Genomic DNA, 125,374 nt, shown 5'->3' on the forward strand with positions numbered 1-125,374 from the left:
TGAAAAATGTCAAAGAGAAAAAGAAAGAGAGAGAGAGAGCAGAATGTGAGCATGTGTGAACTTCTGTCATTCAGATGAAGAATGCCAAAGGGTAAGTTGTTGGCAGATTAATTATTACACATTCATCCAATAAGTAACAAGAAGACAGGAGGCCCATCCCATATACAACACTGTTTACGCATGTGTACAGGAGTGAAAATGGACATTGGACACAATGGAGGGGTTTATTTGTCCTGCACTAAACAAGATATTGTCCTTGGACGAAATTAAAATTGACTGTAATTCAAATATGACTGTATCTTAATTCTTATATAGGGAAAATTTGCTAAACAGTCATGGAAGATTGAATGCATTTTTTATATTATTAATTGGTACACTGCTCATTTATTTAAGAATAAACCACATGCAATTTCCATAAGCAACATGCTAAATTTTCTTATGAAAAGCTGAGGCACCCAGAAAGTATTTAAATGAATAACGTCTTATTAATATTGTCAACTGAAATTGATTTACTAATAAAATATTTAAAAATCCGCCTAATAACAGGGTGACACCATGGCTCAGTGGTTAGCACTGTCACCTCACAGCAAAAAGGTTGCTGGTTCGAGTACCGGCTAGGTCAGTTGGCATTTCTGTGTGGAGTTTGCATGTTCTCTTCGTGTTGGCCTGGGTTTCGTACAGGTGTTCACGTTTTCCCCACCGTCCAAAGACATGCGCTATAGGTGAAATGGGTAAGCTAAATTGGCCGTAGTGTATTAGTGTGTGTGTGAATGTGAGAGTGTATGGATGTTTCCCAGTACTGTGTTGCAGCTGTAAGGGCATCCGCTGTGTAAAACATATGGTGGATAAGTTGTCGGTTCATTCCGCTGTGGCGACCCCTGATAAATAAAGGGACTAAGCTGAAGGAAAATGAAATGAACACCTAATAACAAGTGTTTAAATAAAATATTATAATTATAATAATGATTGTTATTATAAATAAGAATGAAATACTATTTAAATTAAGTAAATGAATTATTATTCCTTTACAAATTATTAAACCCTATTTATAAAGTAAAATGCCAACAAAGCATGACAACATAATATCCATTCATACATTTTCTTTTTGGCTTAGTCTCTTTATTAATCAGGGGTCATCACAGCGGAATTGTAATAAATCAATTCAATAAAAATATATTATGATTCAATTCAATAAAAATATATTTTTTTAACATTGTTTTAATTAAAGAACAAATTATCAAATTAAATCGAAAACCTCCGATGAATGAACAATTGATAAATTAGAAATTAATAATTATTTATATAATAATAACAAAAATACAAACAGTTTCTGTTAAGAATTTAATAAGAAAATATACAAGTACAATTACAGCAGAATATATATTTATCTTTGTAATCAATATTATTATCATTATAACACATATATAGAACCATTACATTAGTATAATCATAATATATATATAAAAATAATCATTACATAAGTATAAAAATTATATATATATATATATAGGTATGAGTGTGTATGGATGTTTCCCAGAGATGGGTTGCAGCTGGAAGGGCACCCGCTGCGTAAAATATATGCTGGATAAGTTGGCGGTTCATTCCGATGTGGCAACCCCAGATTAATAAAAGGACTAAGCCGAAAAGAAAATGAATGAATGAATGAATATATATAAAAAGCATTACAATCACAACACTTTTATATATAATCATTACATTACATAAGTATAATATATGTAATTACACTAGTATAATCATACCTATATATATTTCAAAACATATATTTCTCAACACATTTCTAAACATAATAGTTTTAATAACTCATTTCTAATCACTGATTTATTTTATCTTTGCCATGATGACAGTAAATAATATTTAACTAGATATTTTTCAAGACACTTCTATCCAGCTTAAAGTGACATTTAAAGGCTTAACTAGGTTAATTAGGTTAACTAGGCATGTTAGGGTAATTAGGAAAGTTATTGTATAATGATGGTTTGTTCTGTAGACTATCAAGAAAAAAATATATAGCTTAAAGGGGCTAATAATTTTGACCTTAAAATTGTTATTAAAAATGTAAAAACTCCTTTTATTCTAGTCGAAATAAAACAAATAAGGCTTTCTCCAGAAGAAAAAATATTATCAGACATACTGTGAACATTTCCTTGCTCTGTTAAACATCATTTGGGAAATATTTAAAAAAGAAAAAAATTAAAAGGGGGGCTAATAATTCTGACTTCAACTGTATATATTTAAGCAATCACAACAATTATATATAATCATAACAACACAAAAGTATTAAAACATATAACTGCATTTTATCAATTATTTTATTATTATGCCATTTCCTCTAACCAATCATGTGATAGACTGGATAGACTCGACTACAGAGTTCGGCTGAGCGAAATGACACGCGCGTTTTCCCCAGTTGTCCGTCGCGGTTTCCCGTAGATGTGTGTGGACGCGACCCAGTGCCGATAACAAATGTAAGTAGCTATGGGACGAGGTATTTTATGTGCTAATTAATGATAAAATTAAGGAAAAAATGTCGTATCTTATATAACGAAACGCTACTCTTTTATCAAGAAATCTCTGGACAGCTTTCTAGAACATGCTAGTGATTTAAAGAATAATTAGCTTCTGCTGGAGGCTGTTAGTGTTAGCCTGCCAGCTAGCTGAATTTGATCATGTTTTAGTCAGGATAAATATATGCTTCTGCCACACTTATTTTACCCACTTTCATTGTAATGTAGTGATAATAAGACAACGTGATAGCAAGCAGTGTATTATTAAATAGACTCATTTAGTCTAATAGTTTACAATCACTCTAAAATCAACTCAAATTTGCAACTTTTTTAATGTGGTGTTTATAATATACTCATTTATAATATACTGAAGAAAATAGTGAAACATTCATAACTAACTATACTGATGCTTTTAAATCAGGTGTTTTATATGATTTTTTCCTTTAATTTGTAATATTTATTATCATATTGTAATAATTTTCTATTATATTTCCTTTCAGCACAATGGCTGATTGCACTACTTTAGACAGTTTGCTGGAAATGGGCTTCGACAGAAACAGAGCGTAAGTGAATGCTTCACAGTGATGTTTACTCTCTGATCCAGTGTTTTGGACTCACCCAGTGGTTGTTTTGTAGGGAGAAGGCAGTAGCACATACTGGAAACCAGGGCATTGAGAGAGCAATGGACTGGTGAGTCATCATGGGTCAATGTGGTCAGATGAAACCCTGAGATTAGACATGGATAAATGATTATATTTCTATAAATGTGTAGTTTGCTGGTACTTTGTTTGCTGGTACTTGCTGGTACTAATGTCATGATTAGGCATGGGCCGGTATAAGATTCTGACGGTATGATAACATTATGATAAAAATATCACCTTTTCACGATATTGTGATTACTGCTCTAAATATATTCTTTTTAAATGTCTGGGTAAAACAGGATTTCTGTAGGTTTCACCACATCAAATTTAAGACCTTTTTAAGACCATTATTAATGAGATTTCAGACTTTCACATGGCAAAACGCTAATAATTTTCTGTAATAACCAGTGGAATTTTTTACTTGCCCCATTAAAATTAAAATTCTGTTATTTTTTAACCACATATTTTAAATAATGTGTCAAAACAAGCAAACTCTAGTTATATACATATATATTTTATTAGCATAACCTTTCTTCAGAAAAAGCACAATTTTTAAAAGCTTTAATTAACAAAATCTAGGGACAACATAAATTACATTTTTTTAATGTAATTTTGTTTCCTGTTCAATAAAATATTTAATTATTTTTGTTAATATTTATTTTGAAGGCAACTATGATATAATATTTATGAAGACAAAGGAGTTTTCAACAATCAAAACCTTTAATACGTTCCACACATATTAGAAATCGTTATTATTCTTTGATTTATATATTTTTATTTTGCTTTTTCAATACAGTTAACAATAAATTGAGTTAATACAGAACATGGAAAGAAATCAACAGTAAAACATACACACACTGTAAATAAAATAAATAAATAAGATATTAATAAATAAAAAGGGAGGAGATACAGGATAAAGCAACGGGGGAAACAATTTAGTCAAATCAAACCATGTTTTACAGTTTACATATAATTCAGAAATGGATTTTTAAGTCTTTTTAAATAATTCACCCTTTCCTCTCAAGGAATATGTGATCTTCTCTGTCATGTTTATTTATTTTTATTTTTTTTTTCGTAAGTTTTTGAAGACAGCCGCTACAGATGTCATCCAGTATAACGATTCTTTATACAGGGTTTCTGCAGATTTCACCAAGTCAAATTTAAGATTTTTTTAAGACCATGAAGAATAAAATTTCAGACTTATTTAGGGCTAAATGCTTATGATTTTTTAATGGCCCAGCAGAAAAAAATTTACATAAATATTTTATCACATTATATCAGGAGCTATTTGTTATATTCCTATAGACATTAATCATGGATTTCTTAACTCAAAAGAGCAGCAATTGTGCAGTTTATTTAATATTATTAATAATAAAGGTTATTTGGAAGTTGCATTTACATTCTGCAACCGTACAGGTTAATGGAGCACGAGAATGATCCAGATATAGACGAGCCTTATGTTCCACCTGCCGGCAATACTGTGGGCTCAGCAGAAGAACAGACCCAGTCTCCTACAGAACTCCCTGAATGTACGTCGCTTTTCACGCTCAACACTCACATTTCATGAAAACATCTTCGTCATCATTTCATCAAAACACAACCTGTAACTTTCTCTTTCGTTTTTCACCTCTAATCAAAACAAAAACCAGCCATCGAAGACACCGAAGAAGGCAATGCCAGGCAACCTAGGACAGAAGAAGAAAGGAAGGAGCAAGTAAAACGGTTTGTGTTTTGAAAAGTGGACCCGTACATTAAAAAGCACAAATTTAAAAGCCGATGAAAGGATTGATTTTATTTTTCTGTCTTTCACCAGACTGGAGGATCTGATGAAGGCGAGACAGGAAGAGAGGAGAGAGAGAGAGCGACAGGAGGGGATAGAACGAGAAAAGCAGAGGAGGAAACAAGGCCAAGAGCTGCTGCAGGTCCGACAGAAGCTTCAAGATGATGAAATGAAGAAACTGGCAGATCAGCGCAGGAGAGAGAAGATGGAGGACAGGCTTGCCAAGTAAGAGGAGTGCGAATACAGTGCAAGTTTCACTTTGAGTAAAACACTTTCAGTACTGCATAGAAGTAATCATAGTAATCATATATTTTTCACATGTGAATCTGGAAAAAAAAACGAAATAAAGAGCTTCTGAAATCAGTCAAATGGGATAAAATGTCAGTCCAAACGTTACATTGTTTGAGTTTCATATTTGATTAAAATAACATGACAGTGACTGACATGATAAAGTAAATAAAACATTTGTAAATAACTTGATAAATGGAAAAATGTTCACAATAAAAATAAAAAATAAGTAAACAAGACTTAATTCACAGATATTGTTTTAACCCAAGCATAAATTACTTTATTTATTTATATTAGGGGTCGACTTTGAAGGTTCAAGTCACCCTGGAGTACTTTTTTTGTGATTTTAAGAGATTTGTGTGTGTTGAGCATCATTTAAGACAACATTAGCACCTGTCAGCTTTAATGGTGGGGAAAACTGGATCATTTGGAGCTTTTGTCTGCTAATTTCATCTTCCGGGTTTAAAATAATGATTAGCGGGATCAAAATCGGTGATGTAGCGCGAATCTGCTAGTGGAATGATGGCGCATCAGTTTCTCATTATTATTCATAGCTGAGTTTTCTTATCCTATGAGAAGACCCTGCTTCTTAATTATTCATGACTGCGTGTGATTTCTTCTGATGACAGACCACAGACCTGCCAAGCTGTGAGACAGCGAACTACACGCAGTATTGAGCTGTTCATGAAGTCTTATATGTGTTTGTTTCCATGATCCACGGAGTTTGTTGCATGGCTTTTCCCATGATGCTGTCAGGGCCACCAATACAGTCAACCTGTTTGTGTGTAGCAAGTATTTTTGTCAAGAGAGCTGTTCGAGAATTGGAGAATGGTGGACTATGTCTTTTATCAGTTGAGTTTGTTACCATTCAGACACATAGCCTTGCTGCTGTGTTCACATATGTTTAAAATCCTTCAGATTACCGGCAGGGGTTAATGGTTGGAATAAATAGGGAAAGAGACGTGCTGTAGTGCTATTCATGTTGTCTGCATTTAGACCCGGGAATTCAGAAGAAGAGAAGTCCTCCTCATTTATAGTGTTTGTAAAAACATGGTTATCTTTATTATGATGTAACAAATTGTGATTACATATTATATGAAATTACGAACAGCCTATTGTATATGTAACGGCATTAAATTACTGTTTATTTCTTTGCATTTTAACTTTTGTAAACTATAAAATCATGCGTATCGGATTGTATCGGATCTTTTTATCTTGAGCTGGTGAGCCCACTGATAAAAGTTCTTCCTTTTTCCCCTGCTCTGCTGGCCACGCCCACTCGCCCGTCTGCTCTCAAAGCTGCACGCTCATCTCGGTCAAAATTCAGAGGTAGACTTGAACTGAAAGAGAAGGGTTTCATGATCCTGTAATGCTTTGCCATGAAGCTCTTTTTCTATTGGTTTTCAATGAAAATGAGCTTGATGCATGTTCATGAAAATCCCAAAGCAGACATTCAGTCCCAAATCAGTGGACCAATCAGAAGAACTCGAAAACGGGGCAAGCGCTGCCAAAATTCTAAAAAAAATCATTTAAATTTGTCCAAATTAAGTTCTTCGTGATGAATATTACTAATCAGAAATTGAGTTTTGATATATTTACAGTTGGACATTTTCTAAATATCTCTATGGAACATGAGCTTTCATTAAAGTCAAATCTATAAGTTGGATCCCAACAAAAACGTTCTTTTAGGTACTGTTTAATAGAGCTGAAAGATAAATTGTGTATGGAGTTTAGAGATTGTTGAACAAGCTAATGAAAATTATGAGGATAATCAAGTGTTTTTGGCCTTGAATGGATAGTTATAAACCCACTGTTGGATACATCTAACTTTTAAAGGGATAGTTTACCCAAAAATTACAATTCTCTCGCTATTTACTCTAAGTTTTAAAAATTTCTTTCTTCTGTTGAACACAAAAACAAGATTTTTGAAAGAACGTTGAAAAAAAAAAACAGCTTTTGAGACTATGGAAGCCAATGGCTTCTTTAAAGGGCCATGAAACCCCCCTCTTTCGGTTCACGTTTACCTCAGCATTTTTTCAAATGTGTGAGTGGCGTGGCCGGCAGAGCAGGGGAAAAAGAGGAGCCAACAACTGTCAGTTGGCTCACAATATGAGACAAACCGTGAGGAGACCCATGATTTTATAGTTTACAAAGAAATAAACAGTGATTTAATGTCCTGCTACATTTGTTATTTATTAATTTCATGTACACTTAATCACAAGTTGTTCTATCATCGTAAAGATAATCATGTTTATATGAACACTATAAATGAGGAGGACGTCTCTTCTCTTGAATCCCCTTGTCTGAATGCAGACAAAGTGGATAGCAGTACAGCAGGCCTCTTGCCCTGTCTATTTCAATCATTAAACTCCTGCCGGTAATCTGGAGATTTTTAACATGAATGTCGAACACAGCACCACCGCTATAAGCGATGTGTCTGAATGGTAACAAACTCAACAGATAAAAGACAAAGTCTGCCATTCTCCAATTCTCATACAGCTCTCCCAACAAAACTGCTTGCTGCAAACCAACAGCTTTGCTGTATCGGGCCTGACAGAATCACGGGGAAACAAAACTCCGTGGATCATGGAAACAAACACATACGACCCGTGCAGACGTGGTCTCACCCAGTCATTTGGGAACTCACTGCTTGGCAGGTCTGCCTTGCCTTCAGAAAGAACGTGCTCTCATGAATAATTAAGAAGCAGTGTCTTCTCATAGGATAAGAAAAGTCCACAATGAATAATAATGAGAAACCGACTTGACATCACTCCACTAGCAGATTTGCTCTACGTCACCGATTTTGATCCCGCCCCAATCATTATTTTAAACCCGGGAGATGAAATTAGCTGACAAAAGCTCCAAATGATCCAGTTTTACCCACCATTAAAGCTGACAGGTGCTAACGGTGTCTTAACTGATGCTCAACACACACACACACACACACACATCTGTTAAAATCTGGAGCAAATGGAGGATGAGTAAATGATTCTCATTTTTGGGTGAACGCCTTTAATACATTATAATGTTGGCACTTTAAATAAAAACGAATAATCTAATTATTTTCCAGGCAGCGTGTGAAAGATAAGATTGCACGAGACAGAGAAGAAAGGGCACAGAAGGTATGAAATTACTATTATCATCATCATCATCACTCATGCCTTATACAGTATATCACGTTTACCAGCAGTAAATGAGGAAAAACCTGTGTTTGTTGTCAGTTTGGAGGCGGTTCATCCAGCACAGGACTGTCGTCACCTCCTGCTGAAGCTCCTCCACTGTCTCCACCTGAGAACCAAGGAGCTCCTCCTGCCAAAAAAGACTATGATGACTGTCGGATACAGGTACTAACACAAAACCATCACCTTTAACTTATACTGGATGTTAAAATAGAAACGCAATATTAAAATGGTTTTAGTTTAATTAAATTGTGCAGGACTTTAATTGCCACTAAGAAATCAACAGTGGATAATTTACCTCAGATTTGAAAAAGATCTGAAATACTTACTGGGAAGTAATCCCTCTTCCATGTTTGATAGCTCAATAGTAGTTTTACAATTTTTATATTGAATGTTTCTGTCGTCTATTTTTTAACACCCAGTCTTTGAAGTGGCCATTTTAAAGCCAAAGATTCAACATTTACATTATTATCTTGACATGTTTGGCTTAGTTAACAGGTACAGTCTGGCGGCTGCATGTTGATGAGTGTGAAAGGATGAAAATGGAGATGAAAAAAGTACAAAAATGATCAGAATGATTCAAAACGATTCAGTTCAGATCAGTATGATTCAAACTGATTCAATCCCTTTCAGTTATGATTATGAAACTTCAGTTGTGTACAATTCAGAAACTGATTCAGTTCAAATGAGTATTATTCAAAATTATTCAATTCACTTCAGTTATGATTCTAAAATTTCAGTTCAGTACAATTCAAAAACTGATTCAGTTCAGATTGCGATGATTCAATGCACTTCAGTTATGATTGATTTAGTTCAGATCACGACGATTCAAAATTATTCAATTCACTTTAGTTTTGATTCTAAAATTTCACTTCAGTACAATTCAAAAACTGATTGAATTCAGATTGAGATGATTCAATGCACTTCAGTTATGATTGATTCAGTTCAGATCACAACGATTCAAAATGGTTCAATTCACTTCAGATCGCGATGATTCAAAATGATTCAATGCACTTCAGTTATGATTGATTCAGTTCAGATCACAACAATTCAAAATGATTCAATTAACTTCAGTTTTAATTAAAAAATTTCAGTTCAGTACAATTCAAAAACTGATTTAGTTCAGATTAATATGATTCAAACTGATTCAATTCAGTTCAGTTATGATTCAAAAATTTCAGTTCAGTACAATTCAAAAACTGATTAGGTTCAGATCGGTATGATTCAAAATAATTCAATTCACTTCAGTTATGATTCAAAAATTTCAGTTCTGTACAACTCAATAACTGAATCAGTTCAGATCAATATGATTCAAACTGATTCAATTCAGTTTCGATTCCAAAAATTTCAGTTCAGTACAATTCAAAAACTGATTCAGTTCAGATCTGTGTGATTCAATTCACTTCAGTTGTTTATAAAATTTCAGTTCAGTACAAGTCTAAAACTGATTCAGTTCAGATCAGTATGATTCAAAATGATTTAATTCAGTTATGATTCTAAAATTTCAGTTCAGTACAATTCAAAAACTGATTCAGTTCAGATCAGTTTTGAATCATACTAGTTCTGTTTAGTCTAGTATGATTCAAACATTTTTAGTACATCCATGATAATGTGTGACTTTTTAAATTTCCATGACCCGTGGGAACCCTGTCTATAGTAGTCAGTGAATAATTTTAGAACAGGAGTATTTTGACACACTGATATATAAATCCATAAATATACAGAGACGTGTCTCTTACCCTCATTTGTTCATCAGGTGCGTCTTTTAGACGGGACCACCCTGAGCACCGTCTTTAAGGCTCAGGAACCGCTGGCTGCTGTAAGAGTCTATGTCCAGATGAACGGGGCGAACGGACAGGACTTCAACCTCATCACCCCGTATCCCAGACGCGTGTACACGGATCTGGACATGGAGAAACCCCTGCGTGAGCTGGGTAAGACCACCGATGTTCAGATTGGCGCAGATGACACCAAAATAAATGAAATGATGGCAGTTCATTGTCTCCAAGGAATCACCTTCAGTCTTTTCTGAATCCTCTGTTGTACTTGACAGGTCTGGTGCCTTCTGCCGTCCTTGTGGTTACAAAGAAATGAAGTAAAAACGATGATAAAAGCAAGCTGTTCTTCCAGACATCAATACGAGAGCAAACAGATTCTGCTGTGGAGACGATGAATCAGTGGACCCGCTGCTGCTGCTGCAAAGAACACACACAACAAAACGCCAAACATACAATGCAACGAGCTGATCAATAAATTCATTAAACGTAAAGCTGTCAGTTCTGCTTAATAATAAGTTGAGAGAGTTTTCACAGACATTGATGATGTGGTTGTCACCTTTTTGTTTTGCCACACTAAATAAAACATTTTCAACAATAAAATCAATCAAACTCGTCAGAAGTTGTGTGATTTATATTTGACGTTGGCTTTGGAAATGAAGGTAATGTCTAAGAAACAGCTGAAGTTTCTGAACAATGAATATTCTACAACTAAAGCTATATAAAGACATTTAATTGGGGGAGTTGAGGGCCATATTCATTTGCCATTATATGTCTTTGAAAACAGGTGATATGTTAAGGTAAGGGGCAAGGACTTAGGGACACAATGAGAACCATCTGTGTCAGAAAAGCATGACATGTATCCAACATATGTTGAAACTGTAATATATGTTTGAAAAGACACACACTGTCTGCGAGAGAAGAGTCCAGTGTAGATGTTTGAAAACAAACACTAATGATTGCCAAATTTCAACTACATGTGTTGAAAGAGTTTTGAATACATCAGATCTGTACATTATAAGGGCCAAAAAAAGGGGGCTTTATATTGGGGTCATAAAGGAGTGAGAGCTGGGAGAGACCTGCTGAACCAGGAACCAGCTGTGAAGACACAAAGGTGGGAGGAAGCAAGGATAAAGGGTATAGCGAACTTGAGGGACATCAGATTATCCTGAGGAGAGACTAGAGATGGCTCTGCTTATGGACGTCTCTGCTTTTTTGGAAAATACTCCAATGTCCCTACTGAAAAAAAACAGCTTAAACCAGCCTAGGCTGGTTGGCTGGTTTAAGCTGGTCGACCAGCCTGGTTTTAGAGGGGTTTTGGCCATTTCCAGGCTGGTTTCCAGCTATTTCCAGCCTGGTCTTAGCTGGTCAGGCTGGGAGATGACCAGCCAAATCCAGCTTGACCAGCCTAGACGGGTTGGGAGCCCAGCCAAAACCAGCTTAAACCAGGCTGGTCAAGCTGGTTTTAGCTAGTCATTTTCCAGCCTGACCAGGTAAGACCAGACTGGAAATGGCCAAATCCCCTCTTAAACCAGGCTGGTTAACCAGCTCAAACCAGCCAACCAGCCTAGGCTGGTTTAAGCTGGATTTTTCAGCAGGGCGAAGTTTATTCTTCTGATATTTATAACCTCCAAACGGAGTTTGATTAATTAATGGAACAGCCAGAAACCTCAACACATTTAAAATGATCAATATTAAGGGAAATTGTTTGGTACAACATACTGAGTAAGCTTTGGAAAGGTCATACTAATTAAAATGGTTCCTTACATTTATATAGCGCCTTTCTGGACACTCAAAGCGCTTTAAGAATTTGTTGGGATCTCCCCATCCACCACCAGTGTGCAGCATCCATCTGGATGAGGCGACAGCAGCCATATTGCGCCAGACCTCACACCACACACCAGCTGAATGGTGGAGAGGAGACAGAGTAATGAAGCCAATTATGATATGGGAATGGTTACATGATGGATAGAGGCTAGAGGCAAAATTGTTCAGGATGCCGGGGTTAAACCCCTACTCTTTTTTTTCGTAGAACACCTGGTATTTTTAATGACCACAGAGAGGATCTCGGTTTAATGTCTCATCCAAAAAAACGAAAAAGTCCCCTTCACTATACTGAGACATTAAGACCCACACAGACCGCAGGTTGAGCGCCCCCTGCTGGACTCACTAACACCACGTCCGGCAGCAACCTAGCTTTCCCATGTGGTCTCCCATTCAGATACTTACCAGGCTCAGCCCTGCTTAGCTTCAGTGTGCGACCATCATTCGTTTAAATCCACTGATGTAAAGGATTAAGAAACAAATTACAAACTATAATGGGTCATTTACATAACAGTTTTAAACAAACAAAACAGTTGTAAAGTATTTAGTTCATTCCTTTACATCAGCGATTTGAGGCCTGAATAATACAATAATTTCATAATTCTGGTGGATATTATGACACATCAACACACGTTTCTTTTTACACATGTTTACTCTACAGTAATCAACATTTAAAGGTGATCAAACATCATCAGAGTTGTCCAAAGACTATTGAATAAGAGCCCATTCGTCTTAGGACATTTTTTTTTAACGTTTTTGATCCACTACAAATGTTGACTGTATATGGGATGTGAAGTATTTGACAGCAAACAAGGCAATGCTAGAGAGCAACAGGACAACAGGTGTGTATTTACAAAGTGACAAACTACAGGTATGAATGTTGACACAATTTAATGAACAAAAACAGGATTTCCTTCGCTATATTATCATATAAACATACCCTGAGATGACAATGAAACTCCTAAACAGCTGAAATCTGTCATATCAGTCAATTGGGATACAATTTCATTACAAATGCTGGCATTTTTTATGAGTTTCATCTTTTATTAAAATAATACAATAGTGACTGCACATAATAAAGTAAATAAAACATGTTAAAATAACTTACAAAATGGTAAATTAAAAAAATTGTCACAATATAATTTAAGAAAGGAGTAAACAAGACTTCATTCACAGATAAATTATTATTTTAAACTAAGCATAAACCAGTTACACATTGCCTGACAAAAGTCTTGTCGTTGATCCCAGTTGTAAGAGCAAAACATGATAACTTGACTTCTAGTTGGTCATTTGGAAAAGTTACAGAAGGTCGATTTTTCTGATGAATCTGCATGAACTGCATCCCAATCAAAATACTGCAGAAGATCTATTGGAATCCGCATGGACCCAAGATTCTCACTGAAATCAGTCAAGTTTGGTGAAGGAAAAATTATGGTTTGGGGTTACATTCAGTATGGGGCATGCAAGAGATCTGCAGAGAGGATGGCGACCCCAGCAGCCTGAGGTATCAAGACATTTGTGCTGCCCATTACATTACAAACCACAGGAGAGGGCAAATTCTTCAGCAGAATAGAGCTCCTTCTCATACTTCAGCCTCCACATAAAAAAGTTCCTTAAAGCAAAGAAGGTCAAGGTGCTCCAGGATTGGCCAGCCCAGTCACCAGTAATGAACATTATTGAGCATGTCTGGGGTAAGATGAAGGGGAAGGCATTGAGGATGAATAAAAAGAATCTTGATGAACTCTGGGAGTCCTGCAAGAACGCTTTCTTTGCCATTCCAGATGACTTTATTGATGAGTAGGGCCAGTTGGAATCTGCGGATGTTTTTTGCTATTTCTGCAGAGAATTTAGGTAAAAATCTGCAGATTTCTGCTGAATTATTTTGGGAGTTTCATAACTAAAACCTTAATATATGAAATAAAAAATAATATCTTTTTAATTTTAAATTACTGCTTAAAATGCAAATCCAATTAGATCCATGTTATTTGGTAAACAAATCAAGTCTCTCATATAATAAATCTACTAAAAGACAGAAAATATTACTGTACAAACTGCATTATACATAAATCAGATGAACATTTTCATATTAGTCAATAATATTACTGTAACTAATTTAAAAACTGAATAAATGTAGATTTACACAAATTTACTCAAGTAAATAAACAGAATTAATGACGGGCTAAAAATCGCGCAGATTGCATGTGGATATTATTGAGTGATTTTATTAATTTAAATATTAATGAGTGATTTGTCATTGCAGAGATGTATGGATGCAGTCCTCCAAGCTCATGGGAGTCATACACAATATTCATTCTTTTTCCACTGCACCATGACTTTTATTCTATACTGGACATTATTTCTGTTCAGTGACAAGACTTTTGTCTAAGCAAAGTCAGACCTTACTGACCTAATGAAATAATTAAAAATCAAGGCATGATCATATTTTATTTTGGTCAAATAAGCGTAATCTAGAGGCCTTTACCTTTCATATAAGCCACTTCTCATACCAAATGATCAACTAGAAGTCAAGTTAGTATTTGTTGTTCCTAAAACTTGGATAGGCGACAAGACTTTTGTCAAGTAGTGTATATTAGGAGGTATATTAGGAGTATTATTATATAGGAGTATTATTAGGTATATTATTGTCAAGGAAGTATATTAGGAGTCAACTTTAACGCTCTTCCATGAAGCTATTTGATCGATATCAACATCTTCGGACTGATGTACACCGAATGCATTTTTCCATTCCAATGTGCTACTTTTCCATTGTTTTTCAATGTAAATGCTCTTAACAGACGTTCGTGAAAATGCACTGCTCATCAAGGTCAGTCCCAAAGCAGTTTACCAATCAGAAGAACTCAGAGGCGGGGCAAGTGTTGCCAGCTTACAAGTTAACAGTGGCAAGTTCACATAACTGGTTCATTTGATGGAGGAGGCACGTTTTAAAAACATTCCTGAGTGCTGCGCCTCATATCGTTAAACACAAAGATGCGTTCTGTGTGAACTGTCCTTTATGCTACGTTCCATGCCGAGTTGGAGGTGGGAAATTCAGCAGTGAAATGTCCCACTTCCGACCTCAATGCTTTCCAGTCAACTTGCGTGTCAGTCACATTTTCATCACGTGAGATGTGCAGGTTTCATAATGTTTTTGTGCCAAATAGGCTAAAACAAAAAGGAAAGAAAATTCTAACTGTCCTTCTCTGACATCATTTGTATATATTATTTTCCTGCAAATAAATAGCCAGTTGAGACATGGTGAAAGCATTTGCATCTTGTGTTTGAATGTCATCACCAGCAGCTAGTCGACATCGACAAACAAAAGTTGACTTCAAACAATCTAGTCAATCAGTCCCTTATATATTATATATAGTTGAAGTCAGAACTATTAGCCCCCCTGAATTATTAGCCCTCCTGTATATTTTTTCACCACTTTCCATTTAATGGAAAGAAGATTTTTCCAACACATTTCTAAACATAATAGTTTTAATAACTCATTTCTAATAACTGATTTATTTTATCTTTGCCATGATGACAGTAAATAATATTTGACTAGATATTTTTCTAAATACTAGTACTTAACTTAAAGTGACATTTACAGGCTTAACTAGGGTAATTAGGCAAGTCACTGCATAATTATGGTTTGTTCTGTAGACAAATCGATATAAATATAGCTTAAAGGGGCTAATAATTTTGACCTTAAATTTTTAAAAACTGCTTTTATTCTAGCCGAAATAAAACAAATAAGACTTTCTCCAGAAGAAAAAATATTATAGGAAATACTGTGAAAATTTCCTTGCTCTGTTAAACATCATTTGGGAAATATTTGAAAAAGAAATTCACATTCACAGGAGGGCTAATAGTTTTGACTTCAACTGATTACACGCACGCACGCACGCACGCACGCACGCACGCACACACGAACGCACGCATGCATGAACGCACGCACGAACGCACGCACGCACACACGCACGCACGCACGCACGCACGCGCACACGCGCACACACACACACACAGTTCTTTGGCATGAAGTACAAAAACTTGCTATAAAGAGAGTTCAGCATTTAAAATGCATAATAAGGTTTGTGCATTTCATCCCTCACTCTTTCGACGCTGGCTCAGGTCACGCACTGCTGTGCTTCTGGAGGACCGCAAATGTGAGCTCATGAAGCCCAGATCTCCATCTCTGAAGGGTTTTAGCTTGGAGGATAGTACTGACTGTACTGGCTCCATGGGTTTTGGTAGCTGCCATAAGCTCCATACTGCTGCTGACGAGACACAGGGACAATATGTGGCTATAAAGCACATTCAAAACCACTATATGTTAATCACTGGAATGCTTCCTTTAATGGTGCTGTTTGTAAGTTTTCAACTCTTCTAAAGCATAAAACTACCGTAATATGTTTGCAGATATTTAAGAAACATGTTAAGTGAACATTCTTGTTTATCTGAAAAACAATGCTGAAGTGCTGAAGATATTCTGCTCTGAAAATGTGAGTTATGTGCCGGAACGTCTGTCTTTGTTTTGGTCCCTTTAACCCATTAAATGCCAGTTTAGCCAATTATATTTCAGCACCCCGGGTTGCCTTGGTGGAAAACAAGGATTCCATTCATTCAGTCAGGAAGGCTCTTGAAGCATGCGACTGTGACCGAAATATGACCTCCGGTGGACAGCAGCAAACTCCAAAATGTGACACAGATTCAGAGTTCCACATGACGTTATTAGTTAGCAAATAATATAAATATTACGAACGTAAACATTGGGTGAGCAGGTTACATTGAAACCCCGTGTCCTAACAACATGCTATGAGACGAGATAAGCATTGATGAGCAATTGGCTGTTTGCAGCAGACGAAACACCACAGAAATTTAAATACAGCCATTCAGAAGCACAGAATAGTGCACTCACTCATGAAACGGTAAGGTTTATAATCTAATTAATACATATTAAACCTCTTTAATATTATTAAATGTACATGCTGAATCACTGATATGTGTTAGCTTGCACTGTTACAGTTCTAACGTTCAATTTCAAACACTTTATTTCATTTTCAAGATCTGAGGTGAACAATCTGCTGCTGCTTTCAGTAGTATGGCAATAAATGTCCTGTAAAATGGCATTCAAACTACATTATTAGCATTTAACATTGAATAAAGCACATGAGGTGTAGCTAAGGTGATTATTGTCAGTTTTCTGTTGTTCAGCTGCAAGAAATAGAAGCCGTTTATATTACATTAAATTTCAGGTGTTGGTTAGAACAGAAACTCCTTTTATTATGAAAAATAGGGCTGCAAGACTCTGGCTAAAATGAGAATCACGGTTTTTATTTATTTCTTTGCTTAAAATCAAGATCACAATTCTGTAGAATAAAATAAAGGTTAATATTAATAGGCTATTATTTTTGTTATTTCTCAAATATATGGTAAAACAACAACAATAATATCAGGCCTATGTGTAGCTCTACTGTTGGTTAAAATGCTAAATTTTGTATAGACAAGGAACGGTGGACTTGAACTTATGTCCTGGTTGTTAATTCACAGTAAAGTAATGACATCAAAATACTATTCATAACTATAAAGTTGAATTATTATGTTTGAAACATATGCTTGTCATTTGTCATTAACAACATTATTAGAGCATTTTTTTCAATAAAATTTGAATATGAAAATGAGATATTTGTCATTTTCAGATTCCCTCTTGCATTATATTCAACATTATATATGCTAGAGTAGTTATACGGACACAGTAAACACTTATTTTCATGCGCAACACTGTTCGCTATGAAAGAAAAAACATATCAAATGCTTGCTGCAATCATAACTCTAAAACGTGATCGTTTAAATGATGTGCACGCCGGTTGCACTTTCACTGCCGAGCGTGGTTCATGTCATGTCTGCCGTCACTCTGAGAAGAAAAACAATATGCATGCAAATCATACTTCCTGCACGGCTCTCAAACGATCTCTCTGTGCAACAAACTGAACGTTATTTACAACTTTATTACCTGTTGTTCTCAGCCTGTGCAGGTTCTCTTCACTAAAGTAGATATGGTGGGCACACGCGTGCATCCTCTAAGGTAAACAAACAGTGCGTCAGCTCACGTATGATTTTGCGGCCGCGAATACGTCATTACATCAAGACAGGGTGAATTATACTTTATAAATACCGTATGTGACACTTTTAACACCATTTGCAGGTGTCCATGTTGCTGAGCAGCATATGTAAAACAATGGAAAATATAATAGGCGGAATAGTAGAAAAGCAGAGTTAAGATCGTGTGTAGGGTCAAATCGAGATCACGATCTTTTTTCGATTAATCGTGCAGCCCTAATGGAGAATATTCCTTCTATCGTGTGCCGTTGCTTTTATTTACGACACTGTTTAAATCATCTGTTTAGGCTTGATAGTCGATAGTCAATCTGGCAACCTGCGCTTGCGTGTGTTTAGAACCGGGAATGCTATACCTAGTTGCACCACTGGGTGTCAAACTTACATACTGCACCTTTAAAGTGCCTTTATTTTAAACATTTGCACAAACTCAGTTGTCTACCTGGTACCAGCTGCTGTAGTTTCCATATGACCCACTCATGTCTCCACCCATCATAGAGGGAGGCGGTGTCGTCATGGGAACCTGAGGTATTGTGGGCGGTGCTATCTGTGGCATGGTGGGTACATCGTCCATTTTGCTCATCTTTTCTGGGTCATCATCACTGAAGGAATACAGAAAAACATGTAAAAGTCTGGCAAAACTAAGTGTTGTGATGAGATTTATGGCAGCACAGTGGCTCAATGGTTAGCACTGTCGCCTCACAGCAAAAAGGTCATTGGTTCGAGTCTCGGCCGGGTCAGTTGGCGTTTCTGTGTGGAGTTTGCATGTTTCTCCCGTGTTGTCGTGGGTTTCCTCTGGGTGCTCCAGTTTCCCCCACAGTCCAAAGACATGTGGTTTAGGTGAATTGAATAAGCTAAATTGGCCATAGTGTATGTGTGTGAAATGAGTGTGTATGGGTGTTTCCTGGTACTTGCAGCTAAAAGGGCATTTGCTGCGTAAAACATGTGCTGGATAAGTTGGCAGTTCATTCCGCTGTGGCGACCCCTGATGAATAAAGGGACTAAGTCGAAAAGAAAATGAAATTAGCTGTAGTGCATGGGTGTGTGTGTGTGAATGCGAGAGTGTGTATAGATGTTTCCCAGTACTGTGTTGCGGCTGGAAGGGCATCCGCTTCATAAAACATATGACGGAGTAGTTGGCGGTTCATTCCGCTGTGGCGACCCCTGATAAATAAAGGACCAAGCCGAAGAAAAATGAATGAATGAGATTTCTGGGATTGCTTATTTGAGCTCACCTGTTCTCAGCTGCTCTCTTTGCATCATGTTCTTTCAGCAGCTTCTGGTGCTCCTCATGCAAACTCAACACACTGAAAACACACAGGGTGATGATCTAAGAAACATTTAATTCAACAAATGAATGAAGAACAGATTTTACACAAGTAAAAACGGTGAGCAGATATACAGTTAAGGACAAATTATTAGTCCTCCTGTAAAATTTTAATTCTTTTAAAAATATTTCCCAAGTGCCGTTTAACGTCGAGAAGATTTAATCACATTTTAAACAATAATTTTGATAACCATTTACATTTACATTTAGCAGACGCTTTTATCCAAAGCGACTTAGAAATGAGGACAAGGAAGCAATTTACACAACTATAAGAGCAGCAGTGAATAAGTGCTATAGACAAGTTTCAGGTGTGTAAAGTCTAAACAATTTCATTCATTCATTAATTTTCTTTTTCATTCATTCTTAGTCCCTTTATTAATCTGGAATCACCACAGCGGAATGAACCACCAACTTATCCAGCATTTGTTTTCCAGCTGCCACCTATCCCTGAGAAACACCCATACACTCTCATTCACACACATACACTACGGACAATTTAGCTTACCCAATTCACCTATAGCGCGTGTGTTTGGACTTGTGGGGGAAACCGGAGCACCCGGAGGAAACCCACGCCAACACAGGGAGAACATACAAACTCCACACAGAAATGCCAACTGACCCAGCCGAGGATCAAACCAGCAAACTTCTTGCTATAAAGTGACAGTGCTACCCACTCCGCCACCGATAACTAATTACTTATTTATTTTCTCTTTGCCATGAGGACAGTGCACAATATTTCATGGTTATATACTAGCATTTAGCTTAGAGTGCATTTTAAAGGCTTAACGAGGCAAGTTGGGTTTATTAGGAAAGTCACTGGACAACAGTGGTTTGTTCTGTAGCCAACTGGAAACGGGGCTAATAATATTGACTTTTTATTCCAGCCAAACTAAATGATAAAGACTTTCTCCAGAAGAAACAGAATATTATAGGAAATACTGTCTTTGAAAAAGAATTAAAATTCCACAAGAGGCTAGGAAATATACATACCCGCATACATACACACAATAAAAATATCATCATTTAGAGCATTTTGTTTTCAGAAAAATTTAGTAATTTAGTAAATTTAGTAATTTAGGTAATTGAAAATTTCCCTTATTTCAAAATAGTAGGTAATTTGACCAAATATTGACTAATTAAATCATATTTATAAAATATGACATGCTATTTTTTTCTATTCCATGAAAAATAAAAAGTTATCATACTACATAAAAACTTAAACCTATAAATGAAGTCAAGAGAAGCTTCAAGAAAATTTCAAGTAGTGTTATTATTGCAAGAAATAAAAATACAGATTAGGGTTGCACCATACTGGAATTCGATACCAATCGATACTGAAATTTTTAATAATTACTTAACAGAAATGACTGTGATTGGCTGTAAAGCTCATCAGTTCACCGAACTCACCGGTGTTTACTGAGTGTAACCACAGATATAGGGACACTGGAGCGTTTAAAAGCTTTGATTCATCAGTCGATCGCTACTATGTCAATTCAATTCAATTCAATTCACCTTTATTTGTATAGCGCTTATACAATGTAGATTGTGTCAAAGCAGCTTCACATAAAAGGTCATAGTAAATTGGAACAGTGTAGTTCAGTTTGTAGTGTTTAAGTTCAGTTCAGTTTAGCTCAGTTCAGTGTGGTTTAATAATCACTACTGAGAGTCCAAACACTGAAGAGCAAATCCAACGATGCGCAGCTCTATAAATCCTGAACCATGCAAGCCAGTGGCGACAGCGGAGAGGGAAAAAAAGCTTCACTAATTGGCGAAAGTGAAGAAAAAAAACCTTGAGAGAAACCAGACTCAGTTGGGCACGACCATTTTAATTTCTCCGCTGGCCAATTGTCTTGTGCAGAGCTGCAGTCTCAGTGGCGGAGGCTGGGTCAGCTTATAGACAAACCAGCTGACCAACGTGACTTTAAAACACTCCAGTGTCCCTGTATCTGTGATTACACTCAGTAAACAGTGGTGAGTTCGGTGAACTTATGACCTTCACGGCCAATCACAGTTATTTCTGTTGAGCACATGAACACAATGGCAAATCAGCGCTGTTTAATAACACACTCAACAACACTCAAATGTCAGCAGGAAATGGACGTTTTTAAAACTTCAGTATCAATTGGTACTGAATTCCAATATGGTGACAACACTAATGCAGATATTAATTGCTGATTTTTATCTCACTTCATTATTTTAACAACTAAAAAACAACTAATATTTCAGAAACCCCAGAAAATCTCAAATGTTCCGAATGAATCGTAACCTTTGTACTGTGGTGCCAAAGTCCTCAGCAAACTGCAGGCCACGCTGGGAGAAACGGATTTTGGTTTTCGGGGAGAGCGGAGCAGCCAGAGCTTTAGCCACACACTGCTGAACCCCAGCGCCATTAACCCGCAGGTCACCACACAACTCCAGCTCCAGAAGATTCTGATACAGTCGACCGTTATCCTGAGGATGTGAGAATAAGCCATTCCATATCAAAATAAAATTGAGTGCGCAATCCTGATTAAAAACATCTCAATATTTCTGGGATACTCTCCAGCAACGACAATGAAACGATATTTTGTTGCGTGTGAATGAAAATTAATAATTGATTGATTCAAGATTCATTTAGATTCATTTTCATGTTTCTGATTGGATCATTGAATCACTCATTCACAATATTTGTTCAACGGCAGATTAACAAAGGAACGAAACACTGAAGTGGACTTTTTTCATAAAAAGTCAAACAACAAAATAAGATTACAAATTTTTGTCCCCCCAACTTCGACACAGTTTGCTTGACATTCATCGTGAAACTACCATGACTGAATTAAAAAGATGTTTTACCGGACTCAGCTCTATTGCCTCCTGCAGGACAGCGCGGGCTTTTCCAGGGCTCTTGCACAGCTTGTGAAGGAATCGAGCCAGTTTAATAGAGTAGAAGGCATGAAGTGAGGGCTGGTGTTTACTCTGATCCACCGTCTCCTTTAGCAGGGACTCCGCCACATCCAGATGGCCCGTTCTTCTCTCCAGACCAACCCTCCCCAAACGCACTGCAGCCAGACCAGGCATTGACAACTCAAGAGACTCTAGAATGCGCTGCGCCTCGGAAATATTACCTGTGAGAGAGAAAAGAAGCTGAGTGGGAGCGTAAAGCAGGAAGAAAAAAAAAAACAGGGAAACAGCTATAACTGGGGGGGAGGGGATATGTATACACTACTGATTAAAAGTATTGGATTACTACGATTTTTTAATTTTTCTGTACGTTTTTGGACAAAAATACAATTAAAACTATACAATCACAAAATGTTGTTACAATTTATTTTTTAATTTAGTTTTCTTATTGAATTAAGTTTGAATTTGAATTTATTCCAGTGACTGAAGGCTGAATTTACAGCCTCATTACTCTGGTTTTCTGAAAAAAATAAACAAATAAAAAATGTTAAACAGTTATTACTGGGAGGGGGAAAATATATACACTGCAGATTAAAAGTATTGGATTAGTAAGATTCGTATATATTTTTAAAAGTAACCTATTCTGTACTTGTTTGACCAAATACATAAAAAAAAAAAGATTTAAATCGCAAAATATTGTCACAATTTAAACATTTTTCTTACTGAATTTAATTAACATTTCAAAATTTTACACCACTGATCAAACGTATTGGATTGGTAAGATTTTAAATATTTTTAAAAAGCCTTTTCTGTACTTTTTATGACTGAAAACACAATAAAAACTGTATAATCGCAAAATAGTCACAAATTAAACAGTTTTGTTATTGAATGTAAATTAAAATTTATTTACTTCCATGTTTTAAAGCTGAATTTACTGCATTATTACTCCAGTTTTCTGCAAAATTATTTTAAAAACATGACTTGCATTACAGGAAATATGGCAGATTGTTCTGTTCTTGTTTAATTAATTCTCAAATAAATGTGGTTCCTTTGTACTTTTTAACCAGAAACAAAACGTATCTTCATATCTTAATCATAATCATGTTACATCATATTTTATGTGCAGTATATCATAATGAGCAGCTTTAATAATTTTTTAATAATGATTCTTCTTATTAACAATGCTGAAAAAAAAACTTCCTGCTCCATTTCACTTTTCAGGATTCCTTCAGTAAACAAAATTATGTAACATCAATTTATTACATTACAAATATCTTTTTTCATTCTTAAACTATTTAATGTGGACTTGAATAATAATAAATGAGTGGATTTTATTGGTAGTTCTGAATAGTGCTGTATCACAATTTCTAAAAGAAAAAGGAAAGAATTAAGCAGACCAACAGTTTTCAGCACTGATGATAATAATAATAATAACTGTTTCTTACGCAGCAGATTATTTTATGAGACAAAATTCTGAAGGATTGTGACACTGAAAACTAAAATTGATTAATTTTAAACTATATTCAATAGAAATCAGCAGTGTTGTGCAAGTTACTTCCAAACTGTAATACATTACAGATTACTTATTACTGTGATTTAAAAGTAATCCCTTACCTTACAATATTACTCTCTCAAAATTGTAATATGTTACATTACTCTTATATTACTTTTTAGTTACTTTCACCAAAACAACTACAGAATTAGAACTTAACATTCTAAAATGACTAAATGTACTGCAGAGCATTTTACATCCAGTAGAAAGCGATATGATGTAGCAGAATGACGGTGACCTATCCAGGCAATATAGTATATATTTGGCAACGTGAAGGCTCAAGACAATGCAAGAAAGGATAAGAGCCAGAATCACAAATGATCAAAGTCTGTTGAAAGTATGGTAAAGGTAAAGTGATTATCTGGCAATATCTGTGAATAGCTTGGCTATTTTCATATTAGACACAACAGGCCTATATGTAAACTCCAATGCCATGACGAGATGCATTTTTTTCTTAATCTATTCTATTCACTTTAAATTCAGGTTCACAACACAAAACTGTCATGCACAAAGTGAGCATGATGAACATAGCTTTCTCAATAAAATGCTCGTGCACCGATTTCCTCTGTGGACAAAACTGCTTGTGAGCTCTTAAATATACGCTGCTCGCGTGCAAGTTTTCTCATGCTCTCTCAAATATGCACTGCTCACGCACAAAATTTCTTGTGTGCTCACAGTAGACTACTCGCTCAGTGAGATTATATGCAGACTCACAATTTGTGTCTTGTGTTCCCTTCTTCCTTTCATGCTTTTTGATATCATTTATATTTGTACACTATTTATTAACAATAACCAAAATACTAAAATAGACTTACATATAAAATTTTTAATCTAATCCACTATAACCTTTTTTGTTGTTTGTTATATGATGAAATATTTCCAATTTCAAACACTTAAGACACAGAGAAAAGAAGTTGAATGCAAAGAATACATTTTTAAAAAACATTTATTAAACATCCAAAAGGTGCACCATACTAATCAAATAAAACAACATTTAAACAAAAATATAACGAATGCAAGCAGAAATGTAACCGATAAAAATAGGGGAAAACTTGATGAGGTATTATAGCCTACTGAACTATTCACTCCTCAAATAAATCTCACTATCAATCCCATTTTATAATGGCAACTAAAATAAATTGAACACATCTCTGTTGTCTTCCACATTGCTGATGAGATTGTGGAGGACATTTTCCCTGTCATGTACAGTGTTTTGAACAGTTCTACAGTAAAGTACTTCAATTAATCAGTTGTGCTAATACTAGTTGCTATGGTAACACAAGCGTAATATAAACAAATTACCCAGTGTAGTTTTTTTTTTACAATATAGGGTATACTATACTACAATTCACCACACTTTACTGTAGTAAAACTACACTTTGTATTTCATTTTATCAGTTCACTACTCTTAATACTACAGTATGCTGAAGCATTCATTAACAAATTGTAAATAATACTAGCCTAAAACATAGGCAGTATATCTAACACTCAAAACACAAGTATTTATTATAGAATTTATCATAACCTTTTAGTGTTTCGTGTATTGCTAATAAATACTGTAGCAATATATAAACCATATCAACAATCTTGGGATAACCAATTGAACAGGAGGATCTCTGGAGAGCAAAAGCACGAAAAGAAGAGGACACATGAGGCACAAAATGTGAGTCTGCATCATCTGACGGAGCCAGAGCAGATCATTCGCACGTGAGCAGCCGTGTTTTGAGTGCATGCGACTGCGAGAAAAAAAATTGCGGTCGAGTTGTCCACGAACAGAGAATTACACGAATGCGCTCTTGTAAAACTGCGCTTACGACTGTTGTCAGTGAAATAACGCCATATGCACATACGTCCATCTCGCGAATGTACCGTCTTCTGCTCATCTATTTTGCCGCTTTTCCGCTGTACGTCAGGGCTTGACCTTACTGTGAACCGGGCTGAGCCAATAGCCTCGGACCTCGAGCTCAGAGGCTGAAATCATTCCGCGTTCAAAGTAAAAAAGTTCCAATAGCCAGAGGGATATTAATGACAACACGCGCATATATTCACTAACCACGAACAGAAAATAGAACTTACTTGCGGTATTTTTTATTTGGTAATGTCTTGCGGGCGAAAAGTTTGTTGTAACGCACGCGTTACTGAACATGTACCGAGTAAAATATTACTGAAAATGTATAAGTAATGCCTTACACTACTGCGTTACAGGAAAATGTAATACATTACTGTAATACATTACTTTTGTAACGCATTACTCCCAACACTGGAAATCAGTTACTCAGGGATTCTTTTGGTTTCTTCAAGTCAAATTGAAGACTTTTTAAGACCCTTTTAAGAACGTTATGAAAATTTTAGACTAAGGATTTTTTCCAATGGCCTGGTTACTTCTGTAAATAGTTTTTGTATTATTGGAAGATCAGGTTATGGGGTGTGTTGCTTTAGTTTTGGAGATTTTGCTGTAAAAACATCTAACAGCTGTTGTAAATTGTAACTCTTTGCATTAAAAACTAAACAAAAAAGTTTTGAGATGGATTATTGGTTATTAGGTGTCGGTCCAATTGAGTAGCTTTACATAGACATAAGAAAATTAAGACCCGTTTAAAATGATTTAAGACCTACATCACCATATTTCAGTGAGTTTAAGACTTTAGACTCTGCGGACACCCTGTTATTGGAAAGCAACAATATTTAACAATTTTCAATTATTTATCAAATAACTGCAGTTTTGGTGAGCAGAATAGGCTTCTTATAAAACCGATGAAAAAATTGACCAATAGTTTATATACAAATGAAGTCAGAATTATTAGCCCTTCTGTATATTTCTTTCCTCAATTTCTGTTTAACAAAAAGAAGATTTTTTCAACACATTTCTAAACATAATAGTTTTAATAACTCATTTCTAATAACTGATTTATTTTCTCTTTGCCATGATGACAGTAAATAATATTTTACTAGATATTTTTCAGGATACTAGTACTGAGCCTAAAGAGACATTTAAGACTTAATTAGGCAAATTAGGGTAATTAGGCAAGTTATTGTATGACGATGGTTTGTTCTGTAGACAATCAAAAAATATATAGCTTAAGGGGCTAATAATATTGACCCTAAAATTTTTTTAAAAAAAATTCAAACTGCTTTTATTGTAGCTGAAATAAAACTTTCTCCAGAAGAAAAAATATTATAGGGACTACTGTGAAAAATTCCTTGCTCTGTTAAACATCATATGTGAAATGTTCGAAAAAAAAAGAAAAAAAAGGAAAATCACAGCAGGGCTAATAATTGAACTGAATGTAAAAATATGTTTTATTTTATGCTACATTTTATGATTTCTCACCGTGTTTTTCCTCAAACAAGGCCCACTGTAAATGGATGCTGTGCTTGTATGGAAGATGGATTTGGCAAGCTCTGCGGTACACGTTACGCACCTCCTCCAGACCCCACGGTGCCAAATAATGCACATACTGAAACACACAATAACAGATTACAAAACTGTCACACAAAACAGCCCGTTAGATATAATTTCCACTTACTCTGTTCCAGAATTCCTCATAGAGTGCACAAGCGACGAGACAGCGCTCAAACAAGATAATTACTCTGTTGTGTCCAGCCACACATGCTTGTTTTGAGCCTTCATCGCCCTCCACAGCTTCATTATTATTATTTCCTGCAGCAGTTTCAGCTTCTGCTATCTCCCAGTCCAGATAACTGTGCCAGGCTTTCAGCTGGGCTCGATCCAGAGGCTTCACGTGGAAGTACGGCCTTTTAATCTGCAAACAGGACAGAAATGCATCATTTCAAATGTTTTACGCTTACCGAGGCTGCATTTATTTGATTAAAAAATACAATCAAAACTATAAAGTTGGAAAAAAATTTTCCAATTCATAATTTTCTTTTGCCTTAGTCTCTATTTCAGAGGTCGCCACAGCGGAATGAACTGCCAACTATTCCACCAATGCTTTACAGTTTTTGATTGAATATATTTTCAAATGTAATTTATTTCTGTAACGCAAAGCTGTGTTTTCAGCATTATTACTCCAGTCTAATATTCTAACATGCTGATTTAGAAACTATTTTAGCTGTTTAATATGATATACCGCTCATAAAATATTATCTAATATGATTATAATTAAAATATGATGATATATCTCGTTTCTGATGGAAATATCTAAAAAGAACAGCACTTATTTGAAATTTAATTAAACAGGAATAGAACAATCTGACATATTTACTGTAATTTAACTCATGTTTTTTGTCTTTTTTTATAATTATGTTTACTGAATTTTCACAATAATACAGACATAATTCATCTTCAAAAGACACGCAAAACAAAAATGTCAACAAAAAACAAGGAATAAGAATTATATATATATATATAAAACTCAGATTATATATAAAACAGGACTACGCCAAATAAAACAGATCAAAACAAAGGCAAAAAATATTGTATTTATTTTCTAAAAAAAAAATAATAATAACAATAGTTATTATATTGTAAAAGTTACAATATTCCTTTTAATATGATTGGGCAAAAACTAGGTTCCAAATAATCCAGATATGGAGTCCAAACAAATGTTCTGTTTTCTGTGTAATAAATGGGTAAGATGTTCCAAGGGAATTAACTAAAAAATGATCTTGTGCCAACCTTTAAGTGATAGAGATTTATCACTAGTCTAATTAAGCAAAATATTTTTTTCTGGTGGCAAAGGTTCATATATTATACAATTTCTTATTAGCTGGTGGAAAAAAATGCAACGTTTGTCTTTTTAGAATTTAGTATTTTTTACACTTAAATTTTTTTATTTTTGATTGAATATATTTTTAATTATTTATTCCTATAATGCAAAGCTGTGTTTTCAGCATTAATACTCCAGTCTAATATTCTAATATGCTGATTTAACAAATGTTTGTAATGAATTCCAAAGTTTTCTGTATTTTTTTTCCTGCTAAATTTAAAGAGTTTATTGTAAAGTAACAGGAATTAAAATGCATGTTTATAATGTTTGTAAACATTTTGTTCATTTTTTCTCTCTAAATGTAAATTAAATTCTAAAATGCGATTTAAACAGCATCGCAACTTATCTGTGTTTCCCTCCCCAATAAACAATGGCATTTTAACCTAGTGAAATATTTAGTCCGGCGCCACTTCTTTTCTAAAATCATGGGAAAACCATTTTTATGTTTGTTCACTGTACTTCATCTTTGCATAGTAAACATAGGCATAGTATTACATTCTTCCTGGGGGAAAAAAACCAATAAAATGCAAATAAATAAATAAATAAATAAAATCTGCTGAGGAGATATTGTGAAAAGCAGTTCTTGAACTTACAGATTCCTCAAAGTTCCACCTCTTCCTGACTTCTGCCTCATTTTGTTGGTACACTTGCTCTCTGCTGACTAACAGGAGCTCCTGCATCTTCTGCACGGCTTCTTCCTGTATAAAAGATTAAAATGATAGCATCCACGGTTTAAAATTCTCCTGAAAAAAGCTAGAGAGGGGGTAAAATATGTTTTGAACACATCATGGTTTTTCCTGGTAAATATATTCTTTAAGAAGCTGCCAACATGAAATTGACCCAGATTTTGGTAACCATCCAAAGATACAAATAAAACAAAGCAAACTAATTACAGAAAAGTGTGTCATCTGTAATAACAATGGATTGACACAAGGAGAAGGTACTGAACTTCTGAAATGTATTTAATTCTTTTTTGGTAACAACAGCTTCAAGACGCCTCTCATATGGAGAATGTAGATGCATGCATTGCTCAGGTGTGATTTTTTCCCAGACTTAAACAAAGTGCACAAATCTTGACAGTTCTGTTAGTCTCAACAATACACTCTGACCTTTAGTTCTTATTTTCTATTGGATTCAGGTCAGGATATTGGCTAGGCCATTTTAGCAGTTTTCTTTTCTTTTCTTTTCTGAAAGCAGTTGAAAGTGTTCTTGGCTGTGTTTAAGATCACTGTGTTGATGAAATGTCCATCCTGGTTTCAACTGGTAATGCAGATGTTGGACGGAAGCAACAAATTTTAATTTACACTGACGACAGACAGGGTTGCTTTCTAAAAAGAGATTTCAGCCGCTGTCTGGGTTTTCCATGCATTTTTACACCTTCCTCTCTTCATGTGTTCAATACTTTTCCTTGAGTTATTTTATTTTGTTACACATAACTTAATTTCTAAACTACTTAGCTTTGTTTTCTTTTTATGTATGGACTACTTTAGGCCCAATCCCAACTCTACCCCTTAGCCGTCATTTTGCGCATTCACGTGAAGGAATCAGGGTGTCCCAATTCTCTTTAGATTGAAGGCGTAGGGCTAAGGGGAAGGGCAAGATAGTCCTTGAAACTGAGAGCCACACTAGAAACCAAGGCGTATTAAAATGTAACATGGCTGCATATGCGAGTAGTAATTCCTGTATAGTAGTCCCACAACATATTTTTGAGTCTGTCACTCGATGACACTTAAATAACCTGTCCAATAAGTAGCTGGCAATTACTTTTTTACAGTGTCTATTAGAGGTGTAACAGATCAAGGTTGATCCATATGTACGGATCACAACCCAGTTCGGAAAGCACATGATCGGATCACTAACTTTTTTTTAAACTTGTAGGTTAATCCAGCATTTATAACAATTGCAGAAAAATTGCCTCCTGCGTCATTCACATCACGTGTATGAAAGCATTTTGACTTCCCTGTAAAATATAATGATGATGAAAAAAGTTGTGGTGGGACCTACCGAAATGCTTTCTTAGGTTAGTGTTAGTGTCTTAGGTAGTGTTTTCTGTCACTGAATGCGTTAATGCAGGCTAAACAAACAGTGTAAAGCTGCACAATTAAACATTAAAAGATCGTGATCTCAATTCAAACCCGCACAATATGAATGATAACTGATAATGATTTGCATGTGTTTATTAGTCCTTTGAAGCGCTGCATTCAAATCTGTGCTTGATTGAGAGAGATTCAGTTTTTACACTGTTTCAGTGAGTTACAAACAATTAAATAACACAGAAGTACTGGGAGAACAGTTTATAGTTCAGATATAAACACTGATCTTCATGCTAAAGATTAAAATAACTGTTTAATGGAACTTGACGCTGGTGAATGTTGTAGCAATTACATTGTGTAACCAATAGGTGGCGACAAACAACCATCAGAATTATGTCACTGAATAGGTTTTCAGAAATGATCCACCTATAATGAAACAAGAAGTTTTATGTGTGAATTGATGGATCATTATTTGAAAATAAATATATGTTGTTCAAGATGTTAAAGTTTTTTATATTTTGCATTATCAGCAGCAGTAGCAAAGAACATTTTTCGTATTGAATGTTTTCCTTTTTTCAGCTGCTTCTTTCTTGATTTTTATTTTTATTCAAATTACAGGATCTAAGTTCTGTTTGTTAAACCAATGGTATTTGCAGTAATATACGTGTATAAATGGAATGCAAATGACATTTGTCTTCTCCCTTTTTTGCTGATTTATGGTCTGATCCGTCACTCAAAAACAGTAGTGTGCTCTGAACGATGAGATTTGTGATCCGTTACACCACTAGTGTCTGTTTTAACATTAATGTTGTTTTTTTGTGTATACATGCATTAATATGGCCACTGTATCAATACATAATACAGTTACGAGCTAATTGCCACATTATATTGTTGTGATAATATGATATTGTTGCCTTTGTTGATTTCTTGAAGATATATACTAATAGATAACTAAGCCACGTAAGAGCTCCCAACAACATATAATAACGTATGATATGATTTGATGACATATGATTTCAAGGGCCAAAAGGAAGGCGTAGGAGTAAAAAAAATGGATTTGGGGCCAAAGTGTGTGTCAAAAAAAAAGATTTTAGATTATAACCGGTCTCATTCCTATGTTTTGGGTCCTAAATTGGTTTCTGGAACAAAATATGAAATTGTTTTTCATTACATTAGACATTCCGATTGAACCAGATACTATTTTAATTATATTTGGAGTTTCCGAAGAATGTTTGAGACTTACACGGGTACAACAGTTTGTTTCATATGGGTTGATCTCTGCCAAAAATGCTTTTGTTTTGGAAGAAAAAAGTTCTTCCACTTAAAAAGTTCAACACTTAAATTATAGCTGACATAACCGATACATTATATCTGGAAAAAATCAGATATACCTTAACAGACAAGGTTTTGTTATTTGAAAAAAATTGGTACCCTTTTATTTCCTTTTTACAAATGTGTGATTAATGTTTACTATGCCTTTAATACCTTCATATATTGTTAGAGAGCACTGGTGGGTGGTTGGTTGGGAAATGCATGTTTTTGTTTAATTATTATTTTTATGACTGTTGTTTGTTGTTGGTTTATTATTATTATTATTATTATTATTAATATTATTATTATTATTATCATTATTATTATTATTATTATTATTATTATCATTATTATTATTATTATTAATATTATTATTATTATTATTATCATTATTATTATCATTATTATTATTATTATTATTATTATTATTATTATTATTATTATTATTATTATTATTATTATTATTAATATTATTATTATTATTATTATTTCTTCTTAAATGTCTAATTGTTAGAATGCAAGTTTTATGTTTACATTTTAAAAAAAGTATATTGTCCAGTGAATGTCTGCAAAATGTCTAATAATAAAATATTGGAACAAAAAAAAAATGGATTTGGGATTGGGCCTTAGTTGTTCCTGACATTTTAAGTCACCTTTACAAATATGTTTTCTAAGGAAAAATGGTGACATGTTCAATACTTATTTTACCTGCTACAAAAGAGTGAAGTGAGTTACCGAGTCCTTGCCATTGTCTACATGCTCTTCATCGCCTGGCGGTCTCTCCTCTTCATCAGGACTGATTTCACTTGACCTCTCTTTTTTGGCTTGGATCTGGCTCTGTTTGTACTCGGCCCTCACCTTACTGAACTCCTTAGGAGACACCGTGTCCTGAGGCGGCCACGAGTTCAGGTGAGTTTTCAGTCTGAGGAGGAGGAAACAGAAATTCAGACAACATCAGCCTTGCTTATTGAAAGGGTCATGCTGATTTTAATGGACTCTGAAAGCAAAAGTGATATTTTGTTGATCTGGATTTGTTGTGTTTAACTGCAGGTGCTTGACTGTTTACCAATTAGGCTTTTGTTGATGCAATTCAGCTGCATCTAAATATAAAGGGGGAAAGAGATCACAGAATATGAGCGTGAGGAGAAACGGTAACAAACTCTCACAAATCCATGCGTGTGTGATGTGTTGTGCGTCTCATATCAGAGGAGTTGTGCAAGGAAGAAAATGTTAACATATGTAAGATATGGTCGCAGCACAAGCATAGCGTACTTCTCATAGTGTGTGTTGTAGTGGTGTGTGGGGACGCCGAGTACTCGGTCGTAGATCCTGGTCATGAAGGTCAGGTTGTTCTGCTCTTTCTCCCACTCTGCGTACAGATCCCATAGTCTGTCTGAATGGAAGTCCCAGCCAGCAGCTGAAACCGCCTCCTCAAACACACTGAGGAAACAACAGAGATTTACTCTGCATGCTATGGCTTGGAATTACTTAAATGTAAAGAGTAACATAAAAATATAAAACATAAAAATATTGAAATATTCCCCAAACAATGTTTAATTTTGTCGCATTTTCACAGTATTTCCTATAATATTTTTTCTTCTGGAGGAAGTCTTAATCGTTTTATTTGGGTAGAATAAAAGCAGTTTTTAATTTTTACAAAAACATTTTAAGGTCAATATTATTAGCCCCCTTAAGCAATTTTTTTCCGATTGTCTATACTATAAACCATCGCTATACAATGACTTGGTTAAATACCCTAACCCCCCTAGTTAACCTAATTAACATAGTTAAGCTTTTAAATGTCACTTTAAGCTGAATACTAGTATATTGAAAAATATCTAGACAAATAATACGTACTGTCATCATGGCAAAGTCAAAAGAAATCAGTTATTAGAAATGAGCTATTCAGGCCCAATCCCAATTCTACCCCTTAGCCCTTCCCCTTAGGGGTAGGGTGTCCCAATTCTCTTTAGTTGAAGGCGTAGGGCTCAGCGGAAGGGCTAGATAGCCCTTGAAACTGAGATTTTTCAGGACCACACTCGAAACCATAGACGGTAAAAGATATGGACGTAGCATCCGTGACATCACCCATAGTTTTCTGAAGAACACAAAAGTAGGCGTGGCCAACCGTCATCATTTTGTTCGCGTGTCATTGCATCGCCCTGGGAACACCAAACTAGAGCAAAGAGGCGGAGCGTGAGCGGAGCTGCAGACGCCTGTTAGCATTTTGCTTAATACTTTATTAACTGCGACTCCTTTGTGTTCTGACCACATGTGCTTGGTTGTATACTATATCAATAAAGTGTTTAGACTTTTAAAATCACTGTTGTAATACATTGAGCCACTAAGCATTGTTCTTATGATGTTTTTCTACAGGAGGAAAACGCAAATTACTTCTAAACACTTCAAATATTGTCTGTGTTAATATTTGCAAGGCTATTGATGAAATCCAGCCATAACCCTATAAGACAACGCTTCAGATGACTGTTATAGAGCATACAGCTAATCAGTCTGTCAGATTCTGGAGTGCATTACAGGTCTAAAGAAAAATGGTTTGTGAGCATAATAAAGTGCACACAGCATCCCATATCATCTGATAATTGTAAGAAATAAACTGACTTTCAGAAGTTCAGCGGCTAATCAGCCGGAATCAGCCGGAATCAGCGGAGGTGACATGACTGCGACCAGCAGGACCTAGCTGTCATTCAAGTGGTCAAGCCCTTAATCATGCAGACTTAATATAACTGAATATAAAGGAAACGGATAAGTTCTAAAAAAATTCACCCCCCTCACAGTTGTCATTAAGGGTAATATTAGCTGTATGAACCAAAACTGTTATTTGTACCAGGCTGTACTTTCGATGAATTGCAGTTTCAGTTACTTCTGTATTTGCTTCACGAGGGAGAGCTGGAGGTTGCTGCTTGCTCGAAACCAAGGGGTAAGAATATTTCCCAGAATGCACAATCTATTTAGTATTTAATTTGTATTTTTTCTAATCTAATCTAATTAGTATTTTTTGCATTATTGCGAATTTTTACGACAAACAAAGACATGTTTCAATATATCATAACAGCGTTAGTGTTTTACAGTCATGCTTTTGAAAAAACACTAAAATAAAAACCACTAAATTTCGCTATCTGTAATCCATAATTATAACTCCTGTGCAGCAGTCTCACAACATACTTTCACATCTGACACTCGGATCCCCTGTCCGAAAAGTCTAGTGGCTGGGAATGACCTTTTTACAGTGTCTGCTATAGTGTTCATGTTATTTTTGCTGTGTTTACATAGATGACTATGGCCATGGTGTAAATGCACAGTACAGTTACGATCTTATTGCCACATTATAGTATTATGATAACACGTAATCGTTGGTTTCAGTGATTTCCTGAAAATAATTATCAAAAAATAATGCAACTGGAATAACAACAGCAGTCGCGATTGTCGATCTCATTTGTAGTAAGAGCTCGCGATGACATATGATGACCTGTGCAGGTGCTGTAGTGCTGTCCGATTTCTTAGGGGTAAATCTTGAAGCCCTTCCCCTTCACACTCTGTTTCAAGGGCCAAGGGTAGGGGTACAAAAACAGAATTGGGATTGGGCCTAAAACTATTATTTTTAGAAATGCATTTTAGAAAAATCTTCTTTTCGTTAATCAGAAATAAGGGAAAAAAATATACAGGTGGGCTAATAATTCTGAGTTCAACTTCATGTCAGAATTCACAGTACTCATAGTAATATAGTCAAAAAGTACCTATGTTATAGTTTAACAAGCCCACACAGGCAGATTTTTTGCTTTCATAACATGTATTAGTGGATCATTCTACCTGGATTTTATCAGGCTTCATTACACAGCTAATCCTTTTAGACCTTCTTGACATGTTTTATTTATTTATTTATTTATTTACTTTTAAGCAAGTGAAAAAAAAGTGCACCAGGACAGCATAGTTTGGTCAGCAGTACCTGCGGATGCGCCGTGTTGATTCAGGCAGGTTCATGTTGAGTGTTCCCAGCAGCAGGTTGATGTAATGGATCCAGAGATCAACACTGAGAGGGATTGACTTCAAACCTCGTTCACACACCTGTCACAGCAACCAAACAGAGCTTTCATTATTCCTCATATGTGTTTTACATATGGAAATATAACTGCATTATCAATTATTTAATCCTACCTGGCATATCTTAATCAACCACACATAAATGGAAAGCCTGTTTGTTCAGCTTTCAGATGATGCAGAAATTTCACAGGGTTCAAAGCTAAGGATTTTTTCTACTGGTGGTTCAGATTTTTGCTTGCCCTGCCAAAATTTTCACTGGCCCCACCAAAAAAATGTTAATGAAAGTTAATAGCTATTTTTTAGCCACATACATTATTTTAAATAATGTGTCAAAGAGTGATTTCTGAAGGATCATGTGACTATGAAGACTGGAGTAATGAAGCTGAAAATCATCTTTAAAATCACTCGAAAAAATGATTAAATTAAATGATAAACTCTTTTTGAACAGTTATTTTATAGTGCAATAACATTTCACTGTTTTACAATATGCACCGTATTTATAATATAATACATGCAGCCTTGGTGAGTAGGAGAAGCTTATTTTTAAAACATTTAACAATCATACTGACCCCAAACTTTTGACCAGTTGTGTATAGAATATTTTATAAGCGAAAATGTGCACTTTAATTTTAACACCCACAGACATCGTCACCAAATAAAAATCAGAGAGGTCAGACTTTCTCATACAGAACCTCATTTCAGTTGTCAAGTTTTGTAAAAGTCTATTATATAGAGTTAATCAATCTATTAAAGCAGGGGTCACCAATCTCGGTCCTGGAGGGCCAGTGTCCCTGCAGGGTTTAGCTCCAACTTGCCTCAACACACCTGGCTGGGTTATTCAAGTTTACCTAGTAAGACCTTGATTAGCTCATTCAGGTGTGTTTGATTAGGGTTGGAGCTAAAATCTGCAGGACACCGGCCCTCCAGGAACAAGTTTGGTGACCCCTGTATTAAAGAAACGTTGGCTAGAATTCTGCATTATAGGCTTAAATTATAGAGAGAAATAACAGATGACCCAAGACTGCATCAGATCATGAAGCAGATCAATGTTAATTTTCTTTCGAGCTATCAGTGTACAACTGAACAAATCAACAGGCCTAATGAAAATATTATAAGATTAAAATATGGACAAATTATCAGATGGTAACTTCGGTCAATTTTCCTGATGGATAAACAGCTCTCGGTTATATTTCAGCATGCTTTCACTTTCGAATTAGACATGAAACGCACATTTGCCAATAGGAATGACATCCTGCCCTACTCTCTTCATATAGCCGTATATATGGCTATTACACAATCATAATACACTGTGATGTAGCCTGGGTCATTAGTTTGTTGGATAGTTTTGTCAATACAATCGATTAGCTAAATTGAGCAGAGACCACATCATTTAGGCGATCTCGGACCGATTGATTTGTGCAGATCTGAGTGTGATTGCTGGATTCACATATGCCAAACAAACCGCGTTAATTAACGCGAAACGAGACAGATTCCAAAACAAACGTCTATGTGTGAAAGCACCCTAAGATTGTATTTGCACGCAATTGACAGACAGTCGCAGCCAAGGTAAACTTGTGATAAGGCAGCACTGGCCCAATTGGGCTAGTAACCATTCTGTACACTGGCCCAAGCGTCTCGCACGTTGGCCCTGGGCTATCGGGCAGTCCTTATAGTCGAGCACTGTCTCAGCTTTCCTAAATTGATTTTGATGACTTGTTTTGTGAACTACGGTCACACTTGAAACTACTGACTAATGTTTAAATATCTATTTTATTTTTTAAGTTGAATTAAACATTACATTTAAGTAACAATAACCTACTTGCCATTTCTTTGTAATAAACTGTGAAATTGACAAACTAAAAACGGTTTCTGCATTTTTTTGGGCTAGGTCTAAGCATGTTCTTACCTCTTCAGCTTTCTCATTATGTCCTGCTCGTCTCTCAAGATCTGCAAACTTTTTCCAATAACCATAACACAGAGGATACCTCAGCAGAAACGCATTCAGAGCTTGACGGGAAGCTCTCATGTGGCCCTGCAATCAAACAAACACAAAGAAAACTGTTGAATGTTTATAAATATGGTCTCAATTTAATTTGTATTTATTTTGGTTTTCATGACTGCCAGTCATGTCATATGGTTTAATCAGTCAATACAGGTGCTTAGGCTTTAATAAAATGCCTATAGTTGTGACTGCAGTAGGAAAAGAGCAAGTGTAATGTCATGTGTGTCATTCTACATGTTAATACTGCTGAGCTAAAAGAACAACAACATAAATCAAACTATTATTTTGGTGCAACCTCAAAAACTACACACATGTACCTCTTGTTCGCAGTACTGCAGAAGGTCAGTCCAGCTGTTGAAATCTTGAGGATTGTCGCTGGTAATTTTCCAAAGTCTCTCGAAGTCTGCAGGCATTTCTCCTTCTTCCTCTTCTCCTCCTGTGGTGATGGATGCTGTTGGGACGACTGGATCTGGATCTCCTCCATCTGCTCCTCCGGTCTCCTCCTCATCATCAGGTTTGGGAAGGTCTGCATCTTCAGGCTCGTTATGTTCTGTCACCGAAACACATGCATTCGACTAAATACCCCTCAGTTAATTTATTGTATCGAACGGCTGTATTAAAATATGAAAAAGGCTTATACTAGTCAACTTGAGTATTGTGCATAAATTTTTTTTAAACATTTTACGAAGAAACAAAGCAGGCAAAGCAGTTTTTTGATGCTCCTTGAAATTTAATAGAGATTCGGGGCTTTTTTGCTAGTCATAAAGTGCTTTTTTCAGTCTAATGTAAAATAAAAACTGCAGAAATTACATGAAACACAAGTTTCTCCTGGTTATTTATTCCACAAAAATACATGAAAATGTCAGAAAACCCCACAGTTTTGTCTTATATGTATATATAAATAGTTAACATCCTGATACTTAGACTATAATATGAAAAAATGAAGCCAGAAATTAGAAACGTACGGAAACGAAACTAAATTTTGAATAATTTAATATGAATAATTTGGTTTTAAACATTACATTTGAGATAAAGTGTAATGAAAAAACGTATGCAATTCGTAAATTCAATGAAAACGTATTAACTGGGAAAGTAAGTTATAGTGATACATTTTAATTAACTGTCAACCTAAATATTCTGTTGGTGACGGAATTTTTTTCACAAAGAAAGAATATAATTAGATTTACAAAGTTTAGTCAGTAAAACATCTCATACAGGATCAAAATATTCAAGTTCGAATCAATAAATCACTGGTTTGTTAGCTAGCCAGTGCTATCAAGACGCGCCTGTGTACAAGCAAATGCATAAAAGCGTTTAAGATATGAATACGACAACTCATACACATATCAATATAAAACTAGAGTTTTAAAAGACAAGTTTAAAAGGTAAAACCTGGACGGTTTGCGAGATCCCCGTCGTTGCTCAGATCCTCTGCGCCTTCCGCCGCCATTGCTGACCACAAAACAAATGACGTATATAAAGTGCGACACCTGAGCTTTCGTTTTGACAGCGAGTACAGTGTTGACCGTCTAGAAAGATGAAACTAAATGTAGATTTACAACTGGATCGAAACATAAAATACACACGAACCACATTAAATATACGATTTACCTTATTTTAAGAACGTATATATTAAAGTTAATTCAATTTATTTTTTTAAGTCATGATTGCACAAACAGTCCAAATTTATGAAACCCGTTTATTTCGAACACAATTGAACTAATATTTGACTTATTTTTAATATAAAAAAATTGAATTAACTAATGTATTTCACACCTGATTGTATTGCTATATATACTTGGGTCCAAAATTACGTTTTCTTCCCTAATCCGAAGATAGATAGAATGCTGGATGGATGGACGGATATATGGATAGACGGACGGATAGATGCTAGATAGATAGATAGATGGACAGATGGATAGAATGCTAGATAGAAGGATGGATGGATAGATAGACAGACTCCATCTGTCCGTCCATCCATCCATCCATCCATCTATCTGTCCTAGCTATTGTTTTGCTTAGCGTTGCATATTTGCAACAATTTAAGTTTGGGAATGCCGTTTTCATAGCTATGCTAAAATAAGTGGGACAGATCATTAAAGCGTTAGGGATTAGCAACTATCTCATAATGGTACAGGTATGACTAGCAAAATTAAAATTTAACTATCCAAAAGTATGGCAGTCACGGTAACACAGTGGTTAGCACTTTCACCTCACAGCAAGAAACTAGCGGTTGGGCCAGTTGGCATTTCTACGTGGAGTTTGCATGTTGTGTTTGCGTGGGTTTCCTCCGGGTGCTTCGGTTTCCCCCACAGTCCAAACACATGCGCTTTTGGTGAATTGGATGAACTAAAATTGGCCGAATGCAGGAGTGTATGGGTGTTTCCCAGTACTGGGTTGCAGTTGGAAGGGCATCCGCGGCGTAAAAACAACTGCTGGATAAGTTGGTGGTTCATTCCACTGTGGCGATGCCTGATAAATAAGGGACTAAGCCAAAAGAAAATGTGAATACTCTGCCAAAGATATGAGCCAAAACAAAACAAAAGCTGTCAGGAATGTACAGTTAATCTTTATTTCCATCCCATTTTAACTCCCATTCCTCAACAACCAAAGACGTTACATTTACTTGTACGTTTCAGAGCTTTCAGGGTCACCCTCAAACAAACAAAAAGGAATGAAACAAACTGGAAAATCAGCAATACAAAGCATTTGATGATAAAGATAATTGATGATCAAGCGGGAATGTACTTCATCAGAGGCCTTGCCTTAAACACACATTTACTTCAGTCATTCTGACAAGATATCAAATTAACAGTGGATGGCAATAACATTAACTTCCCCATTACAGTAGATTAGGTTCAAATACTTCTAAGTGCCTGCCTTTTTCATTCTGCTTTGCCATTTCAAAAACTAAAACACCCAACCCACCCTAAACCCAACAAATGTAAGTGCTCTAAAACAGTTTTCCCAACCATGCTCCTGAAGGCGCACCAATAGTACACATATTCAACCTCTCCCTAATCAAACACACCACAATCAACTCATGAGAACATTAGAAGCGACTCCAAAACCTAAAATAAATGGGTCAGATAAGGGAGACAGTTAAAATATGTACTGTTGGTGTGCCTCTAGACACAGGGTTGGAAAACATCGCTCTAGAGAAGAGGAAAAAAAAAATCTAAGTTGAAATTCACAGATTTAACAGGTTAATTCCCAGGTAAAGCAAAATCCAAACCCAAGACCCCCTATCAAATGGACTAAGTAGGCCCCCATAAGCAATAAAGCTCATTAGTAGTTACTAAAACCCCTGAAGTGCAAATGTGATCCTTTCTAGAGCTTTTAAAATGACAAGACTAGCAACAAACAAAGCTTTCTGATCCTGATGCAGCCATATTTATTATTAACATTGGTCTCATTTGCCATCCTGAAATGATTCAAATCCAATGCATGATTCCGTTAATCACTACTTCATCACCACATGACGTTAAAAACACAAACTCTTGACTTGTGAATGACGTTACTACATTTAAAAATAAAGCATTTGCTGTCTGACCCTGCCAAAAATCTCTCTGACCCGTCACACCTCTAGTCTGCTTCTGAGTTGTCATGAAGGTTTTGTAAGTGCTGGATGCGTTTATGATTTACGAGTGAAACTTTTGATTGTTTTGTTTTTTTGGGGGGGTGATTTTGTTTATAGATCATTTCGCTGTGCCTGAAGCAGGATTGTCCAGTCCATCCCTGCGTTCATCCCAGGTTTGCGGAGGGTCAGCACTGACATGGAGGCGTCAAACTCAAACTCCACAGGGGTTTCTTTGCCTGTTTGAGAGAGTGTGGGGAAGATTATCAGCTCAAATCAGCTCAAATATACACTGTAATAATAAAAATAAACTAATAAGGCAGAGGAGTTAGAAGGAAGACCGACAGATGGACAAAGATCCAACCAAATAATTAACTATTTAATAACCAAATATATATGGATGGATGGAATGCTAGATAGATAGATAGATAGATAGATAGATAGATAGATAGATAGATAGATAGATAGATAGATAGATAGATAGATAGATAGATAGATAGATAGATAGATAGATAGATAGATAGATAGATAGATAGATAGATAGATAGATAGATAGATAGATAGATAGATAAATAGGCAGACAGGCAGACAGACAGACAGACGGATAGAATGCTAGATGGATAGAATGCTGAATGGAAAGAATGCTAGATGGATGGATGGATGGATGGACAGATATATAGTTAGATAGACGGATGGATGGATGGATAGACAGACAGACAGACAGATAGATAGACAGACAGATGGATAGATGGAAAGAATGCTAGATGGATGGATGGATGGATGGACGGATATATAGATAGATAGACGGATGGATGGATACAGACAGACAGATAGAAAGATAGATGGATGGATGGATGGATGGATGGATGGAAAGAATGCTAGATGGATGGATGGATGGATATATAGATAGATAGACGGATGGATGGATGAATAGACAGACAGACAGATAGAAAGATTGCTAGATAGATGGATGGATGAATGGATGGATGGAAAGAATGCTAGATGGATGGATGGATGGATAGATAAATTGCTAGATGGATAGATAGAATGCTGGATGGATGGATGGTTGGATGGACGGACGGATGGATGGATAGATGGATAGACAGGCAGGCAGGCAGGCAGACAGACAGACAGGCAGACAGACAGATGAATGGATGGATAGAATGCTGGATGAATGGAAAGAATGCTGGATGGATGGATGGACGGATATATAGATAGATGGACGGATGGATGGATAGACAGACAGATAGAAAGATAGATAGATTGCTAGATAGATGGATGGATGGATGAAAAGAATACTAGATGGATGGATGGATGGATGGATATATAGTCAGATAGACGGATGGATGGATGGATGGACAGAGAGACAGAAAGATTGCTAGATAGATGGATGGATGAATGGAAAGAATGCTCGATGGATGGATGGATTGATAAATTGCTAGATGGATAGATAGAATGCTGGATGGATAGATGGACGGATGGATAGACAGGCAGACAGATAGAGAGATAGATAGATAGATATTCTGTGGGGACTATCTGGTTATTGACTGATTTTATTTTCCCAGATTAAATAAATACTACAGTAATTTATAGTGTTTTTGAACTATACTATAGTAAAATGAATTATACTGTATATATTATTGTATGTTAACTTTTTTAAATGAATGCAGCTGCATAATATATATATTATAGTAAACTGTAACTAGATATTAAAGTTTGAGGACAAACTTTATGGTGGCTTGAAAAGCCGAGTCTAAAAGTTTGAAGTCGTTTTAAAGTGTAAATAACTGAAGCAGTTTTTATGAAGTTTGAAACAGTCGGCATAGATAAGTACATGTATGTTAGCATGTTTCTGGGTTGTTGCTAGGCGGTTGCTAAAAAATTCTGAGTGGTTGCTAGGCAGTTGCTAACATAAATTAGCATGATTCTAGCATTAATTAGCATGTTACTAGCATGAATTAGCATGTTACTAGCATGAATTAGCAAGTAACTAGCATGATTCTAACATGAATTAGCATGTAACTAGCATGATTCTACCATGAATTAGCATGCGTCTAGCATGAATTAGCATGTTACGTGCATTATTCTAGCATGAATTAGCATGATTCTAACATGGGTTAGCATGTAACTAGCATGATTATAGCATGGATTAGCATGTTTCTAGCATGAATTAGCATGTTGTTAGCATGATTCTAGCATGAACTAGCATGTTTCTAGCATAATTCTAGCATGAATTAGCATGTTACTAGCATGATTCTAGCACGAATTAGCATGTTACTAGCATGATTCTAGCATGAATTAGCATGTTACTAGCATGATTCTAGCATGAATTAGCATGTTACTAGCATGATTCTAACATGAATTAGCATGTTACTAGCATGATTCTAGCATGAATTAGCATGTTACTAGCATGATTCTAACATGAATTAGCATGTTACTAGCATAATCCTAGCATGATTTAGCATGTTACTTGCATGTTTCTAGCATGAATTAGCATGTTACTAGCATGATCCTAACATGAATTAGCATGATTCTAGAATGATTTAGCATGTTACTAGCATGAATTAGCATGTTACTAACATGATTCTAGCATGTTACTAGCATGATTCTAGCATGAATTAGCATGTTGTTAGCATGATTCTAGCATGAATTAGCATGTTATTCGCGTATTTCTAACATGAATTAGCATGTTACTAGCATGTTTCTTGCAAGAATTAGCATGTTGTTAGCATGATTCTAGCATGAATTAGCATGATTCTAGCATGAATTAGCATGTTACTAGCATGAATTAGCATGTTACTAGCATGTTACTAACATGAATTAGCATGTTGTTAGCATGATTCTAGTATGAATTAGCATGTTACCAGCATGTTACTAGCATGAATTAGCAGGTTACTAGCATGATTCTAGCATGAATTAGCATGTAACTAGCATGATATTAGTATGTTACTAGCATGATTCTAGCATGAATCAGCTTGTTTCTAGCATGAATTAGCATGTTGTTAGCATGAATTAGCATGTTACTAGCATGACTAGCATGTCACTATCGTGTTGCTAGCACCTTTCTAGCAAGATTAGCATGTCAGTAGGAAGTTTAAACTGTTAGCATGTGTTAGAATAGCTAGTCACAGTCTCTGGGACAGTTGCTAGGGTGCTGAAATTGGTTGCTAGGGAGTGGCTAGTAAGTTTAAAGGAAATCAGTGATTGGCTGCTGGCTAGACTGAGTTGAATGAGCCCAGACTCTAGTCTGTAGGACAGTCTGATGCAGAGTTATGAGCTCACAAAGGTTGATCCAATGTTAAGTAAATGGGAGTCTTTTACAATGGAAGTCTATGGGACAGTTGCTAGGGTGCTGTAAGTGGTTGCTAGGGAGTGGCTAGTAAGTCAAGTCATCAGTTATTGGCTGCTGGCTAGACAGAGTTAAATGAGTCCAGTTAGAAGTCTGTAGGACAGTCTGATGCAGAGTTATGAGCTCACAAAGTTTGACCCAATGTTAAGTCAATGGGACTTTTGGGATTTTTCTGGGTCGTTTTTCGGAAAACCCAAAGTCGGATCAGTTAGAAAAGATATAGCAACCCGAGTCAGACCAGTTTGAAGGTTTGACGAAAGTTTGAAGTATGTAGCTTGAAAGGCCTAGGAGGAGATACACTTAGAAATTAGCCTCAGAAGAATAAGAAGAAGAAGAAGAAGAAGAAGAAGAAGTTTTGATAGATAACAATATGCTGGCTTTTCAAGCCACCATAATAAATATGGCAGTATACTTTAGTTTTTACTACAGTAAACTGTGGTGCATTTTTGTATAATACCCTATAATTGTAGAAAATTGCAATTGTTCATTTGTTTATATTACTACTATGTATACGTTACTATACCAACTATGAAATCACCACAACAGATTAATTAAAGTACTTTACTGAAGTGCAGTTCAAAAACACTATAGTATTTACTATAAATTACTGTAGTATTACTGCAGTTTAAGACATTGTGCTAAATATAGTATCTTACCATCGACTTTAAGAAGAACCTTTCTGGGCTTGCTGGCACCCAAAATGACAACTTTCTCTATCCAGGATGAAGTTGAGAACTTGCAGTCTGGGCACAGGTTGCTTTAATGATGAAAGAAATGATTTGGAAATTATTCATTTACTGTCAAAGCCATTTACAGTAAATAAAGAACTGAATTTAACTGAATAAAAATGTTTGGAAAGTGACAAATGTAAATACCGTGAAGTGAGCGAATTATTAGCAAAGGTGAGTTTCCGGTGAATAAATTCTGACTTTGTATCATAATTAAAACTATGACCATCATCAATGTAGAGCTCGCCTTCGGCAAATTTCTAGAGTGAGAGAAAGAGAGAGTAAATGAGAGAAATGAGTTCATTTTCATGACTATAAAGGTCTGTTCACATTAAGAACAATAACTGATAAATAATATTTTCAATAATCATTATAAAATAACAAAAATAGCAGACAAAACAAAAGTTCTGGACTGTTTGACTAGGCTGTGGACTAAAGGTAAAGGTCAGATATTACAATACGAATTAATTAGTTAATGTATTTACTAACATGAACTAATAATGAACAATTCTTGTACAGCATTTATTAATCATAGTTCAACATTTACTAATATCCAAACTCATGCTTGTTAAAATTAGCAGTGCGAGTTAATTATTTTCATTAGGTAACGTTAACATGAACAAAAACTGTAGTAAATGTATTGCACATGGTGGTAAATGCATTAACATTAACTAATACAACCTTGTTGTGAAGTATTACCAAGGTAAAAATATGGTAAATAAAGGTCAGTTTCCTCCAAAGAGCGATTGTTTTACTTGGTAAGACTTTATGGCAGGGCTAGATAGAATCTGCAGACTTTTTTTTGCTATTCTGTGCAGAATTATATATATCTAGATATATATCTATATCTATCTATATCTATCAATCTATCTATATCTATCTATATCTATCTATCTATCTATCAATCTATCTATCAATCTATCAATCTATCTATCTATCTATCTATCTATCTATAGTAGCAAAATTACACTTAATTTATCATTTAAATTTTAGATTAGTTTTTTAGATTAGATCCAGACTTTGAACTCATATTTTCGGGAGTGAACTACACTTTTAATTGTATTAAATAAAATGATGTTGAATATAAGTTGGAGCACACTGTAGATGATAAAAACAAATGAATTATAATCAGGAAAATATGGTAGTCAACAGAAAGATCAAACACCTTAGGACTAAGGGCCACATATAAGGTGTACGGGTCATTTTCCATGCAGGCTGATGAGCGGCGAATTCGGTCCTTCCTAGGAATGATAGAGCCGCCACGCTGGAAAACTGGGATCTAAATACATACAAATATGGTTTTAATAAATGCAAAAAAAATAAAATAAAAACATTTAAAAGAAAAAAAACTAGTTAAACCTCTTACAGAGCTAAGAGTGACTGGAATGTACAGATTCTGGGCACCATTGTGTTTCTGAAAGTTGTGGACATCATACCAAACCTGGAAACGAGAAGAAAAAAAAACAATGCATCAGACAGTTCATTCATTTTAACATCGGTCATGATTATAGTTTTGTGATAGACATAATGATGGATAATCTTTTCATAAACACATTTTACATACAGTAAATATTAAGCTTTATAAATAATAATACTAAAACAAAACATACAGGTCATAAACATACAGGACCCCCACTGTAACCAATAAATCACTTAACAGTAAATACTTTAATATATTTATATTATTTGTACAGTTTTAAAAAAAAGGTCATTTTACTTGCATTTAAACCATCCTAGATGCATTTAACTTCATGATTTTTATTGTTTACTTTATTTTCCACTTATTTAAATGTCCTTCTGTCTTCCTATACATATGTACGCATGTATGTTTGTATGCTGAGCTCCTGAAAACCACAAAAAACTTCTTGATTTGGTGAATCAAGCTCATTTTAATTCTGAAATAATAATAATAGTAATAATAATAATAATAATAATAATGCAATTTATTTATCCGGTGCATTTCTTACACCAAAAAAAAGCTACATAAAGCATAACATAGAATAAAAATTATTTTCTGCATCAGTAAACCATGAACTGCTATGTGGCAGTAGATGGTATTATTGAAAGAAATATAGTATTTCTAAACAGCATTTCATTGAACATTTGCATTTGGGCAAGACTGCAACAAGTATCTCAGTTTTGTTTGGTCTCAAAAAAAGAAATATTTTGATTTCATGATGCATTTAAGTGGACGTTTTACCTCTCCAGCTCCAGGCAGATAAGCTGTGACCCCACGAGACCCTTCCTCAGTGACCGGATGAACCAACAGATCCCTTCCTGAACATCAGCAACACAAACAGACTTTATTAGAGAATGCATTACTATCATTCACACACCAACTGATATTAGATGTGCTTCAAAGGCAAAGTATGAGACAAATATTCTTCTAACATGGTTAATTATTAATACATTACATATAAAAACAGGAGCTACAGACATCATACACCTTTAGCTAAAAAAAAAAAGATTGCATATCTCACCAATTAGGAATTCATCATCAATGGTGAAAGTTGCAGTTTCCTTGGGATAATCGACCCAGAGAGGTCTGAGACGTGAAAGAAAAGAAAAAGCACTCATGTAAATCGAGATCTATCACTTACGACTACACAAACAGTACAGTTATGTGTAGTACTGAGGAATAAAGGACATTTGAGTTTTAATCTGAGAGTGTTTTGTGCCTTAGCTGGTCACAGATGAATATATCATATCTTATATCATGTAACGTCATGTCAGCAACAATGGCTATTTAATAGGGGTGTACGGATCACAACCCACAGTTCGGAACGCACGTGACCCAGGGATTAATAACTTTTTCTGAACTTGTAGGTTAATCCAGCATTTATAACAATTGCAGAGAAATCGCCTCCTGCGTCACTCAGATCACGTGTATGAAAGCAGTTTGGCCTCAATGTAAAATATAATGATGACGGAAAAGTTGTGGTGGGACCTAAATGCTTTCTTAGGTTAGTGTTAGTATCTCAGGTAGTGTTTTCGGTCACTGCTTGTTTAGCCTGCATTAATGCATTCGGAGTAAATCTGCACAATTAAACATTAAAAGATCGTGATCTCAATTCAAATCCGCGCAACATGAATGATAACTGATAATGATTTGCATGTGTTTATTAATCCTTCGAAGCGCTGCATTCAAATCTGCGTTTGATCGAGAGAGATTCAGTTTACACTGTTTCAGTGAGTTACAAACAATTTAAAAACACAGAAGTACTGGGAGAACAGTTTATAGTTCAGATATAAACACTGATGTTTATGCTAAAGATTAAAATCACCGTTTAATGGAACTTGAAGTTGGTGAATGTTGTAGCAAATACATTGTGTAACCAATAGGTGGCGACAAACAACCATCAGAATTATGTCACTGAATAGGTTCAGAAATGATCCACCTATAATCAAACATGAAGTTTTATGTGTGAATTGATGAATCATTAATTGAAAATAAATATGATCTGTTGTACAAGATGTTAGATTTCTATATTTAGCCTTATCAGCAGCAGGAGCAAAGAACATTTTTGGTATTGAATATTTTTCTTTTTTCAGCTGCTTCTTTCTTGATTTTTATTTTTATTAAAATTACAGAGTCCAAGTTCTGTTTGTTAAAACCGATGGTTTTTGCAGTAATATTTTTGTTTAAACGGAAAGCAAATGACATTTGTCTCTAGGGACGTGCAATTAATCGAAATTCAGTTTGCTTAAAATTTTAGCTTCTAACGATTATGAAAAAACATTAATCGAGACAAACGATTATTGCGTCATATACAGCCCCCTTTCCAGTTGTACACATTTGTTGCTTTGTAAAGCTCAGTTTCATGTGAAAATTACTAAAAGCATGTACTGTAAGCATGTAATGTTTTGCAGCATGGGATGCACATCGTTCATTGATGTATAGTTGAAGTAAAAATTATTTTCACCCTTTGAATTTTTTATTCTTTTTTGAAATATTTCCCAAATCATGTTTAACAGAGCAAAGAAATGTTCACAGTATGTCTGATAATATTTTTTCTTCTGGAGAAAGTCTTATTTGTTTTATTTTAGCAAGAATAAAAGCAGTTTTTAATTTTTTAAACACCATTTTAAGGTCAAATTTATTAGCCCCTTTAAGCTATATATTTTTTCAATAGTTTACAGAACAAACCATCATTATACAATAACTTGCCTAATTACCCTAACCTGCCTAGTTACCCTAATTAACCTAGTTAGGCCTTTAAATGTCACTTTAAGCTGTATAGAAGTGTCTTAAAAAATATGTAGTCAAATATTATTTACTGTCATCATGGCAAAGATAAAATAAATCAGTTATTAGAGCTGAATTATTAAAACTATTATGTTTACAAATGTGTTGAAAAAAATCTTCTCTCCGTTAAACAGTAAAAACAATATCCCAAACAAGTGTTCACAGGGGTCTTGCTCACCTCATGACTGGCATCCCGGTGGTGTGTGCTTGATAGATCAGCTGGTACCAGAAGGGTAGGAGGGCGTAACGCTGGCGGATGGCTTCCCGGATGAGTGCTGTGTTTTCTGGGCCGAAGAGCCAGGGCTCCCTGCGTGTGGTGTCCAGATGAGCATGAGCACGGAAGAACGGCTGATACGCACCCGTCTGATACCAGCGAACCAGAAGCTCAGTGCTGGGATTATTAAAAAAGCCACCAACGTCAGCTGCGTCCAACAAGAGAGAGAAATAATTAGCAGGACTGCAACATTTAGTTAACACAACATTTAAAGTGCAGACAGCATGGAAACATCTTTTTTTTATCGTTAACGTTTGTTTTTTAAAGCACAAATTAAATCAAAACAAACCATACCATTTTTATTAGCACACATTGCTAGTTTTGTGGTGAACAATTCATTTGTGCAAAAAAGCACTGGGGATTTGTATCTTATACTTGTTGTATCGAACTGAAAACGACATAATATTTAAAACATATATTAATTAATGTCGGTGCCAGTGGTGTAGTGGTTAGTGCGTTGACACATGCACTCTGGTGCTCGCGGCGACCCGAGTTCGATTCCCACCTCGCGGTCCTATGCCGATCCTTCCCCTCTCTCTGCTCCCTACGCTTTCCTGTCAATACTCCCTACTGTCCTGTCCATTAAAGGTGAAAACCCCGAAAAAAAAAATGTATAAATAAATAAAATGAATTAATTCAAAAACTGATTTTGCTATACGATTGATTGACAATTTGCTATAGACCTTTTTCTTCATTGCTGCATGGAGGGTCCCAAAGTGACCAGCGCCTTTTGGTAGGCTGCTTGGAACTTCCGCTAAGAATGGTCACCAGCCAGGGCAGCGTTTCTCAACTGCGTACTGTTTTCAGTGGCTTAAGGAGTGTTTTTGTGATCCAAAATTTTGATTTTGAAAGAAAGATGTGTGTTAAAGCCGTTATACTTCTGTTAGGTGCAGTTAAAGTGCGAGAGAAAAACGCTCTCCTAATTCAGTGTCTGCTGTCAGATCAGATGCTGAAATATAGCATCAGTGTTCCCAACTTTATTTTCACTCTGTGACACTTATTCAATCAATGTGTTAGTGGGACAGTAGGATGTGTGTGTGTATCAAACATTATGGTGAATTACATTTGTTTGAGTTGGTTATATGTTTGAAAGAAAGAGAAAATTATAATTTTAGCGATGACGAGGCTTCATTTAAACGGCACAAAATGCCATCTGACAACGAGGGAAAAATCCCTTCCAGCAGTGGTTTTCAATCACATTCATTTTTTAAAAACCAATCCAGGAGGTGGCGCTGATCAACAGCAGTATTAGTTCTATGACGTTAAAAGCAAGTAAAATAGATTAAAACTTTCGTTTCAAAGCTGTCCAAACATGACTGCTATTAGCATCAGCTGCCGACCGGAAGTTCTTAGCATCCTCCTTGCGCATAAAGCATAACGAGTAATTTTGCGTTCTAAGAAAAAGGTCTATACAACTGATTTTGGTTATTCAAGTGATAATCGATGTGCAATACTTTTACTATAATAACACCATGGTTAAAGAAGTAGATCACTTCTAGAATGCCTGGTCACTATTAACTTCCATATGTATATTTTTTCCCTACTAAGGAAGTCAAGAGTGGCCCTTCAATGCGTGTCTGTATACCAACATTTCTCAAAATATCTTGTTTTGTGTTCAACAGAATAAAGAAACTCATACAGGTTTGGATGGAGGGGAGGGTGAGTAAATTATTTCTGCTACCTTCGTTCTGAACTACATGGAGGAGCTGGAGGAGTGTTTTTTTCACAACTGAAAATACAGATAATCACTGACCTCCACAAAACGAGATGCCCACAAGGCCAAGGCTGAGACACATGGGAATGGAAATCTTGAGATGACCCCAATCAGCTGCATTATCGCCAGTCCAGACGGCACCTGATGAAAATGCACAAACTTAGCACATGTACAATGAAATCACCACACATCTGCCAAACACACAAACTCACCGTATCTCTGAGAGCCAGCAAAAAAGGCTCTGGTTAACACAAAGGGCCTTTCGACTCCACCAGATCTCTGAATCTGACCTTCAGCGGTGGCCCTTTGCTGGAAAACAATATAAGTGGGTAATTAATGTAGACACAGCCTTACTTTCATATTTTGCTTAATCCAAAAACTATTCCTCTACATTAAAAAGTGTCTTGCTTTTTCATTTTCTTCAGCTTACAAATCACCATCATACAATGATTAACAGAAAACATCCACTAAAATGACAATCATTGATACAGAAGATAGAAGATACAGCAAAAATAAATATGTTTTTGATTAAACTAAAATATTCTTATTTCAAGACTACAGGGCATCCCTAAAATACTAATAATTTTAAGCTTTGATACATTGCTACTGTCCAACAAACCATTAGTTTTTGCCAGTCTGCGAATTATACACTGACGATTAGGGGGGTCAACTGTTTCAGTTAGTTTGTGTAATACATGCTTCAGTCATTTATGTGTTTATTTGTAGTCACGTCTAGTTTAATAATAAAGCTTATTTAAGTTTTCAGCCTTTTTAAGGGATTTTAAGTATATTCTGAACTAAAGTATTCTCTGGGGTGCGTTTCCCAAACAACGATGTAACTCGCGGCTGAACTATCATAGTACGATGCATTTGGGAAAAGAACGATGTAGTGACGAGTGTTTCCCAAAACGCGTAGTTCCTCTGTTGCAGATTCATCGCTTGAACCATGTTAGTTAATGTAAAACGCCCATAATGACGCTCTAAACGTAGTGGAGTAACTACTTCTTTAGAGAAGAACCCCATCACTTCTTTGTGCAAATTATATTGTTTTACACAAACATGCATTTAAAATAAAATCCAATATTAGATTTGGTAAAAACATGCACTTGCTTTCCATCTTAACTGAAATATATGTAAATGCCACATATAGAGCCTGTGTTTGCTTTACAAATATTATTGAGAATATGACATATCCTATTCTAAAACATAAAATCACTAACGAAAGCTAACACGTATCCTAATATCATATATAAATCATATAAATAAATAAATAATGAGGCTATTTATTATAAAATGAAATTTAATATTTATTATATATTAGGAAATGAATAATTTCCTAATTTAATAATAATATTAATAATACAAATGATGATCATGATGATGATGATGATGATGATAATTATTATTATTTTTATTATCATGTATTAGAAAATAAATAATTATACTTTAATAATAATATTAATAATATTAATGATGATGATGACTATTATTATTATTAAGTAGGATATTGTGTATTTATTTTTTAGAGAAGTCTACTTTTACAATTTGACATGTATACCACAGCAGAAAGTTCTAACCAGCAGGCCTATGTCATATCCAGTACATATACTTAATAAACAACCCACTATTAAAGCTATAAAAGCATTAACGTATGCTTTTCACAAGCTTTGGAGACGTAACATAAATTCTGCTTTTAAATAATAGGTCACCTACAGCTTTCACCATGAGGCTGTGTTCAAAATGACATCAATGTTTTCAAAGTGCACCGCGAAGGGAGCACAAGTGTAAACATGAAGATCGCTAAAACTGAACTGTAAAAACACTTTAAAAGCAAATAACACTTAAGAGAGATGACTTTAATGCTTTTTGAATGTTAGAATGTTCTACATGAATAGAGAGTAGGGTGGATAAGTGGGAATAGAACACAGCCAGGAGCTATGTTTCTAACTACAGCTCCAGAGGTGTGGTTGCGAGTGCTCAAGTTTGCGATGCAGTTTGCGAATGTTCGTTGGAGTGACGGGGAAATGCACCCCTGGTTAGCTATTCCAGATGTTACAGTAAATTAAACTACAAACGTGTACAAATGTGTCTAATTCGATATTATTTCATGCTAAATCTAGATACAAACACCTATTTTACAAGAAAGTCTTATCCACACGATGTCTATTGGGCTCTAGATCTGCCAATTTCAGAGTTGTTTCTCGAATAGACTGATTGGCGCGATTATGTATTCACAATGGTTTGAACCGCTATAGGGGTGGTCAAATGTATATTTATTTTATCTATTATTTTAATTATTCAGATAAGAGTAAAATATTTCTCAGTGTTAAAGGACTGACATCCCATATATCTTGTTTTGACATACTTCAGGGGGGATTAAGCATTAATATATATTTTTTTATTTTCCAATGAAGTCTTAAGTCTTGTAATAACCCCAGTAACACTCTTGTTTTTTTTCCTAATGAGTATTTAAGTGAGTATAACCCATACTTTATGGGTTCTACACTATAATGGGTTAAGTTGACTCTTTTTATTTAATATGGCAAGTATATAAAATCACTCAAAAATATAATTAATGCCGACACTAAAAAGGGATGTCTCATCTTTGACTGTACAATTTCAAATCACATGACTAAACATGGATCATGGAACATGGACTAAACATGGAGAGTATCTTTTAAAATGTCAGTTTCTTTGACAGGAAAAAAAACCTTTCTGTCCACACTGAGATGATAATAAAATGCATACATAACAAACAAACACAAAAGGAGATTAAAATGATTTCAACAAGGTATTTGATGCGTCTCTCCTGTTTAATTAGTTATAAACACTATATTTTGTTCTTATATACTACAATATTAATAAAAAACTTTATGGTTTGACTTTGTGAATAAAACACACCTGCTGAAACCAGATAACACAATGAAATTTCTAACTCATGCTCTGATAGTAGGTGGTGCTAAACGGTCTCTGTTAAAGAGATAGTTCACACAAAAATGAAAATAAATGATTGTAACAAGGTTTTTAATGCGTCCTTCCTGTTTCATTAGTTATGAAACACTCTATATTTTGAGTTCTGGTATATTTCCTCACCACATAAAGTCCATAGATATTGTGTACGTCTCTGTGCTCCCATTTTCCATGTAGAGCATCTTTATGCATCGTGATTTCAGGACCATTAAACACGGACGGCTCGTTCATGTCATTCCAGGTGAAAAGATTCTCCATTGAGCCCTGAAAAACAACAGGGAAAGTTGTTATGTTGGGCACATTTCCTTAAGTCCTAAACTGATTTAAAAAAAGAAAAATCAATTGTTTGTTTACACCGAGCACAAAACTGCTGAAGATATGTTATTTTAAATGTTAAATAATGATTTGAACAAACTCGGGACTGCTGAGAAAGTTTCAGACAAAATCCAACCTAGTTAAAGTACAAATGAAATCAAAACTAACCATTTAGTTGGTTCACATTGCTAGTTTGTAGTGAACAATTCATCTGTGCATGTCACTAAGAAAAAAAAAAAGTTTGCCCTTGTAATCTTTAATTAAAATCTGAAAATGCACTTCCTGTTTGTTTTCAGTTAAATTCTGAGATTTCGTCTGTTTGGGGTATTGGGCGTGGCTAACATACTTAACTCCAACTGTCAATTTTGACAACAAACAGAAATGGTGATGAGGAGGAGGTGTCTATTAAGTTTTAATAACCCTCCCCAAACCCTTTCCCCAATCGTTTTGAGCAAAATGCCTACTTTAGTACATCCAATCAGCTCGCAGTAGAAAAACTAAGCCACGCCCACCGTTTTCCCATTTAATATTTTGTTTCTCTAGGAATAGCTTCACAATACGAAAAAAAAAAAACAGCCACAGCTTCTGGTTCATGTTGACTGTACATTCGAGGTCAGGTTAAGTGGTTACACAATGGGTCCTCCAAATGACCTTATCATTCAAGATGTGAAAACACTAAATTTTGATTTGTTTTTAGATTCAATCTTAATTTTCTTATTCTGAATTTGCTTCTTCTATATTAAGCTAGAAACAGAAAAATAAATAAAATGAAATTATGACAATGTGATCTATGAGTTTATTTGCTTTATCACAGGTTATAGTAAATATACAGTATTGGTTATAAAATTAGTAGCCAAAAATATAAATAAAAACAAAATGGTTTAACTTTGTGAATAAAATACACCTGCTGAAATCAGTTAACGCACTGAATGAAATTTCTAATTCATTCTCTGCCAGTAAGTGTTCACCCAAAAATGAAAATTTACTTTTACTTTCAAGTGGTTCCAAACCTTTATAAACCTATATATATTGTGTGAAAAAATGTTATGTATTACATGCTTTCACTTTTCAGAAGTTTGAACACAATCTTGTGAGTCACTCCTGAAAATCATTTAACCAGACTATTTCATCAAAGACTTTGGCTCATGCACTTCTCAGCTAAAACACCGTTTACTGCTATCATAGTTATAACATGATCTGTTGAGGCAAAGTCACATGAGTTTGATGCACTTCTGGAACTATCGAATGCTGAAGGGAAACGTAGCTTCACCACATCCTGTCTAGAATGAGAAACGAGGGGAAAAATACACATAGATTTACACTTGCAATAACTAGACAAGACTAGAACTAGCCTCACCTCATATTGATCATAAGAGAACATACTGGCCCACCAGGCCCGCATTTCTGGATTGGTAAAGTCTGGATAACCAGAGTTTCCTGTGAGAATGAGAAAATTGTGTAAACTACAATAAATGTAATAGTGGGCATCTTATGACAACCACCCCACATGTCCATACAGACAACAATTATATTACTACTTAAAAGTATAATCCATAAGATTTGTTTCAAACAAATATGTATACTGTTATTTAGCAATGGTCAATTAATCAAATATGATTGTAAAATATGATGGTTCACCTGTAGGAAACAATTTTTCCTCTCTATATGCACTAGACACTTTCTTATAAACACTCCATGTTACAGGGATAACAAAATACGTAAAATAATTAAATAAATTAATTAAATTATTTAAATTAAAATAAAAACAGAATGGATATAACCACTTTAGAAAAAAAAACATGTTGTATAACTGCTTTTAGTTTAAATTTTAATGTAACACACACCTATTGTAAAGCTGCTTTGGAAAAATAATTAATGTAAAAAGCACTGTATATATAACCTTAAATTGATTGATTTAAAAAGTTTCTCTTCAACAAACATCCTTGAAAAAATATATTAAGCAGCAGAACCATTTTCATCATCAACAATAACAATAAAATAAGGTTTCTTGAGCACCGTCAGCATAATAGAATGATTTCTGAAAGATCATCTAACACTAATGACTGGGGTAATGATACTAAAAATGCAGCTTTGCATCACATAATTAAAACTACATTTTTAAATATATTAACGTCACAAAACAGCAATATTAAATCCTGATTATATTTCTGTCAAAAATCTCACTGACCACTAATATTTGAATGGTAGCGTATGAGTATATAAAAACACTCACCTGGCCAGCACCAGCCTTCATAATTTCTACCATCACTGTTCTTAACGTAGAAGTCTCTATTAGTGATCTCATTGTGGATCTTGTAGCCACTGTCCACCTTGATATGGGGATCAACTATAGCCACCATCTATAAACAAGATCATCATAACAAAATTATTTTCAGAATCTGCTTAGTATCCAATAATCATATCAATAGGCAAAACCAAAACAACAGTATAGAGAATTTACATTTTTATAAATTATAAGCAATCAAAAATCCCTGATATTCCAGCACTTAAAGGGGACCTATAATGCCTCTTTTTACAAGATATTAGAATAAGTCTCTGATGTCCCTAGAGTGGGTATGTGAAGTTTCAGCTCAAAATACCAAACAAATAATGTTGTACAACTCTCTAAAACTGACCCTTTAAGGCTATGATCCAAACTGTGCCGTTTTGGTGGCTGTTGTCTTAAATGCAAATGAGAGTGTGCTCCCAGCCCTCTTTTCAAAAGAGGGTGGAGCTACAAACACCTATGTGACAGATTCAAAATAGAACTAATGTTATCTCTGTGAAAAACTGAAAAGCCTTCATCTCAGAAAAAAGCAGCCTATGGACACTTTAGACACTCCACTACACATTTTCTTATCCTCCTAATGCTGATTTATCTGCATCAAGCTTACCCATATAGTCCAGCGCATACTTTGGCGTGGCCGACGCTGGTGCACATCTCTAAGAAAATATAACGACACGTCACAACGACACATAGTGCAAGCTCTGATTGGTTGACTTGGTAGCACTGATGAGTGTGGGCGGTGATGAGAGCCGCGAGCCCGATGGAGCGATTGTTTACAAGTGTCGAGTCTCATGAAGGAGCTGGTTTGTGTTTACCTCATGATTAAAGTTGTTGCACATCTGCCGGTTCCCACTGTTAATGAGCGAGTTTGAGCTACTTGTACATTAAGGTAACATTCATAAAACAAAACTCGACACAGAGGAACCTAAAAACCAACTGCCAGCCAGCTTCAGACGTGTTATTGCAGAGCTACACAAACAGTATGTAGAAGTATAAATGCATGGCTACGCACAAGGCAGGCTACATGGGCCATCACTCGACGCAAAACAATATATACTGAGAACTTTTTATACTTAAAAAAAATAAATAAATAAATATCCTTCAAAGCATAGTCAAGGCTTGGTCCAAGATTATTGGTTTGCCTCTGTGGAGTCTAGCAGAATTACATGAACAGCAAATGATAAGGAAAATCCAAAGTGTGACAAAAGATGGCTGCCATCCTTTTATGTACTGTTGCCCTCTGGAAGATACAGAAGCATTAAATGCTCTTCTAATAGATATAAATTAACCATAAGACTTTAAAATCTTACATTTTAGCAAGTTTTACATTTTTAATGTATGGTTCTTTCCTTGTAGTATTATATTTATGAAGTCATTATGAAGCATGCTGGATTGTGCTATTTAATATCATTTGCAAGTGATTTGTTTCTTTATGTGCTTGTTGTATCATGATGCTACTGCCCTAATTTAATTGACCCTGGTGGGATTAATAGAGTTGTTAAACTTAAATCAGCCTTTAGCCGCTGAAATTAACCAAAGTATATGCAGAAATCCTAAAGATAACTTCAATTCCTTTTTAAGACTTTTTAAAAAGTCCTTCTCAGAATATTTTCTGAAAGTTCTAATCAGTATCAAACCTTTAATTTAATAAACAGTTGTTAATTAACAGTTGTAGTTAAATCAATGGAGCATGCAACAGAAACAAAGCTTGAAATAAATTACGCGGTTGTTTTCAGCAACAATCTTCAGCCACTGTTTAAATGAGGCTTTCTCTAACCAGGAGTACGCAAACTTACATTTTCCCATTAAGCCGTCTGTTTCACTCTATGGTTTCGCTATATGTGGAGAGCGTCACATCACCTTCCTGTGTTTGCCCAAAATTGTGACATCACCCCAGAGGAGCTTGGCCGGACACACCCCTGCCCGAACCAATTGCGTCGATCGAGCAGGTCGTTGTTATTATTAGGAGAAAAATAAAATTACTTTTGCTTTTTTGGAGTCAAACACTTTGGACAATGCTTGAACAAAATTTAAGACCTCGTAAAAACACTATTAAGACTTTTCAATACCTTTTAAGGGCCTTCATTTTCCTCATAATTGATTTATCAACTTTTATTTCTTTTTAAGACCCCGCAAACACCCTGTTACCTTTGGCAAGTGTGAAAACTCTAATGGCAGACGGCTGCTTCTCACTCAGGGCTGTTTATGCTAATGAGCAGGACTTTCCCCCTCTGATGAGAAGCATGAAGGGAGAATGTCAATCAAAGTGTTTCTGCAGACAGTGTTTAAACCCCTTATAAAAGTGAGTTTTGCATAATAGGTCCCCTTTATTAAATTCCTTTATTAATTCCCAAAACTTTTAAACCTCCATGATAAAACTTCCTTGATCTGTGGAAACCCTGTCAAACAAAAAAACAAGAAAACATTCAGTATTTTTACGAGCAACAGTGTCTGACCTTGCGTCTCTTGTCCATCAGGCCCTGCAGCATCTCTTTTGGCTCAGGGAACTTGTGTGGGTCCCAGGTGAAGTAGCGCTTGCCATCTGCATGCTCAATGTCCAGCCAAATGAAGTCATAAGGGATGTCATGCTGGTCAAAACCCTCGTCCACAGACTTCACATCGTCTTGATCATTGTAATTCCAGCGGCACTGGTGATACGCCAGACTGGCAAGGGGAGGGAAGGACTGTGTGCCTAGAGGGAAGAAAAACACATGCACACACACAAGTGTTAAACACAATCTGTGCTTAATATGTAAATTGTGAGATCCCGGAACAGATCGGGGTAACAGAGCCGGCTTGTTACCAGAAAGTGAAAGACCGAGGGGGGTGGGGGTTTGGAGATGGGGAGTTTGGGTCACGGAGGAAAGTGAAGAGGATTAGGGAGTCGCGGAAGAAAGTGAACAGCGGAGGAGTAGAGCAGAGCGGGGCAAGGTTGAAAAATGAGGTGCTGGCACAAATTAAGCCCCGATCACAATACATACTTAAATAGTTGATGCCAATATACAGTTAGATCCATAAATATTTGGACATAGACACAATTCTAACATTTTTGGCTCTATACACAAACACAATTGATTTGAAATGAAACGAACAAGATGTGGTTTAACTGCAGACTGTCAGCTTTACTTTGAGGGTATTTACGTCTAAATCAGGTGAACGGTGTAGGAATTATAACAGTTTGCATATATGCCTCCCACTTGTCAAGGGTCCAAAAGTAATTGGACAGAATAATAACCAAGAATCAAACTTTCATTTTTTTATTACTTGGGTGAAAATACAAACATCTAATAAATGAAATTAGTTACTTATTAACGTTATTAAAAATGACAAGTAAATAATACAATAAAGTATGAAAACATAAAAGCTGTAGCTTTAAAATAATTGTAAAAAGTACATGACTTCATGCAGAAATCTGTTTAATCTCATGAGTCTGCTGCGCTTTCATAGTAAATGCAATTTCTGATTTAGTTATGCATTTTAATAAATCTCACTCTCTAAACTTAAATCACATTATGTACTTGATCAGTATTTAAATGAATAATGAATGGGTTACATAAACAGAAAAAGAGCAACCTCTGTGTATAATCTATGCCAATGATTACACTTCAGTTCAACTGTACTGACTGAGTGTAATTTGTCTATACTGCACAATCAAATCTCTTATTTAGATTGCGTTATACTTTACTCAATGCCAGCAGTTCCATAATAACAAAAATACTGGCAGGTGCGTGTAATATTAAACACACACACACACAACATTAACAATATTTTTTTGTTGAGTGTGTCTTAGACCTATCAAGGACAGATAAATATGAAAACTACCAGTAGGTGGCAGCAAATCCATCTTAACGCATCAGTCATTGACATGTACATAAACTATTCAAACAGTTGACATATTTAAATGGAAAGCAAGTGGCTCAATCCAACAATCTCACACATCTATACTAAATAGAAAGTTTAAAACATTACTTGACAAAACAGTTTGAATTCAAAAAAGCAACTAAAAAAAATAGGAAGAAGCCACATGGTGAATGTAGCACAACCATAATCTATTTATACTATGTATTATGCATGATTTTAGTTATTGTTTAATAATTATTTATTTAAAATAAGAACAAACTTTCTTTATGAATAAATCACTGACTCAAATGATTAATTCAAAAAGAGATTAACTCAGGAATTAAACACTGCTTCAGCTTGTTCTTCGTTGTTAAAAAACATTTTGCTTAAAAAAAAAAAAAAAAAAAAAAAAGGATAGTGTCTAAATCTTAAATGTCAGCTTGTGCATCCTTAAAACAACATTTACCATATTATAAGGAGGGGGGTGATATTTATCATCTACCATATGAATGTACTGTTGGTGTAGTTAAGAGCTCATCTGTGGCTCATTTACCTGCGAGAGAGGCATACTGAGAGAAAACGTCTGATGGTTTGGGCCCGAGCATGATAAACACATCAATGATGCCGCTCTCAGAGATCCAGCGGACGTCTGTCTGTGGCGTCTCACTGGAGCCTTGAACAAAGTCCAGCATCTTACCAAACACGGTCTGAAAGGAAAAGAGGAAATTATAAAATACACTAAAATAAGAGATTATCATCTAGAGATTCTAACTTTTGAACAGTAATATATATATATATATATATGGGCCAAAGACAAGATGTCACGTTTAGTTTGAGAAAAACTTTTGAGATTTTCAAAATGCGTCACTATACTCTCTTAAATTGATGCTGAACATGGTTTTTAACAGCAGACGACGCTCTGGGCTAGTTTTCAGCAGTAGACAGAGTTCTAGACTAGGTTTTAAAATTAGCAAATGGCGATCAAGGTAGAATTTTAACAACGCTTGGCACTCAAGGCTAGATTTTAACATCAGCAGATGGTGCTCAAGGGCTAGTTTTTAACAGCATATGGTGCTCAAGGGCTAGTTTTTAAATCAGCAGAAGGCTCTCAAGGCTAGTTTTTAAATCAGCAGAAGGCTCTCAAGGCTAGTTTTTAAATCAGCAGAAGGCTCTCAAGGCTAGTTTTTAAATCAGCAGGTGGCTCTCAAGGCTAGATTTTAAACAGCAGGTGGCGCTCAAGGGCTAGATTTTTAACAGCAGGTGGCGCTCTGTGCTAGATTTTTAACCCGCGAATGGCGCTCTGGGCTGGTTTTTAACCCGCGAATGGCGCTCTGGGCTGGTTTTTAACCCGCGAATGGCCATTTGGGCTGGTTTTTAACCCGCGAATGGCGCTCTGGGCTGGTTTTTAACCCGCGAATGGCGCTCTGGGCTGGTTTTTAACCCGCGAATGGCGCTCTGGGCTGGTTTTTCAACCCGGGAATGGTGCTCTGGGCTGGTTTTTAACCCACGAATGGCGCTCTGGGCTGGTTTTTAACCCGCGAATGGCGCTCTGGGCTGGTTTTTAATCCGCGGCTGGTTTTTAACCCACGAATGGCGCTCTGGGCTGGTTTTTAATTCGCGGCGGATTTTTAATCCGCGAATGGCGCTCTAGGCAGATTTTTAATCCGCGAATGGCGCTCTAGGCGGATTTTTAATCCGCGAATGGCGCTTGAATGGCGCTCTAGGCGGATTTTTGTGCATTCAGATGAGTCAGTTAAATTGGCTTTTTATATCAATGATTAATGCAATTTCACACTGAACATTTGTAATTCACTTCACTTATGCAAGCAGAGCGTGGCTCTTTGTAAAGCAGACAGCGCCACCTGTCTAAAAAGTAATCTCGAAATCCATTTGAGAGATGTATTGATTTTTTTTAAATTCTTTATAAATAAATGTCATAAATGTTCATAAATGTCCATCTTAAACTAAATGCGGCATCACATTTTATGTACAAAAATTGAAGAAACAATCCAATCCTGGCCTCTACATGTTGATCACATCCTAATTTATTATATTATGAATGATTTAAAACTTCTTGCTGGCAAATGAGTTGGACCCAGTGGTTTGAACTATAGTGACAGAGTATGCAGATATAAAATGACTAGTTTACTAATACTAATAGACTGATTAGTATTTTGCATCTGCACTGTGAACCTTAAATGCAATCTTACAAAGTATCATCTCATCATTCTTATACTCAATGTGCCTGAACATTCACTTTAATTCAATTCACCTTTATTTGTATAGCGCTTTTTACAATGTAGATGGTGTCAAAGCAGCTTCACGTAAAGATCATAATAACATATTTAATATTTTCACTTTCACAGTTATTTTCTTTACCTTTCCCGCTGTATTAGAACTGATGTCCACCCAGGTCTCAGCAGCATTAAGCCAGAAAATGCCCATAGTTCTCTGAGTGTTATGAGCAATCATAACGGGTACGGATCCATATAAGGCCATAGGGTTATAGAGCTCATACTGAAACACATCTAGGTTATACAACCTGTATGGATCACCACCACTAGAGAAAAAAAAAATCATTATTGCATTCTAGCCTCACAGATCAGTCATTTCTATGTGTAAAGAAGTGATCTTACTCTGTAGTTTTGAGTTTTAGGTTGTCTGCATGCTCTGGTATGCCATATACATGTTCAACACCCGGCAAGGAGAAGTCTAAACTTATTGATGTCGGGCCTGTGGAAAGATTTGGGGAAAAAAAAAAAAAAAAAAAAGAAGAAGAAAAATCAACATATATAATGCTCCTTAGAAATACTACTACTATTATTATTACTACTACTACTACTACTAATAATAATAATAATAATAATAATAATGATGTGACGCTTTTAAAGGTCTCATGAGGCGTTTTGAAATGTGCATTTTTATTCAATGTTTGACGTAATCTCAAAAGAAACCCAAAGAGAGAGTGGGACATAGAGTAGCTTCTCCCCTTTTTAAAAACAGCCAATAGCATTTTGTTTTATCACAGCTCTGCCAGTGAGAGTGGTTGAGCTCAAGTGCCTCAAATAAAAAGCAAACGAGAAGCATCTTGAAGGGGGCAGGGCATGTCACACACTAGAGAGCATTTGATCGGTGAAGATAAAATGAAAAAATGTAATGTGTTGACATGAATAAAACCATTGTCCAGTTGGGCAGAAGTGATAAACTATAAGCTTTACATGTTAATATCAGTTTTATATGTTCTAAATGCGAATTTTGACACTGTTTTGGAGCACACTAGATTATACATATCCTAAAAATGAATATACTGACACTAACATGTGAAAAACTTCATTTTAACTTCATGGGACCTTTAAGTTTAAATATTAACATTCCATTACTGTGAGAATTAGGACCACGTGATGAAAATTTTTGGTTTCGTTGTGCTTTAACTTTAGTTAATTATGCTTAAGTAATATATATATATATATATATATATATATATATATATATATATATATATATATATATATATATATATATATATATATATATATATATATATATATATATATATATATATATATATATATAAACATATACACACACACGCACACACATACATACATACACACATACATACATACATACATACATACATACATACATACATATAAGATTAAGGGTAAGACTCTCATTTTTAATGGGTAACAATATGATAAAAACTTTAGATGGAGTCATCTAATTAAGCTTAATTAAAACTTCAAATATCTTTTGTAAGAAGGTCAAGGTGCTCTAGGATTGGCCAGCCCAGTCACCAGACATGAACATTATTGAGCATATCTGGGGTAAGATAAAGGAGAAGGCATTGAAGATGAATACAAAGAATCTTGATGAACTCTGGGAGTCCTGCAAGAACGCTTTCTTTGCCATTCCAGATGACTTTATTAATAAGTTATTTGAGTCATTGCAGAGATGTACAGATGCAGTCCTCCAAGCTCATGGGAGTGAAACACAATATTCATTCTTTTTCCTCTGCACCATGACTTTATATTCTAAACTGGACATTATTTCTGTTAAGTGACACGACTTGTGTCTAAACAAAGTCAGACCTTACTGTCCTAATGAAATAATTAAAAATCGAGGCATGATCATATTTTATTTTGGTAAAATAAGTGTAATCTAGAGGCCTTTGCCTTTCATGTGAGCCACTTCTGATACCAAATGATCAACTAGAAGTCAAGTTAGTATTTGTTGTTACCAAAACATGGATAGGTGACAAGACTTTTGTCAGGTAGTGTATACACTCAGACACATACAATTTGCAGTCTCTTTGCTGGGAAATCAGAACTAACTTCTTGTAATTAACAAGTTAACAGGCTACCTTATAAAAGGAACAAAGTAAAAACTTTCTGTTTCAGTAGGAAGCACCAATAAGACAGTGGTTTTATGGGACTTTTAAGTGACATCAGTTCATACCGTTTGGTTTGGTATCTGCATGAGCTTTAAATGACTCATCCCACAAACCGTCTTCATCTTTATCATTCTCTCCATCTTCATCCTATTGTGTGGAGACAAAAAAAAGCTAGTTTTACTTCAGGTTTTAGTTCTCAGAGTCAGGCTGATGACGATGGAGTCATGTTCTGTTTAGTTATTATGTTACTTTATCACATGTCATTGTTGCATAACTACTCCATACAGCTGCTAAACCGGTCGGGTGCATTTTAAGAGACATCACTGAATCAGACTGGAGTGTTATTTTCACTGACCTTTTCTCCTTCATCTTGCTGCTGATCTGCTTCTGCGCTTTCTTTAACTTCAGCACCGTCTGGTTGAGCTTGCCTGTGATTGCACACACAGGAGAATAAGAATGATGAATGTAATGTAATGAATGTAGATTCATTTACAAAATGCATAATTATAATAAATACATAAAATTAAAGAAAAAAACTTACATAAATAAAAATGAATAAAACTAAAAATACATAAAGAAAAAAAATACATGAATAAAAATTAATAATTAATAAATAAAAATAAAACATATATAGATGGATACAAATAAATATATAAAAAGTAAATACATAAATAAAAATAAATAATTAATTCATAAAAATAAATAAACATAAATATAAATACATCAAAATAAATGATTAATAAATAAAAATAAATGAATGCATAAATAAAAATTAATAATTAATAAATAAAAATTAATAAAACAATAAAATAAATAAATAAAAATAAATACATAAATAACTAAAAATTAATAAATATAAATAAAAATAAATAATAAATAAAAATAAATAAATAGATAAAAATAAATAAATATATAAATATAAATACATCAAAATAAATGATTAATAAATAAAATAAATGAACGAATAACTAAAAATGAATAATTAATAAATAAAAATAAATAAAATAAAATGAAATAAATAAAAATAAATACATAAATAAATAAATATAAATAAACAAATAAAAATAAATAATAAATAAATATTAAATAAATAAATAAAAATAAAGAAAAATAAATAAATAAATAAAAATAAATACATACATAAATAACAAAAAATAAATATATATATAAATATAAACACATCAAAATAAATTAAATAAATAAAATAAATGATGCATTAATAAAAATTAATAAATAAAAATAAATAAATAGATAAATAACTAAAAATAAATAAATATAAACATAAATAAAAATAAATAATAAATAAAAATTAAATAAATAAATAAAAATAAATAGATAAAAATAAATAAATATATAAAAATACTTAAAAAATAATTATTAAAAGATAAATAAATAAAGTATATAAAGAAAAATTAATAAATAAAAATTAACAAATAAAAATAATCAATAAAATAAATAAATAATTAATTAATAAAAATAAACAAATAAATAAATTTAAACAAATACATAAATATAAATAAATACATAAAAAAATACATAATTAAATACATTTCAACCTGAGTGAATGACATTTTTATTAGCACTACCATTCAAAAGTCAGTGAGATGTTTAAATATATACTGTATTAAAAATTTATTTTAAGGTGAAACTATTCATTTAATTACTTTTTACAATACTTTTAACATTAATTATTATACTTACTACATTGTTATGGTTACAATGTAGATTATGTTTAGAATTATTAGCATGCAATTATGCATAATTAGTTGCAAGTTCTATAGTATTGCGATAACAAGGACAATTAAAATAAAGTGTATTGATGGTTTTCCAATGACTTGCCTAATAAACCAAGTTAAACCTTTAAAATTACACTTCAAGCTAAATACTAATATCATGCAAAATAACTAATAAAATCTAATAGCAAAGACAAAATAAATAAATTATTAGACATTAGTTAAAAAAAGGAATAAACACACATTGCTTCCATTGTGTTGATGTGCTTCATCCATATACTTCTTAACTACCAAATCATAGCATCAGCACTTACGTGTCCTTACGGAGCCGCAGATGCTCAAAGGCTAGAAGGCCGCGAGAGTTGAGGGACAGCAGCACCTCCGGCCCCTCCATGATGTCCAGTCGAAAGGGACGAGCGCTCACAATCAGCCTCTGACTCTCGGCTCCCAGAGATAACACAAGGCCATTATCATCCTGAGACAGCACTGAGAGACTGAAAGAAAGAGAAGAGAAGAGAGAAACCGAGGTTATTCAGAGGCGCACAATAAATCATGCATGTGTCGATTAACTGAAGCTATGTTTCCATGCACTTATTTTCATGCACATTTTAGAATATGGCATTAAAGAGCCCCTATTAAGGGTTTTCTCTTTAATGTAGTGTGTAACAGCTCTAAGTGAAGTGAAATATCCAGCTAAGGCTTAAATCCGAAAGTGCACCATGTTTAAAATGATTGATTCATCTATAAAAGAGTAGACTCAGAGTGGTTCACACGAAATGTCTTGGTAACAAGTCTTTAGCCCTGTTGGCGTGACGTCCATACGGAACTCAAGCCACGCCCATTTGTTAACACGGTAAAATTGAAACCCTCGGCCAAAAACACTGTAGAAAGAAGAACAAGATGACAAACACTGTAGCAGACCCCAGTCGCGAAGACGCTGTGCTCTGAAGTGTGAGGGAAAGTTGGTGTTATTTTCCCTACCCAAAGATCAGAGTCAGTGGATGAAGTTCATTTCTGCAAAACTACCTTAGCATATAGCCCCAGCCTTGTGCTGTATTCGCATCATTTTTCTGACGAGCGCTTCAGCAATCTACACGCTTACAACGAGGATTCATCGGTGGCCATTTGTTAAAAGAAGTCTCAGAAAAGACTGTTGATGTGTGGGACTTTGTCAGAGCTTGACAGGTACTTTATCAGTACACAGTTCATAGATCAGTTTCTTCCTCCATTTCACAAGTGTAAGTAGGTGCAACTAAAATGGCTGCCTCCTTGTTTTCTCTAGCTTGCAAATTATGTATTTAATTGTGTTTTGTTACTTGTAACCGCTCCACACGGCTTGTAGTGTATCTGGTGAACTCGTTATATTCTTCTCTTCCTGTCTAAATACTGTCCTATCTAATAAAGGCAAAAAGGCCAAAAATAAATCTTTAAAAAATAATAATAAATAAAATTCCTACATTAATTGTATGTGTGAGCTTTGTATAAAGAAACCGTTTGGGGATATTTTCCAGGATATTTACACGAGACCAAGAGTGCATTTTAAACATTAAAATAGCATCACACGGAAAAAAAACGTTTATGTCCACTAAGAAGAATAGAGACGCTTAACGAAATAAACCACATATCATATATAATGAAGCCGTATCAATGCATATTTCCTGCCAGCCCTGTGTAAACTATGGCAAGCAGAGTTTATTTGTTTACATATTTATTTATATCATTAGATGGCGGAGTGCAAGATCAGTATATTAATAAACTTGAAAGAAATGCTTAATATTACATGAAGTTTCTGTTACTGTATTCAAACTAAGATAAAGGAATCAGATCTTTAAGGTTTAAAGTGATATGATGAATTGGACTTATATACTGTTATTCCACACTAACTGGACATATACTGTTCTTCCACATTTGAGAAATATAAATCACAGTAACTTACGATTTTTAATACTGACACTGAAGAATGTTATCTTCTTAGAATTGAGAAGCTCTTGTTTATCTTCAAGTAAAATAAAAATATATAGTGTTCCCAAACCAAATGAAAACAACTCTTATTACTCAAATTGTGAAAATATGGACTTGTATGGTTCTTCGTCTCAAGGCCTCAATTGTGTTTATTCATAAAATGAAGACTATACAGAGTTATTTTAGATTTGATAGATGAATTTCTGTATTTCAATATTGTTAGATTCCACTGAAAACCAACATTTTTACAATATTTCTTTTATATATTTGGTCTTTTTATTTAATTTTGATATTTTTGGATATTTCAGATGCACTCATCTGAAAATCCTCTCAATCAATATTAAATTATGAATTTGTTCCAAACAGTTACTTAAGTCATATTGTGAAATTATATTCATATCGCAATATATAAAAAAAATAATAAATTAAAAAAAAAAAAAAAAAAAACCCACACAAATATATTTCCTGTCAGTTTTTTCTAATATCGTGCACTCCTAATTATTATCTCCAGAACTGACTTGAGCATCTACACTCACCAAGAGCGTCTCAAAGCTCTCAAAGCTGCCACACATTCATTATGTTTTGTCTTCTGAGGTGCAAGTTAGTTATTACATAAGAAAAAAGGCCCACATTAGCTTCTACCAAAGCAATTCTCATTGTTCTTATAAATATTTGGCGCCAGTTTATCAGGGAGTGACGATTTTTTTTCTCTTTGACTGACTGGATGGTAACTGTGCTTTATTAGCAAATGTTTTATGCAATATTACAGTTTTTGCGCATATATCTACTTTGTATCTTTGGATGGAAACAGCTTGTGTCTGTGGTCTAGGATCAGAAACACACTCACGGCTCAGTCGGAGGATCTGCTATGAGCACATCTGGCACCTCAAAGCGTGGCTTCAGAGGCTTCAGCTCATTTATCTTCACCCGCGTCATATTGCCCTGCAGTCTGTAGAGCTCCAGCAGCAGGTGAACCTGCGAGAAATCAGACAACATCAGATACATTATCCTAGGGCCCACTAAAGTCAAGTCACTTTAATTTCTATAAAAATAACTTACGAGTGGGCGCAGCCATTTGAATCATTTTGGCTCGAAACATCCGGTCTCATTCACTTCCATTCATTTTTAGACGTTAAAAACAGCTTGTTTGGCTGCTTGGTGTTGAAAACTGATATTTTCTTATTATATTAATCTACTTTGTCTGTATTGTCATGCAAACACTTGTTTGTAGAGAAGTAGTTTGACCGTTTTTTGCCGTTTATTATTCCTAGTCATTTTTCCCATAGGCAACTGAATTGGAAGTTCTAAAACAATCGCAAAAACACGCACACTTTCGCATTGAAAAATAAGGTCAATACAATGTACAGTTGAAAGCTAAATTATTAACCTCCCTTAAAAATTTCATTAAAAATAAATTATATATATATATATATATATATATATATATATATATATATATATATATATATACACATATACATACACATACACATACACACACACACACACACACACACAGTTGAAGTCAGAATTAGTCCCCCTTTTACTTTTTTAAAATATTTCCCAAATTATGTTTAACTGAGCAAGGAAATTTTCTTATTTCAGCTCAAATAAAAGCAGAGGACTGCAGTTTGACAAATATTGCAGCTGTTGGACAACAATGTACTTTTGAGGGTTTTTAGGTGAGAACGTAGTTGTTTAGATTGCAACTATGTTGTTTATTTATAAGGATTGTGTCTATTTATATATTTATAATTTGGAGATTTAGCAGGCCAGATTTGGCGGCCAGCCTGCCATACTGAGCAGAGCAACGACAATTGAAGTTCCGCCACAAGATGGCAACAGAGACTGCAAAATCCTTATGGGAAAAAAAACAGCATTTTTTCAGCGTACGTTTCAAACTACAGCTGAACAAATCAAGAACAGAACAGGTAAGTGACATTCTAAGTCGATATCTCTCTTTTGTATGTTGTAGTGCTGTATTTACACCTTACAGTAATCTGGTAGTGTTCGGGGTCAATTATTGTGATCTCCCGATTGCAAAAGGGAAATACTGGGAAATCTCTGTAGACTGATGGCATTTAATGCTGTTCAGCCTTATAATCTTAAAATGTGAGCAAAATCACCTGCTTTGTCATCATTTTCACTTGAAAATCATTCAAATACTAACGTTAGTTCTAAAGTGGCGTTGGTTTCTGCTGTTCTGATCATCAGCAGCGGAGGTGAATAAACAGCAGAAGTAGTTCCTCTTACAAAAGGGTTTTTGAGCCTCTCCGTGTTTGATTTTCTTTTTTATATACACAATTATGCTGTCGAAATGTTGTATAAATGCAATATCACACTCATAGCAGTGCAATGTGGCTGTATATCGTCACTGGTGGGACACCACTGCTATGTATATATATATATATATATATATATATATATATATATATATATATATATACACATAATAAAAAAATCTGTGAAAAATTCCTTGCTCTGCTAAATCCAATATCAGATGACATCTACTGACAATGATTACCTCAGTTGCTGATTATGTGCCTTATTCAGTGTTAGTTTCAGTTCAGTTTCCTTTATTTTGTCATTCAAAACATCATAGTAGATGTAATGCAGAACTAAATAAATATATAATATAAACCAATTTAAAAAGGAATGAATTCAATACTTAAATATATTATTGCAGTTACAATAGTTATGATATGTGACATATGTGATATGTGATTTTACCAGTGTGAGTTTGACAGACCTTGTTGTTATCATTGATGAGCTGGAGGGTCAGTCGTGAGTCACTGAGCTCCAAAGTGTCCAGAAGAGCTCGATATGGAGACTGACCGGGTTTGAGCGCCCGCTGACGTCTATGAACAAGCACAGAGAGAGAGAAAAATCATTGTCAAACATTATCTAACATACCACAACACAGTACGGGGCTGGACGTTTAAGCTTCTTTTTAATAACACAGCAAGCTTTTAACTTCTGTCATTTTAGAAAAAGTCTACCTGGGTGGGGGTGAGGATTCAGGGTTGTTTTTTGATATAGTCATATGCTGTATGCTCTCTATATTAAACAATAACTGAAATAATAAAAACAATTGTTCACAAAAAAGAAATAGGGCTGGGCCGATAAACTATTATATCGAACCGAAATAAAATTTATGCCAATAACAATGATAAGCTCTGCACTTTTTTACTCTATATTTAGATCTAAGAGCCAAACACACAGCAGAAATGTGCAACAATGAGAACTTTCAGTATGTTGATATTAGAGATACACCGAATTTTCGGCCACCAAAAATTATCAGCCACCAAAAACACGTTATGCTATATAATGGACCCTCTAATTTTTGTGGCTTCAGTCATTGTTGGGGTACTCTTTTAAGCCTGGAAGCATTAACAACGTATATCGAAATATATACCGTTACTGTTCGGTATGGAAAATAATTTATTGAGATTGCATTTTCGCCATATCGCCCAGCCCTAAATTGAAAAGATTGATAATTGCATGGAATTAATCTTCGAGAAGATTTTGCTAGTACTTGACACATTAGATTAAAAGGATAACCAACATACTTGCAGAAGGAACTCTGATCACAAGTTTTAAAGCTTCCCCGATCCACAGCAAATGCGCTGCTGAAAAACAGAGACACACAGAGCACAGACAGCAGCCCCATCCTGAAAATAAGATTGGAGAGAGTTCAGATCAGATTACCGGCATGGATCATGTTTAAGTAATGAGTGAGCTGATAACTATAAGTGTGAGTGATACGTTCACTTCCTTATTTACCACCCTTAAGGATCACTTTCATGACCGAGATTAAAACCCCCAGGCACCTATTGAGGTAAAGTTGGTTTTACATCCGCACATTCGTTCACTTTCACAGTCCCCATTTTGTTTACTATGGTACTTTGAATATTCAGTCTGAAATCGCTTCAAAGTATGACTTTAAAACAACATTAGCACTATTTAATTGACTGAACAATGTATTTTGATAGCCATTGGTTGCTAATTTGATTTCCCCGTTTACCGTGCTGAAAAAAAAAACTGCTTAGCCTCCAAGAGGTTGAGTGTCCACATTTTAGCTCTTAAGTGGCTATTTAAAATACATCATATCAAAAGATGATACTTAGATTTTTATTCTAATTAGGTTCTAATAAGCCCAAATAGCAAAGAGAAATAAAAAAATGCATATATAATAAGGAGAATGTCCAAATGTGCGAATATAAAACAAACTTTAACCATATAAAGCACCTAAATATATTTTTCACAGTGGCTTTCAAGTTTTTCCTCATTTATGCTATCACAATAACCTGTGGTGTAAAAAAAACCTCAAGACTATTTTAGGCTAGTGCTACAAATGGGGTAAGCCTAAAACTGCACAAAATGTACATTTCTGTAACACATGAAAAAATACTATAGTAACTTTTAGTACATAAACATAATAGTGTTTTTGAGCCATAGAGTAAAGTGCTTGAATTGATCTTTTGTTGAAATTCTGTATTAGATATGGTAATAAAACAACTACATCAATATAACAGATTAATATTGTAGTTTCTACAACTGCAGTCTTAGTATTACAACACAATCACAGTTTACTGTAGTAAAATCAGTCCACTAGTAAACCTACAAAACAAAGTGTTATAAATATAACATATAAGGTGAAATACATTTTATTATCGTATGGCTCACAAACACTTTTACATAGCATCCACCACAAACTACGATAGTATTTTCGTGTGGTTATTTTGGCCTTATTAGCATTGGAAGCTAATGCAACCCAATAGAGCCATTTAGCCAACCGTGTAGTCATTTACTATCATTCAGAGCAACATCAAACATTTGTTTTAGCTGCAAAACAACCAAATTTTCTCCAAGTATAATGAATTGACCTGCAGTATTTTAAAGAGATGACAGGAAAAAATACTACCCACGATGAAAGAGAGATCAGAGTCCACTTACAGGAGGAGTGTGACAAAAGTAAATCAAGTACCTCACTTATAAAATCAAATCTTTGCTAATAGAACATAAATGTGAAGAAATGAGAAAGCTATGAATGTTTATAAGTGGCATTTTAATTTATCTGAACAGAAGTTTATCACCCTGCCCGTGACATAATCTCGTGGCTTTCCCTTTCATCTCGTGAAAAGGAAATGAAGCTGAGATTATACTTCAGGTGAAAACAAGTAATTCGGAAAAACTGCCATTCCTGAATACACTGCATTATCTAAATCACTCCCTTAAGGTTAGCTATGTAACTAATTTAGAGACATAATAGGCTAATTCTTTGGAATTTATCTAATATAGCACACATAACAGACCACCGGCTGCCTATCTAAAAGAAAAATCAATGCCAGGATTAAGATTGTAACGGCTTCAATGCACGGTCAAATTAATTAATGCAATGATATTTTCGTGTTGATTAATTCACATCAACTACAATGCATTAAAATGTATCAATGTTTTATAAATTCAAACATGACTCGTCATAATGCCAGCGATGGTTTAGCCACGCATTCACATCTACAGTCCTCATCCTTATTTGACACCTGCATATTCACAACCCAGCGAACTCCTAATCGCTTAACTTAAACCCAATCTGATGAAACTCCAAAAAATGCATGACGACAAACTGATATGATAGCCAGAAGTCTTTGTTTTACCTTTCAATGGAGTTAGCCGCCATCTTGGACACACAGCGTTAAGCCCAGCCTCCCGGAGGTTGGTTAGTTGGTGTATTTGGAGGAACTCTATTGGGTAACAACCGATTCCCTATAGATCACACTTACCATGGATACAAATCCATCTGTGCTTGTGTACACAAGATAATTTTAGCATGAAACAACATTATATTGCAGATAGGCAAGCATAATTCATCACAATGATTGCTTATTTCATGTCAGTTTGTGTATTTGCCAGGCATTTTCTGGTGAAAAAGATGATCAAATGTACATAAACACATGTATCCCACTGGTTAATCCCATGCAGGCTAAACATAATACACGTATCCCAGTGGGTAATGCATTGGCTACTTGTTTAATTTTGTTTATATAGTTTTTACCTTTCATTTTATATATGAATTGTTCAATTTCCATTAACAAGTTTACAATAAAAACATGTTTTATGATGATTTTTTAATGTTCACTATTTTCCACACAACACACACAAAATGCAGAATTGCAAAAACATTTTTGGAGTATCTTACACTGCTGTAATAGAACGTTTGAACTAGCTAAAAGGGATAGTTCACCCTGAACACAAAATAAGATATTTTGAAGAAAGCTGAAAACCTGTACATACTGAAATCCATACTAGGAAAACAAATACTATGCAAGCCAATAGTTACAGGTTTCCAACATTTTTAAATTTATATTACTTCCTTTTTAACAGAAGAAAGAAACTCAAAATGACCTGAAACAAGTAGAGCAGGGGTGTCCAAACTCGGTCCTGGAGGGCCAGTGTGCTGCATATTTTAGTTCCAACCCCAAATAAACACACCTGAACCAGCTAATTAAGCTCTTTATAGGTATACTAGACATCCAGGCAGGTGTGTTGGAGGAAGTTGGAGCTAAACTATGCAGAACACCGGCCCTCCAGGACCAAGTTTGGACCCCCCTGAAGTAAAGGGTTCATAAATTATGACAGTATATTATTTTTGGGTGAACTATCTCTTTAATAAAACAAACAATCTACAGATGCTAGATGGTTGTATACAAAAAAGATTTGATGGTTAGCAAACAAGAAAAACGCTACATCTAAAGTAGGTTTGTTACAGTTTTAAATGTAGAAATGTCAACTTCAGATCTCAAGTTTACAACACACAACAACGTAGAAAAATATCTAAATCCAAAAAAGTCTGTGACCCTGAAAAAATCATGTTTGTAAACAATCTTCAATTAATTTTTCATCAAACTTGAAACCTCCAGCACAAGTGTCCCAATCGGTCAATGTTTTTATGCAGAACACTGTGGATGGGCGCAATATAGCGAGCAACATCTCCATCACGTGAAAAGTCCCGAAAGAAAAGTCCCTGGTCAGCACAGAAGGTGAACTTCTGTGGCATCGGGCTGTTCCCTCGCATATACTCCCATACGCCCAGCAGCAGCAGTCGAACTTCAAAGGGCGAGAGGTGAGGGAAGACCTCATTGATGTTACTCAAGACTGGAGGAAGTAGCTGACCTTCGCCCATACATGATACAAGCCAGCAGGAGGTCTGAAGGTGCCAGGGGGAGTCAGACACTGACGGCTCCCTTGAGGACTCCCAGTGAGCCAGTAAGGTGGACAGTAGACCCCTTAAAATAACAGAGCAATAGCACAGAGCTGGACGTCCGGCTGCGACCACATGGAGAAGGTGAAATAACACTGGGGTTTTTTCAAAGCAACGACGAATGTGTATATCTCGCTCAACTGTGGTTTTTGCATGTTCCTCTGGAGGCCAGGAAAGTTCTCCATTTGCCACATCTGTGCATATATTCTCCACAAGAGTTACGGCAATTACCTTTGCAGCTTCAGCATTGATTGGTGGGAGTTTATCTGAAACATTAGGTTCACTACCAGTACTCCCAGCAGAACCAGTAGGGTTTCCTCCACTTGAGCTGCAGCACTGAACCATGACCGCAAGCAAGGTCTGTATATTCTGACTGACTCGATCTGGGTCAGGATGAAAGGGAGTGTATGGAGGCTTCAAACCCTTTCCGATTATTCCAGCATGGAAAACAGACCACACATTACCAGAGAAGTTAACTGACGTGCCAAATTTGCGGTTGACATCCAATAGGGAGATGCCCAAGTCTGGGACAAGGTTTTGGGACTGTGTGGCATCATCACTCGGATTTTCTTGCAGACCTCCAAATAAATCTTGGTTGCCTTTGTGTAGAGCTCCCTCCACCAGTTGTTGAAGCACAGCTTTTTGCGACAAAGGAGAATAAGCCGCAAGACGTGATAAGAGTCGCCTGGAGTAGCCTACTTCCTCTTGGCCTGAATTAGGACTCTTCGCTTGTTCCCGTAAACACACAAAGAAGTGCGACACCGCAGCTCTACATATGCGCAACAGATGAGCTGGAGAGCATGCTCGGGGAAGCTGGCTACATGAGAGAAGTCTGACAGCTGCTTTGGATACCAGTGAATCCCCATGCAGAAGTAGTGGACAGAAATCCTGAAGGTGGCTGGAAACGGCAACTCTGACTTCCGAAGCCATTGAAGACTGTGCTAAACTACCTGTTGTAGTTGTTGTACCTCCTCCGTTTTTTCCTTCCTCCTCTTGACTCTGTACTGCAGTAGCCAGGTTATTCAGTAGCTGAGCTAACTCTTTAATTTCAAGAGTTTGTGTGTGGATCTGAGCAACACAGCGGGCTACTGTTGAGGGTAGTAATCCACAAAGTGAAGTGGAAAGTTGGGTGTATAATTGCGAGGCTAACGCAAGCTCCTCTGGATTTCGGGCTTGAGTGAAGAGCTGACATAAAGCTTCAGTGGCTATGCTTGGGCCGCCATACACTGAAAGCAGACAAAGGAGCTGGTGCAACCAAAGGTGCCGCTTCCGCTCAAGTCTAAGAGTTTCAGCACACAGATCAGCAATGTGAGCCTGGAGCTCTTCAAGAAATGGGATCACTTGCGGCATTGCCGGAGAAGAAGACGACTGTGGAAAAGGTTCATCACCGTCTGGTCGGTTGTGCACCAGCTTGTGAAGATGCAGCAGAAGCATTTGCAGTAATCGGTCACAGGCTTCTCGAATACCATCATGGGGAGATGGCGTAGGACCTGATATGATCACTGAAGAGGGCGTTGCTGTGTCTGCAAGGAACTTCAGCACTTTTGCTCCACCTGAAGGGCTTTGGCTTATGAGGTGCACAGCTAGACCCAACATATTCTCAAGCTCTTCCCGGGGCAAAGCCTGGAATTGGGCTTGCAGTTGAATTAGGACAGGTGGTCTGAGAAACTCAACAAGCTCTGTAGAAACGGCACCAAGGAGAGTTGGGGAAAGAGCAGCCAGTTGAAGCAGGAATGGTACAGTTGCCCTACGAAGATGAGGGGAATTCTCCCATCCACCCGCTCCAGATGTATGCTGAGGTACATTTTGTGGAGGCACAGACAGACTGTCCTGAAACATCCTAAGAAGCTCTTTCTTGATGCTATCTGAATGTCTAGAGGCCAAGTGTCCAAGGATACCAACCACTGAGCCTATTTTAGGGACTCTACTACTCTTGTCTATTGCTTGCTGTTGGTTGATCTTCTCAGCAGAGGAATATCCGTGTGCATAGAAGTCTTTGAGACCACAAGCTAAAACCCTGCTAATGATAGTACCAGGAAAAGCAGAACCAATATGGGCGACGACCCAGTCAAAATGAGGAGAGTGCTGGACTGAGGTGTCCAACAAGCATCCACACATGCATCGGGACACCAGGCCAACATGGCCGCTAGACACTGAGAGTAGCACTCCATTAGTGAGCGAGTGGCTGCACATGACATCCAAAGTTGCAGCAGCTCATTCAGGCTGGACGAGTGAGGAGCGGCCCGGCGTCCTGCATGCTTGCTGCTAAGCTGACCAAGGAGGTCTACAGCCCAGCTGGACACAAGGGGAGCCCAAGCTTTAGGACTAAGCTTGATAAATTCAGAGAGGACTGCGTGGACTTCTTTAATAACATCCTCTAAATTTGATATGCTGGCACTGCTTCCTCCACTCACACCGTTACCACCATTTTCCCCCTCTGCCTCCAGGTCCTGTAGAAAGGATGCAACGTATTCATCATACACTCCCCTTAAATGCTCCAAGACGGCTTCACGGCAGGCTGGGACAGTTCGAAGGAGGCGTATTGCACAGCGAGCATGATCCCGTACGCTGAGTTTACGTCCTTGTGTCTGGTCGACTCCGCTGATGAAAGCCTTGATTTCTAAAGCCAGCTCTTGAGGACTGATGGAAGAAACAAACAGAGTTGATGAAACACAAAAAGTATTTATTTGATGCATATGTTTGATATTAACTAAATAAGTTTCATTCTATTTTGGTGTCTGCGCCATATTACATTGACAAAAGTGATTTCATGTACATAGTAAGCTAATTATTAACAAGAAAAATACAGCTAGGGGGAAAATAAAATTATGATTGGTCAAAATAACAAAAAAAAGAGTGCACTCAGGGCTCGACAATAACAACTGCCCAATGGCCTGGAGCCAGCGTGTGAGCCCACGACTGTCTGTCAATTGCGTGCAAATTTTGTCTAAAAACTGTTCAAGGGTGCTTTCACACCGAGATGTTTGTTTCGGAACCTGTCTCGTTTGCCCAGTTAGTGCGGTTTGTATGGCATATGTGAATCCCGCAATTGCACCCGGATCGAGATCGCCTGAATGAGGTGGTCTCGGCTCGATTAAAACAAACTCTAGAGCGGATCAATTGTAGTGAGAAAAAGTTATCCAACGAACTAACGAACCAGGCTATATCACAGTATATTATGGTTGTGTAATAGCCATTTATACGGCTATATGAAGAGAATTAGGAGTAGGGTGGGATGTCATTCCTACCGGTAAATGTGCATTTCATGTTGATTACGAAAGTGAAAGCATGCTGAAATATTACCGAGTGCTGTTTATCCGTTATAAATAACGATCAGGCCAGTAGAAAAAATTCTTAGCGTTGAACCCTGGCACTTAATTTTACTGAAAATACATTAACAATGTTTTAACTTTAGAAGAGTTAAGTTATTTTTTTTTGTAATAACCCTGACTTCTCAATCACAACAAATTAAAGCATTTATTTTTACCAGTTGTCACATTCTGCAAAAACAACCTTCAATGTTTTTGGACAGACTAATTATTTTAATAAAATATATTATAAGAATAATTATATATAAAATAATAACTGAGTACACCCCATTTTGAAATTAAAATATTTTTTAATCTATTTCTCAGTGAATATAGGCAATGTACTTTGGTGCATTTAAACAAAACAGATTTATTAAACAGATATATTTATTAAATAATATTTTAGTCACCAAACATATTTAGAAATTGAAAGATAATACAATTAAATTCAAGCAAAAAATTGAAATATATATATATATATATATATATATATATATATATATATATATATATATATATATATATATATATATATAGCGTTCTGGATGTGACATTTGCAGTAAAAAGACATTTGCTTATATCTACGGACCATTTTAATTATTCAGATAAGAGTAAAATATTTCTCAGTGTTAAAGGACTGACATCCCATATATCTTGTTTTGACATACTTCAGGGGGGATTAAGCATTAATATATATTTTTTATTTTCCAATGAAGTCTTAAGTCTTGTAATAACCCCAGTAACACTCTTGTTTTTTTTCCTAATGAGTATTTAAGTGAGTATAACCCATACTTTATGGGTTCTACACTATAATGGGTTAAGTTGACTCTTTTTATTTATGGCAAGTATATAAAATCACTCAAAAATATAATTAATGCCGACACTAAAAAGGGATGTCTCATCTTTGACTGTACAATTTCAAATCACATGACTAAACATGGATCATGGAACATGGACTAAACATGGAGAGTATCTTTTAAAATGTCAGTTTCTTTGACAGGAAAAAAAACCTTTCTGTCCACACTGAGATGATAATAAAATGCATACATAACAAACAAACACAAAAGGAGATTAAAATGATTTCAACAAGGTATTTGATGCGTCTCTCCTGTTTAATTAGTTATAAACACTATATTTTGTTCTTATATACTACAATATTAATAAAAAACTTTATGGTTTGACTTTGTGAATAAAACACACCTGCTGAAACCAGATAACACAATGAAATTTCTAACTCATGCTCTGATAGTAGGTGGTGCTAAACGGTCTCTGTTAAAGAGATAGTTCACACAAAAATGAAAATAAATGATTGTAACAAGGTTTTTAATGCGTCCTTCCTGTTTCATTAGTTATGAAACACTCTATATTTTGAGTTCTGGTATATTTCCTCACCACATAAAGTCCATAGATATTGTGTACGTCTCTGTGCTCCCATTTTCCATGTAGAGCATCTTTATGCATCGTGATTTCAGGACCATTAAACACGGACGGCTCGTTCATGTCATTCCAGGTGAAAAGATTCTCCATTGAGCCCTGAAAAACAACAGGGAAAGTTGTTATGTTGGGCACATTTCCTTAAGTCCTAAACTGATTTAAAAAAAGAAAATCAATTGTTTGTTTACACCGAGCACAAAACTGCTGAAGATATGTTATTTTAAATGTTAAATAATGATTTGAACAAACTCGGGACTGCTGAGAAAGTTTCAGACAAAATCCAACCTAGTTAAAGTACAAATGAAATCAAAACTAACCATTTAGTTGGTTCACATTGCTAGTTTGTAGTGAACAATTCATCTGTGCATGTCACTAAGAAAAAAAAAAGTTTGCCCTTGTAATCTTTAATTAAAATCTGAAAATGCACTTCCTGTTTGTTTTCAGTTAAATTCTGAGATTTCGTCTGTTTGGGGTATTGGGCGTGGCTAACATACTTAACTCCAACTGTCAATTTTGACAACAAACAGAAATGGTGATGAGGAGGAGGTGTCTATTAAGTTTTAATAACCCTCCCCAAACCCTTTCCCCAATCGTTTTGAGCAAAATGCCTACTTTAGTACATCCAATCAGCTCGCAGTAGAAAAACTAAGCCACGCCCACCGTTTTCCCATTTAATATTTTGTTTCTCTAGGAATAGCTTCACAATACGAAAAAAAAAAAACAGCCACAGCTTCTGGTTCATGTTGACTGTACATTCGAGGTCAGGTTAAGTGGTTACACAATGGGTCCTCCAAATGACCTTATCATTCAAGATGTGAAAACACTAAATTTTGATTTGTTTTTAGATTCAATCTTAATTTTCTTATTCTGAATTTGCTTCTTCTATATTAAGCTAGAAACAGAAAAATAATAAAATGAAATTATGACAATGTGATCTATGAGTTTATTTGCTTTATCACAGGTTATAGTAAATATACAGTATTGGTTATAAAATTAGTAGCCAAAAATATAAATAAAAACAAAATGGTTTAACTTTGTGAATAAAATACACCTGCTGAAATCAGTTAACGCACTGAATGAAATTTCTAATTCATTCTCTGCCAGTAAGTGTTCACCCAAAAATGAAAATTTACTTTTACTTTCAAGTGGTTCCAAACCTTTATAAACCTATATATATTGTGTGAAAAAATGTTATGTATTAGATGCTATAACGCTTCACTTTTCAGAAGTTTGAACACAATCTTATGAGTCACTCCTGAAAATCATTTAACCAGACTATTTCATCAAAGACTTTGGCTCATGCACTTCTCAGCTAAAACACTGTTTACTGCTATCATAGTTATAACATGATCTGTTGAGGCAAAGTCACATGAGTTTGATGCACTTCTGGAACTATCGAATGCTGAAGGGAAACGTAGCTTCACCACATCCTGTCTAGAATGAGAAACGAGGGAAAATACACATAGATTTACACTTGCAATAACTAGACAAGACTAGAACTAGCCTCACCTCATATTGATCATAAGAGAACATACTGGCCCACCAGGTCCGCATTTCTGGATTGGTAAAGTCTGGATAACCAGAGTTTCCTGTGAGAATGAGAAATTTGTGTAAACTACAATAAATGTAATAGTGGGCATCTTATGACAACCACCCCACATGTCCATACAGACAACAATTATATTACCACTTAAAAGTATAATCCATAAGATTTGTTTCAAACAAATATGTATACTGTTATTTAGCAATGGTCAATTAATCAAATATGACTGTAAAATATGATGGTTCACCTGTAGGAAACAATTTTTCCTCTCTATATGCACCAGACACTTTCTTATAAACACTCCATGTTACAGGGATAACAAAATAAATAAAATAATTAAATAAATTTATTTAATTATTTAAATTAAAATAAAAACAGAATAGATATAACCTCTTTAGAAAAAAAAACATGTTGTATAACTGCTTTTAGTTTAAATTTTAATGTAACACACACCTATTGTAAAGCTGCTTTGGAAAAATAATTAATGTAAAAAGCACTGTATATATAACCTTAAATTGATTGATTTAAAAAGTTTCTCTTCAACAAACATCCTTGAAAAAATATATTAAGCAGCAGAACCATTTTCATCATCAACAATAACAATAAAATAAGGTTTCTTGAGCACCGTCAGCATAATAGAATGATTTCTGAAAGATTATCTAACACTAATGACTGGGGTAATGATCATAGAAATGCAGCTTTGCATCACATAATTAATACTACATTTTAAAATATATTAACGTCACAAAACAGCAATATTAAATCCTGATTATATTTCTGTCAAAAATCTCACTGACCACTAATATTTGAATGGTAGCGTATGAGTATATAAAAACACTCACCTGGCCAGCACCAGCCTTCATAATTTCTACCATCACTGTTCTTAACGTAGAAGTCTCTATTAGTGATCTCATTGTGGATCTTGTAGCCACTGTCCACCTTGATATGGGGATCAACTATAGCCACCATCTATAAACAAGATCATCATAACAAAATTATTTTCAGAATCTGCTTAGTATCCAATAATCATATCAATAGGCAAAACCAAACAACAGTATAGAGAATTTACATTTTTATAAATTATAAGCAATCAAAAATCCCTGATATTCCAGCACTTAAAGGGGACCTATAATGCCTCTTTTACAAGATATTAGAATAAGTCTCTGATGTCCCTAGAGTGGGTATGTGAAGTTTCAGCTCAAAATACCAAACAAATAATGTTGTACAACTCTCTAAAACTGACCCTTTAAGGCTATGATCCAAACTGTGCCGTTTTGGTGGCTGTTGTCTTAAATGCAAATGAGAGTGTGCTCCCAGCCCTCTTTTCAAAAGAGGGTGGAGCTACAAACACCTATGTGACAGATTCAAAACAAACTAATGCTATCTCTGTGAAAAACTGAAAAGCCTTCATCTCAGAAAAAAGCAGCCTATGGACACTTTAGACACTCCACTACACATTTTTTTATCCTCCTAATGCTGATTTATCTGCATCAAGCTTACCCATATAGTCCAGCGCATACTTTGGCGTGGCCGACGCTGGTGCACATCTCTAAGAAAATATAACGACACGTCACAACGACACATAGTGCAAGCTCTGATTGGTTGACTTGGTAGCACTGATGAGTGTGGGCGGTGATGAGAGCCGCGAGCCCGATGGAGCGATTGTTTACAAGTGTCGAGTCTCATGAAGGAGCTGGTTTGTGTTTACCTCATGATTAAAGTTGTTGCACATCTGCCGGTTCCCACTGTTAATGAGCGAGTTTGAGCTACTTGTACATTAAGGTAACATTCATAAAACAAAACTCGACACAGAGGAACCTAAAAACCAACTGCCAGCCAGCGCTTTAGACGTGTTATTGCAGAGCTACACAAACAGTATGTAGAAGTATAAATGCATGGCTACGCACAAGGCAGGCTACATGGGCCATCACTCGACGCAAAACAATATATACTGAGAACTTTTTATACTTAAAAAAAATAAATAAATAAATATCCTTCAAAGCATAGTCAAGGCTTGGTCCAAGATTATTGGTTTGCCTCTGTGGAGTTCTAGCAGAATTACAGAACAGCAAATGATAAGAGAAAATCCAAAGTGTGACAAAAGATGGCTGCCATCCTTTTATGTACTGTGCCCTCTGGAAGATACAGAAGCATTAAATGCTCTTCTAATAGATAAATTAACCATAAGACTTTAAAAATCTTACATTTTAGCAAGTTTTACATTTTTAATGTATGGTTCTTTCCTTGTAGTATTATATTTATGAAGTCATTATGAAAGCATGCTGGATTGTGCTATTTAATATCATTTGCAAGTGATATTGTTTCTTTATGTGCTTGTTGTATCCTGATGCTACTGCCCTAATTTAATTGACCTGTGTGGGAATTAATAGAGTGTTAACTTAAATCAGCCTTTAGCCGCTGAAATTAACCAAAGTATATGCAGAAATCCTAAAGATAACTTCAATTCCTTTTTAAGACTTTTTAAAAGTCCTTCTCAGAATATTTTCTGAAAGTTCTAATCAGTATCAAACCTTTAATTTAATAAACAGTTGTTAATTAACAGTTGTTAGTTAAATCAATGGAGCATGCAACAGAATACAAAGCTTGAAATAAATTACGCGGTTGTTTTCAGCAACAATCTTCAAGCCACTGTTTAAATGAGGCTTTCTCTAACCAGGAGTACGCAAACTTACATTTTCCCATTAAGCCATCTGTTTCGCTCTATGGTTTCGCTATATGTGCAGAGCGTCACATCACCTTCCTGTGTTTGCCCAAAATTGTGACCCCATCATCCCAAAATCACCCCATACAGAGGAGCTTGGCCGGACACATCCCTGCCCGAACCAATCGCGTCGATCGAGCAGGTCGTTGTTATTATTAGGAGAAAAATAAAATTACTTTTGCTTTTTTAGAGTCAAACACTTTGGACAATGCTTAAACAAAATTTAAGGACCTCGTAAAAACACTATTAAGACTTTTCAATACCTTTAAGAGGCCTTCATTTTCCCTCATAATTGATTTATCAACTTTTATTCCTTTTTAAGACCCCGCAAACAACCCTGTTACCTTGGCAAGGTGTGAAAACTCTAATGGCAGACGGCTGCTTCTCACCTCAGGGTCTGTTTATGCTAATGAGCAGGACTTTGCCCCTCTGATGAGAAGCATGAAGGGAGAATGTCAATCAAAGCGTTTCTGCAGACAGTGTTTAAACCCCTTATAAAAGTGAGTTTTGCATAATAGGTCCCCTTTATTAAATTCCTTTTTTAATTCCCAAAACTTTTAAACCTCCATGATAAAACTTCCTTGATCTGTGGGAACCCTGTCAAAAAAAAAAAAACAAGAAAACATTCAGTATTTTTACGAGCAACAGTGTCTGACCTTGCGTCTCTTGTCCATCAGGCCCTGCAGCATCTCTTTTGGCTCAGGGAACTTGTGTGGGTCCCAGGTGAAGTAGCGCTTGCCATCTGCATGCTCAATGTCCAGCCAGATGAAGTCATAAGGGATGTCATGCTGGTCAAAACCCTCGTCCACAGACTTCACATCGTCTTGATCATTGTAATTCCAGCGGCACTGGTGATACGCCAGACTGGCAAGGGGAGGGAAGGACTGTGTGCCTAGAGGGAAGAAAAACACATGCACACACACAAGTGTTAAACACAATCTGTGCTTAATATGTAAATTGCGAGGTCCCGGAACAGATCGGGGTAACAGAGCCGGCTTGTTACCAGAAAGTGAAAGACCGAGGGGGGTGGGGGTTTGGGAGATGGGGAGTTTGGGTCACGGAGGAAAGTGAAGAGGATTAGGGAGTCGCGGGAAGAAAGTGAACAGCGGAGGGAGTAGAGCAGAGCGGGGCAAGGTTGAAAAATGAGGTGCTGGCACAAATTAAGCCCCGATCACAATACATACTTAAATAGTTGATGCCAATATACAGTTAGATCCATAAATATTTGGACATATACACAATTCTAAACATTTTGGCTCTATACACAAACACAATTGATTTGAAATTAAACGAACAAGATGTGGTTTAACTGCAGACTGTCAGCTTTAATTTGAGGGTATTTGCGTCTAAATCAGGTGAACGGTGTAGGAATTACAACAGTTTGCATATATGCCTCCCACTTGTCAAGGGTCCAAAAGTAATTGGACAGAATAATAACCAAGAATCAAACTTTCATTTTTTTATTACTTGGGTGAAATACAAACATCTAATAAATGAAATTAGTTACTTATTAACGTTATTAAAATGACAAGTAAATAATACAATAAAGTATGAAAACATAAAAGGCTGTAGCTTAAAATAATTGTAAAAAGTACATGACTTCATGCAGAATCTGTTTTAATCTCATGAGTCTGCTGCTGTGCTTTCATAGTAAATGCTGCAATTTCTGATTTAGTTATGCATTTTAATAAATCTCACTCTCTAAACTTAAATCACATTATGTACTTGATCAGCATTCAAATGAATAATGAATGGGTTACATAAACAGAAAAAGAGCAACCTCTGTGTATAATCTATGCCAATGATTACACTTCAGTTCAACTTTACTGTAATTTGTCTATACTGCACAATCAAATCTCTTATTTACATTGCGTTATACTTTACTCAATGCCAGCAGTTCCATAATACCAAAAATACTGGCAGGTACGTGTAATATTACACACACACAACATTAACAATATTTTTTGTTAAGTGTGTCTTAGACCTATCAAGGACAGATAAATATGAAAACTGCCAGTAGGTGGCAGCAAATCCCTTAACGCATCAGTCATTGACATGTACATAAACTAATCAAACAGTTGACATATTTAAATGGAAAGCAAGTGGCTCAATCCAACAATCTCACACATCTATACTAAATAGAAAGTTTAAAACATTACTTGACAAAACAGTTTGAATTCAAAAAAAGCAACTAAAAAAATAGGAAGAAGCCACATGGTTGAATGTAGCACAACCATAATCTATTATACTATGTATTATGCATGATTTTAGTTATTGTTTTAATAATTATTATTTAAAATAAGAACAAACTTTCTTTATGAATAATCACTGACTCAAATGATTAATTCAAAAAGAGATTAACTCAGGAATTAAACACTGCTTCAGCTTGTTCTTCGTTTTTAAAAAAAATTTTGCTTAAAAAAAAAAAAAAAAAAAAAAAGGATAGTGTCTAAATCTTAAATGTCAGCTTGTGCATCCTTAAAACAACATTTACCATATTATAAGGAGGGGGGTGATATTTATCATCTACCATATGAATGTACTGTTGGTGTAGTTAAGAGCTCATCTGTGGCTCATTTACCTGCGAGAGAGGCATACTGAGAGAAAACGTCTGATGGTTTGGGCCCGAGCATGATAAACACATCAATGATGCCGCTCTCAGAGATCCAGCGGACGTCTGTCTGTGGCGTCTCACTGGAGCCTTGAACAAAGTCCAGCATCTTACCAAACACGGTCTGAAAGGAAAAGAGGAAATTATAAAATACACTAAAATAAGAGATTATCATCTAGAGATTCTAACTTTTGAACAGTAATATATATATATATATATATGGCCAAAGACAAGATGTTCACGTTTAGTTTGAGAAAAAACTTTTGAGATTTTCAAAATGCGTCACTATACTCTCTTAAATTGATGCTGAACATGGTTTTTAACAGCAGACGACGCTCTGGGCTAGTTTTCAGCAGTAGACAGAGTTCTAGACTAGGTTTTAAAATTAGCAAATGGCGATCAAGGTAGAATTTTAACAACGCTTGGCACTCAAGGCTAGATTTTAACATCAGCAGATGGTGCTCAAGGGCTAGTTTTTTAACAGCATATGGTGCTCAAGGGCTAGTTTTTAAATCAGCAGAAGGCTCTCAAGGCTAGTTTTTAAATCAGCAGAAGGCTCTCAAGGCTAGTTTTTAAATCAGCAGAAGGCTCTCAAGGCTAGTTATTTAATCAGCAGTGGGCTCTCAAGGCTAGAATTTAAAAACAGCGGTGGCGCTCAAGGGCTAGATTTTAAACAGCAGGTGGCGCTCTGTGCTAGATTTTTAAACCCGCGCATGGCGCTCTGGGCTGGTTTTTAATTAACAACGCCGAATGGCGCTCTGGCTGGTTTTAACCCGCGAAATGGCCATTTGGGCTGGTTTTAAACCCGCGAATGGCGCTCTGGGGCTGGTTTTTAACCCGCGAATGGCGCTCTGGGCTGTTTTTAACCCGCAGATGGCGCTCTGGGCTGGTTTTCCAACCCGGGAATGGTGCTCTGGGCTGGTTTTTTAACCCACGAATGGCGCTCTGGGCTGGTTTTTAACCCGCGAATGGCGCTCTGGGCTGGTTTTTTAATCCGCGGCTGGTTTTTAACCCCGAATTGGCGCTCTGGGCTGGTTTTTAATTCGCGGCGGATTTTATCCGCGAATGGCGCTCTAGGCAGATTTTTAATCCGCGAATGGCGCTCTAGGCGGATTTTTAAATCCGCGAATGGCGCTTGAATGGCGCTCTAGGCGGATTTTTGTGCATTCAGATGAGTCAGTTAAATTGGCTTTTTATATCAATGATTATGCAATTTCACACTGAACATTTGTAATTCACTTCACTTATGCAAGCAGAGCGTGGCTCTTTGTAAAGCAGAACAGCGCCACCTGTCTAAAAAGTAATCTCGAAATCCATTTGAGAGATGTATTGATTTTTTTAAATTCTTTATAAATAAATGTCATAAATGTTCATAAATGTCCATCTTAAACTAAATGCGGCATCACATTTTATGTACAAAAATTGAAGAAACAATCCAATCCTGGCCTCTACATGTTGATCACATCCTAATTTTATTATATTATGAATGATTTAAAACTTCTTGCTGGCAAATGAGTTGGACCCAGTGGTTTGAACTATAGTGACAGAGTATGCAGATATAAAATGACTAGTTTACTAATACTATAGACTGATTAGTATTTTGCATCTGCACTGTGAACCTTAAATGCAATCTTACAAAGTATCATCTCATCATTCTTATACTCAATGTGCCTGAACATTCACTTTAATTCAATTCACCTTTATTTGTATAGCGCTTTTTACAATGTAGATGGTGTCAAAGCAGCTTCACGTAAAGATCATAATAACATATTTAATATTTTCACTTTCACAGTTATTTTCTTTACCTTCCCGCTGTATTAGAACTGATGTCCACCCAGGTCTCAGCAGCATTAAGCCAGAAAATGCCCATAGTTCTCTGAGTGTTATGAGCAATCATAACGGGTACGGATCCATATAAGGCCATAGGGTTATAGAGCTCATACTGAACACATCTAGGTTATACAACCTGTTATGGATCACCACCACTAGAGAAAAAAAAAATCATTATTGCATTCTAGCCTCACAGATCAGTCATTTCTATGTGTAAAGAAGTGATCTTACTCTGTAGTTTTGAGTTTTAGGTTGTCTGCATGCTCTGGTATGCCATATACATGTTCAAACACCCGGCAAGGAGAAGTCTAAACTTATTGATGTCGGGCCTGTGGAAAGATTGGGGAAAAAAAAAAAAAAAAAAAAGAAGAAGAAAAATCAACATATATAATGCTCCTTAGAAATACTACTACTATTATTATTACTACTACTACTACTACTAATAATAATAATAATAATAATAATAATGATGTGGACGCTTTTAAAGGTCTCATGAGGCGTTTTGAAATGTGCATTTTTATTCAATGTTTGACGTAATCTCAAAAGAAACCCAAAGAGAGAGTGGGACATAGAGTAGCTTCTCCCCTTTTTAAAACAAGCCAATAGCATTTTGTTTTATCACAGCTCTGCCAGCTGAGAGTGGTTGAGCTCAAGTGCATCAAATGAAAAAGCAACGAGAAGCATCTTGAAGGGGCAGGGCATGTCACACACTAGAGAGCATTTGATCGGTGAAGATAAAAATGAAAAATGTAATGTGTTGACATGAATAAAACCATTGTCCAGTTTGGCAGAAGTGATAACTATAAGCTTTACATGTTAATATCAGTTTTATATGTTTCTAAAATGCGAATTTTGACACTGTTTTGGAGCACACTAGATTATACATATCCTAAAAATGAATATACTGACACTAACATGTGAAAAACACTTCATTTAACTTCATGGGACCTTTAAGTTTAAATATTAACATTCCATTACTGTGAGAATTAGGACCACGTGATGAAATTTTTGGTTTCGTGTGCTTTATACTTTAGTTAATTATGCTTAAGTAATATATATATATATATATATAATATAATATATATATATATATATATATTATATATATATATATATATATATATATATATATAATATATATATATATATATATATATATAATATATATATATAAACATATACACACACACGCACACACATACATACATACACACATACATACATACATACATACATACATACATACATACATATAAGATTAAGGGTAGACTCTCATTTTTAATGGGTAACAATATGATAAAACTTAGATGGAGTCAATCTATTAAGCTTAATTAAAACTTCAAATATCTTTTGTAAGAAGGTCAAGGTTGCTCTAGGATTGGCCAGCCCAGTCCCAGACATGAACATTATTGACATATCTGGGGTAAGATAAAGGAGAAGGCATTGAAGATGAATACAAAGAATCTTGATGAACTCTGGGAGTCCTGCAAGAACGCTTTCTTTGCCATTCCAGATGACTTTATTAATAAGTTATTTGAGTCATTGCAAGATGTACAGATGCAGTCCTCCAAGCTCATGGGAGTGAAACACAATATTCATTCTTTTTCCTCTGCAACCATGACTTTATATTCTAAACTGGACATTATTCTGTTAAGTGACACGACTTGTGTCTAAACAAATCAGACCTTACTGTCCTAATGAAATAATTAAAATCGAGGCATGATCATATTTTATTTTGGTAAATAAGTGTAAATTAGAGGCCTTTGCCTTTCATGTGAGCCACTTCTGATACCAATGATCAACTAGAAATCAAGTTAGTATTTGTTGTTCCCAAAACATGGATAGGTGACAAGACTTTTGTCAGGTAGTGCATACACTCAGACGCATACAATTTGCATTGTCTTTGCTGGGAAATCAGAACTAACTTCTTGTAATTAACAAATTAACAGGCTAGCTTATAAAAGGAACAAAGTCCAAACTTTCTGTTTCAGTAGGAAGCACCAATAAGACAGTGGTTTTATGGGACTTTTAAGTGACATCAGTTCATACCGTTTGGTTTGGTATCTGCATGAGCTTTAAATGACTCATCCCACAAACCGTCTTCATCTTTATCATTCTCTCCATCTTCATCCTATTGTGTGGAGACAAAAAAAGCTAGTTTTACTTCAGGTTTTAGTTCTCAGAGTCAGGCTGATGACGATGGAGTCATGTTCTGTTTAGTTATTATGTTACTTTATCACATGTCATTGTTGCATAACTATTCCATACAGCTGCTAAACCGGTTGGGTGCATTTTAAGAGACATCACTGAATCAGACTGGAGTGTTATTTTCACTGCCTTTTCTCCTTCATCTTGCTGCTGATCTGCTTCTGCGCTTTCTTTAACTTCAGCACCGTCTGGTTGAGCTTTGCCTGTGATTGCACACACAGGAGAATAAGAATGAGAATGTAATGTAATGAATGTAGATTCATTTACAAAATGCCATAATTATAATAAATACATAAAATTTAAAGAAAAAAACTTACATAAATAAAAATGAATAAACACTAAAATACATAAAGAAAAAAAATACATGAATAAAAATTAATAATTATAAATAAAAATAAAACATATATAGATGGATACAAATAAATATATTAAAAAGTAAATACATAAATAAAAATAAATAATTAATTCATAAAAATAAATAAACATAAATATAAATACATCAAAATAAATGATTAATAAATAAAATAAATGAATGCATAAATAAAAATTAATAATTAATAAATAAAAATTAATAAACAATAAAATAAATAAATAAAAATAAATACATAATAACTAAAAATTAATAAATATAAATAAAAATAAATAATAAATAAAAATAAATAAATAGATAAAAATAAATAAATATATAAATATAAATACATCAAATAAATGATTAATAAATAAAAATAAATGAACGAATAACTAAAAATGAATAATTAATAATAAAAATAAATAAAATAAAATGAAATAAATAAAAATAAATACATAATATAATAAAGATAAATAAACAAATAAAAATAAATAATAAATAAATATTAAATAAATAAATAAAAATAAAGAAAAATAAATAAATAATAAAAATAAATACATACATAAATAACAAAAAATAAATATAATATATAAATATAACACATCAAAATAAATTAATAAATAAAAATAAATGATGCATTAATAAAAATTAATAAAATAAAAATAAATAAATAGATAAATACTAAAAATAAATAAATATAAACATAAATAAAAATAAATAATAAATAAAAATTAAATAAATAAATAAAAATAAATATATAAAAATAAATAAATATATAAAATACTTAAAAAAATAATTATTAAAAGATTAAATAAATAAAGTATATAAAGAAAAATTAATAAATAAAAATTAACAAATAAAAATAATCAATAAAATAAATAAATAATTAATTAATAAAAATAAAACAAATAAATAATTTAAACAAATACATAAATATAAATAAATACATAAAAAATACATAATTAAATACATTTCAACCTGAGTGAATGACATTTTTATTAGCACTACCATTCAAAAGTCAGTGAGATGTTTAAATATATACTGTATTAAAAATTTATTTTAAGGTGAAACTATTCATTTAATTACTTTTTACAATACTTTTAACATTAATTATTATACTTACTACATTGTTATGGTTACAATGTAGATTCTGTTTAGAATTATTTGCATGCAATTATGCATAATTAGTTGCAAGTTCTATAGTATTGCGATAACAAGGACAATTAAAATAAAGTGTATTGATGGTTTTCCAATGACTTGCCTAATAAACCAAGTTAAACCTTTAAAATTACACTTCAAGCTAAATACTTAATATCATGCAAAATAACTAATAAAATCTAATAGCAAAGACAAATAAATAAATTATTAGACATTAGTTAAAAAAATGAATAAACACACATTGCTTCCATTGTGTGTATGTGCTTCATCCATATACTTCTTAACTACCAAATCATAGCATCAGCACCTTACGGTCCTTACGGAGCCGCAGATGCTCAAAGGCTAGAAGGCCGCGAGAGTTGAGGGACAGCAGCACCTCCGGCCCCTCCATGATGTCAGTCGAAAGGGACGAGCGCTCACAATCAGCCTCTGACTCTCGGCTCCCAGAGATAACACAAGGCCATTATCATCCTGAGACAGCACTGGAGAGACTGAAAGAAAGAGAAGAGAAGAGAGAAACCGAGGTTATTCAGAGGCGCACAATAAATCATGCATGTGTCGATTAACTGAAGCTATGTTTCCATTGCACTTATTTTCATGCACATTTTAGAATATGGCATTAAAGAGCCCCTATTAAGGGTTTTCTCTTTAATGTAGTGGTGTAACAGCTCTAAGTGAAGTGAAATATCCAGCTAAGGCTTAAATCACGAAAGTGCACCATGTTTAAAATGATTGATTATCTATAAAAGATAGAACCTCAGAGTGGTTCACACGAAATGTCTTGGTAACAAGTCTTTAGCCCTGTTGGCGTGACGTCCATACGGAACTCAAGCCACGCCCATTTGTTGCACACGCAGACAGGGGAAATTTGAAACCCCCGGCCAAAAACACTGTAGAAAGAAGAACAAGATGATAAACACTGTAGCAGACCCCAGTCGCGAAGACGCTGTGCTCTGAAGTTTGAGGGAAAGTTAGTGTTATTTTCCCTACCCAAAGAGGAGGCTGTGAAGAGTCAGTGGATGAAGTTTATTTCTGCAAAACTACCTTAGCATATAGCCCCAGCCTTGTGCTGTATTCGCATCATTTTTCTGACGAGCGCTTCAGCAATCTACACGCTTACAACGAGGATTCATCGGTGGCCATTTGTAAAAGAAGTCTCAGAAAAGACTGTTGATGTGGGGACTTTGTCAGAGCTTGACAGGTACTTATCAGTACACAGTTCATAGATCAGTTTCTTCTTCCTCCATTTCACAAGTGTAAGTAGGTTGCAACTAAAATGGCTGCCTCCTTGTTTTCTCTAGCTTGCAAATTATGTATTAATTGTGTTTTGTTACTTGTAACCGCTCCACACGGCTTGTTGTGTATCTGGTGAACCGTTATATTCTTCTCTTCCTGTCTAAATACTGTCCTATCTAATAAAGGCAAAAAGGCCAAAAATAAATCTTTAAAAAATAATAATAAATAAAATTCCTACATTAATTGTATGTGTGAGCTTTGTATAAGAAACCGTTTGGGGGATATTTCCAGGATATTTACACGAGACCAAGAGTGCATTTTAAACATTAAAATAGCATCACACGGAAAAAAAACGTTTATGTCCACTAAGAAGAATAGAGACGCTTTTCAAAATAAACAAACACATCATATATAATAAACCTGTATCAATGCATATTTCCTGCCAGCCCTGTGTAAACTATGGCAAGCAGAGTTTATTTGTTTATATATTTATTTATATCGTTCGATGGAGTGCAAAAACAGTATAATAATAAACTTGAAAGAAATGCTTAATATTACATGAAGTTTCTGTTATTGTATTCAAACTAAGATAAAGGAATCAGATCTTTAAGGTTTAAAGTGATATGATGAATTGGAGTTATACTGTTATTCCTCACTAACTAGACATATACTGTTCTTCCACATTTGAGAAATATAAAAATCACAGTAACTTACGATTTTTAATACTGACACTGAAGAATGTATCTTCTTAGAATTGAGAAGCTTTTGTTTATCTTCAAGTAAAATAAAAATATATAGTGTTCCCAAACCAAATGAAAACAACTCTTATTACACAAATTGTGAAAATATGGACCTATATGGTTCTTCGTCTCAAGGCCTCAATTGTGTTTATTCATAAAATGAAGACTATACAGAGTTATTTTAGATTTGATAGATGAATTTCTGTATTTCAATATTGTTAGATTCCACTGAAAACCATAATTTTTACAATATTTCTTTTGTATATTTGGTCTTTTTATTTAATTTTGATATTTTTGTATTTTTGGATATTTCATACAGATGCACTCATCTAAAAAATCCTCTCAATCAATATTAAATTATGAATTTGTTCCAAACAGTTACTTAAGTCATATTGTGAAATTATATTCATATCGGAATATATAAAAAAAAAAGAAGAAAAAAAAAGAAAAATAAATAAATAATAATAAACAATAAATCACACAAATATATTTCCTATGTCAGTTTTTTCTAATATCGTGCACTCCTAATTATTATCTCCAGAACTGTCTTGAGCATCTACACTCACCAAGAGCGCCTCAAAGCTGCCACACATTCATTGTGTTTTGTCTTCTGAGGTGCAAGTTAGTTATTACATAAGAAAAAAGGCCCACATTAGCTTTTACCAAAGCAAATCTCATTGTTCTTATAGATATTGGCGCCAGTTGATCAGGGAGTGACGATTTTTTTCTCTTTGACTGACTGGATGGTAACTGTGCCTTAATAGCAAATGTTTTATGCAATATTACAGTTTTTGCGCATATATCTACTTTGCATCTTTGGATGGAAACAGCTTGTGTCTGTGGTCTAGGATCAGAAACACACTCACGGCTCAGTCGGAGGATCTGCTATGAGCACATCTGGCACCTCAAAGCGTGGCTTCAGAGGCTTCAGCTCATTTATCTTCACCCGAGTCATATTGCCCTGCAGTCTGTAGAGCTCCAGCAGCAGGTGAACCTGCGAGAAATCAGACAACATCAGATACATTATCCTAGGGCCCACTAAAGTCAAGTCACTTTAATTTCTATAAATATTTATACAATGTACAGTTGAAAGCTAAATTATTAACCTCCCTTAAAAATTTTATAAAAAATAAATTAATATATGTATATACACATCATACACACATACACACACGCACGCACACAGTTGAAGTCAGAATGATTAGCCCCCCTTTTACTTTTTTCTTTTTTTAAAATATTTCCCAAATTATGTTTAACTGAGCAAGGAAATTTTCTTATTTCGGCTCGAATAAAAGCTGAGGACTACAGTTTGACAAATATTGCAGCTGTTGGACAACATAATGTACTTTTGAGGGGTTTTTACGTGAGAACGTAGTTGTTTAGATTGCAACTATGTAGTTTATTTATAAGGATTGTGTCTATTTTAAATATTCATAATTTGGAGATTTAGCAGGCCAGATTTGGCGGCCAGCCTGCCATACTGAGCAGAGCAATGACAATTGAAGTTCCGCCACAAGATGGCAACAGAGACTGCAAAATCCTTATGGGAATAAAACAGCATTTTTTCAGCGAATGTTTCAAACCACAGCTGAACAAATCAAGAACAGAACAGGTAAGGGACATTCCAAGTCGATATCTCTCTTTTGTACGTTGTAGTGTTGTATTTACGCCATACAGTAATTTGGTAGTGTTCAGGGTTAATTATTGTCATCTGGCTTTTTCGGGGTTAATTATTATGATCTCCCGATTGCAAAAGGGAAATACTGGGAAATCTCTGTAGACTGATGGCATTTCATGCTGTTCAGCCTTATAATCCTAAAATGTGAGCAAAATCACCTGCTTTGTCATCATTTTCACTTGAAAATCATTCAAATACTAACGTTAGTTCTAAAGTGGCGTTGGTTTCTGCTGTTCTGATCGTCAGCTGCGGAGGTGAATATACAGCGGAAGTAGTTCCTCTTACAAAAGGGTTTTTGAGCCTCTCCGTGTTTGATTTTCTTTTTATACACAATTATGCTGTCGAAATGTTGTATAAATGCAATATCACACTCATAGCAGTGCGATGTGGCTGTATATCGTCACTGGTGGGACACCACTGCTATGTAATATATAGATATATATATATATATATAATATATATATATATATATATATATGTATATATATATATATATATATATATAGATATATATATATATATATATGTATATATATATATATATATATATATAGATATATATATATGTATGTATATATGTTATAATATATATATATATATATATATATATATATGTATGTAATTAGTATATGTTATGTAGATTAGTATATATATATATATATTAGTATATATATTATATATTATATATATATATTATATATATATATATAATAATATATAGATATATATATATATATATGTATATATGTATTATATATATATGTATGTATATATGTATATATATATTATATGTATTATATATGGTAATATATATATGTATATGTATAGATATATATATATATATATATATGTATGTATTATTGTATATATATATATATATATATCCATAATAAAAAAATGTGTGTGTGTGTTGTGTGTGTGGTGTGGTGGTGTGTGTTGTGTGTGTGTGTGTGTGTGTGTGTGTATATATGTGTGTATATATATATATATATATTCTATATATATATATATATATATATATATATATATATATATATATATATATAAATCCATAATAAAAAAATGTGTGTGTGTATATATATATATAACCATAATAAAAAATCTGTGAAAAATTCCTTGCTCTGCTAAATCCAATATCAGATGACATCTACTGACAATGATTACCTCAGTTGCTGATTATGTGCCTTATTCAGTGTTAGTTTCAGTTCAGTTCCTTTATTTTGTCATTCAAACATCATAGTAGATGTAATGCAGAACTAAATAAATATATATAAGAACCAATTTAAAAAGGAATGAATTAAATACTTAAATATATTATTGCAGTTACATAGTTATGATATGTGACATATGTGATAGGTGATTTTACCAGTGTGATTTGACAGACCTTGTTGTTATCATTGATGAGCTGGAGGGTCAGTCGTGAGTCACTGAGCTCCAAAGTGTCCAGAAGAGCTCGATATGGAGACTGACCGGGTTTGAGCGCCCGCTGACGTCTATGAATAAGCAGAGAGAGAAAAATCATTGGCAAACATTATCTAACATACCACAACACAGTACGGGGCTGGACGTTTAAGCTTCTTTTTAATAACACGGCAAGCTTTTAACTTCTGTCATTTTAGAAAAAGTCTACCTGGGTGGGGGTAAGGATTCAGGGTTGTTTTTTGATATAGTCATATGCTGTATGCTCTCTATATTAAACAAAAACTGAAATAATAAAAACAATTGTTCACAAAAAAGAAATAGGGCTGGGCCGATAAACTATTATATCGAACCGAAATAAAATTTATGCCAATAACAATGATAAGCTCTGGACTTTTTTTACTCTATATTTAGATCTAAGAGCCAAACACACAGCAGAAATGTGCAACAATGAGAACTTTCAGTATGTTGATATTAGAGATACACCGAATTTTCGGCCACCAAAAATTATCAGCCACCAAAAGCACGTTATGCTATATAATGGACCCTCTAATTTTTGTGGCTTCAGTCATTGTTGGGGTACTCTTTTAAGCCTGGAAGCATTAACACCGTGTATCGAAATATATACCGTTACTGTTCGATATGGAAAATAATTAATTGAGATTGCATTTTTGCCATATCGCCCAGCCCTAAATTGAAAAGATTGATAATTGCATGGAATTAATCTTCGAGAAGATTTTGCTAGTACTTGGCACATTAGATTAAAAGGATAACCAACATACTTGCAGAAGGAACTCTGATCACAAGTTTTAAAGCTTCCCCGATCCACAGCAAATGCGCTGCTGAAAAACAGAGACACACAGAGCACAGACAGCAGCCCCATCCTGAAAAATAAGATTGGAGAGAGTTCAGATTAGATTACCGGCATGGATCATGTTTAAGTAATGAGTGAGCTGATAACAATAAGTGTGAGTGATACGTTCACTTCCTTATTTACCACCCTTAAGGATCACTTTCATGACCGAGATTAAAACCCCCAGGCACCTATTGAGGTAAAGTTGGTTTTACATCCGCACATTCGTTCACTTTCACAGTCCCCATTTTGTTTACTATGGTACTTTGAATATTCAGTCTGAAATCGCTTCAAAGTATGACTTTAAACAACATTAGCACTATTTAATTGACTGAACAATGTATTTTGATAGCCATTGGTTGCTAATTGATTTCCCCATTTACCGTGCTGAAAAAAAAAAACTGCTTAGCCTCCAAGAGGTTGAGTGTCCACATTTTAGCTCTTAAGTGGCTATTTAAAATACATCATATCAAAAGATGATACTTAGATTTTTATTCTAATTAGGTTCCAATAAATAGCAAATAGCAAAGAGAAATAAAAAAAATGCATGTAAAAAAACACCTTGGGCCTTAAACCAGCCTGGTTTAAGAGGGGTTTTGACCATTTCCAGGCTGGTCTTAGCTGGTCAGGCTGGAAAATGACCAGCCAAAACCAGCTATGTCCATCTTAAACCAGGCTGGTTAGGTTTTAATTAGTCATTTCCCAGCCTAACCCAGCTAACATCAGATTGGAATGGCCAAAACCCCTCTAAAACCAGACTGGTCTGGTTTAAGATGCTTTTTTTTCAGCACGGGAATTGGCAAAGAATACTTTTCTGATATTATATTAAGGAGAATGTCCAAATGTGCGAATATAAATCCAACTTACCCCTAATCAGGCACCTGAATATATTTTTCACAGTGGCTTTCAAGTTTTTTCTCATTTATACTATCACAATAACCTGTGGTGTAAAAAAAAACCTCAAGACTATTTTAGGCTTGTGCTACAAATGGGGTAAGCTTAAAACTGCACAAAATGTACATTTCTGCAACACATGAAAAAATACTATAGTAACTTTTAGTACATAAACATAATAGTGTTTTTGAGCCATAGAGTAAAGTGCTTGAATTGATCTTTTGTTGAAATTCTATATTAGATATGGTAATAAAACAACTACATCAATATAACAGATTAATATTGTAGTTTCTACAACTGCAGTCTTAGTATTACAACACAATCACAGTTTACTGTAGTAAAATCAGTCCACTAGTAAACCTACAAAACAAAGTGTTATAAATATAACATATAAGTTGGAATATATTTTATTATCGTATGGCTCACAAACACTTTTACATAGTATCCATCACAACGATAGTATTTTCGTGTGGTTATTTTGGCCTTATTAGCATTGGAAGCTAATGCAATCCGAGCCATTTAGCCAAGCGTGTAGTCATTTACTATCATTCAGAGCAACATCAAACATTTCTTTTAGCTGCAAAACAACCAAATTTTATACAAGTATAATGAATTGACTTGCAGTATTTTAAAGAGATGACAGGAAAAAACACTACCCACGATGAAAGAGAGATCAGAGTCCACTTACAGGAGGAGCCAGTGTGACAAAAGTAAATTAAGTACCTCACTTCTAAATCAAATCTTTGCTAATAGAACATAAATGTGAAGAAATGAGAAAGCTATGAAGGTTTATGAGTGGCATTTTAATTTATCTGAACAGAAGTTTATCACCCTGCCCGTGACATAATCTCGTGGCTTTCCCTTTCATCTCGTGAAAAGGAAATGAAGCTGAGATTATACTTCAGGTGAAAACAAGTAATTCGGAAAAACTGCCAATCCTGAATACACTGCATTATCTAAATCACTACCTTAAGGTTAACTATGTAACTAATTTAGAGACATAATAGACTAATTCTTTGGAATTTATCTAATATAGCACACATAACAGACCACCGGCTGCCTATCTAAAAGAAAAATCAATGCCAGGATTAAGATTGTAACGGCTTCAATGCACGGTCAAATTAATCAATGCAATGATATTTTCGTGTTGATTAATTCACATCAACTACAATGCATTAAAAGGTATCAATGTTTTATAAATTCAAACATGACTCGTCATAATGCCAGCGATGGTTTAGCCACGCATTCACATCTACAGTCCTCATCCTTATTTGACACCTGCAGATTCACAACCCAGCGAACTCCTAATCGCTTAACTTAAAACCCAATCTGATGAAACTCCAAAAAATGCATGACTACAAACTGATATGATAGCCAGAAGTCTTTGTTTTACCTTTCAATGGAGTTAGCCGCCATCTTGGACACACAGCGTTTAGCCCAGCCTCCCGGAGGTTGGTTAGTTGGTGTATTTGGAGGAACTCTATTGGGTAACAACCGATTCCCTATAGATCACACTTACCATGGATACAAATCCATCTGTGCTTGTGTACACAAGATAATTGTAGCATGAAACAACATTATATTGCAGATAGGCAAGCATAATTCATCACAATGATTGCTTATTTAAAGTCAATTTGTGTATTTGTCAGGCATTTTCTGGTGAAAAAGATGATCAGATGTACATAAACACATGTATCCCACTGGTTAATCCCATGCAGGCTAAACATAATACACATATCCCAGTGGGTAATGCATTGGCTACTTGTTTAATTTTGTTTATATAGTTTTTACCTTTCATTTTATATATGAATTGTTCAATTTCCATTAACAAGTTTACAATAAAAACATGTTTTATGATGATTTTTTAATGTTCACTGTTTTCCACACAACACACACAAAATGCAGAATTGCAAAAATATTTTTGGAGTATCTTACACTGCTGTAATAGAACGTTTTAACTAGCTTAAAATTATAGTTCACCCTGAACAAAAAATAAGATATTTTGAAGAAAGCTGAAAACCTGTACATACTGAAATCCGTACTAGGAAAACAAATACTATGCAAGCCAATAGTTACAGGTTTCCAACATTTTTAAATTTATATTACTTCCTTTTTAACAGAAGAAAGAAACTCAAAATGACCTGAAACAAGTAGAGCAGGGGTGTCCAAACTCGGTCCTGGAGCGCCAGTGTGCTGCATATTTTAGTTCCAACCCCAAATAAACACACCTGAACCAGCTAATTAAGCTCTTTATAGGTATACTAGACATCCAGGTAGGTAAGTGGAGAAAGTTGGAGCTAAACTATGCAGGACACCGACCCTCCAGGACCAAGTTTGGACCCCCCTAAAGTAAAGGGTTCATAAATTATGACAGTATATTGATTTTTGGGTGAACTATCTCTTTAATAAAACAAACAATCTACAAATGCTAGATGGTTGTATACAAAAAAGATTTGATGGTTAGCAAACAAGAAAAACGCTACATCTAAAGTAGGTTTGTTACAGTTTTAAATGTAGAAATGTCAACTTCAGATCTCAAGTTTACAACACACAACAACGTAGAAAAATATCTAAATCCAAAAAAGTCTGTGACCCTGAAAAAAATCATGTTTGTAACAAATCTTCAATTAATTTTTCATCAAACTTGAAACCTCCAGCACAAGTGTCCCAATCGGTCAATGTTTTTATGCAGAACACTGTGGATGGGCGCAATATAGCGAGCAACATCTCCATCACGTGAAAAGTCCCGAAAGAAAAGTCCCTGGTCAGCACAGAAGGTGAACTTCTGTGGCATCGGGCTGTTCCCTCGCATATACTCCCATACGCCCAGCAGCAGCAGCCGAACTTCAAAGGGCGAGAGGTGAGGGAAGACCTCATTGATGTTACTCAAGACTGGAGGAAGTAGCTGACCTTCGCCCATACATGATACAAGCCAGCAGGAGGTCTGAAGGTGCCAGGGGGAGTCAGACACTGACGGCTCCCTTGAGGACTCCCAGTGAGCCAGTAAGGTGGACAGTAGACCCCTTAAAATAACAGAGCAATAGCATAGAGCTGGACGTCCGGCTGCGACCACATGGAGAAGGTGAAATAACACTGGGGTTTTTTCAAAGCAACGGCGAATGTGTATATCTCGCTCAACTGTGGTTTTTGCATGTTCCTCTGGAGGCCAGGAAAGTTCTCCATTTGCCACATCTGTGCATATATTCTCCACAAGAGTTACGGCAATTACCTTTGCAGCTTCAGCATTGATTGGTGGGAGTTTATCTGAAACATTAGGTTCACTACCAGTACTCCCAGCAGAACCAGTAGGGTTTCCTCCACTTGAGCTGCAGCACTGAACCATGACCGCAAGCAAGGTCTGTATATTCTGACTGACTCGATCTGGGTCAGGATGAAAGGGAGTGTATGGAGGCTTTAAACCCTTTCCGATTATTCCAGCATGGAAAACAGACCACACATTACCAGAGAAGTTAACTGACGTGCCAAATTTGCGGTTGACATCCAATAGGGAGATGCCCAAGTCTGGGACAAGGTTTTGGGACTGTGTGGCATCATCACTCGGATTTTCTTGCAGACCTCCAAATAAATCTTGGTTGCCTTTGTGTAGAGCTCCCTCCACCAGTTGTTGAAGCACAGCTTTTTGCGACAAAGGAGAATAAGCCGCAAGACGTGATAAGAGTCGCCTGGAGTAGCCTACTTCCTCTTGACCTGAATTAGGACTCTTCCCTTGTTCCCGTAAACACACAAAGAAGTGCGACACCGCAGCTCTACATATGCGCAACAGATGAGCTGGAGAGCATGCTCGGGGAAGCTGGCTACATGAGAGAAGTCTGACAGCTGCTTTGGATACCAGTGAATCCCCATGCAGAAGTAGTGGACAGAAATCCTGAAGGTGGCTGGAAACGGCAACTCTGACTTCCGAAGCCATTGAAGACTGTGCTAAACTACCTGTTGTAGTTGTTGTACCTCCTCCGTTTTTTCCTTCCTCCTCTTGACTCTGTACTGCAGTAGCCAGGTTATTCAGTAGCTGAGCTAACTCTTTAATTTCAAGAGTTTGTGTGTGGATCTGAGCAACACAGCGGGCTACTGTTGAGGGTAGTAACCCACAAAGTGAAGTGGAAAGTTGGGTGTATAATTGCGAGGCTAACGCAAGCTCCTCTGGGTTTCGGGCTTGAGTGAAGAGCTGACATAAAGCTTCAGTGGCTATGCTTGGGCCGCCATACACTGAAAGCAGACAAAGGAGCTGGTGCAACCAGAGGTGCCGCTTCCGCTCCAGTCTAAGAGTTTCAGCACACAGATCAGCAATGTGAGCCTGGAGCTCTTCAAGAAATGGGATCACTTGCGGCATTGCCGGAGAAGAAGACGACTGTGGAAAAGGTTCATCACCGTCTGGTCGGTTGTGCACCAGCTTGTGAAGATGCAGCAGAAGCATTTGCAGTAATCGGTCACAGGCTTCTCGAATACCATCATGGGGAGATGGCGTAGGACCTGATATGATCACTGAAGAGGGCGTTGCTGTGTCTGCAAGGAACTTCAGCACTTTTGCTCCACCTGAAGGGCTTTGGCTTATGAGGTGCACAGCTAGACCCAACATATTCTCAAGCTCTTCCCGGGGCAAAGCCTGGAATTGGGCTTGCAGTTGAATTAGGACAGGTGGTCTGAGAAACTCAACAAGCTCTGTAGAAACGGCACCAAGGAGAGTTGGGGAAAGAGCAGCCAGTTGAAGCAGGAATGGTACAGTTGCCCTACGAAGATGAGGGGAATTCTCCCATCCACCCGCTCCAGATGTATGCTGAGGTACATTTTGTGGAGGCACAGACAGACTGTCCTGAAACATCCTAAGAAGCTCTTTCTTGATGCTATCTGAATGTCTAGAGGCCAAGTGTCCAAGGATACCAACCACTGAGCCTATTTTAGGGACTCTACTACTCTTGTCTATTGCTTGCTGTTGGTTGATCTTCTCAGCAGAGGAATATCCGTGTGCGTAGAAGTCTTTGAGACCACAAGCTAAAACCCTGCTAATGATAGTACCAGGAAAAGCAGAACCAATATGGGCGACGACCCAGTCAAAATGAGGAGAGTGCTGGACTGAGGTGTCCAACAAAGCATCCACACATGCATCGGGACACCAGGCCAACATGGCCGCTAGACACTGAGAGTAGCACTCCATTAGTGAGCGAGTGGCTGCACATGACATCCAAAGTTGCAGCAGCTCATTCAGGCTGGATGAGTGAGGAGCGGCCCGGCGTCCTGCATGCTTGCTGCTAAGCTGACCAAGAAGGTCTACGGCCCAGCTGGACACAAGGGGAGCCCAAGCTTTAGGACTAAGCTTGATAAATTCAGAGAGGACTGCGTGGACTTCTTTAATAACATCCTCTAAATTTGATATGCTGGCACTGCTTCCTCCACTCACACCATTACCACCATTTTCTCCCTCTGCCTCCAGGTCCTGTAGAAAGGATGCAACGTATTCATCATACACTCCCCTTAAATGCTCCAAGACGGCTTCGCGGCAGGCTGGGACAGTTCGAAGGAGGCGTATTGCACAGCGAGCATGATCCCGTACGCTGAGTTTACGTCCTTGTGTCTGGTCGACTCCGCTGATGAAAGCCTTGATTTCTAAAGCCAGCTCTTGAGGACTGATGGAAGAAACAAACAGAGTTGGTGAAACACAAAAAGTATTTATTTGATGCATATGTTTGGTATTAACTAAATATGTTTCATTCTATTTTGGTGTCTGCGCCATATTACATTGACAAAAGTGATTTCATGTACATAGTAAGCTAATCATTTACAAGAAAAATACAGCTAGGGGGAAAATAAAATTATGATTGGTCAAAATAACAAAACAAAAGAGTGCACTCAGGGCTCGACAATAACAACTGCCCAATGGCCTGGAGCCAGCGTGTGAGCCCGCGACTGTCTGTCAATTGCGTGCAAATTTTGTCTAAAAACTGTTCAAGGGTGCTTTCACACCGAGATGTTTGTTTCGGAACCTGTCTCGTTTGCCCAGTTAGTGCGGTTGGTATGGCATATGTGAATCCCGCAATTGCACCCGGATCGAGATCGCCTGAATGAGGTGGTCTCGGCTCGATTAAAACAAACTCTAGAGCGGATCAATTGTAGTGAGAAAAAGTTATCCAACGAAACTAACGAACCGGCTTATATCACAGTATATTATGGTTGTGTAATAGCCATTTATACGGCTATATGAAGAGAATTATGAGTAGGGTGGGATTTCATTCCTACCGGTAAATGTGCATTTCATGTTGATTACGAAAGTGAAAGCATGCTGAAATATTACTGAGTGCTGTTTATCCGTTATAAAATAACGATCGGGCCAGTAGAAAAAATCCTTAGCATTGAACCCTGGCACTTAGTTTTACAGAAAATACATTAACAATGGTTTTAACTTAGAAGAGTTAAGTTAATTTTTTTTGTATAACCCTGACTTCCTCAATCACAACAAATTAAAGCATTTATTTTTACCAGTTGTCACATTCTGCAAAAACAACCTTCAATGTTTTTGGAAAGACTTAAAAAAATAATTATATATAAAATAATAACTGAGTACACCCCATTTTGAAAATGAAATTTTTTTTATCTATTTCTCAGTGAATATAGGCAATGTACTTTGGTGCATTTAAACAAAACAGATTTATTAAACAGATATATTTATTTAAATAATATTTTAGTCACTAAACATATTTAGAAATTGAAAGATAATACAATCAAATTCAAGCAAATTATTGCAAAAAATAATATAAAATAATAATAATAATTATATATATATATATATATATATATATATATATATATATATATATATATGTGAGCAATTCCAGCGTTATGGATGTGACATTTGCAGTAAAAAGACATTTGCTTATATCTAAGGACCACAGAGTTAAGGCACCAGAAATTATCAATCTGCAAACATGTTTTGTACTTAAATGAGGAAAATAAACATGCGTCATGGGAAAAAAAAAAGTCAAAAAAGTCTGTGGGTTTACAGTAGACAACATTAATTCTGTGAGTTAAACTGCACAACCCAAAAGAAACAATGATAATCAAAAGGATAAAAGTTGGCTCTCTATAAAACAAAAATAATTGGTTATAATATTTTATTTAATATTTTCACATTAATAAGGAAAATGTATTGTTTTGGATGTGACATCTCTCCATTATGGATGTGACATCTCTCCATTATGGATGTGACAGATGTGAAATTGCCACTTGTGTGACTTTGGTAAATCAAATATAATAGTTTGAAAAAATTGACAGGTGCATTTTTGAGTATTTCTAAAGTACTGTAAAATACTTGCTTACTCAAAAAACCCAGAAACGGTCTCAGTATTTTGGTGAAAACTTTTTCATGGCAAGGCTGACATTTGCACGGAATTGCTCATATATATATATATATATATATATATATATATATATATATATATATATATATATATATATATATATATACACACACATACATACATATACACACACACACACACACACATATATATATATATACACATACATACATATACACACACACATATATATATATATATATATATATATATATATATATATATATATATATATATATATATTATTATTTTTTTAACCAATAACAAGTAAATGCAGTGAAATTAAACATTTTAAAATTGATCTAGATAGCTGTATCTACTTTAAGATTTCAGATAACTTAACATAACTTTAAAATGTGAAATTATGGTTGAAAACAACATACTTATCCTAACTACAAAATAAAAGGTGATTGATCATTTTCAATTTAATTATATTAAAAAAAAAAAAAAAAACACATAGCCTACGGTATTTTTTCCTACCAGATCAGACTGTATTTGCCAAAGATATCCATGCAGTATACTTTAAACCAGAAATAATAAATCAGCTTAGTTATTAGCAACTACTACTTTTGTTCTTTTATACTGATAATGCAGTAATGCAAACTAACTATAATATATTAATAATAATCATACTTGTAATGCTCACCTGTAATTGTTTTGAGTGTGGCTATGAGTTTGTATGCCTGGTAAGGCATTCCCCTCGAACAACCCAGACATCGTTAATAAGCTTACGCTAAATATTCCATGCACTGTATTATATTAGCATAAAGAATAACAACAACAACGTCGATTTATGGTAGGAAAGTTGACTATTTACAACTTCTACCAGTGTCAGCACCGTTTCATTGAACGATGCACCAGACACCGGAAGTTCATGTACATTCATTCTCTCGCCGGGAGAACAAATACGGTTTGGTTACACACACCGCCCTCTGTAGTTTAGGAGAGCTGTATTTAGAATAATCTGGTTTAAAACACACACACACAAAACATTCTTCACCATTCAAAATGGAGTGAGCTCGTTTGTCGAAGAAAACACACCGTATATTTCTAAAGCTGATATTAATAAGCACATTTATGAAGACAACAACACTCAGAGACATTTAACGTATAATTAATGTGATACAATGTTAATACGAGTGTTGGATTAAGGCTTGGTGTGGGAGTAGACGTTAAAAAAAATAAATTAATTGGAAATTTAATAAATAATATAAATAATTTTCGTTAATTTCAGGCCGCAACCATATCTGATCTAGCAACAACCGTGTAAGAGGTGCGTGAACTGCTTGAAAAAGTTCGCCCAGGCTCGTAAAACCTACAGTTATCTGATCAGTCAGCTGACAAAACCCGAAATAAAGTGAACAAAAGAGACGTCAATAAAACTAAATACATCTACAATAGTTTTCCGAGAAAAACCAGCCCATAAACGCGTCGCTTTCAGTGAGGGTGTGTGATTGGTCGAGCAGCGAGATCTGTTTATTCTATGAAGTCTATGGTTACTTGCTTCAGAAACGAAACAACTTCGACAGACATTATTGTAAGTATAAGATATTTACTCTTTAAGACCACAGTGTTGTCAAATATGAAATTAATTACTTAATAAGCAAGAATATTAATATATTAAGAATATTGTTTGTTTTTTGTTAGTTTTTTGTAGTCGAGTGTTGCTCCTTCAGTCAATCTGATGTATTTCCGATGTATTTGATACGTAAATTCAACAGTAATCTTTATATATAAGCTATAAATGGTATAACATGTTTTGTTATGTTTCTAATAGGACTGAAAAGCAAAACACAAGTTTGAGATCGCCATGAACAAGGTATTTAAACTTTTAATACCTTCAAACTACTCGGAAGAATGGAAGATAACAAATATTTCTGATGTTGTTATTGACAAATTCACAGTTTAAGTTTTACGTTAACTTGTTTTAGACCTGTTTATTTTGTTTATGGCAGCAAAAATAGCTAATTACTTCATTAAAACCTTTCTGAAATGTGCAGACTGGCTTTGCTGTGCTATTTATACGTTTACAGTTTCACTTTCAAGTGCAAATGGTGTTAGTTTATGTTAATTAAACTGTCCTAATATTTATAGATAAATATAAGCCTCTTTATTTTTTATTAAGCCTTATATTGTCTCCTAGTTTGATCAGAAGCCAGAACCCGGAGACCTCATTGAAATCTTTCGAGGCATTTATCAGCACTGGGCTATTTATGTCGGAGATGGTTATGTGATTCACCTGGTTCCACCCTGTGAGTTTTGTTGTTTTATGTTTAACATGCTTCACATACTGCGGAGCTTGTAGGCAGTTTTACCTGAATAAAGTCTCCTGATTGTTTACATTTCTGATTTTCTGTCTCTGTAGCTGAACATGCTCATGCCGGGGCCAACAGTATGATGTCTGTGCTACACGAAAGGGCCAAAGTGAAGAAGGAAAACCTTTATGAAGTAGTTGGCGATCATGATTACCGTATCAACAACTTTCTGGATGACAAATATGAGCCACGTCCGATTCATGATATTCTGCAGGATGCTTACAGTCTTTTAGGACAAGAACGGTCGTATAGTGTGTTCAGTGGGAACTGTGAGCACTTTGTTACCGAGCTGAGATATGGAAAGGCTCACTCTCGACAGGTACAGTTGATTGGAATTACACATACAGTGGAAGTCAAAATTATGAGCCCCCATGTAAATTTTTTATTCAAATATTTTCCAAATGATGCTTAACAGAGCAAGGGATTTTTCACAGTATTTCCTATAATGTTTTTTCTTCTGTAGAAAGTCTTATTTGTTTTATTTCGGCTAGAATAAAAGCAGTTTTTAATTTTTTAAAACCATTTTAAGGTCAAAATTATTAGTCCCCTTAAGCAATATTTATTTTCGATTGTCTACAGAACAAACATCATTATACAATGATTTACCTAATTAACCTAGTTAAGCCTTTACATGTCACTTTAAGCTGTATAGAAGTGTCTTGAAAAATATCTAGTCAAATATTATTTACTGTCATCATGACAAAGATAAAATAAATCAGTTATTAGAAATGAGTTATTAAAACTATCATGTTCAGAAATATGTTGAAAAAAATCTTTACGTTAAACAGAAATAGGGGAAAAATATACAGGGTGGCTAATAATTCTGACTTCAACTGTATATACTGCAGTATGCAATAAATAATTGACAACAGGCCATTGAATTATTAGAAAATAATGCACCCCTGAGGTGCTGATGTGGTCACGATGAAAACCAGTTGTGCATTATTGTCCAATAATTCAATGGATCGGAGTACATTATTCCACTTATATCATGATAATCACACTTATTCAGATGTTGTATTTCAACATATTTGTCAGGTTTTTGTCCTCAAAGTGCTCCTAAGTCTAGACTAGATTCTTACTCATCCTATCCAAAGCTTTTTTTTCTGTTTGGTGTACTTTTTGACTGTTAGTATTAACATTTAGAATGTGTTTTATTCTGGGCAGCACGATGGTTCAGTGGTTGGCAGTCGCCTCACAGCAAGGTCGATAAAAAAGGGACTAAGCCAAAGGAAATTGAATGAATGAATGTGTTTTATTCCTCCTTATATGTCAGTGTTCATCCATGTGTTTCACAGAACAGACTTACAGCAAATATTTGTTTTTCAGTTTAACATAGCTGTGAAAACTGAAACCATTTAGTGTAGCGATATGGAACTCTGATGTGGTCCAAACTGGCCTGGAACTTGTTTAGCTGTGCGTTTGTATGAAAATAACAGCACATCATTACATTTTCCAGGTGGCACTGTGGCTCAGTCTTTAGCACTGTCGTCTTACAGCAAGAACGTCGCTAGTTTGAATCTCGGCTGGGTCAGTTGGCGTTTCTGTGTGGAGTTTGCATGTTCTCTCCGTGTTGGCGTAGATTTCCTCTGGGTGCTCCGGTTTACCCCTCAGTCCAAAGACATGCGCTATAGGTGAACTGAATAAACTGAATTGGTTGTAGTGTATGAGTGTGTGTGTGTGAGAATGAGTGTGTATGGGTGTTTCCCAGTACTGGGTTGCACCTGGAAGGGCATTTGCTGCATAAAACATATGCTGGAATAGTTGTTGGTTCATTCCGCAGAGGCGACCTCTGAAATAGTGACTAAGCTGAAGGAAAATTCATCAGCCAATTTAGAATCAGTAGCCTTATAGTGTAAATGCATACAGTCATGCTCAAAATTATTTATACCTCTGGTAAATTCTGACTCAGAAATATTTGTTTTTCACAATGATCATCTTGTACATCGTCCTATTGTTTTGGGAATAGTCTGTGTCATTTTCAGTAAAAAAAAATTGCTTGTTGAATAAAAATAACTTTGAGTCAGAATTTGCCAGGAGTATAAATAATGTTGTGCTTGACTGTATAGACCATTTCAAAGTGGTCATGTCATTGGCCCATGAACGTTTCTGGCTTTTTATCAAACTATTTCATTAGTGTACCAAGAGGTACCAATTCAATCATAACGTAATGTTAAAACAGCTATCATAACATTTATCAATACGTGGCTCTTTTTGGATTCTCAGAAGCTATAGAAAAAACAGGAAATATGTTGGGACCATTCTTTTTGTTTACATCTCTCAAAATGGTCTACATATATATGATGTGACATGATAGTAAGTTAGCTATTCTTATTATGATTATTAAACAGCAATAACATCACAATGAATTAATTTTGATAATGTTGTTTCTTATAGGTGCGAAAAGCAGTGGAGATTGGTGTTGCTGCAGGAATTAGCTTGGGAGTCCTTGCTTTTGCAGTTGTAAAGATTTTTGGTTCAAACAACAAAGAGAAGCAAACACAATGAACATTGGAAAAATGAAGAAGCTATTGTTGAGGCCTTTTTTGAAGTCTGTAAATCAGTTTGGGGCATTTTATCAAATGTATTTTTTTATGTGTTGTTTGGTTTAGCATGTTTACATTGTAATCCCTGTATCATTATACCATTTTTAAAAACTATATTTTTAATAACACACTGTAAAAAAACAAATCTGTTAATTTAGAGTTTCCGTATTTTTTGATTCACTAGTGTTTTCAGTTCATTTACGGTTGTGAATTACATTATGGGATGTTGATCTCTGCTCTGTCCACTTTTGATGATGAAAATTCAACTCTACAGTTTAACAAAATGACTTTTATTGACATTTTAGTAGTTTGAAATAATTTAATGTATAAGAAATTTGTATATTATGTTGTATGTTGTATATTATGCTACAAAACCAACCCAGACAATATACTGTATCACCTAAACTATTGAAAATGTTCATAAAAGTTACTTTTTCTAAATTTTCAACGTTAAAAGTTGATGCATTTCAAAAGCACAAACAAATGGCAAAAAATAAAAACATGAATCAGATTATCTGGAAATGAATGGCTAACTTATGTATATTTTTACAGTGCACACACAAACATGTATAAATGTTTATAAATGTAATGTAAAGCTGTTTATAATTAAATTAACTGTGTCTGACATTGCACATTTAAAGTTTGCACATATTCATTGCACTGATTCACTTATTTGAACTGGACATACCCACTGCACATGGACACTTGTAATTATGTTTATCTATCTGCACACTTCTGCTATTAATAGCATCCTGTACATATATTAATTTATTGTAAACCTGTTCATAGCTAATACAACCTCTATATAATGTTCATAGTACATCCATCTGTAAATATTACCATAATTTTTCTATAACTGCACTTTATAACTTATACCTGTATCCTGCACTTGCTGCTATTGCACTGCTGGTTAGACCGAAACTGCATTTCGTTGCCTTGTACTTGTACATGTGTAATGACAATAAAGTTGAATCTAATCTAATCTAATCTAATAAATAAATCGGATAACAAATAAAACTTGATTTGGAGTCAAGACGAGTTAAGATAATTTCTCAAATATATGTAATAATTAATATTAAACAATAATAAAAATATATAACTATTATGCATAACTATTAAACAATAGTACAAAAATAAGTACTAGTAGAAAGTACTAGTAAGTAAATAGTCAAAACTTATAAAATAAAAGCAATATTATAATCAATATTTTCACTCTTGGCAAATTGACAACCCTTTCGTTATGTTTGTGGCTGTTTTTGCCCCATTGACTTCCATTATAATGACATTTTTTTTTATTGCAAAGCCATGACATCAAATAATCATGTATTCTTAATTGTCGGAGGAGTTCCCTGTTGGGAAGAGGTAAAATTTGTAGTTTTTATTGTTGATCATCAGTTGCAGTGCAAAAAATATGTCTGAGGAAATCAAAATAAGCAGCTCAGCTTTCAAAACATAGTAAGTGTATTTATGCACACACACTATAATCTGCTGTTTTACTCCATATAAAAGCCAAAAACTTTTTGCACAGGCTTATCTAAAGGGTTAACGCTGCCAACTGATGATCAACAGAAAAAACAACAAATTGTACCCAACAGGGAAAACAACCAACAATCAAGAATGCAAAATTTTATGCTGTATGTCTTTGCAATTTAAATGTCATTACAATGGAAGCCAATGGGGCAAAAACAGCCACAAACATAACGAAAGGGTTGTAACCATAGACTGTAAAATATACAGTACACAAGGGTTAACACAGCATGGTCACTTTAAAAGGGCGTCTGTCAGCCAATGATCGCTATCAGCGGGGATGACTCTGCACGCTGATTGGTCGAAGTCTTTCTCTCATCCTCCACATCAGCTGATTTCTGCGCTCTGATGTTATTTTTACCTCAGACAGACACATACCACAGACTATACACACATACACGGACTCTCTCAGCCATCACTGTAAGTACAAGTCAAATATGTCACGATATTACGAAATGAAGACCGTGTGTGAAGCCTGGGGTAGTATGTAGCGGGAATTTGTTTGCTTGTTTGTTGTCTTGATAGACGTCGAGCTGTTTTTACTGTCTGATTTTCGTTTTAGTGTCGGTTTTATTATTTAACTTGCTCATATGTGATTTTATTTCCTGAAAATATACATAGAGGCTTATATTCTGTTATTTTATGGGTAAATGGCCTGAAAATAAACGTATATTTGACGTTAAAGAGCCGCTTGAGTTTCATTGTTTTTCTCCTTATAGGACCGAGGAAACGTTATAAACGAAAAGTTCGTTGAGGTTGCCATGGCACCGACAAAGGTAAATATCATTTAATAAACGGAAAATAATAAAAAACTGGAAATAATAATGGAAATAAAACTGGAAATAATCATGAAATATAACATTAAATAACATACAGTATCATTTAGTGCTGCTGGCATTGATGAAGTCATACTGTTTGATACTTTTGCACAGTTTGGTAATCATGCTGCTTATTATTGCTCAAGGTCTGTAACGGCACAAATATTACATCGTATATTACAGATAATAACGCCACACCTCTGAAAGTATCATTATGACATCCGCAGATAACAAACACCCTTTCACTTTCTGTTTTTTAGCCATGTACAAGAAGAGAAATTGGTGGTTCTTGAGGTTAATTTGTCTAAAATTAACATTTTGAGGATTTTGCAGGTGATGATGGTTAACAGTGTGCTTAATATTTATAGAGATGAACAAATATTCATTTTAAAGCCTATTTTGAAGATTAAGAAACATTCAGCTTTTTAAAATATATATTTTAATCAGTGTGGTTCGCGTTATTGAATATGTGTCAAGTTTACAGATGCAGAAAAGTGTGTCGTCACTGCTCATATGCTACTTGTCAAGCAAATAACTGAACTTTTAAATGAGTTTAGATTTTGTGTAGATCTTGCTTGATACATGTAGTTCATTTTAAAAATTGGAAAAATAGGTTAAATTAAGACATTTTGCATCACATTTACTTTACAAAACAGATTTTATATTCAAAAGAATGCTGTAAACTAACTCAGTCATTCTGCATAACATACAATTTGTGGAAAGATGAATTATAATACTTATTTATTGAACCTGTACGTATTAAAATATTTATAGATAAGAGATCATATTATATATTTTATAAAGATTTAAAGTTAATATTTTAGTATATTAATTAGTATTTTGTATATTGTTTTGTAAAGTTGTTTAGTATATTTATTAGTAATTTTATTATTTAGTAAATTAGTATGTTAATTAGGGTTGAAAGTTTTGGTAATGATAGTTTTATATAATATCACTACCGAAACTTTTTGGTAGTCAGAGTTTTGGTTGTGACTTTTTATATTAATTCTCATTACCCAAACAGTTTGTGAAGTTTCAGTAGTGACAATTTATTTACTTCTGAGCCAATAGTTTGACATTATAGTTTCTTTCTTTTTCAAATATCTCTAGTATCTAAATGTCCCACCCCCTTTAAAACTCATTTCATCTCATGTGCTTGATCTCAACCACTGTTATTGGTAGAGCTGTGATAAAACAAAATGCTATTGGCTGTTTTTTTAAAGGGGAGGAGGTACTACATGTCCTTGTCTTCATGTTTCAGTTGAAATTGTCAAACATTGCATAAAAAAAACAACATCCACTGATTTAAACTGCTGTAAACATGCATCAGATACATTTTTTTTTTCATAATCTGTTAATCAACCACAGTCCTGATCAAAACTACAATATATATATATATATATATATATATATATATATATATATATATATATATATATATATATATATATATATATTTATATATATATATATATATATATATATATATATATATATATATATATATATATATATATATATATATATATATATATATATATATTTTTTTTTTTTTTAATTACAGTATTTTAACTCTTTAATTGCCAAATTGCAAATAAACGCCAATAAATGATGTCACCGGTTTGGTGAAAAAACACACAAAACTGGCTATAAATAACAATGCATCAAAGCCTATGCTGTTACTAATCGTGCACATGTTCAAGGCTGTCATAAAAGGTTTTAAAAAATCCAGTCCACAATTACTTTTATATTGAAAATAAGTAATTTTGTGAATTTTATTCACCAAACCAGAAACATCATTTATGAATTTGGCAATTAAAGAGTTAAAATCCTGTAATTTTCTAAACAATTTAGTAGTTTTGATCAGGACTGAGGTTGATTAACAGGTTTATGCAAAAAAAAAAATAATAATAATAATCATGCATTTTTACAGCAGTTTAATTCAGTGGATGTTTTCATCACAAACATAAAAAAAAGAGTAGTAAATTTGTGTATTGTTGAGTTTTTATTTTTTAATTTCAAAGCATTTTCCCAAAATATGTGTCAAAATGTCAACAAAAAATATTTCACTAGCTGAAACAGAAAAAGTTATGGCCAAATTAAGACTCAAAAATCACATGAAAACATCCCAAACAGCGCATAAGCTCAAACGTTTTCAAACCTTATAATATCCTAATATTCACTAGTGAACTGGCTCTTATATTGTCTCCTAGTTTGATCAGAAGCCAGAACCCGGAGACCTCATTGAAATCTTCAGAGGTGGATATCAGCACTGGGCTATATATGTGGGTGAAGGTTATGTGATTCACCTTGCTCCACCCTGTGAGTTGTTTTAAATGCTTCATCTATTGAGCTTTATATTGATATGAGTTATTGCTTTTAAATTCTTATGGATGTCATCTGACTTCTTTCCTTACAGCTGAACATGCTCAAGCCGGAGCCTACAGTATGATGTCAGTGCTGTATGACAAAGCCATAGTGAAGAAAGAAGAACTTTATGAAATTGTTGGCAATGATAAATATCGGATCAACAACCTCCTGGATGACAAATATGAGCCACGTGATATTTGTGATATTCTGCGAGACGCGCACAGTCTTTTGGGACGAGAACTTCCATATTGTGTGTTCAGTGGGAACTGTGAGCACTTTGTTACGGAGCTGAGATACGGAAAGGCTCACTCTCGACAGGTACAGATTGAATATATTCTGTCAATATTGACTTTATATTAAGGATAAAAACTAATGATATACCAATTCTGATATTGTTGTTCTTAATTTTTATAAATGGCAGTGAATAACATATTTAAAACAGTAGGATTTTTTATGTTATTGCTCACCAAGCCTGAATTTATTTCATCCAAAGTACAGTGAAAACAGTAAAATGTGAAATATTTTAACTATTTATAATATCTGGTTTGTATTTGATCAGATTTTCAAATATAATTTATTCCTGTGACTTCAAAGCTGAAATTTTAGCATCAATACTCCAGTCACATCATCATTCAGAAAGCACTCTAATATGCTGATTTGCTGTTCAAGACATGTTTATCATCATTATTATTATTAATGTTTAATAATGGTTAAGTATTTATTCAGGATTCTTGGATGAATAGTAGGATCCAAAGATCAGCATTTATATGAAGTAGTTTTCAATATAATAATAAATGCTTTTTTAGAGCACCAAAATATTTCTCAAGGATGTGACGAGTAATAATGCTAAAAATTCTGAATTAAACACTTTGTAAAATAGAAACCAAGTACTTTACATAACATTTTTTTTTGTTTTCATTGTATCTTAGATTTAATAAATGCAGGCTTAGTGAACAGTCTTCAGTCTTTTGTACAGAACAGTGTTTAAAAAAACATTACCTGGTAGTGTACTTACCAGCCACTTTATTAGGTACACCTTACTAGTACCAGGTTGGACCCACTTTTGCCTTCAGAACTGCCTTAATCCTTCGTGGAATAGATTCAACAAGGTACTGGAAATATTCCTGAGATTTTGGTCCATATTGACATGATAGCATTACGCAGTTGCTGCAGATTTGTTTGCTGCACATCCATGATGCAAATCTCCAGTTCCACCACATCCCAAAGGTGCTCTATTGGATTGAGCTCTGGTGAGTGTGGAGGCCATTTGATTACAGTGAACTCATTGTCATGCTTAAGAAACCAGTCTGAGATGAATCACACTTTATGACATGGTTATCCTGCTGGAAGTAGCCATCAGAAGATGGGGACACTGTGGTCATAAACGGATGGACATGGTCAGAAACAATGCAGAGGTTGGCTGTGACACGATGCTCAATTAATACTAATGGGCCTAACGTGTGCCAAGAAAATATCCCCTATTCCATTACACCACCACCAAGAGCCTGAACCACTGATACAAAGCTGGATGGATCCATGATTTCATGTTGTTGATGCCAAATTCTGACCCTACCATCTTCATGTTGCAGCAGAAATGGAGACTCATCAGACCAGGCAACGTTTTCCAGTCCTCTATTGTCCAATTTTGGTGAGCCTGTGTGAATTGTAGCCTCAGTTTCCTGTTCTTAGCTGACAGGAGTGACACACAGTGTGGTCTTCTGCTGCTGTAGCCCATCAAGGTTGGACGTGTTGTGCATTCGGAGATGCTCTTCTGCATACCTCAGTTGAAGCGAGTGATTATTTGAGTTACTGTTGTCCTTCTATCATCTCGAACCAGTCTGGCCATTCTCCTCTGACCTCTGGCATCAACAGGGCATTTGTGCCAACAGAACTGCAGCTCACTGAATATTTTGTCCTTTTCGAATAATTCTCTGTAAATCGTAGAGATGGTTATGCGTGAAAATCCCAGTAGATCAGCAGTTTCTGAAATATTCAGACCAGCCCCTAGTCACCAACAACCATGCTGTTTTGAAAGTCACTTAAATCACCTTTCTCTTCCTCATTCTGATGTTCGGTTTGAACAGCAGCAGATCGTCTTGACCATGTCTACATGCCTAAATAAATACTTTATAAAAAATAAATAAACTTTAACAGCCAATCAGAATTAATCTTGCTTTTAAAAGTGGCCGATGCTATCATAATGATGTCATCAGTTGTTGTGGATGTTACTGTGTTTTTTATTATGAATAACTTGAGTAGGTTTCCTGCTTAAACAGCCTTGCAATATTCAAAATTCATAAATATTTTAAACTATAGTAATTTTTTTACAGTAATGGTGCATTTTGTTTATTTTGACAGGTGCGAAACGCAGTAGAGGTCGGTGTTGGAATTGGTGTCGCTGCAGCCATTGGTGTCGGGCTTCTTGCAGCTGCAGCAGCCATTTTGGTCCAAAAAACAAAGATAGGCAAACACGCTGAGGACTGGCAAACGCACAAGTGAAAAGCACAACTGAGGAGGCCTTTCGTTTTTAAAGTGAATAAAATACTGCGCTTGATGGAAGAACAAATGTAAATATTGATAAACAGAACATGAGATCGCCAGCAACCAAAATCCCATCAGTTCTGTCTGATAACAAAAGTGTACTTTGATATATTGCTAATCTTCTAATGCCTGAAGCAGTTTTAAATCGTTTTGATATCACACATTGCCCTTTCTACCGGTTTTAAAGCACTTTATGCTAAGTTGAGTATATATAAAAATAGAAGTGATTACACCTTTATTGCAGTGATTTAATACGCGTGTTGCTTTAATCCTAAATAGCTTCTCATTTCTTAAACCGTGTAAAAAGACGTTCCCATGGCCATATTCCAGAAAGACCGTGCCAAATATTATTGTGAAAGGAGGCTTCATTTTGACATGAATTGGCCTGAAGCTCATCGAGCTTCTGGAGTAACTTTAGTGTTTCAGTGGCTCAGAGAGTGCATCTGATCCTGTCATCCTTACTAATGTAAATTGAAAAAAAAAACACCAAAGATGGAAATTAATAAGTGAAATTGCATGAGGTTGTAAAAACAATGCAATGATAAATCCATCCTCACCGTCTGACCCCGAGGCTTGACATTGTCTCTGAAGTTTGATGTGATTTTCTCTTTCTGCTGGTTTTCTAATGACATTTCAAGCACTTTAATAACTGTATAATAACTACAGGATGAACGGTTGGTTTGACCAAAATAATCTTCAAGTAAACTGCCATGTTTCTATTTTTGAGCCATTAAATATTGGACATCGTATACTCAGAGTTGTGCATTTCTTTGGTATTGTTATAATATGCATGTCTGAGTGCTGATTATTAGATTAATTCTGTATACGTCCCTTATTACTCAAGCTAAGCTTGAGGTCTCGGTCTCGGTGGCCTGCAGTAATTATATCAGCTCAATGAGAGCTTTGTTACCGCTTGCTGCAAATACCAAATTCTTGTGACTACAAAGCAGTGGGAAGCAAAAACAACTGACAGCCGAGACAATATCTGTTGATAACTATAGAGCACATGAAAAGAGAAGACATGAAGACTGATGATGCTTCAAAGAAAACTCAAATAAATAAATACAAGGGTGGTGCAGTGGGTAGCACGATCGCCTCACAGCAAGAAGGTCACTGGTTCGAGCCACGGCTGGGTCAGTTGGCATTTCTGTGTGGAGTTTGCATGTTCTCCCTGTGTTGGTGTGGGTTTTCTCTGTGTGCTCCGGTTTCCCCCACAGTCCAAAGACATGTGGTACAGGTGAATTGAATAAGCTAAATTGGCTGTAGTTGTGTGTTAATGAGTGTGTTTTCCAGTACTGGGTTGCAGCTGGAAGGGCATCCGCTGTGTAAAACATATGCTGGATAAGTTGGTGGGTTTGTTTGTTGCTAGCATCAGACTTTACCAATTGAGGTTACACAATAAAAGAAAAAAAAAGAGATTAAAATCTTGTCTTTTACTCACTGTTCGCTTACACTGAAGCTAAGTAGGGCTGAGGCTGGTCAGTACCTGGATGGGAGACCACATGGGAAAACTAGGTTGCTGTTGGAAGTGATGTCAGTGAGGCTAGCAGGGGGCGCTTAAACTGCGGTCTGCGTGAGTCCTAATGCCCCAGTATAGTGAAGGGGACACTATACTGTCAATGGGTGCCATCTTTTTGGTGAGACGTTAAACCGAGGTCCTGACTCTCTGTGGTCATTGAAAATCCCATGGCATTTCTCGTAAAGTGTAGAGGTGTAACCTCAGTGTCCTGGCAAATTCCCTCTATCGGCCCTGATCATGGCCTCCCAATCATCCCCATCCACCGAATTGGCTCTATCACTTGTCTCTCCACTTCCCCAATAGCTGGTGTGTGGTGAGCGCACTGGTGCCGTTGTCCTGTGGCTGCCGTTGCATCATCCAAGTGCATGCTGCACACTGGTGGTGGTCCTCATGATTGTGAAGCGCTTTGGGTGTATGGCCATACATGATTAATGCGCTATATAAATACACATTACTTTACTCTTTGCTTGTTCCATTTGGTATGTTGTTTTATTGATTGATCAAATATTATTAAGATTACTATTATTGATATTTTGACTGTTGCTATTATAGGTGTGTGTGTTGCGGTGTTTGTGGATAATTCAATAAAAACACAGCTCCTAAAAAAGATATTAAAGCAACATTTAAAAAATGGAAAATGGAGAATGTTTTAAATGGAAGTGAATGGGGCCAGACTGGTCCTACTTTATATTAAGAGGCCTTAACTACTAAGTACTTGGATTAAAAACAAACAACAGCATTGATGTGTGTTACGGTTAAGTTTAGGAACAGATGTGGTGATATGGGAAGGTTTAAGGGTTAATGTGATGGCTCAACAATGTAATTACAAATGTAATGATGTACATAACTTAAATGTTCAATGTAATAACATGTAGGTACACAATAAGTGCATTGCACCAAATTATTAATATATATAATAAAGAACTCATTTGGTGCAATGCACTTATTGTGTACCTACATGATATTCCATTGAACATTTAAGTTATGTACATTGTTATATAGTATAATATTAAGTATAATATGTACAATAGGCATAGTAATTACGGCCTCTAGATATAAAAGCTCTAACCCAAAGTGACACACAAGACAGGGTAAATATTAACAGAACAGAACTTTTACCATACTGCACAGCTATATTCCATGACCACATCCACCATCCCTTTAGATAAACATTTGCACATTAAACACTGGACAAAAGATACAGAATCAGATTATTCTGACATCTGACTTGACTGTTGAACAGAGATAACTGGTCTGCTTTCCCTGTTTTGACAGCAGTGTTAACAGTTAAACTGAACTTGACTTACATGTAAGCGATAAGCACATTAAATTTACCATCCAATATTTTGATGAAAGAAAATAGTGTACGCATGCATCCTTCAAAAAGCAGCAGTTGTATTTATGGGATGAAAAAAATGTGTTACGATTTTTATGCTATTTATACACACTGCGAAAAATGCTGCTCCTAATACTACACAAGGATCTGGCAACCCTGTTTGTGTTTATTAATTAAACTATTATAACTATGTGATTTAAAAAGAAAAAAATAGAGTCCTCTGAAAAAAAAGCTTTACTTCTTAGGTTTTTTGTCTTTGTAAACATTCAGGATGTTCGCATCGAGGTTGCAAAAAAACACAAAAAAAAAAAAAAGGAAGCGCTAGCATTTACAGCGAGGGAATGACATCCGATGCGGTTTAGAGTTTGTTGTTGTATTAGAGATAAGTTATATTGATTACATTTTATATATATCATTTACATATTGCTTTCAGCGTATTATAACAGCTCGTCACCCAGTGATGAGCAAAGCGATTCAGCAAAACTAATATTAAAAAGTGAGTGACGTTTGTCTGACAGGTCCATCTGCGATAGCATCCTCCCAAGCGCATCCAGTCCAAAATATACAACTATTATGTTTGGTCATGTGCCAGAATAATGTTTCATGATTACCAGATGCAAAACTTTGTAGTGCTAAAAACCGAGGTTCTGCCAAGCCAAAGACAAGGCAAGAAGACGGAGCTGTACAAGGCCTGGGTAATCATCAACAAGCAAAACGACTGCATTCTGACAGCGAACTGCACCTGTACAGCAGGGTATGTGAACTTACACTTTTACATTTCATTCTAATCATTCAGTGTCCGCAGTTTAATTCACCATATTGAACTGTTTTTGCTGAAATCATTGCTGCAATCAAAAATTAATAAGTACAGTGTGAACTTACCTGATATAAAACGAGAACTGCAGAGTCCAGCATTTTTAATTAGGTCCTCGCTCACTCTTCTGTCAGCATTACGGTAAAATGGTGTACGGTAAAAAATGTTAAGTTTTCTATTTTTGGACTTTCAATTTTGGCATCCTACCACACAACACGACATGTTTGCTATTGTAACCATTCTTTTTTGCAACCGATATGCACAGTTGAACCTGTGTGACGTCATGTGTGACGACGGTTTGTAATTTCACAATAAAACAAAATTAAGTGAGTTCTTCCTTAAAACAAGCAAAATAATGGGGTCAGTGAAGTAATCCTATGTCAGAAGGGAAGACGAGATTATTTTGTTGCCCCCATTAGCAGATTAAAATGGATTTTCACAACTGGAAAAAATCCAAATATTTCTTTTATACCTGCAAAAATCTAAAAGCTTATTATATAATAAATATGTATTTTAAAGAGGCCATTTCACCACATACCAAGGTTATTATTACCAAGGGTTACCTAAAAACAACATAAGCTAAAATAGTTTCCCTTTTATTACTTAAAATAAACAGTAATTAAAAAATATATACAATTGAAGACAAAATTGTCCTATTTTTTTTTTAAACAGAACAAGAAATGTTTCATAGTAAAAAACTTCTATGGTCAACATTATTATCCCCATAATAATTTTTTTTTCCTCTGGCTACAGAACAAACCACTGATGTCCAATGACTTGCTTAGTTACCCTAATTTACCTAGTTAACCATTGAATCTGCACTACTACCAGTAATATATTATATACAGTCATCATGGTGTTGAAATAAAAATGTGTATAATCTAGTTGCAAATGAACAATAATAGATATAATACCTGAAAAGTTATAATCTTTGATTTTTTTAAATTGACATTTTCCTTTACATCTATAGCAGGCCAAGTGTTGGAGACTAATGTTAGACTTGCAGACTCATCTAGACTGATTGACTGAATTAATGCCTATAGATCTGAGTGGGTACGCTTATGTTGACCAGGGGCAGGGGTCTGTTTTTCGTATGTAGATTACTCAATTAGCTGGATTTGGTTATTGACGATTTGACATGATCCAGGATCATTTCGTTCTTCAAAACTGAAATGAGAGTTGTTGTCATAGCAACAGATCTGGCAGCTCAAACCTGCTTGGGAGCAGGCTTATTTCATATAAACAGGATTAGATCAGCTCATTTCAAAGTGATACTGAAAGTATGAACTGAATGCTGATATTTTCTCACAGTAGTAGTTATATACACATGGGAAAAATAATAAATAGTTAAAAAAAGAAGAACATCCACTCTAAATGTAAAACTAAATAAATTATTCAATACTCATGACACATGAAAGTGTAAAGCCTGCAATCCACAACAAATGTGTAAAGTTATTGCGTATCATATTTACCAAACCGTTTACTGCAAATTTTATGTAATTTTCCTCTCATGGATAATTGAATATTAATCAGATGATGTCATTATGCTGCTGTGCCGTCAGCCAATCATTGCATTGC

The 125,374-nt window shown here is 35.2% G+C and overlaps 7 protein-coding genes across 10 annotated transcripts; 3 read left to right on the forward strand and 4 right to left on the reverse strand.

The window, feature by feature from the left end:
* The first annotated feature begins 2,400 nt into the window (after positions 1 to 2,400).
* Positions 2,401 to 10,810, forward strand: ubxn1 (UBX domain protein 1). Of its 2 annotated transcripts, XM_056472917.1 has the most exons (10): positions 2,401 to 2,486; positions 3,026 to 3,088; positions 3,162 to 3,215; positions 4,583 to 4,695; positions 4,816 to 4,888; positions 4,980 to 5,171; positions 8,305 to 8,356; positions 8,456 to 8,578; positions 10,170 to 10,347; positions 10,467 to 10,810. In XM_056472917.1, the coding sequence occupies exons 2-10, from the start codon at positions 3,030 to 3,032 to the stop codon at positions 10,505 to 10,507; spliced, it is 885 nt and encodes a 294-aa protein (XP_056328892.1). In that variant the 5' UTR covers positions 2,401 to 2,486; positions 3,026 to 3,029; the 3' UTR covers positions 10,508 to 10,810. The 2 variants fall into 2 exon arrangements, with proteins under 2 accessions (XP_056328892.1, XP_056328891.1); XM_056472916.1 differs by lacking the exons at positions 2,401 to 2,486; positions 3,026 to 3,088 and having other exon boundaries at positions 3,097 to 3,215.
* A 5,211-nt stretch (positions 10,811 to 16,021) lies between these two features.
* si:ch211-114c17.1 (pre-mRNA-processing factor 39) lies at positions 16,022 to 39,466 on the reverse strand. Of its 3 annotated transcripts, none has more exons than XM_056472582.1 (14): positions 39,404 to 39,466; positions 38,329 to 38,561; positions 37,916 to 38,041; positions 35,915 to 36,033; positions 33,223 to 33,390; positions 32,686 to 32,872; positions 29,200 to 29,304; positions 27,404 to 27,640; positions 27,208 to 27,334; positions 22,277 to 22,548; positions 21,711 to 21,895; positions 19,353 to 19,424; positions 18,560 to 18,719; positions 16,022 to 16,274 (listed from the first exon to the last, which is right to left on the reverse strand). In XM_056472582.1, the coding sequence occupies exons 1-14, from the start codon at positions 39,459 to 39,461 to the stop codon at positions 16,206 to 16,208; spliced, it is 2,118 nt and encodes a 705-aa protein (XP_056328557.1). In that variant the 5' UTR covers positions 39,462 to 39,466; the 3' UTR covers positions 16,022 to 16,205. The 3 variants fall into 3 exon arrangements, with proteins under 3 accessions (XP_056328557.1, XP_056328556.1, XP_056328558.1); XM_056472581.1 differs by having other exon boundaries at positions 16,022 to 16,277; XM_056472583.1 differs by lacking the exon at positions 19,353 to 19,424 and having other exon boundaries at positions 16,022 to 16,277.
* A 1,092-nt stretch (positions 39,467 to 40,558) lies between these two features.
* ganabb (glucosidase II alpha subunit b) lies at positions 40,559 to 75,142 on the reverse strand. The gene is made up of 24 exons (XM_056471998.1): positions 75,057 to 75,142; positions 72,969 to 73,070; positions 72,149 to 72,257; positions 70,247 to 70,374; positions 67,752 to 67,931; positions 66,060 to 66,132; positions 65,770 to 65,851; positions 63,948 to 64,044; positions 63,691 to 63,871; positions 61,865 to 62,018; positions 59,928 to 60,163; positions 57,418 to 57,544; positions 56,542 to 56,621; positions 54,993 to 55,133; positions 52,112 to 52,208; positions 51,939 to 52,040; positions 50,090 to 50,333; positions 48,146 to 48,210; positions 47,866 to 47,942; positions 47,032 to 47,106; positions 46,831 to 46,944; positions 45,813 to 45,925; positions 45,594 to 45,694; positions 40,559 to 41,827 (listed from the first exon to the last, which is right to left on the reverse strand). The coding sequence occupies exons 1-24, from the start codon at positions 75,077 to 75,079 to the stop codon at positions 41,703 to 41,705; spliced, it is 2,826 nt and encodes a 941-aa protein (XP_056327973.1). The 5' UTR covers positions 75,080 to 75,142; the 3' UTR covers positions 40,559 to 41,702.
* A 1,150-nt stretch (positions 75,143 to 76,292) lies between these two features.
* LOC130240385 (integrator complex subunit 5-like) lies at positions 76,293 to 102,070 on the reverse strand. The gene is given in 14 exon segments (XM_056471867.1): positions 76,293 to 78,768; positions 78,771 to 79,300; positions 81,329 to 81,501; positions 82,912 to 82,991; positions 83,788 to 83,914; positions 86,324 to 86,559; positions 88,249 to 88,402; positions 92,158 to 92,239; positions 92,443 to 92,519; positions 94,131 to 94,263; positions 96,666 to 96,793; positions 98,862 to 98,970; positions 99,679 to 99,780; positions 102,037 to 102,070. Coding segments are annotated over 14 exon segments (4,422 nt in total). The 5' UTR covers positions 102,060 to 102,070; the 3' UTR covers positions 76,293 to 76,300.
* A 448-nt stretch (positions 102,071 to 102,518) lies between these two features.
* LOC130240854 (integrator complex subunit 5-like) lies at positions 102,519 to 108,872 on the reverse strand. The gene is made up of 2 exons (XM_056472515.1): positions 108,657 to 108,872; positions 102,519 to 106,282 (listed from the first exon to the last, which is right to left on the reverse strand). The coding sequence occupies exons 1-2, from the start codon at positions 108,725 to 108,727 to the stop codon at positions 103,282 to 103,284; spliced, it is 3,072 nt and encodes a 1,023-aa protein (XP_056328490.1). The 5' UTR covers positions 108,728 to 108,872; the 3' UTR covers positions 102,519 to 103,281.
* Positions 108,873 to 109,379: 507 nt separating this feature from the next.
* On the forward strand, positions 109,380 to 112,863 carry rarres3 (retinoic acid receptor responder 3). Its single transcript, XM_056472516.1, has 5 exons — positions 109,380 to 109,547; positions 109,788 to 109,829; positions 110,154 to 110,262; positions 110,376 to 110,644; positions 112,723 to 112,863. Exons 2-5 carry the CDS (start codon positions 109,821 to 109,823, stop codon positions 112,831 to 112,833), a joined length of 498 nt encoding a protein of 165 aa, XP_056328491.1. The 5' UTR covers positions 109,380 to 109,547; positions 109,788 to 109,820; the 3' UTR covers positions 112,834 to 112,863.
* Positions 112,864 to 114,698: 1,835 nt separating this feature from the next.
* Positions 114,699 to 120,876, forward strand: rarres3l (retinoic acid receptor responder 3-like). The gene is made up of 5 exons (XM_056472615.1): positions 114,699 to 114,818; positions 115,118 to 115,174; positions 117,430 to 117,538; positions 117,636 to 117,904; positions 119,945 to 120,876. The coding sequence occupies exons 1-5, from the start codon at positions 114,747 to 114,749 to the stop codon at positions 120,083 to 120,085; spliced, it is 648 nt and encodes a 215-aa protein (XP_056328590.1). The 5' UTR covers positions 114,699 to 114,746; the 3' UTR covers positions 120,086 to 120,876.
* Positions 120,877 to 125,374: the final 4,498 nt, after the last annotated feature.

Source organism: Danio aesculapii, chromosome 14 (assembly GCF_903798145.1).
Source record: "Danio aesculapii chromosome 14, fDanAes4.1, whole genome shotgun sequence".
In the NCBI taxonomy this organism is placed as follows: domain Eukaryota; kingdom Metazoa; phylum Chordata; class Actinopteri; order Cypriniformes; family Danionidae; genus Danio; species Danio aesculapii.

Coding starts and splice junctions, on each gene's coding strand:
- ubxn1 (XM_056472916.1), top strand. CDS start 3,097: ATGCTTCACAGTGATGTTTACTCTCTGATCCAGTGTTTTGGACTCACC. Junction 5,172..8,304: donor ATGGAGGACAGGCTTGCCAA/GTAAGAGGAGTG, acceptor ATTATTTTCCAG/GCAGCGTGTGAAAGATAAGA. Junction 8,357..8,455: donor GAGAAGAAAGGGCACAGAAG/GTATGAAATTAC, acceptor GTTTGTTGTCAG/TTTGGAGGCGGTTCATCCAG.
- si:ch211-114c17.1 (XM_056472581.1), bottom strand. CDS start 39,461: ATGGCGGCGGAAGGCGCAGAGGATCTGAGCAACGACGGGGATCTCGCA. Junction 29,305..32,685: donor TAGACAATGGCAAGGACTCG/GTAACTCACTTC, acceptor TCTTTTATACAG/GAAGAAGCCGTGCAGAAGAT. Junction 18,720..19,352: donor AAGAGAGCAGCTGAGAACAG/GTGAGCTCAAAT, acceptor GTATTCCTTCAG/TGATGATGACCCAGAAAAGA.
- ganabb (XM_056471998.1), bottom strand. CDS start 75,079: ATGGCGGCTAACTCCATTGAAAG. Junction 67,932..70,246: donor GCAGATCCTCCGACTGAGCC/GTGAGTGTGTTT, acceptor TCTTTCTTTCAG/TCTCTCAGTGCTGTCTCAGG. Junction 52,041..52,111: donor TGCTGGCTCTCAGAGATACG/GTGAGTTTGTGT, acceptor CATTTTCATCAG/GTGCCGTCTGGACTGGCGAT.
- LOC130240854 (XM_056472515.1), bottom strand. CDS start 108,727: ATGTCTGGGTTGTTCGAGGGGAATGCCTTACCAGGCATACAAACTCAT. Junction 106,283..108,656: donor CACACTCAAAACAATTACAG/GTGAGCATTACA, acceptor TTCTTCCATCAG/TCCTCAAGAGCTGGCTTTAG.
- rarres3 (XM_056472516.1), top strand. Junction 110,263..110,375: donor GATTCACCTGGTTCCACCCT/GTGAGTTTTGTT, acceptor CTGTCTCTGTAG/CTGAACATGCTCATGCCGGG. Junction 110,645..112,722: donor GAAAGGCTCACTCTCGACAG/GTACAGTTGATT, acceptor TGTTTCTTATAG/GTGCGAAAAGCAGTGGAGAT.
- rarres3l (XM_056472615.1), top strand. CDS start 114,747: ATGTTATTTTTACCTCAGACAGACACATACCACAGACTATACACACAT. Junction 117,539..117,635: donor GATTCACCTTGCTCCACCCT/GTGAGTTGTTTT, acceptor CTTTCCTTACAG/CTGAACATGCTCAAGCCGGA. Junction 117,905..119,944: donor GAAAGGCTCACTCTCGACAG/GTACAGATTGAA, acceptor TTATTTTGACAG/GTGCGAAACGCAGTAGAGGT.